The 144,179-nt window shown below is 49.8% G+C and overlaps 3 protein-coding genes across 4 annotated transcripts in view; 1 reads left to right on the top strand and 2 right to left on the bottom strand.

Moving 5' to 3' along the window:
- Nucleotides 1-46,934: 46,934 nt before the first annotated feature.
- LOC128726159 (uncharacterized) lies at nt 46,935-52,699 on the top strand. Its single transcript, XM_053819950.1, has 3 exons — nt 46,935-46,997; nt 47,366-47,476; nt 51,611-52,699. The coding sequence occupies exons 1-3, from the start codon at nt 46,935-46,937 to the stop codon at nt 52,697-52,699; spliced, it is 1,263 nt and encodes a 420-aa protein (XP_053675925.1).
- A 9,760-nt stretch (nt 52,700-62,459) lies between these two features.
- LOC128727350 (uncharacterized) lies at nt 62,460-119,203 on the bottom strand. Its single transcript, XM_053821253.1, has 8 exons — nt 118,939-119,203; nt 118,670-118,853; nt 109,282-114,142; nt 69,487-70,058; nt 69,207-69,410; nt 68,954-69,120; nt 65,951-66,086; nt 62,460-63,717 (listed from the first exon to the last, which is right to left on the bottom strand). Exons 1-8 carry the CDS (start codon nt 119,201-119,203, stop codon nt 62,460-62,462), a joined length of 7,647 nt encoding a protein of 2,548 aa, XP_053677228.1.
- Nucleotides 119,204-144,082: 24,879 nt separating this feature from the next.
- The window catches only part of LOC128727158 (FK506-binding protein 2), a 17,701-nt gene continuing 17,604 nt past the window's right edge, over nt 144,083-144,179 (bottom strand). For both annotated transcript variants that reach the window (XM_053821036.1, XM_053821035.1), the window contains exon 4: nt 144,083-144,179. This exon is cut by the window's right edge and continues 1,054 nt beyond it. The gene's annotated coding sequence lies outside the window, so the exon portion shown is untranslated.

Consider the following 144,179-nt stretch of genomic DNA (forward strand, 5'->3'; position numbering starts at 1 on the left):
GGGTTTGGGCCCAGACGCGCCGAGACGCGCCATTCTAAATGAAACGAATCAATCATGCGACGGCGGTGGTGCTTATCCCGACCAGAAGACTTTATTAGCTTCAGCTTTTGGTGCCATCGTGGCGCGTATTTGCGGCCTCACAGTGGAGCGTATTGATTAATGGACCATTTTGGCCACAATCCGTGCTTCGTAGGGTGGAAATGTTGCATTTTAATTGGGACCGATTTGTGACCTGCTCGGGTTTTTCTTGTTCCTCTCTCTCTCTAACGGATGCTTGCCAAGAACCTTTTGCAAGGCAGACGACTGCGAAGGACGGCGATTGCTGGTAATGTCAGCAAACACCCCGAGGCTGTTCGCTCGTTGTAGGAGGATGTAGCTCGCTGTTGAGATTGTTTTGGAAACAAGCACTTTGTCTAGCTGTTGGGAGCCGATTTGAGTCGATTCGTCTTCGGTGGGTTTGCGTTTCGCAGGCTCACCTTGGAGGCGACTCGTCGCTTTGGGGATGAGGGAGTAAAAATACGTACAAAAACCACGGATCGCTATCAGAACCAGCTGATCACAAAACGAGCCTCATGCGTTCGTTTCATTCTCGTTTTCTCTTTTCACCCTCAAAACCGTGCGAGCGTCCCAGACAGTGGGACGATTTATGCGATTCCACCCCTCCATATGCTATCCAACCCCCATTTGCAATTATGACCCCACAGACACACACACACATGGGCGCTGGAGACGACGTTTGTTTTCGCTTATCGCTTCGCCCATGCAGAAACCGTTTCGGTGAAGGTGGGTGAAAAATGGGCTCTGCTAGCTTGGATTTGATTAACCTTCACCATCTCGGCTCCGTGCATGAAACGAGTGGCTTGAAGGTGGCAAAGTGGTGGGATTTTGGAGAAAATGCGGTCCGTTGTGCACCCCCCAATGGGATAGGCAAATTAGGCTCACGATCGACAGCGATGGGATTTTCCTCAGCGCACCGTTCTGAGAGTGAGATAATTTACCACCGATTACACGATTGATTAGAAGCAAGCCTCCGTGGATCCATTCTCCAGCACGGCGTTTGTCCACAAAACCCATCCAGCGTCGATCTGCTGCGATAGGGAGTCCACGACGAGACGCGATCGTGCATTGGGGTTACCGCTGCGATTTGACCCAAGGTCAAGCGTAGATGAATTGACCATTAAAGCTGAGGTCTGCAAGCCAATTTTACCCAGCACTATCGGCGGGATCAGCCAGAGCCGGATCAGCGTCGGGTTTGGATCGTGGATGGCGTGGAATCTGGCCACTAATCCGATCGACCGGTATCGCGATGTGCTCTATTGTTTAATAGACCCAAACGCTTGGCCGGCCCCGACGCCCGTGAAAAACCCCCGGCTGAACTTGGCCTTATGAACTGGCGGGCGCTTAACGAGAACCATCCGGAGGTTGGCCATTGTTGGAGCGGTTGAACCGGGCCCGGGTGCGCCCGGGTGAGAGAAAATTCAGCCTAATTGCCAGACGGGGGTAACCTTTTCCCTCCGGTTTCGATCGATCGACCATAACGGCCATAACGATCGGTTTGTGGCAGTTATGAAATGAATTACAATAACCGTACGGTCGGTGTTCGATGGTCGGTGCATCTGTGGCTGGCTCACACAATGCGAAACGCAAACTCAATCGCAAAACATAACCGAGCCAATGATTGGCTTAATTTCTGGCTTTTCCACGGCCACTCGGGTGGTGGGCTGGGCGGGAGCCAACCGTTACAATGGACGGCATCCGAACAATGTGGCGCATCACTGCAAATCACCACCCCATGTTGCACCCCTAACTGGAGCTGGTAACTTACCCAAGGGCGAGGGCAACCTTCCGTCCCCGTCGAATAATCAGACGATGCGATGAAATCACGCCCTTGCCGTCCCTTTAGCAACCTCTTTTGCACAAATGACACAAAGGGCTAGCCCGTGAAATTCACCACCCGGAAGGGCTAGTGGCCTGCAATCAATTATCACTCAACACCCTTCTTGGGAGCGGTCAGGTGAGAACGTCGGGTGTTGCGAAAAGCACCAACAACTGTACCAGCAAACGAAAATGAAAAAAAAATGCCCGGGTAGGCTCGGATTTCGGAACCCAAAATGTGTGACGACGGCATGCGGTCAAGGTTCGACGGCGGATGCTGCTGCAGCATCCAGCAAAAGCAACAGGCTGAGTGTGAGCCACCGAAAAGGCGAAGGCTCTGCATGAGTGTTACTCGCCCTCCGCACTGCAGTAAAAGCTCTCCTCTGAGGAGGTGAGTGCACTGGAGTGAGAGTACGAGAGAGCGAGAGAGAGAGCGAATGAACGGAACGGGAGCGCAATATCGAGCGCAACAGGGTTGCATTCGCGGGCTTCATTTGAACCCGTGCCCATCGGGGTCTTCTCGGCAAGGAAGCTCCGGGATTGGTGTTGGATTTTGGCCAAAGTTCATGCCCTTTTTTGGTCTTCTGCGATGAGGATCATTAAATGGGATTCTCATGTAGATCGAGAAGCATTTTTGTTATTTTTTTTGAAGCACCAGGTAAATGCTGGTAGTCATTAATCTAGCATGTTTTAATTTATGATGGGATGCTGTTCAATCTTCAACCGTTCTCAGCTGTGTGTAAGCAACTGGTTGTGAGTTCTCTCTGCATTGAGCCACTCAGCAGGAGGGAAACCTACAGGGCTGGCAATAATTTAGTAATTTTTCTGGGAAAAGTGCTTTAGAATCCCTGGGCTTAAGTGCCAAGCACGTGGTTGCCAGATAAGTTATAAGACACTGGATCTTTATGCATAGTTTAAGGACAAAAAGCTTGTGTATTGCTTGAATGTAAGGTAGCTGTTTCCTTCTGTACATTGAGTACAATCAAAACATTACGATATCTGATATGAAATAAACTTGGTAAATCGATTGCAAATTGATTATTTTATAGTGTGTTTTCTGTAAGTGGAGTTCTGGTGTTTCAACTACACGAAGCATTATGATGTTATTACATGTTTAATACAGCGTCCTAAGCGTTAGATGCTGGGGGCTCAATGTAATTTAAACATTTTAACAACACCTCTTCTGCTTCCCCAAGAACTTAATGGTTTCTTTGCAGAATCCTCATCAACAACCCTGCGATCGCGCCTCGCACTCAAACGGTAACTCATTCCCCAGTTTGGTACGACACTCGCACTCTCTCTCTCTCCCAGAGTCACTCACCCAGCTCGCACTCAACCCCAGGCCAGCCCGGCCATCGCCGGGTCCGGTTGGAAGTTTTCTGCTCATTTTCAACGCGCCCATCGGTACGCACGTACGCGCGCAGTGCAGCAGTACCGTGAACAAGAGAGTAGTTCGGCCTTTTCGACGGGTACGTACGCCCAACAGGCGGTGGCCATCTGTGGCCAGGTTAACGGTCGACCGTGTGCCGTGTGTAGCAGAACGAGCCCCCGTGTGTAGTGGAACTGTGTGAAGTCGCTAGAGCGAAAGTGCGTGTAGCGGTGCGTACTAACGCTTGGCGAGTAGTGAAGTAGTAATCGATGTGTTTGTTCCACACCGTTCCGCTAGTGACACCTGCGTGGTATGACCACCGTCGATCGTTGATAGATGATCGATCTAGCGTGCAGAAAAACCCGGTGGAACTGGCATAGTGTTGAAGTGCGTGGAACCAAGCTAAAGTGAAATTAGACACACAAATTAAACGGGCGTTCGAGGCGCGCTATCTCCAGCCCATGCGGTCACCGCAAGCAACGGAACCAGGTAGCACGCCGATCGAGCGCACTAACACAAACCCACGGCAGTAGTAGGCAATCGACAATGGAACTGTCATCGAACGACGTGCAGAGCATTTGACACGGCTGTTTTGTGGCGTTCTTCGCGTTCGGCCATCATCCCGTGGTGGCAAAAGTTGCGTGTGCAGGATCCGGTGTGCCCGGTTTTGCAGGACGGTTGTGCCCTTTTTTGGGCCGGAATCCGCGACGCCGTCTCGGTGCTTGGAACAATCGAATAAATCGTCCCTCCCGGTGTGGAAACGCGCCCGATCGAATGGATCGTTGCCCTGGTTGAGCAATCGACGAGACGAAACGAGACAATCGATCCGCTGGTTTGGCCTTTTAGAGGCCGAACGATTTCCTGCACCGATTGTGGGTATCGTGCCTTCGAATGCACCAACGTTGCAGGTGCACGCGATAGTGCACCGGTTCGTGATCGTCTGTTTGGCACGAATCGTTGGTACAAAACATTGTGGCCAGTGCAGGTCGCGTCGAAGGGAAAGGCGACTCGAGTGGCCACGCTTAATCCGATCCGGAGCTGCCTACGGTGACCGATTGACGGGGGGTTGCATTTGTTGGATAAACCCAGCAGCAGTTCGCGAAAGGTGTCACAGGTGGGAGGGTGATGAAAAACAAACACACTGTTTTTCCAAGGCTGGAACGTTGATCCGATTCCTCGCCGAACCCGTGCTTGTTGCAAGGGGGTTTGCTTTTCAACCCCTTGCCAAAGCCGCATGGAAATCACTCAGGCTATCGTGTGGTGGTATCAGCGCATTTTTACATCCATTTTTTGTACTTCACTCTCCCCTCGGCACCACCGAAAAAAGTGCATAGGCGTTGGCATAATGTAGGCACCCCAGTGGAGCGAGCGTTGCAAAAGACCCCAGCAACAACAAAAAACGCAAACGCAACAAACGGCCAAATAATTGAAAAGAGCAAAACGTGCCCCCAGACCGAAGCACGCCTCAGCATGGCGTGGCTCTTGTTACAACCCGATCGAAGAATGTATTTTTTGAAAGTCTCCCAACACGACAAAGTAATGCCGCGCGAAATGGGGAAGGTTCGAACTATTTGCCGGTAGCGGGTTGGCGAGTTGGCGTAATCCTTGCTGCAACCTACCACTATTTTCCGCCCTTTTTTTCTCGCTGTTTCTTGCGCGAGTTGGGCACTTTTACTTTGCCCTCTAATTGATACGTTCGTGTTCGACACGAACAAGCATGTTGCGTTTTTGTTTGTTTGTGTTCGCTAATTGTTCTCTGCTGTCACTGTGATTTATGCAGCTTTTTTGCAGCTTGAGTGTGCTTTCCCAGAGGCACAGCGTTTGAGATGTTTGTGTTTGCTTTTTAATTGCCAATTTATCTATTTTATCTTCGCATTACCATATGTCAGTCGAATATATTTTTTAGAGCGTGTATTAGAAGAACCATGAAGGATAAACGTATTATTATCCCCTAAGGAGCTCTCTAAAAAGTAGCCATAACGTTCTTAAAGCGACGTTTCTGGACACATTCTTCTACCCTGTGAGACGGGGGAATTTATTTAGAGTTAACAGTAAACCACCTCGTCACGGTTCTGTGGACAAAAACGAAAACCCCACACACCGTTCTTGTTTGAAGTTTAAAAATATCTCGAAAAGAACAAAAAATCGAACGCCACATGACGATGGCCGCAGTGTAGCGGTTTCTCTCCCCAAACGATGGCCAGCGCATCAACCGGTGGTTTTCTTGGTGCAGAACGCGAAATCGGTCCACAAATCGTCACCGGAACACGCCTACTGTTGCTGCTCGTGGTGTTGTTGATGCTGTTGCTGATTGTAGAGCCAGTAAATAAAACATGAGCGAATGAAAAACCGTTGTTCTAAAAACATCCCCACTCCCTGTCCAAGACGTCTTGCACGGGGGATGCCAGCGAACCCGTTTTGGGTGAGGATGAAATGTGCCAATTATTGCTGCTGCTGATGGTTACGTTACACACGGTTGTGATGGTCCACACGGTGCACCGTTTGTTGATAGACGATATCGCACCAGCAACAGCCTTCTTGGATTTTCTTTCTCGCTCATGTGTGTGTGCTGCTGCTGCTGCTGCTGTTGTTGCTTGATGGTACGAGTGTGTTTCTAATTTCCCCCGTTGGGGTGTTGTTTCGCGTTTCAGCTCTTCCCTTAGCGACTTTCCCTGCCCGTCCGTCGGGGGGTGTGCATTTTGTTGTTATGTGTGTTGGTTGGCGCAGAATGGAAGACATAAGCCCTGCGTTCCGGCTTCCCGAAGGGCGCGAAAAGCAGCGATCAAGTGCGTAAAGGTGGTGAGGTGTGCGTGTTTTTTTATTTTACTTCTTTCTCTCCCCACCGGGTGTAATTGAACTGGCCACCGGAAAAGGCCCTAACGCCGGGTGTGAAGTGAAAAGTGTGCGAAACAAACCGAATAAAATACAACAACAAAAAATCTACCAAGACGGTTGGGGCAACAACAACAAAAAATATACGCGTAACGAGAATTAAAACCGCAAGTACGGTTTATCGTAACCGTGCGATCGAAGAAAAGCGACGCGAAAGGAAGAAATAAGTACGCGTGTATACGCGCCTCCATGTGTCCAACGGATATCGCAGACGCCGTGTTTGGGCTCGTTCGCGTGTGCTTGCGTATGGTGTGTTGCGTTAAGCGTAAGGAGAAAGCGAACGTGTAACGGCAAAAGAACGCATCGTGTCTTCAGCTGAGCCGCGGTTCGTTCTTGGGCCATTCGGTGCGTGACGAGAGCGAAGGGTGAACGAGGGTCCGCCGGTTCGAAGGGTTTTCTTTGGTAAATTTCCTATCCGGTCACGCGTTTTCGGTCGGTTTCGACGGTGCTACCGGAATCTACGGCGATCGAACGGCAAACCTCACCTGCAACGTTGTTGTCCAGGTGGTTGCACCTGTGCGTCACTCCGTTTGTGTGCTTGTGTAAGTGAAAACCCGTCCTGTTCTGTGTGAAGGCCTGTGAAAAATGAAACGGAACCCTTGGGATATAAATAAGGGTAAAATTAAATAACTCCACCAAGGCAACAACAGCCAAACAAAAGCGGCATCCTGGCGGCAGGACCTTCAGCCGGTTCCCGCCCCCCCTAACAAGCGCGGTGCGGTATCCTTTTGTTTGCGTTACCTTGACGCTGTACGCACCCGACATCCTGCCAGCCTGCTGCGAGGCCGCGTGACTCCTTGTGGTGCCGTTTGGCACGTGGCAACCACGTCCGCTGCCGGACGTCGCTATCGATAAAAAGGTAAGCGAAATACAGACCAGACCGCGCGTAATATCGTTTTCGTGCGTTTGAGTTTAAATATTTGCGCGTGCTTCACCAAAACCGCCCATATTTGTCGAACATAACGCTCGGCTCTGGTTGTGCCGTTGAGAGGAACAGATTTCGAGGCGTCTTGTGTTTTTGGTTTTTTTCTCCATTTTCCTCACATTGTTCCACACATTTCCCCCCAAATCGGTTGTGTGCCGCTGACGGGTGCCATTCTGGGTTTCGTTGTGTTTGGTTTGCTCGAAAAGCAAACTCGCTCTGAATGGAGAAATGAGAAAAAAAAACACGAGCAACGGCACACGGGAAGCCACCGGTTTGGTGGAAGCATAAATTTGGAAATTAATTTGTGCGTCTGAGACCAGGGATGCTTTTTTAGGGCCTTTATGCTTTTGGTCAGCACGGTAAAAAAACACACACACGCGCCGATCTCCTCGTGATTTTGAACCATGCTCGTCCGGAACGGTACACTTCTTTCGTGCGTTCAAATTATGCAATAGGTATCGAGCCCACAAGAAAAAAAAAACAACCCCCGATGAGGCTTTTTCACTTCTTCTTCTGGATCGTTGATTAGCCAAAAAAAGCGAGAAGTAGGCCATGGGATGCGTTGCGGTTGCGGCTTTAAGATAGCAGCGTGGTTAAAGTTCATCGGGTTGCGTGTTTTTTTTTTTGCGTTGTTTTGTTTTAGTGCGTCGTGCTCTGGCGTAAGGTGGTAATTTTACGATGTGGAGTTTTTAGGCTTGCTCCCGAGTGCATGCATATTTGACGTAATTCAATGGAAGATCATCGACGTGCGCTTTAAAAAACATAATCTCTCGATATCAAGCCCCCAAAAGATGGCTCATCGTTTTTAAAACGGATTTTACTTCGGTTTTAAAAACCTTTTCTGTGTTATTCAATTCAATGCGTTAACTATGAATTCGAAACTTTAATCCTCTTCCTTTCGCCATTAAATGATGATATTCGCGGATAAAAATACAAAAAAAAAACTGAGTTTTGCAGAAATTAGGTCCTGAAAATGAGAAAGATCGTACACTCTGCTAATTGCAGCACGCAAATGGTATTGTTTCACATTTTAATTTGAAATATGACATGGCACTAGCCCGTCTGCTGTGCAAAATGACGGAGGGTGAATAAAAAAATTTCCCGAGGAACCGTAAAAATGGGAACAAAGAGCAGCATTTGCTGCATAATGTGGCGATGGTTTCGTTTTATGCGCCCATTTCGGTTAGTGGTGTGCCATTCCGCGAGTCGTCTTGCCCGAAGGAGCAGAAATAGCACTCGTTGCAGCTGCAACATTGCACTCTTCAACTGCAATTCTCGCGGTGGAAGTAAGAAAGACACACACACAAAAAATGAAAAACCATGACCCAATACATTTTGATCGCTCTGCTCGAAAGGCAGCACCATTTCCCATTCCGGGCGAAAAAAAACGGCTTCCCCAATCGATCCCACGAATCGCCGCGTTCTCGTATCGAAATTCCAATTCCGGAATGTTGTGAGAAATGCATTTAAGTAGCGAACCAACGGGTGCCGTTTTCGATCGTGGCTCATTTGCTATGCGTCGTGCTAGTTCCCTTGTAGCATCGGTCCGGTGTTCCCATTCTCATGTCACACTTGCGGGCACTTTTATGAGTCACCTCGCGACGTCCGAAATCGTCGATTCCCAACCCTATTTGCGAGCAGGCTTCCTTTGGCTTCCCAACCCGCGCGCGAAAGCCGTCGAAAGTAGCGCTCTCGTTCTCGTGTTTGCAAATTAATCGCCCCGCATCGGAAAGGCGACCAAAAACAACCGCACCCATTCCACTTTTGGCGTGTGCTTTTGATGTTCGGTGCCCATCTTCGTCCTGGCGGCTCGATCTCGGGCCCTTCGTTCTGTCGCCTGGAGGCGAATTTAAACAGCCGCGCAAGTGCGACTGACGCTTTCTTACGCTTCGCGTGGTTTTTCTGCATCCCTTCGTGGGCTAGACTTTTCCGACAGGTTGTACCGTGGCATGTTTTGGGCCTCCGTCAAACAAAAACACGGTTCCGTGGTTCGTGTGTGCGTGAAGCTTTAGCGTGTGTTGGAAGTTTGGCTTCCCCAAACCGAAAAACGGTTCGTAACGGGCGGACGGTCGGTGTGGTTTGGCGCAATTCAGGCTTAAAAGTAGGCCAACATCGCGTTTAATCGAACGCTCGTTTGAAGCCAATTCGGTGAGCCAACCCCTCCGGGCCGTTGATAGGCCGAGCCCTTGCGAACACCGGCAAAGTAAAAAGAGAATCGCGCGCCTCCTTCCCTTGTTTGATGCGCCCTTACGCCACCGTTTCGGGGGATGTAATGTTTCATCTTCTTGGTTGGGTGCTTTTTTTTTGCTTCTTCTCTGCACCGTTTACGACGAGCTTTTTCGCTTGTTCATACCAACAGCCCCATCGGCTTTGGGATGGCTTTTATTTTAAAGTTATTTTGTTTTTGCGTGCACCTCGCCCAAAGGGAAAACCCACCCAAACCGTACCCATCGTGCGGGGCAGTTTTGGTAACGGACTTCCGAGACTTTTCGTTACGAAAAGACCCTTAAAAGCCTCTCGTCGGTAGCGATAGCGGCGTTTTGGCTGTCAAGCCGACACCACGGACGGCGGTTTTTTTTTCCTGTGATCGATCTTGAGCCATTCGACCGAAATTGGGCGCGCGCGCTACTTCATCAGGAGCCGTATTGTTGCCCGCTTCAATGCGATGGAATGCTCCTCGAGAAACCGGTGAGTGCACCGAACTGGAGTGATTCTGATGGGGAAACCCCATTCCGGTATCCATGAAAATCCACACGCATAATGGAGGTCCCACAATACGCAACCACCCGGCGCTTTTCTATGGGCATTTTGTGGCTTTTTCCACCCTGTTTTTTTTTCGCTCACCCTTCGGAGAATCTATCCATTTATGGAGGCCGTTCTTTGGGAAGCACTTGGCGGCCTGGTCCGCCAGAAAAGCTTTTCCCATGGTCGCAACCCTCCGAAACCTGTTGATTTACGCGATTCATCCGATTTCCGTCTGGTTTGGTGGAGGGATTTTTGTTGTTGTTGCTCTTTACTTCTCCGTTCCACTATTTGTGCGCTTGTTTGTTGGTTCTAGCCGAGTATCATCATCCGCCATTGAACGGGTTTTATGATGCCAGATTTCCATCACCCCCAAAATCCCATCCCCCCCTGGGGGGCCACTCGATGGGGGGGATTAATGTTTGCCTTTACCATCGGCCTGTTGTTACCTGTGTGATCTATTGTGAGATTTCCGTTCAGGTGGCGGAACGTTTTTCTTTTTCTCTCTCGTCCCTCCAAGCCCTGATTGATCGGAAACTCGCGCCCACAAGCCACGAAGGCAGGAACTGGTCTGGGAAGGGCCCCCGAGGGGTGGATTATTTCGGAGCTTTGTGGTTGGCTCTCTTGTTTTTTGCTGTCGCCCGTCTGATGTCTCCGCCGTCGGTGCGATTCTAAGCTCCATTACCTAGTTTGCGGCTTATGATCTCGCTCCACCGCAGCTGCTAATTAATTTCTGCTGTTCGACGGTTCGCGTGCTGTCTCTCTGGCGAACACCGGTGGAACTTGGTCGGTCATAATCTGCAGCTCTGCTCTCCAAGGCCTAGAGCAACGCTGGCCGCAAAGTTAATCCGTCTTATTCCGCGAGGTTCCCGCGTTGTGGCGTGGCTTTTATTTGATGGAATATTTTCCAAAATCCCAGTCGGCTTTTGGAGACGGCGGTTCGGCGCCAAAGAAAGCCAGCTTTACCGGCAAACCGTGAGGTCGGAAATGGTACACCCCTAATGGGGGCACGCAGAAAGCGAGAGAACAGATCCAGCTTGAGCTTCACCGGTATGCAGAAAGGGCAAAAAAGGTTGCTCAGGAGCCGTTTTTCGTGTATGTGCCGCTTGCCGCTCTAATTGAGCTAAATATTCTGGACGCGCGATCGCGTGGAAATTGGCTCGCGGAGATCTCGCCTGAGTTGCTCGCCTTTCAAATGATACACTCGTTACGTACATATTTTTTTTTATGCTACGTTCTTGCTCCCTCCGTGTGCAAGTTCCTGCCCGGTAACGGAACGCTATGCTCCAACCGGCACGACCCTCGGGAGCTTCAATCAATTGGCCAAAGCCGAACGGGAAAAGCATACCTTCGTAATGACGATGATATGAGCACACCCCGTGTGGATGGATGGATGGATGGTTGGGAATGACTGGGAGATCGTCTTTGGAAAGTCTCGTTCTTGGCCCATAGGGAGGGAGTGGCAAAGGAAAAGCACGGTAATGATGACGGTTTGCTGCGTTTTTGGCCGCACCAAAGCGCCATCCGCCATCGCGCGAATCGGCGAATGGCAGAAAGCCCCATAACTGGAGCTCGATCGCATCGCGCTTGCTGCCGGGATCTTTTCCCTTTGATGTGTGGATTGCGAATGGGGGGCACGTGCGAGTGGGTTGTGATGATGGAGGAGGTGTGCCTCACGAGAATCGGAAGCAACGACCAATCAACTAGGAAAAGCTCACCCTCCGCGTTGGAGAACCCTTTCAACGCCCATCGCACCGCGTACGTGGGTTCGCTGAACGGCATCTAACGGCGTCGAGGTGGTTATGGTACTTGTGGGATCAAACGAATAACCAGGAAGAAAGAGATCGTTGGAGGGTCTGAGAGACACGATGTTTTCCAGCAACCCCCGTCACACACACTCGTGGGGCAGAGACTCCCTAAGCTCAGTCGCTACGAATAACTCGCCTTCACGCGAGGAGAAGATGGCTTCTGAGCGGTGCTAATGATGTTTGCAACACTAGACGGTCTCCTCGGCAGACGACTTCGTGCGTGATGAAGTCTACTCACCGGTGCCTGCGATCGAGCCTTCCTCGAGTGGGCTCGAATCGATGATGGATGGTTAATTAAACTATTTCTGGGCTGAAATGCTCACCGCAAAAGCCGCCGAGCCGTGATCGTTATCAGATTAGTTCGTGCGGGTGTTAGCAACAGACACGGTACGGGTGTGAAAATGTTGTTACACAACATTGGCCGCCCTTTCTGATGAGTTGAAGACAATAGAGTTACGGAAGGTCTAGGAATCGGTGATTTCAATCGCTTCATTTTGGGAGTTCATTTAACGAATGAAATCTACGCTTTTTTGTTAATTTTTCGCAGGGATTTGCCGAAGGTTTACTGCCCGAGAAATAGTCTCCGATAATTCAATTCTTCATCGGTTTTATCTCCAAACTTATGTGGTCGATACATCACGCATCAGTCACTGGATTATTGGGCTCCCAAAAATCACACACAACCCCCAGCAGCAACTGAATTCGAGCCGCCTTGGGGATCAGAAAATTAATGGAAGCTTAACGTGACGGATCGCCTCTCCGATTCCGTTCCAATCTCAAAATGGAAGCCCACCCCTGTTGAAAGTTCTGGGCTCCGGCGCCAGCACGCATTCTGCGTTCTCTTGGCTTGCGGTTTTTATTTGCCCACGAATTACGAACGATTTCCTTACGAACGACTCCACACAAACCCTGCTCACTGACAGCTCGCTGACAGCCACACACTCGGTTCGTTAACCGGGGGCGGATGTCGTCGTCGGTTATTTGCTTCCTTAATGCCACTTGATCGGAAGCAGGCCGATTTGTGCGAGTGGATGGGCTGGTGATGATGGGGATGTTGATGATGCACGAGTAAAATCCGATAAAAGCCCATTAACGGGTTGATTCCCGATTCAGGACCTGTTTGGGTTGCGTTGTTGACACACACGCGGGAAACACGGGATCTTTGGGGCTCATGTCCTTTCGAAGGACGAACCATCGTCTGACCAACGACTTGCTGCCCAGGATGGGTTCGTGTCGTGTAACGGAAACAGTGCCCCGTAACCAATAAACCTTTGCCGGGTGCGTGTTGGGTGGCTTGTTGGTCTGCGGAATCACACCCACACCGGCTGTTGTTTGTCCTTTAACCTCCCCCAAAAACCCGTAGCGGCATGAAACGGCTCGATTGTGCTATGGCATTCCAACATTCAGGACCGCATTTCCGGAACCAATCTCCACGCACCAGCTGGCTAGCGGCGTGAAGTCCTTTGGCGGAGTTGTTGCATTCCTTTCGGCGGTTTGTTTGCGGCAGGATGTGGCCCCGAAACCGAACCCTCTGCGGTATTGTTTATTTAACACTTCAGACCAGAACGGCGCTGCATATTTAATGCCCACTCCTGGCTCGTTGGATTCGGGATGGCCGTTCTTCACGGACGTTTGGTCGTTTTGGCGCGGACAGGACATTTTCGGCGGCACAAGGATTAGACCTCGACTCCGGTCGGGGTTGTTCGGTTGACTTTCGGCATTCGCTTTCGACCCCACGGTGGGGAGTATGTTTGTGTTTGTCTTCTTATCGTTTTCATAAATGAAAATGAGATAAGTTTGCTGCCCGGGTTACATTATATTGCGCACCGTGCCAGCGTTCGACCGATGCCCGCCAAAGAAAGGAAAGGGCAAATAAAAACCCCCAGGGATGTGGGGGCTCATGTCGCGCACGGTGGGTATACAACCCTTATGGCCCTTATGGCAATACAACCCTCCAAACCCAAAGAAACGATCGAGCTCCATCGTATGTGTGGTGGTTTTTGGCGTGCTTTCGAGCTGCTATGCTTCCACATGACCCCGACATCTCGGGGATATGCTCGCCCATGTCGTGTGTTGTGTTGTGCTTTGGATTTTATTTTTTATCACCACAACCATCCAGGTCGCTCCGAATGCCGTCCGCGGCGTAAAAAGTATATGAAGGAAATGAGGGGCAATAAATCTTTCACGGCCGCAGGAACAACCCTCGGGGAGAGGGTGAGTTTGGGAGCGCAAAAGGGCGATGTTCCGTCGTCCGGTGGTTTGTTGCGGTTTTTCCTCCATGTCGTTGGTGTGAAGGGACTCGCAGCCATTTGGGGGTAATTGTTTTCTGTTGTTATCGTCGTGGATTCGACTCGCGGAATCCCGGGAACGAAATGACGCATGCACCATGCCCTTGTGAGTGAGCGAAAGCGGACCCATTTTCCGATCCGTGCAGTTTTGTTCTAGTGGTTGCAAAAATGCGCCACCAAAATGGCGAATCTGATTCGTCACTTAAGCGGTCGTGTGTGGTGTGTGTTTTGTTACTTGTTCGGTTCGGTTGCATGAGGCCCTGATTGATCGTGCTCCGTACCGTTGCTTGCGAGGGTTCATGCCGTTGATCAAGAAACTTGTGCAAAAGTGCTCTCAAGGCTCGTAAAGGTTCCTTTTTGCTAAGCACAAACATCCTCCCCTACCAGGTAAATCACCGCAGGCGCACACATGGGGCGTATTTTGCTCGTAAAACCCCCCGGAGAATGGCATCGATGCCCAAACATCGACTGGCTTGCGAACGTAATAGCAAATGTTATGAAAATTATCACCCCACCGGCGGCTAGGCAAAAAAAAAGGCGATTTAATTTTCTCATTACCAAAAAACCAGCAGGTACAGGTGAGTGAATGCGCGTGTGTTGTTTTGACCTAACACATTTTGTTTGCTTCCTCCTGTTTGGGCGAAACCCCTGCGAAATGATGCTCATTTGTGTTGAAAGGGCACCCGAAGTCCTGCTGGGCGTTGTCGATTAATAAACCCGTCAGAAAAAGGCGCTCACTACACATCACCAGCGGGGTAGGATAATTCAGGCTCACCAATCGCAATGAACGCAACAACAGCAGCTACACAGAAAAAAAAATGACGCCACCAAAAAGCGACCCCCAGGTAACTAGATTGGTGGCAATTTTTCTCACGGAACTTGCGGTAGCTTTCAGAAAGGGTTGCAAACAGACAAAAAAATATTGCTCCAAACTGCGCTGGGTCCGGGTGCGCGTTCAAGGTTGGCGCTTGATTGAGCCATTTTCGGGACCGAGAAGTAATAACGCGAGCTTATTATGTCCTCACTTCGGTCCCCTCCGAAGGGGCCGGTTTTTGCGGTGGTTTGGTTCCGTCTTGCTGGTGTCTCGCCCGGACAGCGAGCCCTCCGTTGGTGGCGTGATCGTTGGCTAAGCGTTCGCCAATCCGGTGGACCACCAGCTGGGCTATTGGCCGGATGCTGAGCTGCGGGAAAGAACCGGTGCCGTGGAGTTCGCGGGTTTCATTTTTTTTTCCTAGCTCCCTCACTGCCAGTGTCGCAGTGGCTGGGCTGGGCATCTTATCTAATCATCTAGATCCGCCGGCGATCGGGCGGTTTATGCAGAACATTTAAAAGGTGGGCTTGTTCGCGAAAACAACGCGGGTTTGTATTGTTCTCGCCAGGCTCGTATGCTCGAAGAATGAACTCAAAAGAACAGCAGTTCGGTTGATTCTACACAATACAACCGCGTTCGCCCACGCTTGACCACCCACTTAGGTGGAAGGGATCATAAATTGACGCATTTTGAACTCGCTCCTCCGCGCAGAGTGACCCTCCACGGGGTCTGGGGGCGTTTTGGCGCCTGACACCAGGCTTTCCGAGAAGAAAGGACGCGCGTGGTCCGTTTGGGGTGGCGTGTGAGGTCGAAAATTTAACATTTCTTCAACAAACCGGCCGACCGGTCCCCGAGTGGCGCGATAAATAAATGTGTGTTGTCCTTTGAATTTATTGCTCCTGCAGGAGGTGGTGATCTTCGACCGTGTGGCCGACAAAGGGAGAGAGAGAGAGAGGGGCTCACAAAAGAATGATAAACACGGGCGCGACCCGGGAAAAAAGGGGTGGCCAGGCGGACACGTGGGATCCCATAAATCACCTCAATCCGGTCGTGTCCCCATCCCCGTGGGTTGGTTCTGGTTCCGGAATCGCGCCGGGTGCCGAGAGTCTTCGTGACTTCGAATTTTTCCTCCTTCCAAGGCAGGTCGTCTGTTGACCGGGGTGTTTTTTTTTTGTTTACCGAAACGTTCTTCAAGACCTCCGTCTTTTTTGTTCGCATTACACGGAGCTGGGGGAAATTCTCGACTCAGGGAAAAAAAAACAACACAAAACGAACCGGTACCTCGCGAGGGCCAGCGAATCGAACGGTAACGGTTGAGATGGAGTCGCTCGAGCGTGGAAATGAGCGAAAGATTTCCACCAACGTTGGACGTTGGTTCGCGGATGCGAGGAAAGAAGTGCCTGCGACAAAACGGTACAACAAGTTGAACGGAAAAACGCGTGACCCCGGCGTAGAGCGGCGTTTTGTACGTACATTTTATGCAAATTTTCCAGCCGCGGGTTCCCGTTTCGGGTCCATCGTCGTTGAACCAGAAAGAGAGAGAGAGAGAGATCCCTCCGGGAGCCCATGATGGAGGAGGGCTCGCTAAGCGATGGGATTAGGACCCTGTCTTGCCCGTTGGCGAGTTGTTTTTCCAGCGATATTATGTTGGTCGTAAAGCGACACGAAAAAAAGCTCGCCCGATCTCGGTGTAGCTCATAAAGTGCGCTTTATGGAATCGTAGGGCAGGTGGATCTGCTAAAGGCCCTTTCGAGCGGACGCATTGGGACTTTGGGATAATATTCTGCGGGATATTATTATGCTAAAAGGTGGGCTTCTTTTTGCGCCGCTTTCCTGATCGTTTACCGATCGGTTAGGTTGTGCATGGCATACTTGGATACCAAGAACGGGTTTGCGTTGTCCGTTGATTTAGAGCAGGCGTTTTAAAGCTGGTGCAATTGTTCTTGGGTTCTACGATTGGTTCCGTTAGAACAAGCCATTTGTGCAGAACAATACGACAAGCTACATACCGTATGAATATCATCGCAATACTTTTTCATGCTCGAAAGGGCGATGTAATAAATGTTTGTATAAAACAACATGGAAGCTTTCAGACGATTGCTGTATATGAATATGAATTCATGACATTACGACTCATAGCTTGCTGCTCTAATAGATGCATTTAAAAGCCGCTTTATATACTTGTTGATGCCTTTTTAGATCGATATCAAATCCTCCTTCTTATCGGGTCTTGCCTTTCAGGTGGTGAAAAGTGATTTACATTCATCATAAAGGAATCCCCTTTACGCCGACACATCTCAAAATTAACGCCACACGATTTCATGCCACGAATTACCTCGGATCATAAATAATCACTCCCGGCTCTGATAGCACCGAGATGGGTCTGCGATTTAATGCCGGATTGGATCACCATTTATGGAGCTTATTGGACGCACTAGTGATGCAAGCAGAACGGAAAAGTGCGTCCCACCGATGGCACCGCAAACCCCAAACAGACGGTCTGACCTCGTTTCCACAAATCACGAAGGTCGTCCGGGTGCGTGCGAGTCGCAACTGGAACACACGCTGGCGTACAGATCTCACGGGCTCGGTTTCGTTTCCCACGGGCATTGGTCAGGAACTTGTGGCTCTTCTCGCGGCTGATCATTGTTGTCCGAGGTCTCGCGCTAGGGCTGGGAATTGGACACCGCCCCGAGTGGATTGAATGTCACCGTGGGGTCGAATTGGGCGCATCTTCCCGCACGGTTTGTGCCCAAGGCCCATCCGGTGATGGACTGTTTCCGGGTGGCCGCGAGCGACATTGGACAGGTGACGGAGAACCGACGGACCGGGAACATCCCGACATCCCGGGTTTCGAGTGCGGTTAAACGGTCCCAGACCGGGCTCGGAAGGTTAGGATTAAACTTTCAAATGGACCGAGGGAAAAAGTTGTGTTTTATAGCCGCACATCGTCCACGCCGGTGTGCCCCCGAGGGTTGAAAATGGGTCACGATCTGTGGCTTCATAAATTTTCGCCCTCCCCTAAGACCCGGCCGAGCTTGTTCTCTAACACTTGGTGCCGTGGAAAACGAGCAACGAACGCTCGTAAAAGCCGCTCGTCGATGTCCGCGTGCGCTCGATTCCGGCTACCGGCTCCGGTTCTGGGTTCCAGTTCCGCCTTCGGGAGTCCATCTTAATAAGCGCGGTGGAGGCCAGTGTGGAAGTTAAGCCATTAAACGTCGAATGGAAGTCACGAGATGATGGGGGTCTTTCTTTTTTTTTGCCAGTCCTCGTGATGGGTGGTGGGGGTGGGTTGTTACTTAACCGTGAGGGGTGGATTGAATAGGGGTGCCATTTTCGGGGTGCCGTTCGATCTCCATCTCGACCATCCGATGAAGTGACTGCCTTTTTGCGTGGGCTCGCTCATATGCTAGGGGGCTGAGTTTACTGTACTGTTGCTCTTTACATCGCCCATCTAAAAGCTCACCCTCGGAGTGGCTGTGTGTGTGTGCGTTTGTGTGTGAACCCCTGTACCCAGGGGCGAGAAATGTCCGCTGCTCGTTGGCTACCGTTCGTCGACAACACGGACAACGATGCCAATCGGTGTGGTGCTACGTTTGATGGCAATGGCGGCTCGTATCTGCCATCTCGGCTCGAGCACGGGATGGCTTTTTTACTATTTTTTAACAGCATGTACCCGCCCAAAGTTACGATCATTTGAACTGTTGCGATGGCTTGTAACTCGGCGCCGCTAATAGGCTCAGTTTTGTAGCCTCCCGTTCGTCGGAGGTGTCGATTTTGTTGCAAAACGTTAACGAACGCACGTTCGATTGATTTAGCCCGAGAGGGCTTTTTGGAGCGTTTCAATCGTTGGAGGTCCAACCGTTTCCCAGACAAACGCATGTAATTGATTAGCTTTCTGCTGGCTTTCTGGTGGCCCAAAACACTAACCTCGCACGATTGCAGGAGATTAAAAAGTCGTATTTTTCCCGCCCCCAAAGCCACTTCCGTTTTTCAATCGCTTAATAATCGCGGACGGGCGCGCGAGATGGAAATGGGGTAAAATATGACCATAACGGAATCGCGCGCCCGGGCCTTCGATATCGGCCTGGGGTTTTTCGGTTCGCCCATAATTAGCTGTTAAAAGCAACCGGGGTTGATTAGGGCTAGCGCAAGAAAGGAGAACAAAAAAAAACCACACACACCCGACAGACTCAATCCCATCCCCGCGGAAAGGATCACCTTCTGCGGCGGAAGCAGAACAACATAATCATCATCAACGACTTCATTTTGATTTAATTACAAAAGTGTCCCATTTTGCCTGCATTAATCAAGCCCCAGCATCATGCGCACCCCGGACGACGCTGGCCAAGTGTGCCAGAGGGGAGATGGAGAGATAGAGAAAAAACGAGAGAGAGAGAGAGAGAGAGAGAGAGAGAGGCACTAAATAGTGAGAAAGAGAAGGGAACTGGCGTGCATCAGCATAGGCCGGGTTTGGTGACTGAAAATGTGTGCCTTTTGGAACCGGTTTGACATTTAAATATAGGCCGCCATCCCCTCGGTTGGGTGGCCTCTGCCCACCCCTCCTCTCTCCCACCCAGTGGGGTTGATCCTCCCAGCAATACCCTCACCTTCTGACTGCAGCAGACTCTCCCCACACGGGCAGCGTATGTGCTGCAGCGTAAGAACGAGTTTTCTTTTCGGGGTGATCACTACCATGGGTCGTTTTGTGCCGTGGGTTGGCCCTTTTGCAGCTGGTGGCGTCGAAAAATAGGCTCCACGAAAGGCTCCATCACATACACACACACAGAAATACATGCCCAGCTTGGGAAAGAAGGTGTGCACCGTGTCGTTGCGTATTACGTAACTGCGCGAAAAAGAACAGCGGCAAAAGCCAATTGGGCTTCAATCGAGGTCGCAACCAAACCCCGAATGCCCGTATGGGTTCTGTACCGTTGCGGGGTGGGTAATAAGCTCGATTTTCACACGGAAGGAGTCGCGTCGAGTGGTTCGATAATGGGACGCGGAGTCGATCGTCTGGCGTCGTCTGGGCGGCGATCTGATGCGTGGCGATCGAATTACACCAAAGCTCGCCTTACATTGGACCAGCCAAGCTTAACCAAACCCTCACGCCCAGGTGACTCCAGGCAGCCAGTCAGTCAGTCAGTCAGTGAGTCTGTCAGTTAGTTAGGCCCTCTAACCAGTACCACGAGGGGGCATCAGTTTGCGATCGTGAGAGATCCGCACGATGCGAAACAGGATTCCCGTACGCACGACCGGTTGCAGTCACCTTCGATGCATTCGTAGACCTGCACCTGGACCTGAACCTGCACCGAGAGGAAGATGATCAGCGACACCTCGTGTGTCAACATTTGTACGCCCTTTTTCTTCTTCCACACCCGTGCGGCATTCCGCGATAGGTACTATCGTGGACGTTCCGGTGTGAAAAAGTCTGCGCGTGGTCAGCACGCAACGGGAAGGCCAGAGAGATTTATTATGAAATCGTAAGTTACAAACAGGGTCAGTAGCAGCAACCGAGCATGCCGCTCGTAGAGGTGCGAAAGAGCACTGTGTGTGTGTGTGAGAGAAACGAGTAGAAAAGCTCGGTTTGCATGATGCTGCAGCGAGTTTCCAGCAGGCTTCCTGCCGTGGCTTGAAGCGCTCGAGCTCGCTTTATCTGGGTCGGGCAGGAAATGGGCAAAAGGCCTAGGCCACTCAACGCGACTATGTTGCTCGCTGCCACGAAAGGGCCACGCGAATGCGATGTTCGTGATCGTACCATCCGTTGGGTGGCGTGCGTTTGTTTGGGCGCTTTCCACCCCGGTAATAAGCCTCCACAGGGAGCGATCTCCCACGCCCGATCTTCCTGGGTTTCCTTTGCTTTTATTTCGCTTCGTTTCGTTTTGTTAAAATATTTGCCCGTTTGGCTGACTGATCGATTACAGCAGCGAGCAACACAGCGCGATTGTGGGTCGCGAGTTGAGGCAAGAGAAAAGCTCGCGTTGAGTCGTCCGATTATCGGTTCCGACCGATCCGGCGAGGAGGGCATTTTCCAATTCACCCATCGTACACGAAGTGACTGCTTTCCAAACAATAGACGGCATGAGATTCGCCACGAAAGAAGCCGTACGGGACGACGACCTGGTGTTGCCTTTTTAGCAGGACTTTTCGCCGGCGGTGAAGGAAACGTGGGGCCACTTTTCCTTCGGGCTTTGGCTCCCTGGAGCGTTTGTTTATCGTAACCAGCCGCAATTACGCTCCAGTGGGAGGGTGGCCGGATTACGATTGACGGCGTGATAATGACGCCCATTTGACGTACGGCCGTATGGTGTCACGTAACCGGGTGGTGCTTTATTCCTTAACCAACTAGGTTCACTCCGTGGAAAGAGGGAAATACAACCGAGGCTTATGTTGCACCGATTTGTCAAACAATTACGCTATCGTCTCCGTTCCGCGATCGTACCGTAAAGGTGCGCTTCATACGACGAGTTTCTAATTTCGTTGATTGTTTCGTTTTAGGTGAGTCCTCGGACAAAATTCGCGGCCACAACCGAGCACGATCGAGAGACGCGCCAGCGTTGCATCACCCGGCCGTGGGGCCGTGTTGGTAAGAAAATATCGTGTTCCCTTCGGTGAACGTACATGGGAACCTTCTTTGTCCCATTCGGGCCGGCCCAAGTGAGTTTAGGCAACGAAACATGATCGAATGGCATCGGTTTACAACCCTCCATCGAGAGACGACGCCATTCTGTGATGCGCCATTCTGTCTTTTTGCCGGTCGTTTCTCGCCACAGTCTTGGTGACTTCATAAATAGATCGAGAGTGATCTGTCAGAAGGTCTAACGCGACCGAGGGCACTATTTTCCAACCCTGATCGGTGTCAAGGTGTTAAGTGCATAATTGGCACGGATGGCACTTCATGCAGCTGGTGGCGTCTTTCATCAAAAACAACCCCCGACACGACTCGTTGAGGGCTCGAGGGAATGAAACAATCGACTTCTTGGCTCCGACATCTGATCCATCGTTCGGCCGTCAACGGGGGCGCAATTGAGTGACAGCCGGGCTGGTCGAAGGACTTAATAAACTTAATACTTTCGCTACAAAGAACGGCCACTACACAAGCGATGAGCAAAAGGGATGCAAAACCAAAAAAACAAAGCGTGAACCATCGGGTTGAAGCAAAATCCAAACAAGCGAACCCTCACCAGAGATCTCGAATGTCGATCGGGCACGAATCGGGCCGGGCTTCTTGGTGCATTAAATGGAAAAGAAAAACTCAACCCATCCGCCGTGGGGGGGTCTACCCTCTTTTTCGCTGTCGCACTATCGATCGCTGTCGCCACAAAACGGCGCATCGCGGCATAAAACCGGCGACCGAGAAGCCGGAAGAGTGATTTGCATTCGCCACTCGAGCCCGTTCCGTGTCAATCAGAGTCGGGCCGAGTTGGGAGGGTTGTCACCCTGAACGGCGCCGGATGGGTGGAAACTCACTGAACCGTACCCGTTGGTGACGTTGGGCAGCTGTTACACCTTTTGGAGTTGCACCGTCACGAGACGGGACCGAGAAATCTAGACCATAGCGACCTGCGAGCAGCGCATCAGATGGTGATTCCGGTTTTCAACGGCAAATGTCACTCGCTCGGTGGCCCAGCTTCGGTCATTCGATCTTCGAGGCCCCTTTTCTGAGCTTTTTCTGAGGTGAAGCGTCCTGACGAAGTTCATTCTAGCTGGCTGTATGCTATCGGTGGTGAAACCAAGTCTCGCCTGGCTAATGCCTAGCGGAGAGAAGTACGGGATTTGCTTTTTTTTTTGCTAAGCCACCCTGTGGGTGCGCTTTCGTGATCGGGTCAGTTGGCACACGGTCGCTGCTCGGTCGGATGCGTTATTTATAACTCTGCCGACTTGAGACTCTATTGCTCTACTTGGGCACAGATTGCTTCAGTCGCCTGTGGCGAGCTCATCAGCCACTGGGTTTAATTACTTTCTTTTCCTTGGTCCCGTAAGCTTCTTCGGTTGCCTTCTGTTGGCTCGAGTTGGGTCGCGATAAATCCACTAAACCTAAGCCGGACAGCTTCTTCTCCCCAAAACGGCACTCAGCGATGGTGAAGGTGGCAAATTAAAATATCGAGTCGCCGAGGCCCCAGAACTAACGGACATCGGGTCTGATTCCTCTGCGGATTAGCAATCCAACGGGGTCCATTGCCGGTTGCGCCATCGTGGCCACAAGTTTCGACAGGATTCTGTGGTCGAGTTGCGAGCTGCGGTATGGAACCTGTCAGCCGCCGGTTCCTTCAATGCTCGGGCGCGTGTCAATCATCGATGTATGTTGGCCGCATGTTGCCCACCAGATGGACGTGATTAAAGCGAGCTTTCAAAGCCCCTTGTCGGGGGTTGGTTTTTCACCCGTCCCGCGAAGACCCGCGCAGGCCGAAAAAGCGCGTAATCTACCGTGACGGATTGGGGGATGGCGTCTAATTAGGGGATGGCCGCGTGGAAACGCGCTGACACGCGTGGTGATGGGAATGTAAACGCGAATATCAACCCGACGCGAGAAGAAACCCAACAAAACCGGCCCCCATTATCAAAGCTCTCGCTGGGGTTCTGGCGAAAAACCGGGAAGGGGGGGGCCCTTTTTGGAACGTGACGCGAGCAAACGGGCACAGAATAAGGTCACTCTCCGATTGAGGGACAACACCGTCTTGGCAGGGCACGTTACGGACCACAAGAGACGAGAGGGTCAAATAATTTAAAACGACCGTTGCGATAAAACGTGCACGCCGCCACCAGCAATTAATCCATTATTTAACGGTAATTGGCTTTCGGTGCAGAAGTCATACCGGGTTTGGTTTGGGGTGAAAAAAAAGGTAGAAAAAAGAAAGTTCCACCCATACCCCCCCGAGGGTGGCCTTTGTTTTGAGGGCACCACCGTTCCCTTCTAGGGTTCGGGGGCCGCCAGGAAGCCAACCCTGCCAGGGTTGCTCTTATCTTTCGGGGACGTTGGAGGGATTGTCTTTTCGTTCCGCGCTCGCACGCTCGTTCCCGAACGCGTCCCACGGGCTGGGGTGTTTCTTCCTTTTTTATATTATTATTATTGCCCATGCTTCACCCTCGCGGTTCGCGCGGGTCATGTTTGAAATGTCCTCGATTCGAGCGGTGGTTGTGGTGGTGGTGCCTGGCTCGCCGATCGATCCGCACAGATAAGCCGCTGACTTATATTAATGGTCTCAAAGACGTGCAAAATCGAGATCGCGAACCGAGGCGAGGTCGAAATTTGTTTAGTACGGGCGCGCGCGAGTTGATTTATGTGTGCGCGTTGGTTGGCCCGCGGTTGGTTTATGATAGGGACCAGGCCAGGTGGAAAGCAGGCGAGGTTACGGTGTGGGGTGGTTACGGCCGGCGGTTTGGGCCTTTGATTCTGCTCGCTGGATTGTGGATCGAACAGCGAACGCGCGAGATGTTATGATTAGCAACGTCATCTCCCGCCTTCGGGGTTCGGAATCGGCTCGGTTCTCGGCTTCAGACGTGCTTTTGGCGAATCGGTTCGATGGAACCGTCGCGATGGTGGAGGGATATTAGGGTTTTGACATAAATTTTACTGCCTTCGAGACGCGTTGGGTATATTTTTGGGATGACAAAAGGATTTTATCGCTCGCCCGGCCAGAAGACGCTCCACGAGACGCGCTCACGGGGTCGTCCGGTCGCTGATTAAGTAACGGATTTTTGGGCGTCGAGTTTTGGTACCGACGCAGCCGTAAAAGATTCGATCGATCTGAAACCCCTCGGCCGATCGGGGACCGTCTGATTAGGGATGCAAAAGTTCTGAGACCTCGCGCCAACACACGAAAGGGCAAATGGGCATTAGACCGGCAAAAAGCCTTTGAGACTGAACAATAAAAATAAACCCGTGTCGTCGTCGTTGTTCCGTGAGCCCGTTGAATGGCTCACGAAATGAGATTTTCTTCTTAAATGTTCGCACCGTTGCGCGGGTAATTATCCAACTCGGCTTGTTACGAGGAATGTTATTTTAATCCCCAACCACGGGTGGTCAAACCGGACGATAAAACGTGAGGGCATTTCCCACATGTGCCCGAGCGGTGTCCAGGATCCAGATGGATGTCCAGGTGGAGCCTTCTAGCCGTCTTTATCCGTGGTCTTTCGGTGCGAAGCGTGGGAAAACCGAAAGAATGCATCACCTGCGAGCGAATCGGTTTCGTTTTCCAATTTCCGCCGCGCTGTGGTGTGGCAGTTTCCTGCAGCTACGGTAGTTTGCCGGGCGCGTTTATCAATTTTCCGCCGTTGCTGCCGTTCTCGGGAGCAGTCGCGGGAGCTGAATCGGTCCCGCTGGTTCTCCCTGGTTTGGCGGCACTAAAGGCGTCCACAAAGACGTTATGACGTTAGGAGATTTAATTAAAATTTAACGTTCCAACGGCAGAGCACACAGCGTGCTGGCCTCGAGCGAACAAGCATCCACCCGATGTGGGGTGGATTGAGCTGTAAAGAATTTTTCTTCACCAGAACCACCAGAACCCTTTCGTCGATGGGCGAACGAGCGATCTCACGGGACGAGCGTTTACACGTTGCACTTTTTGCGAAGCTCAGTTCGTCATTTTGCCACTCGCCTTTCGGAGCGCCTTTCGTTCCCGGCTGGGTTGATTCATTATCGCCCCAGAGTGCCCCACATCCGGTTTGGGTGGGGTGGGCCTTTTTTTTTTGTTTCCTGGAGTTCCCCGTTCCCGAGCGAGCGATGAGGATGGCACTCAAACTCAAACAGCCTTGGCGTGCCGGAAATGAAGGATAATTCTTCCGCGAACTGCACGTAATTGCAACGCAGTTGAATGGGTGCACTCTTGTAATGGGGGGGACACGACGAACATTGCATGGCAGGAATTTAATATTTTACAACACGACACAAGGATGTGTTAGCGTGCATTGGTGCAGTTGATGTATGAATTTGGAGGAGCTATCGGTTGGCTTTTGAACGTTTCAAATAAAAAAAAAATACCTACTTTAATTGAATCTTAAATTGAACAGCAATTGAGTTTAATTTCAATTAAATGCAACATTTTCATAGTAATTCGTTTGCATCAATCCCTTTCTCGGGAATGATTGATAGGCCAAATCTCTTAGTTAGAGAATTATTATTTGAAATGAGAGCATTTCGACCTCAAATGCTTTCAATTATAGGTCACTTCCCAGCCATCTCAAAGATGTTTTTAATAAACGGAAACAGAGCAAAAGATAAAGCGGATAAAGGTATCTCAGCATCATTGCAACGTGATATTGAGAGTCTCGAGAAAATGATACCTAAACGCTAGGTTGCTTTAAAATGAAATTTTATTCGATCGCAAACCGAGTCACCGAATGGCAGCATGCCATGATCGTCCATTCGATGATCCATTTTAGAAGAAAAGCAAAACAACCCGGTGGTTAGCGTCGTTCCCATCCAACCCGGCAATCATAGCGTAAGAATAGGGCTCCCCATTCCGTTCGGTTAAATATTAACCACGAACATCACGATCGGCAATGGAACGCGCGGTCGCATGTTTATCTTGCAAATATACCCCCTTTCGCTGCCACGCGCGAAAACTCATTTAAACCGTTTTCCCAGCGCACCGATCGGGGATATCGTCGGGACGGCTTGTCTTTCACCTGGCGGTGGCCGCACAACAATCAGCTACTAAATCAGTTGCACAATCAGCGTGAACCGGCGCTCGACATACTAATTTGTTCGAACGCAGCAGCAGCATTCGCCTATCGGGTGGTGAGATCGTCTTTCACCCCCTTTTCGACATCTGCCAGTCTGCGATGGCGCAGCATGTGAAAGGCGGCATGAGCTACACCAGAATAAAGGGAGACAAAAGATATATATACACGCGCGCCATCTCCCGTCAGATTAAATGGAACCCCTCCAACTGAGCTCATCCAGGAGCCTCAAACCAGGACCATCAACCCACGGGCGTAGGGAAAGTTTTGTGCTCCCCCAAAAACACAACCCCTAATCCCGCCAGCGAGTGATCGAGGTCTCGGTCCAACTCTCGGTCGTCTTCGTTTTGCCGATTGCTCATTTTCCGCCCCCTTCAGAATGGGTCACGTAGGGCAGAGGCTGTACGCTAAAAAAAAACGCCAAACGGCGAAAAGGGAAAGGGCCTTCTCTACGTGGAAACGAGAAGCGGAAGAAAAACTAGAGCACTTCGGTGAGTGTCCGCCTTCGAGTGTCTTGTTGTGAATAATTTATTCAACAGGCCACGAAAAAGGCCCTCTGACCTGAGAATCACTGGCCAGCCCAGCGGTGGTTTGTTTTTGTGTGTCCTTTCTCTTTCTACCTTTCCCTGGTCGGCAGGGTTGGTTTTCATTACCAGATTCGTTTGGCAATACCCCGTCGGTCGTGAGTCGAGTGTCAGAACCCGTCGAGGGACCTTTGCTTCAGCCTGAAGGCAAGCCCTTCCATCGGAACTCATTAAACGGTGTCGTCTGGCAGGGACAAGGATCAGCATCCCGGACATCCAACACAGTGGGAGTTTTTGGGCAAACGTGCACCGTGTGGGTGTGAGTCTCCTGTTGCGCTTCAAAAGACTGTGAGCATGGGCTGCGATCTTTCGCTGTTACCTTCACCGTCCGGTGCGGTTCTGCTAATCTTATGTCACATTTATGTCACACACCCCCGTGGAGCGTGTGCACCCACCTACGCCCGTGCTCGAGGCTACGTTCACTGCAATTAAGGTATGTTAGTGTCATGCCCACTGCCCTCGTGGTCGTAACGCGTTGTGGACCGTTTCGATTGTCACCCGTTGGTAAAAAAGGGGCCAGTAATGGCGGACGAGACGTTCCCGAGAAGGAAGCGACAGGAGATAACGCACCAGGCGATCTCGGGTTTTGACCACGGGATGGCGTCGGCGAGTCGTCGTCGTCGTCGACGTTGCCGTATCGCTTGCCACCTCCGTGAATGCTTTTGGACGCTCGGACCCTTGCTTCGACCACAGCAGGACGATTTCGATAGGTGCGATGGTCGGTGAAGTGAAATCGGTCGGATAACGTTCTGTCCGGCAACCATTGGCGACATTGGGTCGATTGTCTCGCGAACGCCACGAAAGTGGTGACTTTTTCGCCTTCAGGTTAGCCTCAGCGTCCCTCGAATGGTCCTCGAAAGATAGCAACATTCGTCTCGCCAGTGCGATCGATGTGACTTCCACACGTCCGCAGGTCGGCAATAAAAATGAAATTTAGGTCAAATTTAAATAATAAATTTGATTGTTGTTATTTTTTGTTTTGCCACTCGCGAGCTCACCGATCCGATCCGGCCGGTAGTGGGAATAATTTATTTTCCCCTTCGATTGTACGGCTGGGAGTAAGGGAGAGAGCAAACAAAAAAATCGGCCCACAAGAATGAGCAGAATTCCACAAGCCGGATGAAGGCCATGAATATTTGAACGCGCAACCGACGGGTTTTTTTTTGCGAACCGGTGTAGCCGTGCAGGTCCTGCAAGCCTGGGGATCGGTTCCGATGGGTAATAAATATTGACAATTGCCGCCGCGCGGCACAGATGATAACATTTATCTTCGTTCCCGAGAACGCGCCCGGGGGTTAGGGCGCAATCCTTTCTGGTAACAGGCACCACCGGGATGTCGAACGAAATCTTAATCCCTCGGAGAATCCTTCCAAATGCACTTGATCGTGTTACGGAAGCGGACGGGCCTGTCGAAGGATGCCGACTGATGCGGAAGAGCGAGAGTGCGACGAAACGGTTGGGATGGAAAACTCTTTCCGGGATTCCCGGCATCTGGTAGGGCTGGGAGTACTCTAAACGGCTCCCAGGACAGCTCCCTGCAGGGCTTCCGAAAGGATGGAACGGCGTCCCAACGGAGCACCGAGGGATTCTCCAGCCCAGTTGAGGGGTTTCAATTCCGATGACTGCTACATCGAAGGCGTATTTGTCGGCCCCACTTCCGGTTGGGTGGGTGGTTTGGGTGGGAAGGAATCCTTAAAAGCCTAATAAAGACGTACATCCGTTTTCGAAGCCCCGAAGCTCGAACGTGACGTCCGCAGAATCGTGCAGCTTTGATGTTTCGCATTTTTTCGCCGAGAAAGCCCAAACGAGTGAAAGAGAAAGCGGAGGAGCGAGAAAAAAATTGCGATGATTTGGGAAGCATAACTTTTACGTGCTCTCGTATTATTGCATTAACAAGTTTCGTGTTGATGACGTTCTAGAAGCTTTTTGATGCTGTTTATGCCGCACTCCTGTTACGACGACGCGGGAAATAAAAACCCAACCTGTGGTGGGAGGTTGACCGATCGAAATCGAATTACCAACACCAAAACAGGCGAGTTTGTTCACGACGGTGTACTTGCCTTCGCGAGGGCGACTATAAATAAGTGGCCAGTGCACGGCACTGGAGGCACTGATCGATTTATGGCTGGCCTTGGTGAAAATGGCAGTGAAATGGAAGGCGGCACGGCAAGAACAACCGACCTGGTGCCAAGGTGCCTGACTGGCGGCAATAACATTCCACCTTGCCTGTGGTAAGCTGTACTTCACAATTGCTGGCAGAAGGAGCGCTCGAGCCACGCCAAGAACGTCGGTAACGATTATGTGATCGTTTTGCCGATAATTACCCAAACACGTGGGCAAGAACACGGATCCGTTGATGTACTGATTATCATTTTAGTCGAATCAAATATCTGTAATCAAATTCTACCTCTCCCGGCGTTTGTTTTCGCTTGCGTTCCGTGCTTTCCCTTGCTGGCGGAAAAGGTACACGAATTCGATTAAATAAATGTGACGACCGGCCATTTCCCTTCAAGCCGTGATTGAGTTGTAATATCCGACCTTGCCGGGAGCGATCTGCATGATTGCGAGCCATTTTCTTGGGTATTGGTTATACCCCACGCCGAAACTAAACATAACAAACACAAAATAAGCGAATAAAAAAGCTACTCTAAGAGCAGCACATGGCAAATTGGGGGAGTTTTTCCTTCGATGAGCGTTTATTTTCACTTTTAATAGCCCCGAGGGCGAAGAGGAGCGCAAAAACCACCGGTCGCCGGAGATTCACGTCGCTGTCTCGTTAGGTCATAAATTTGAGTTGAATAATTCACGAACTCTCCGCGTATGATCCCGGTGCCGTTGAAAAGCCGGCGACAAGGCTGCGCGGTGGAGATGGTGGATGGCGAAATGGGAAGAAAAATTTTCGGCCATAAGTCTTTTGCGCATAATGGCCAATCTTTCCGCGGGACCCTTTTGCGTATCCCTATCGTATTAATATTACCGGCTTTGGAGGGTACGCACAAAAAAGGAAACGCGTTTAAACAACCGAAAAGTTTTTCCTCCCGTTGCGTTGGGTGGATTTTTTTTTTAATGTTCCGTGCACCTTTGTCTTTATTGTTTTAATCGCCCGTACGTTGAACCTCGGTCGAACCCACGCATTTTTATTTCACTGGCGCCTGCAAAAAATGTGCCTTATGAGACACCGGCTTTGCGGTAACACCTGGCGGTTCGTAATTCACGAAAATCCGGTGCTAATTGTCGACCGGACGCAACGGACAACGTGATCACGATGGGTTGCATGCACTTCCGGTATTCGGGCTGTGGTTTGCTACCGTTCACCTCACGATGGCACGCTGTACGTAGAAGGCTTCTCCTTTCTGGACCCTTATCAGAGCACCAAGGGCCCCTTTTTCTTGACAGTGGCGTAAAAAATAAAAACGGAAAATTAAAGGCTTCATCGTTTAGCCCCGTAGGTCCGAAGGGACACGCCAGTCCCGGGATTTGGGTCACCACCTGCCTGTGAGAAGCGCCGCAGCCTTGACAAGTTTTATTTTCGTACGGTTTCGATCTCCCGAAACCTCCGGCTCGTCTTATTAATATTTAATTTATACCGCATGGCAGCAATAATAAACGGTGCGCTGCAGCGAAGAAGAAGCACCGTGATGGTTTTGTTTCAGAGCTGTCCGAGAACGGTACGGACGGTACTTCGAAGGATTCTATGTCTCATTCTTCCTGCGTTGCTGGCCGGCTGAAACATAATCAGCATTTTCCGATCCGGTGCGTTTTCGTGATTGTTTTTCATTAACTTCCCAACAACGGGAACCCGACCGACGACAGTTGGGTAAACATTTTTGCTTTCGGTAAGGGGAAAACATAAATTGGCTTTTGTGCGTGCCATCCGAACCCGGGCTCTAGGTGTGGCCTTTCGTTGGCTCACTAGGCAAAAGGCTTACATTGTGTCGCAAAATGCGCGCCCAAGAAGTAACTTTGCGAATGGAGCACGCCCCAACGTTCGGGTGGTGTTTGCTTACGAAGGTAATCGTACTTTTGATTACTTTTTCCCAACCGCTGATGTGAAGCCATATGTTCGACAAGAAACATTCGCAGTAAACCGCAGACGTGTGATGATAGGAAATGTGACGCAATTTTTAAAAGTTTTTACAAATGGTCTTCTCCCAACGGCATGCAGGAGGCTGATGACGTGCAGCTTCTGGTTAGTTTGGGCTTCGGTTATCACAACCGTGCGAGGGAACTTGTTGGGAAAAGCAGCTGCAAACTTGAAACATTTCGGTACGGAATTTGATTTTTATCATTGTTCATCTGCGGCCTCATTTGGCTGTGGTTTTATTGTTGCGTGTTTTCACGAGAACGCACTCAAATGCACACAAGCCGCATCGGTACCGGTGTGTTTTCCCAGCTTCATTTTTTTAATGTGAGTGTATGTGTGGTTTTATTTTATTAAAACACAAATGATGACGATAGGAAATGTCATCATTTTAATTTCGGATTTAATTTGCTCCTCACACAAATGGCACCGCATCGCACGCCGCGTGGGAAGCATTGTGACTTTCATTCAGATTTTAATCAAATCAACAATGCCGTTGCTAGGCGGCAGATGAGTTTTCCAATCATCGCAACACCGGAATGGCACCTGTCAATTAGTGGCGCGGTTTTTGCTGAGCCTACTGCAATCGTTCGTCCGCTGGAGAGCAGCTGGTGCTAGACATACGGCGCGAGGAATGATAATTATCTCAGGAAAGTCAGCGGGTGGTATGTTAATTTTATTAAAAGCCACACACGCAGACAAACACTCGCACCCATACACAAACTCGGAGCACATTCTTTTTCACTGGTGCAACCCAGGTGCAGTGGCCTTGGCTTGCGGGGGCCCGCGAAGAGAAGCTCTCGCTGCCAATTTTAACCGCCAAAAGTTGCTCGTTCCGTTTTCCCGCGCTGGATACTGGGGCGCCTGATGTGGAAAATTCCCGGGAAAAAGGTACAGCTTCAAGCGGTGGAAATTGGTGAAAAGGTATGCTTTATTTTCACTCCGTCGGTCGGTTCGGGTGGTCGAATGAATACGCGTATTCCCGAGTAGAAAAAAAGCGCCCGGGCAGTGGAAATGGAATTGCAAATGGCGAACGGAGAGAGAAAAGCGAAAGCAAAACGCGTCGACATCTGGTTCGGTTATTGCGGGTGCGTTATGGGGAGGATTGGCAATAGCAGATGCGAAAGAGCATCCGCACGATCGAGCTTCTATCTGTGGCATTTCCCAGCCGTAGAAAAACACTGAAATATAAATAAACGGATCGAGATCGTTGGAGTTGAATCACTCTAAACACACGAAACAGAGCGGATGATTTGTTTGCGGTCGTTTTTCTTCATCGCTCCAAACGACGGTTGGTTGGAAAATTTGCATCCCACCATCGTGTGACGAGCAACAAGTGTGCCGCAGAATACTTGCTGGTGTGCGTACAACCCAATTTTACTCCGCGTGTACCGAGCACCTGCCAGTTAATTACTCGATAAACGTTCTGCTATGCAAAAACAAAACCAAACAAGAAAAAAACAGGAAAAGTTATGGACCGCGACAGACATAATTTTATCGCCCGCACCGCCATGTGTCAAGTGTTACCTAAACAGAGGCACTTACCGAGGGTGGCTTCCGGCTTTTCCCGGACCCAGAACCGGGCGGACCATAAACAAGCGGGCATATTTTCTTTCCATTAGCAGTTTTGGCGCTTCCGGAGCAAAATAAACATCCGAGAACGGCCACCGAGCGCGCGTGAAAGCTCAATCAAAACTCCATCCCAGTGTTCCTGACCCATCCGATTCCGGGGGCCCTTGGTTTCCCTTGGCCATCCCGGTCGATGTATGCCGATGTCTAATTAGCTGAAATTAATTGCATTATAAACCGTATTTACTTTCCCCGTGGAACCTGCTCGAACGGATGCTGGAGGGGGTTTCACGCGTTTCCCGAGTCACGCGGAAAACTCCGCACCGTTGTCGTTGAGTTTCCGTTGCTGCTTTTCGCTCTCGTTGCGTAGACCGTCGTCGTGTTAAAGGGCGTCAGCGCTGGCGTGCGATTTCATTAAAAGTTTTCGTGTAACTGATGGGTATAAAGAACACACCATTGTGTGGGTGTATGTATATGGGACAGAACTCAGGCAAACAACGTACCTCGTACGGCAGTGTCCCTAGCGATCGTTTCCACTCGAAACATGAGCGAATGATGATGGCGATGATGATGGTGATGATGATGATAATGGTTATTTGCGAGCGGCGGGTGATGGGAAAGCCTACCGAAACGTACCACCATTTTCCCATCTGACGGGTGCAAGGAAAACCACGATCCGACCGGGAAAAGCTTCGAAGGAAGCCTCTTCCAGCGGGAGCAGACGGAATGAAACGAGAACGGAACCACGGAACTCGCTGCTAGATCAATCATGCTGCGGCGTTCTGAGAGCGCGCTGCAATAAAGTTCCCCCGGGCTTGGTTTATAATCTTATCCGGGTGTTTTATTAGCAACCGGATTCTCCGGCGCTCTCGCTCGACGCCGATGGTAGTAGGCTGGTCGAATTCCTCCCGCAGCATGTCGGTAATGGGGTTAGGGCCGAAGCCGTTTGGTGGTGAAAATTGATGGAAATTATTTTTTTATGGCCTAGAATAAATGAGTGCCCACGGTGGATGGGGAGCTTCGGACGTGAAGTTGATCAAACTTTCACCAACGGGGGCCAATGGATTGTTATAAACAGCACCAATTTATATCGAGGACGTTCGTAACTATAGCAACCATAGCTACCATAGTGATAAGAAAAATGGGTCCAGAGCGTGGAAGATCTAGATAGAGCGATGGTTTGAAGTGGCGACTTGAATCCAAGGCAGGATTAAAGGAGGAGATATTCACCCGACACCACTTTCGACTCCTTCCAGCTTGCCGTCATCCTCAACGGTAACAAAAGAGTGAAGCGTTAAAACACTTGGCACCTAATCTGGCCTCTTCTCAGCGCGATGGTGCACGCGCAGACAATAAACTGTGGCATATTATTAGCACGAAGGCGAAGGTTTGGGGCCGTACTTTCGGGTAGAAGCGCTCCAACATCAACGACTCCAGCTCGTGAGCCAGTGAACCCATTTTCAACCGGTCTCATCAATCACTCAAAAGGCTCCGCTAATTAGCCCGATCTCGTGGATGGTGTTTTCGCGCGCGCGCAGCACCCCACGTCGGCTCATCTATTATGCACATTATTGGCGTGCATGATGCTGCTCTGTTGGCGCTGTCTCCTTCCAACTCCCCTTTCTCGAAGGAAGCTCGAGATTTGAGATGGTGTTTTCCTCACCTGATGCTGCACGACTTCGACCGCTATCGGTACCGCAGCTGGCGGAAGACCTCAATAGCATTATTTTGGGCAGTTGAAAACACCAGAAAAAACTGCACACACTCGTGAAGGGGTTGAAGAAAACACATCTCCTCATACCAGAAGTGTTTCATTAATAGTCCCCATAACTTCCAATGGAGCTTCGCGTGCTTCTGCACCTCCAATCCTTCCTACTCTCACTCTCCCTCTTTCTTCCACTCGCTGTATCTCCCTTTCTCACTAGGGGGTTCGCTTTCTTTCCGCGACCGCACACATAATGAGCACAATTTACGATCGTACAACACCGAAAATTGCCAATCAGCGATCGACCGACCGAGGGGTAGCATAAAGTGTTCGCTACAGCATAATAACTTTCCTTTCGTTTTATGCGTGTGTGTTTGTGTATGAGTGTTTTTTTTCGTACGCTGTCTTTTCTAAAATCGACACCATTTCGGTCTAGTTCCCTCCCCCGGACCAAGGCATGGAAACTGGTTCATTAATGGAACGCCAGCGCGTTCAGGCCTAAGTCTCCAAAGCCTCGAGAAGTCGATCCTCGAGTGGTTTGAAAATCAAAAGTACCACCACCCAACGCTCCAAAGGGTGATCCAAACAGGCCGCGGGCTCTTGTTTTCTCCTTCATCCGTCGCCAAGGAGCGTATCGAAGGAGGCCATTCCACTGGGGATAGAATTGCAGAAGCTACATACCGGGTACCGAGCGTTTAATTGGGTGAAATAAAATTTAATTTCTCCACATTAACTCCATCGGTGATGCTCGAGCAGCTTCCGTTGAGAGTCTGCGCTGGCCTTGTTTTACCCGTTTAGATGAAGTCCTTTGGTGGGTTCGCACCGTTTAACCTCGCATTAATACGAACGGGAATGATCGGGTTTAAACGGCACGATGGGCCATGGGAAAAGCCACGACCTTCGTCGTCACTGGTGGTTATTAAATTATGCTACGACGGAAAAGTTTTTCGCTGTTTCAACCCCTGCTTTCTCGTTTCTGCTTATCCTCGAGCCCCCCGTGAGACACGCGACACAATCGAACACGGACTCGCGGGAGCTTTTATGGGAAGTACGACAACCACCGGGAAAAGGGAAAACCCATCATGCCGAGTCGGATGTACGGCTTTCGCTGGTCCACACCGGCCTCGAGTGCATTGCTGGTCTAATGCTCTAGGAACACGAACTAATGAGCGGCATACTGTGGCTCGGAATTAGGTCGATTGGATTGGATCGATGTAGCGCCATCATCGCCGCCGTCGAGTGGGAAATGCATCTTAATTGATCGAGCTCCAGTTGCAGCAACCACCGACAGGCGAACAAGCGTTGCTCATTACGGTCTATTCGAGTCGTCACTGCATAATCGAGCGATGGTGCAAGCAAACTCCATCGAAATACGAACCCCCCCGGCCCCAGTGGTGGCCGGGTTTTGGGTGGGGAAAAATTTGCATATGAGACCGAAAATCAATCAATTAAAACTGCCACCGTCAGCCGGGATGGAGATGGGTACAGTTACGTACGGCCTGTTCGGTGGAAAACCCGCGTTGAATGGAGGGTTTTAGTGGTGAGCAAATGGTAACGAAAACCATAAAGAAGGAAGCCGAAATGAAACCGAGCAGACAAAAAATGCGAAACCCCCCCCCCCCCAAACCCGACTACAACAACACACGCTATCGACCCACAAAAGGGGTGGCGCGAGAAAAGTGCACACGTCTACGGCACTGAAGGCGCTGCGGATTGCACATTCCTGAGCGGGGGAAAACGAGTTGGGGGTGAAAATGATACCGCACGCTCAGCGGAAAGGAAATGAAGCCTTTCCGTGAAGGACGTCGCGTTCCAACACCGTGGCGTCGTCTTTCCAACACCACCGTGGCTTGAGCGTTTCGATGAATGGGAAGTTTTCGCTCCGGGCTGCAGTTTTTGGGGGGGCTGAAAATGTGCCCACATTTTCAGCTCACTTTTCGCAGTGGCTCATTGCTCGCTTTTCTCGCTTTGCATGTGTTATTTTGCCTCCTTTTATTCATAAGCAACTGCAGGTTGCTTTAAACTGGGAGCTTTCGTGAAGGATCCAGCGCTCCTAACCGTAAAGGCTCCACCGGTGAATGCGCTCCATCGGGATATCCTGAAAATGATAATAAAAATAAATGCACGCCACTGACAACTGTGGCACTGTGATACGTGGTAACTCCCTGGCAAAGAAGGTACTATTCCACAGCAGGCGTTCGGTGTGAGATTACTTACTCGAGACTTTTCTACCTCGAGTCCGACAGCACAAGCGTTACTTTCTTTGCGACCCGAAGAGCCCCTGAATTTGCGCCTCAAAAGGATGCTACCCTGCAGCTCTTTGCAAAGCCGGAGCCAAAGCAGAACGGCAAACAATAAATCACGGACCCACCCTGTGCCGGTTTGGCGTTGGAAGCGTCGTTTCCTTCCGGCGTTTATCTTCAAGTTAACTCGCCACCGTCGCTTAATATGGGCCGGTTCTGTTCACCGCCGGGTGTGAGGCATCTTTTTCGTTGTTCTTCTTTTTTTCTTCTTCTTCTCGTTTAATGCCACCAGGACGAGCAGTGGGACGTGCTGGAGTTTTCCGTGGGTAGTGGGGTAGCTTTTCCGGAGCAACTTTTCATGCAGGATTAATAGAGCGCTTTGCAGCGCGTTCGGGTTTGATCTTCTGAGCCGGGTGGCTGGGAAATGGCCTCTCCCGGGCTAATGTTGGCAGTTGTGCTAGAAGGTTTTCCCGCGTCCAGTCCAGTGGTGGTTTTCCGAAAAGATTTTTGGCTAAATTTGTTACACGAGCTGCTGGCTCTTTCGGTAGCAATTTGCATTGCCGTGTCTTTTGGAGGTTGGAGGTTGGAAAATTCGATCCTCTTCGCCGAAAGCTCGTGTGGTTCCGCTTGAAGCTGCTCATACGGCTGCCATGTGTGTGTGTGGGTGTTTGTGGGGGGGGGATCTAACACGCTTTTTCACTAAAGCTGTCGGGGTATTGTTCTTAACTAAATGCTGTGTAATTTATTCATTTCGTTGCCCGGTACCGCACATTATGCGCTCTTTTTTTTGCCTCCAGTTTTCCTCGGTTTGCTTCACGTGTGCCCTGTCGTTTCTTCGTTCTTTCCAGCTCGACGAAACCTCCCCCCGGACGTGTGTGTGTGTGTATGTGTGCGTAGCCAAGAAAGCGCGGAAGCAGCCGGTCGATTAAAGCAAGCCCCCGAGACACCGTAGCACGTTTTTCGTTTTCGCCTCCGCGAGACGACCCGCCGGAAGAGAAGACCGCGGCCAAGGCGCATTATCCGTAAGTAAAATGTGTCATTTAGGGTGTATTATGCCCAGCGTGCTCAGGGTGGCTCGGGCTCATTTTTCTTGTTCTTTTTTTTGCCTGATGCCGACGCGGCTTCAGCCAAGCAGCCAAGGTTGGGACACGCGGCTGTCAGCGCTTGGGGTTTCCGATCCGCTGGTTCCGTCAACGGACCCTTCTTTAGTGAAAAGTTCGTGTTTTTTCTTCTTCATGGTGGCCGCTTTTCAATCTCCCAGCCACCATATGCTCCCGGGAGCCGCAGCAACAGAGGTCAGACCGCATTCTTTAATGGCATTCGGTTTGGGTCATGTTCCGCAAGACTGCACTCGATCCGATTAGGGCTCTACGCACGTGGCTCACTCGTCGTCTTGTTCTAGGGACTTTTCCAATAGGCCAGGATAGTCTTTTTTGGGGAAAGTGGACTTTTATGAGCGCATTCAGGCGAGCGTGCAGTTTCTGTGTGAAGTGTGTCTCCTCATGCCGTGCAGTGGCCAAATTCCTTTCCCAACTGCATAATTGGGTATGTTTGCGCTTTCCGTTAGAACGCAAGCATCCACAGGGAGACGACAGTTCGGTGTGACCGGAAAAATGGCCGATCGAGCTAGCATCATGCTAGCAAGCCTAGGTCAATGTGCTAACGGCAGAGCTGATCGGTCGGCCCTAAAACACACCGTACGGCCCGTTTTTCGGGATGCTGAAAACATGATCAAACAACTCCGGCGTTGCGTCTGGTGCGCGTGCACGAGCCGTGATCACGAGCTTTAGCCCCGTTGTGCCACTCGTGGGGAAAGCCAACCGTGTGTGTGTGTGTGTTTAGACGAGAATCGAGTGCAAGCGGCGGCTGATGTTTGCCATGGTACAGGGTTTCGGTGCGTTCGTTCGTCGGAATGCAAATGTTTGCTCTCGTCGTCTGTCGTCGCCGACGGTGGTGGCTCGATAGCGTAGGAAAATTTATCGACATTCCATCCGTGGGGAGGGCGTAAATTGATTTTCAAAACTCACCACCCCCGCGCGTTTTGGACGACGGCTTCTCCCAAAAAAAAAGACCAATATTTTCGGCGAGGGAAACTACGCGTTGTTTGACGATCTAAACACACAACCGGTGCGAGCGGCATCTGTTGACAAAGATCGGCTGGAAAAGCGCGCCCCATTCGTCGTTGAATCGAACTTTAAACTCCAAACACACAGACACAACGGGCGTTTGAAATCGTACGAGATTTATTTGTCCATTTGCAGTCGCTTCGCTTCATCATCCGATAAAGCCCTGATTGCGATGACGTTTCACGGTTATGGGCCTTTTTCACAAATGAAATGGAGCCTGCGCCATTCCATTCCGTAAAGGAGGCCAAAATTTGTCACACACTCGGTCTTCATCCCTTCCCGGCGGAGGTAAAGCAATCTGTCCCGTTTCCAAAACCCTCTTCCAGTGGTGGTTGATAGTTATCTTTTCTTTTTTGTCCTTGTGTTTTTTTAGTCCTTCCTGGGGGAAGGTAAAATGTCTTAGTCATCCTTTTATCTCTTTCGGGGTGGGAGGCTTCAGGAAAAACCAGTTGAATGTGATGTTCAATTTTTCCTCAGCCTGATTAATCCCGCCACCGCCAACCACTCGTCGGTCTTCGAGTTTCGTTTTCCCTCCCCCATCGGGCCCATCCTCGCTCGAGGGTGGGAGGGAAAACTTTTAGCCACCCACATCGGCCCACCCACGGCATACGGTAGCAGTAATTTGTCCTTCTCCGGGGTGACCCTTTTTGGGTTTTTGAAACGAAACACCGAACCGAATCAAGCGAGCGGAGAAAAAAAAAGCGAAAATATATATATATATATATATATAACGAAGACAAGAGCCCCGACGTGGGAACGTGATTTTCGTTATGACGATGCGTAGGGTTCAGTGGGTTTTTTTTATTCGTTTAAGGGAAAAGCTTGAAATAAGCTTACGTTTTTTTTTGTTTCGGTGGGTGGGAACGTTGATTTAATGTTTGGCGATGAGTTGTGCTATTTTGTTTTTCACAAGCAAAAACACTGGAAAATAAATTATAAATAGCTAAACCATTACTGTGCTTTCGTTAGCGTAAGCTGTCAGCGCATTCCGAGTTGTGCATTTTGTGAACCAATATTGCTAAAAAGCAACAATGAACCGTTGACAGTGCGCTTGCATTGTACTTTGTTTTTGTTGAATAAAAACCAGCACAAACAAAAATGGTTATTAAGCAGCTCTCGCGCTGTGCAGAAATCCATTCTGCCGTATCCCAAGATAAAAGCTGTGAGAGCCCGTTGTCATCCTTCTCCGTTGACTTTGGTTGGTTAAACAACGCCCTCAACCACAGCCATTGTGCGGTGGCCACCGATTGTTTCGCTTCAACTTGCTGTCGGAAGCACGAGCCTGAAGGGTCCTCAAAAAGTGTGTCCTGTGCACGGAACACGAAGCCGAGCCCCCGTATGAATGTCGTGCTGATGGAAATTTGCTGCTGTAACAAAAGGATGAGGCGATCGTTTGCACGCTGTGTGTTTGTATGCGTTTTTTTGTGGGTTTTGTTTTTTCTCGCAGTATCACAAACTTTGCGGCTCAGCAAAATGCTTCGGGCTCATTTCATTTCGCAGAACGGAGCGTGAAAGACAGCGCTCCAAATACGCGACACTCCGGCGCTTCGAGCGGTTCGTGAGTTCAAGCTATGATCCGGATCAAGCACATTCATGTGATTGCGTTGATGCGCAATATTTCAGGCAAGCAGAGCAGCAAAACGAATTATTTATGGGACCGAGTGAAAGTGGAACAGTTGACTGCAGTGTTGTGATTTTATTGATTCTGTGGAACACACACCGTAATGACTACGAATCGGACAAGCGTTCTCGTCCTTCAGAAGATTGTAGCAATGCTGAAGGACTGCCATTTGCTTTTCTCTGGCTAGTTGTTTTCTGGGAACTCGTGCTTTTTTTTGCATCATTCGAGCTTAATTCAAACCATTTTATATACTTTTGGGTTTTCATAGTTCGAATGAAACATGATTTAAATCAAAAAGATATTTTTTTTGCTAGAATACATTCAACAGATTTTATGTGATTATTTTTTTTGCAACAAAATCGAAAGCAAAAGTTTACCAAAGTAATTAAGGATGCCGGTGGTTGGGTGGTCAAACATTTGGGAGGAATTTAGCTGAAAGTGGAAACAAAAAAGAAGAGCTTTGTTAACCGACAGCACGCTCTAAGCAGCTTTAGATACCAATCAGCTCAGGGACCGCTGGTTTATTGTGCTAATTTGATTGAAAACATTCGAAAACTTTCGCTTTGAAGTACTCCCAGCGTGCTTGCAGAATCAGAGGGTCCTTTCGGTTGTCCTTTGTCGCAAGCCGTGTCCTTGGCGATTTGACACAAACGCTTCAAGCCATAAATAAAAACCCTCCAATCAGGAATATCAGCACTCAAACTTTGTGGCGAGAGCTTTGTTTCAACAGGCTGCATTAGCGTCAATTCGGTGGCAAATCGGTTCCGAAAGAAGCGATTAATGCCACACGATTGCGCGCGACCCAGGCACCAGATCCAGGTACCCTAATGGATTTTCCAACACCACGTCCGCGTCCAGGACACGGCGCACATGGCCTCCCAAGCTGGCCTACCGGTTGGGATTTACGCCCGCGTTCGCCGGATGGTTAATCCCGCCACCGACCGAGCGAAAGCGAATTGGCGCGACTTTACCTGCCGCGTTCGCTGATTAATACTCACCGGACGCGGCTTATCTGCGGTGGGGAACCATAAATCACCCCACCCCAACGCCCGCACGGATTTACGCCCACAACCACACAGCCCAACAGGAGCCCACGTTTCGGTCGCGATCGTGGGATTCTGCGACAAGCTCACGGTTGGCGCGAGATTTCGTCCGGTGGGTGTGTTTTATCATTCCATCAGGGGACAAGGAATAAATACGACATTAGTGCCTCGCAAATAGTACGCGAGCGTAATCGGTCCGCGCGAGCGCACCGGGAAATGGGAAGCAATTACTCTTCTCTTTGGGTCGTGGGAGGCGCGTGCTTGGAATCAGAAACCGATAGCGCGTGAAAAATCGAACGAAGGATCCTTCCGGCAGCTGGAAATCACGCACACAGGTGGGTGTTCCGTCGTGGAACCACGTAGGGGCGATGGAAATGTGAGCTATTTCTAATTTACTGACCCCAAAAATGGGGGGGTAGAATTGCTTTGCAAAGCGCAAAGATGCCATTGCTTGGAAAATGCTGAAGAAGGATCTTTCGGACGTGAAACAGAAGCGAACGGACGTTGCGGAAAATTCGCGAGTCGCCGACGATTGGGACGTTTTACTTCGCCAGCTGCGGGCAAACTGGCGAGGCGGCCTTTCGGATGGGGTAATTGTAGCAATTACGTTACGAAGGCTGCCACATTGTCACGGTTTTGTGGTATGGTGAACAAAACGTTCCCGTTCGTGGCCGTCCGTGTTACGCGTTCGCCCCAAGACGTTGACTGGAATGTTGCAAACTGCACAATGAGACACAGGACCGTATGAAATGTCGCGTCATATTAGATGACGAAACTGGTCCAGTAGTAGCCACCTGTCGCTCACCGAGACAGGGAAAACCGCCGTTAGCGAACCCTTTTTTTCCACGCGCTGGAAAACCGACCCAACGGTGATGATGGTTTGGGAAAATTCGCTCTCCACCTGTGGCGCCGGGAGATCGGATTCGAACACCGCTGGCACATATGACCGTCGGGAAACCCGCCGGGTGGTCATACGCGCGCGCACGCCAGTTGATGATGCTGCTGTGGCCCGAGTGAAAGAGCGAAATAACGACCGCTAATGCAATGCATGATTGCAGCTAATTGAGCGCGCCACATTGCGCAACACCGGGGCAGTGAAAGCGAGCATTACTGGCGCGCGTATTGGCCCACCACGTGCATCGTTTGGGAAGCGATTGTGGCGCCCTCTATGCGGGTGGTTGGCAATTGGACTTCGCCACCAGAGATGCGCCGGATGGGAAGGTGGCTATTTGTTTGGGGTTTTTTTGTTTTCTTCCTCTGCGGACTTTCTTCCCGTAGCCGGAGGCTCGTTTGGTCAGGGCCATACGTGCGAAAGGTACCATTATCGATGGGTTTGTGTGCAAATTCCGCGACCACGAGGAAGTATTTATTCGATCACGGGATTATGTGGTGTTTCCTGTGCGCGAGAATCTCTGATGAGGGTTTTTTGGGGAGTTGTGCGTTTGATTGCACCCGTGCGACTGCATGGGAGGCAGTTGATTCGATTGAACCAGTCGAAACTGGGGAAGGCCAATGCGATCGTAATGTGGATTATCGGCGGGTTGTTTTGTAAATTTGGTTAATGCGGGAAAATGTATGCCGTGTGGTTTTACATGCACCACAGTGTGGAAATGTTATTGCGTGTTGAATTATTACTCTTGAGATAAATTAGATCTGTTTAAAGTTCAAAAGCCATTGAAAACATAGCACAATTGAATTGAAGAAACACGTGTTCACGGGTTTTGGTTAAATCCATTCAAATTTCCATGCATAAATGTGTTGAAATAATTGTTTTCAAATCCAATTCCATTTCGTTTGGGTTGACAGGAGTCCTAGAAAAAAAGAGCTCTCTCTTTCCACAGACAGACGTTTATCTTATTTGATCGATAAGACAACAGCCAGAGTGTCCTTCTACGAACAACGTTTGATTCGATGGAACGCAATCTGGCGTAATACAAAACGAACTCTATCCGCTTGGCCGATTCAACCGAAATTGCAAACGACGAATCGGAGGTGTCGTTCGGCGGAAAAAGGGCATCGTTTTAGCTTGAGTGATGTTTTCCTTGTAAACACAAACACACACACACACTTATTTATTACTCCCAGCTACCCCAGCCGGCCATTTAAAAGCATGCACCAGCTAACCACCCAAGACAGGAGGTTAATAGTCGCTACCTGTTAAACGGCTTCCAGCGTTTCTGGCAACGAAAAACCCGCATCATATTTCTCCACCAAACGCGTTTAATCGAATCCGTATCGAAAATGAATTTCTCTCGGTTCGTAAACAATCCCCCGAACCACGGGCACGGGTGGTTTCAACGACACTTGGCTAACGGAAATTTACTGGCGCACCGTTCCACAAATCAGCCCGACTGCGCGTCGGTGGAAAATGGCTCAAGTTCTGCCGATCCGGCTTTCGATCGCAAGCGCCCTCTTGGGTGGGTGTTTTCTTCGATTCATTCTACCGTAACAGCGCAACCCTGGCCGAGCGTCCATAACTCACAAGAAAGAACTCTAAAATGCTCGCAAGTTTTTCCTTTCGTTTCATACTTCGATGCACTCCCGGGAAAAGCGCCGGGAACGCGCTCGAACTCGTTAGGGCGTTTCGACCCGGACGGTACGGTTTTAATGAATAAATTCCATCCGGCCGGTCGGTTCTCGGGTCGGGTTTTCGTTACTGCTGCTGCTGCTGCAACTCCACCGGCTCGAAAGCTGGAAATGGAAATGAGAATTTCGGAATTCGGGTGCAGTTACGGTGCGGTGATTTGCGAAGGCGCACTCCAATGCCCAAACGGTTGTGCTCGTGTTTGCACAAAATGCGCAGTGAATAGCTGATGAGAAGCTGTTCGAAAAGCAACAGGCAAATGGCCACCGGAAGCGTCTAACGCTTGGGCTGCTGGGGGTGGAATGGTGCGTGTTTTCCATTCCGCCTGAATGCGCTCGAGCCGAGATGTGATTTGTTTTGAATCGACTTTTCGTTTTTCGGAAATATGCTGGGAAAACCTTCTTTGGCTTCCAGCGCCAGGAGGAACCTTTTTTTTTTGGAGAGCTAGCTCTCAATTAACTGTAAATTATTAACTAACGGCGCATCCGGAGGGGGTAATGAGTTGTCGCGAGCTGCTCATAAAAGTAACGATTAATATACACCGTTGATTGAAACCAAAAGCAACGAAAAAATGGGGTCTTCCCGTTTGTGTGCTCCCAATTGAATTAGTATCAGCGACCTGGCCATCCCTCCCCGGATCCCTGTGATCCCTGTTCCCTCGTCAATCATAATTAATGGCGTTTTATTATCTCCTCTGCCCCCTTCCCGGGCGTGCGGACTTGGACTTCGGTACCGGCCTGCGTTAGTGTCGCCTTCAAGGGGTCATTAAAATCTAATGATTGTGCCCCAAAGAGAGCAGCAGGTGAGCCCGTGCGCTACAACCCCACGGGGAAACCCGATCGATACGTGCCGGTGGGGAGAGAGGGGAGAGGGGGGAAAAGGGAGCAAGGGTTGCGGGTGGCAGTCAACCTTTTGTTCTCGCATTTCCGTCCGCAACATCGTTCGCCACCCTCGAGAAGTGCTCTCAGAAGGCGGCCAATGCACTGGGAAAAGGCCCCTTCGCGACAAACTGTCATGAAAGCTTCCCTTGGAAAACAACCATCCTGGGGGGGGGGAGGCGGTTGGCCGGAAAATCAATTGATTTTCCCCATGCCCTTGGTGTGGTTGTGCCGGTGTGGGAAGATGAAGAAACCCCACTGCCGAGAAGAAGCTGTGCTGGGAGTTGGCCGCAAGGTGGCTGATAAATGCTTTGGCTTGTCGGTTTCGCCAGGGCTATCGATTTCTTCGCCGCATCGCAAGCAAATAGCGAGTGCGTTGTGTGTTTGCCCCCCAGAAGAGGCGAAGAGTGTGGACGTGAGGCCAGAATTTCCGCACAATTGACATGTTTATCTTCGGGGAAATCCGCCCTGTTATTTCGCGTTCGTTTTTCGCCTCTAGCGCGCCCCCTAGCGGTGGGGGCCCGACGGTGAAGAAACAATATCGTTCACCGTGGCGGCGGTGCTGTAGAACGAGCCTCCGAGAACGATGTGACGATAACCGACCTGGTGGGGAGATAGCGGGCCCATAGAATGGCTGATGGCTTTATGGAAAGCAGCTTTTCGCAGCAGGCTCGACGAGACGGAGGCACGTCCGGTTGGCGGGATACCGCCGGAAGATGGCAGTGCTTTTGTTCGCAAGCTTCGCCGAGGATGTCACGGCTTCTGATAGTGCTTCTCGTGCGATAAGGCCACCTTCCGACGGCACGTCCTTTGCCGTCGTTCTATCGGCGCGTTGGCATCGTCTGGGTTGGGCTTTGAGTACGTTTATTTGCGATTTCCTCTCGATGTTCGGTGTGCTTGTACATCGCTCGAGTAGCGCAAAAAAAAACCACAGTGGGGGTGGTGGTTTTGTGAAACGAAGGTCCAAATCCCATCCATCGGTGGCGCTGTGAGTTTGCCTGCCTGCGAGTGCAGGTGTACGATCTCAGTAGAGGCCTTGAGTCTTTTTTTTTGCATTTTCCTCCATCCATCCGCGAATCCACAACTGGTGGGGTTTCCATTTTTTTTTCTTTCATTTCTACAGACCCGGTCTCAATTTCAGAAGAAAAATCGATACCCGGTTTAGGCTGTCGTCGTCGGGGAAAAAAAGAGGAACTCATAACGAAATGTGTGGGTAAAAGCGGCGTTCGTCACGATCGCCGTGCCTCGGTGGCGCCGTTCGAAGTCCTCGAGCGCTGCGTTATTATTTGATACAGTGAGCGTCATTAATTTTGCATCCTCCTTACGGCGATGGCCGTTTTTGTCGGGGTTTTATTTTTCACCTTGGAAGAGGCCCATGCGAGCCATGTGTATGATAGATTGAACACCCTCGCTTGGCGTTCGTTATTATTTATTGCATTCCAACCCGACCGAATGGGGCCAAAGTTCTGGGAAGGATTTTCCTTTTGCAAACAGGAAATCTGATGGGGAAATACGTAACTCATGCTCATGGGCTGGGTTAGGTTTCGCAACAGGACGAATTGTATTGACAAATCGAGACGATCAACCATGGCGAATAACGACAACGAACGAACAATGGCAACGGTTGGGTTGAGGGCCAAGAAGAAAAAAAAAACATTGCACCCAGATCGATATCCTGCCGAATGTCCTGACGAGCCGACTAATTTTCCAACCACTTGCTTTTCATCCTTCCGTCTCTCAACAGCGCCTGCCGGGTGACGAGTTTGACACGCAGGAATTTTCACGCCTTTCCACCCTTTTTCATTGGGCCGGCACTATGCGACATCGGCCGCTGGCATCAACCCGCAGGATGATTGATAGCACGGTGCGGGAACTCGCGTACAACGGCAACACCATTGTGTCCGATGTCACACCAGCAAAACCCTCGGTCTAGCTTGAAACGACGGCGAATCGCAACAGCTTGATCGCACGCACAAAAACGCAGGAGAAACGCCGCAGCAACGTGAGTGAACGGGAGGAAGAGCCAAAAAAGGGGTTGAGGCGCGTGAACCGAACCGTCTGCCCCGAGGGGTGGAAAATTAATCATCAACACGCGCCCAACGATCAAGATGCCGGCAACGATGGTGAAGAGTGAAGCGACTGACCAGCACAACAACTGTGATAATGAGGAGGTAAGTTTGGAAGGTTGGAGCTCTCGCTTTCACTAACTCCTGCCAGCGAGAAAGGATACTGGTCCGGATGTTTCAGAATCGCATTAAGCATCCCTGCAGCTTCCGAGGGTCGATAATGCGTCCGGATGTTGCCTCGCGAAGGACCCCCTGAAGAGAAGCACCGGCACTATATATATATGTGCATATGTGTGATGATCTTGCCGGGGGCTCTTTCCGTGCACTGCCAGTCGATAATCCTATTAGGACGAACTCCTTTTTGCCGGTTTCGGCTTCCTTGAAGTAAGATGCTTATTTACCAGAGCTAATTTTGTTTGTTTTCCCCTTTCGTCGACGCCTACGGGTCGTTTTTCTTCTTTTTTTCCCCGCAGGAGGAACCGATAGACATGAAAAATGCGCATCTCATTATCAACGAGCTCCGCAGTCGGTGCCGAAATCAGTCCGAGCAGATCATGGCGTGGAAGAAGGCATTCTCCCTGCAGGTACGTTCTCCCTATCGCGAGTGTGTGAAAGAGAATTTTCCGAACCGGTTGTGTGCGAACGAGATGACCCCTTTGGGTTTTGCGTTTTCACCACCATCGTCAACGCCGTGTTCGAACCTCCCCCACGGGGTCGGGAAAAAAAGGAGTCCTTCCTTTATCATCGCCTTACATCATTATGTGTCAGCTCGGGTGCGCTCAATTTAACGCGTGGAGCTCCGTGAATTAACCCATCAGCACCATTAGCATCAGCGCGGCACCTTCGGGCGCCTATCGCGATCGTTAACGGACGGTTCCAAAAAACCCGCGGGCGAGACCCTGTGGTTTTCCCTGGGCAAAAGGGTGGCATTTTTCCGAGAGGTGAAAAAAGACGTCTCCATCAACTGGCGGTCGGGACTTTTTGCCCTCGCGTCCCGTGAGTCAAAACGTCACGGCTGGTGGCGTTGGCGTGAAAGGAAGATAAATTATATCCGCCGATTTCCGTGGCGCGTTTTTCACAGCGTCTGGGTTCGCTCGCGCCAGCGTGCTCGTGCAGGAACCGTACGTGAGTGTTGAGGGCGCTAATGCGATTATCAGAGAGGTCAGGAGTGCGTTGATGTGTCGTTCGCGCTTACTCGATTGGCGATAATCATGGCTCAACTAAATGGCTTACAGTCGCGGGGGAGAGTATTTTATTTCGAAATAATAGTCTTTTGTTTAGAACCGACAGCTGGAAGCTCGATGTCAAAAGCTGTGGAAAGGGTTTTTTTTACACACTGATTGGAAAATGTGAAATATTCACTTCATTCATTCATTCGATTTTATTCACGCTAGAGTCGACATGACACTTTCAGACGCCATTTTCATCCGTTGCTATGGAAACGCGAATTGGTGTTATTCACTTTGTTATTATATGTTTTTATTTAGTTTTTTTGCATGACAGTTGCTATGCAATTTGACTTTTGATTACTTTAAAAACTGACTAATAATGCTTTGAGAGTATTGATTTTATTTTCAAATCACCCCCAACAAAATACAGTCCATCAACCCGAGGAATTGTTTTTCACGTCTAACTGAGGCTATGCAAACACTCACCAAATTCTGACAATGTTTCTTTTTGGGGATGAGATTAAGCTATTCAAAGGAGCCAACAAACAAGGCCAGCTTTTTCCCAGTAAGAAAAGGTAAATCCATTTTTCGAAGCTCCAGCCGACGGAGCAGACTTATATCCACCCGTTGGGACGAAGGGCTGATGAGGTGTTCCCTTTTTTAGTCTACCTTTTTCCTCACCGACATAATCTGCTATCAGCGAAAGGAACGTCAGATCAACCCCTATGGTTACCGTTGGGTTTGCTTGATGTAGCGGCATAGGTTTTATTTCCAACCGTCCAGTCCGCGTTGAATCCAATTTCTTGGTGTGCCTTTTTACAGGCTTACTTTTGGCGGACGGTGCCCCGGGAAAACCATTTCTAAAACATGCAAAATACCAGCGCAAACATGACATCGCGACATCACACCACCACAGAACACTGACCGTATGTTGTTGCGGCTCGTGCATTCGCGAGTGTCGCCGGTTTCGTGACAGTATTTGGATAAGAGGATTACGTGTCCAGGCGACGACGGTTGTGTCAAAAGCCGGGAAAATTCTTCCTCCGTGTTCCTCGGGTTTTCCGGCCCATCATCGGTTCACCATATTTCGGCGCACTCGTTTTTTTTTCCACCGACCGAAAGTGCCGGATTAATTGTTCACACTGGGCACGTGGTGATTGTGGGAAAATTAAATTTCCCGGGCCCCGTGCCGCGTGGTTGCCCTTTTCCCGCCCGAACATTCACCACGCGGAATGTTAATGGGGAAGCTGTGTGGCAAGAAAGCGCTTTCAAGGCGAGAAAAAGTACCCTGAAACACCTCGAGACAGAGCCGCCAGCCAACCTTGGCTAACGATGATGAAACTTTTCCGAGGTCTTTTCTTTTCCGAGGTGGCTGCTAACACTCCCCGCAGCCGGAGATGAAGAAACAAATTAAGTTACCGAAGTAAACTCCTCCCTGCCAGGGCCGCCTGGGCTCGGAAAATTGGGCCAGGAGTCACGCGGGGAACCCACTACTACTACTCGGAAAGGTCGAGCCCCCGGTCTGGATAAGACAGCTTTTGTGTCGAACGAAACAAAAAAACAAAAACCTTACCACTTTGTCATTAAGTGCTCGCGATATCCTGAAGGTCGTGGCACCATCGCCGCACGGTATCAGTATTTGCGGGCGTACTTCAATTGGTTTCGTGTAAAAATGTAATGCTCTCCCGGTTCGATCGATCTGCGGTTGCCCTTTCGCTCCATGCGGGTGGAGAAAATGCCACGCCGCGGAGCTTCTGCAAAATTCAGCATCATTAATTTGCTTTTCATTCCCACCGGTGGGCCAACTTTCGCCATAAATCAGCCCCAAAACAGCTATCGAACCATCCCGGGACCGGGAACGAAAGAGCGAGAGAGCTTGTGGCAATTTTATTAGTTTACTTTTGAATCGGAAAACGGCACACCCCGTAAGCCCTTTGGAAGGAGAGCCCCGGGAAACCACCGGGACATGTCAACGAATGCCCGCACGAATGCCGGCGGGCAATGGATAGATGACGTGCTTTTATATGTGTGTGCAAGCAAACCCTGAGCTGGGAAAAAGCAAAACCACAAACCCTGACCGGCGCACCACAAATTAGATTTCGACAGTCCAACGTCCGCGGGCGAGCGGATTTCGCTGGAAAACTGGTCCCCATTGCGTGATTTTTCCCCGGCGGCCTCGACTCCGGGAAAACTGCCGTCCCTCGGGGGGCAAAAACTGGTTCGGAAAAACGTGCCATCGATGGATGTTTGTGCCATCCGTTGGACGAGCTCGTAAGCATGCATCGCTTACGCTGTGTTCGATCCATCATACGCTAATCCGTGGTAATCTGCTTCCTTCGCGGTTCTCCGGCACGTGCTTTGGGCGTGCGATGAATTGAATTGGCGTGTCTTGGCGATCCTTGTTTCCAGTGGGTGCGTTTAAGTAACGGCACGGCTCTCGGAATGCGTGACATGACGTTTTGAAGTGACGTCCTTTCGGCCGGGATGGTGTGTCTTATGGAACGTCTTCAATTTCGTGCTTCAATGAGCGAACAAAACCCAAACCAGGGAGGATGTGCTGCTTCATCCTTTTTCCCTGAGGGACGAAAAGCAACGAACAACGGCAAAAAGAAAACCACCCACACGCCCACACCCGATAATGCGCCGTGTGTGAATAAAACATCTCATTCCGTCATCTATTGGCGCGTGGTTGAACACGCTTTTAACCGGTTGGGGATGTTTTTTTTTTTTGCTTTCTTCTTGTTACAAACTTTTCACCACCCATCAACCGTTTCGTCCTTTTACAACAGGATTACAACAGAAGGGTGGTTCTGAAAACCGCTATACAACCCCCTCAGCACGGGGGTGGCAAAAGGCATTGAAAATAATAGGCAAACCACGGGTCCGGGGAACTGTTCAGGTGTTCAGACGAAATAAAAAGAAAATATACATGTATAGAAAAGGATGCAACACCCCGCCGTAATGCCGAGGGAAAAAAGTTTTTTCCCCAAGTAAAACCGACTTAAATCCCGCTTTTCCCGCTCGTGGTGTAATCCATTTATTTCACTTCATTTCGTACGTTGGGTGAAATTCCAAGACATCTCGTCTGTACCTTGGCAGGGAACGGGATTGCTTAAGCCGCTAGGATGCGAAAATAAGCGTGGCTGTGTGTGGGGTCGCTTGTTTCATGTAGCATAAATCCTGCATCCTTGGAATGCGGTTCACGTTCGGTTGAATTCCGAGAAGCAATGGAAGCACCGTGGCGTAGTAACAAGAAAATCGAATACGAGCTAGTCCCGTTTCGTAGCGTTAATGTTTATTGCCTGGTGAGGAATTTCCCGAGCACAAGTAGTGCAGCACGGTGGAGGTGGAAAATCGAGTCCCGTTTTCTCCGTCTTTTTCTTCTTTTTTCATCATTCTTCCCACCATGAAACGGTTGCGTTGCACTTTACTCACAGAAAGGTCATAAATACATGATGAGACTGCACGGGAAAAAGCTTCCCATTTTCCCCACAATCAAACCACGCTAACGTTTCTTGTATCTTTTTTTCCCTCCCTTACGACTTCCAGCAAGAGCAGAACCACCGGCTACAGAAGGAAAAAACGGAGCAGCTTAACTACCTGACCAGCCAGCTGCTGCTGCTGGAATCGCGCATCATGCGCAAGCAGAAGCAGGTCTCGAACGTGATCTACCAGCGCGAACTGACGATCTACCGGCAGCAGCGCATCATCGAGACACTCTCAAGCCGGCTGATCGATCACGGCATCATGGACGTCGGTATGGACGCACCAATGCACACCGGCAGCACCAGCAACGATTTCGACTCGCTCAACGATTCCGATTCCGCGGTCGTCCTCGAGGACGTCGATTCCGACTGCAACAGCTCGATCTACTTCGGTGGTAGCATTAGTGGCGGTGGCAGCCTCAAATCCCGTGGTGGTTCTGCCAAAATGTCGAACGACGTGACGATCGTGCGCTCGATCTCGGACGCGATCGAGACGAACCTGAAGTACAACAACACCCGCCGCTCGAATTGCTTCCTACGCCGACCCGAGATCCTTGAGACGGTGTACAGCGTGGAGGAGGATCCGGAACCGCAGAATGCCGGTCCAGTGCCAAGTGGCCAGCAACCAGGCAGTCAGGTTGGTTCATCCGGACCAGCTTCCCCGAAACCGGATGCGGTTACAGAAAAGCGTGACAAGTTTAAGAATCGCACCGAAAAGTGCGTCTCCACGGATCACCCAGAGACGGGACAATCTGCGGTGCGAGTCGAAGGCACCACACCGGTCATTATCACGAGCAGCAGCAGTTGTGACGTGGAAGCGGACCTTTGCGGGACACCGGCACAAAGCTGCAAGGTGCAGGGTGCCGTCACCAACTTTAACCGCGTCATGTCGAACCACCGGTCGGTCACGAAACCGAAGGACGTCAAGTACAAGCGCATCAACAAGGCCAAATCGAAGAGTCTGGAAGAGCTGCGTGGTCGACTGAAGCACTGGGTCGAACGAGGCACCTGCAACGTGAATCTCAACCTCGATCAGGCTGGCGGAACAGCTGGGGCGCATCTAAGCGGGCACCTATCCGAGCACTGTGGGGCAGGAACGTTGCAACAGGCTCAAGCCCAACAACAGGCCAACCTGGCGCAGAGTTACGCGTGACCGGAGCCAAAGGCCCGCGTCCGGGGCAGCATTTAATGGCGGCGACAAACAGTGAACGTTGAGTCTGATCGAACCCGTAGTGTGTATCGCTATTTATTATGTATGTGTGCGTGCGCGCGTGTGTGCGGTTGAGGGAGGGTGGCCGGAAAATGAGTGGGGGTTTTCCTTGCTGGAAAGGAGCCACCCACCAGCTACTGACTGAGTCAGGTTACCTAAGAGAAGCCGCTATTGAGAAAGGCCGCTAGAGGAGAACCACGCGATGGAGTGTACAATACACCTTAGATTACTATTAATATTGTCGTCGTCGTCGTCGTCGTCGTCCTGATCCTTTGGGAGTTAATGCTTATCGAGAGCGCTCGATTGGCCGCACGATGTCCGTGTCCCGGGTCAACTGGAAGGACACATCGACTGGCCCACTCGAATACATGCAGCAACCGCTTCGCTTGGACGTTTTGCAAGGAAGCGTACCTACTACAACTACTAAGACTACCGGTTAAGAATATCATGTACAAGCGTAAGCCAAGCAGCACTTAGTACTTTACAAACTACGTAATATTGTAAGCCGCGCACGCGTCAGGCGCATTAGGGATACTCGCTTAATAGGTTTTTTTTTTGTACACCATTGTCCTGCGGGAACGAAGCACGTCCGTGAGGCGCCAATGTGTAAAATTCATAGCATTCAACCAACGAGCAGAAGGTGGCGTGTTTGGGTGCGTGTTGCCAGGAGTACGGCTCAGGCGACCCGCCCGATCGCGCGTAGATGTTGTGGTGATCTTTCCTTCCAAAGTCAAGAGATATATTTATACTGTAGCGAAACGGGTTGGCTTACCGTGGTGCCTGTAGAAGCGCAACGGAACTGCGGCTAGAACGCACCCGGAAGCCACCCGTTTAGCGTGTTGAATCACGCCGCATCCGGTTCGGGTGCTTTCGAAAGATGTTCCTTTACCTAAGCCAACTTTACTGCAGATCTGTTTCGAACGTAACCGTGTGGCGTGGCGCTCGGGGTTTGTAGAGTTGTAGAGACGCCCTCCTCCGAAGGTGTTACGCCTGCGAAACCGGAACTGCACCTGGTTTCCGACTGACGAGCTTTCGCCACCTGGCTGAATGTCCCGGGACGTTCGAATGTCTTTCCGTTTTCTTGCGAGGTTTCAGCGCACGTGCGCACCCCCTCCGTGGCCACCCTGTGCCGAAGACTTTACCTACCACCCTGTGACCTTTGCTTTCTACGCTTCCATCGCTCTCGATGACTAGATTCTACTTTTTCTAGTACTACTACTACCAGCCCTTAGCACGTAAGGCCTGTACATAAAACCAATCGAACCTTTTATCACAAAAGTCGATTGCAAAGTTGAAATCAAAGTCCGCGATCCTCAGCAGCGAGGAAAAGATTATGAACAATTAATTGTAAGTGCAGTGTAATGGCATCCGCCGGCCGCGTGGTGGACAGCGGCATCACCCGGCACAAACCCGGAAGATCCTTTACCGCATGGTGGGGTGTTTTCTTCCGTTCGTGTGCTGGGTGCCGCTGCCACCGATAGGGACGGCCTGTTTGCAGCAGGAGCAAATAGTGTTTAGTGTGAGGCCTCCAGAGGCCAGATCCGGAGTTGAGGCAAACGAAACAAAATAGACCCCGCTCGTTCGAGTGGAGTTAGTGCGTAAGCCAGAGTGTGTAAGAGAGAATATTAAGTGGCGTGTAAAAAGCCGACGTGGGGCTAAATCGAGGTAGGCTTAGTGTAGCCACGTGTCTCCATGGAGACGCCAGCCCAGGGAGAGCAGAAGTATGGATACGATACACAAACACACACACACACAACACACCTTTCTCATGTCCCACAGGTAGAGCAACACATTTAGCAAGATCGATAGATTCGCATCATTTTCTGTAATTATTGCTTGAAATATAAAACAAAAAAGTGCGATTCATATTTTCAACACTGAACTGCGAAGCCGTTTTTGAACGTTCTACGAGCTAGTTGAGGGCAAGGATCAAGAGCACGAAGCTTATCAAACTGTTGAACTTTGGTAGAAAATTTTACCACGTCTGCTTGCAAAGGAAACGATCAAATGCGACAAAATACGCAGGAGATGAGGCACGTTGATAGAGGTAAGTTTTGCGCGACGGGAAACTTATAGCTTCCATTATTAAAAAGAATCAAACTCTAGGGAATCGCACCCGTGACAAAAATGTGGCAAGTTTTCGAATAATGCTGCGCGCTTATTGACGAACACACTGCAAGCTGCAAGGACTTTTTGTGACGCGCGAATTCTTTTCCACCGTGGCGCATCCTTTTTTTTCTACACAATCTGTTCGCAGCTCCCCGTGGCGTGTTGCTGCAAACTTGCTTAACATCATTATCCTGGCGAGTAGAAAACTTTCGCATTTGTGTTTTGCTTTCGAGCCGCGCGTTTGCCTTAACTTCTTTTTGAATGCTTGAACGCGCCAAGGTTTTCTGTTGCACGCGATATAGCGCGTCTTGAAATTGCGTTCCCAAATTAAAATGAAGCGGCACGTGCTTGTGGAGCGTCCATTTGGCGTATTCCGTGGGTGCACCTGAATTAAAAGTTGCTCTTATATCCATCGAGCAATTAAACTATGAGGCTAAAACGTGTCAGCGCTGAAAGCTCTCAATATGTTGTAGGCCAACGCAATCACATATATCCTTGGGCTGACTAATAGCTGTGGTAGATTCGATCCACAAAGAACTACCGCATAAATTGATTGCTTCCCGTAAAAAACGGAAATCTCATCGCCCTTTGTGTCTACCGCAGATGGCGGCCAAACAAACCGGACCAAAGTTCGGGAGCATACAATCCGAATTTTATGAGCACAAGTTTTAATCACCTCCAGTCTATCGTTATCGATGTTTCGGAAATGTGCGCCAGCGTACTTTCGTAATTGCATTTTCCCAGCTGGTCCGCTCGAGGGCAATCGTCCGCAATCGGAATGTTAGCTAATTTATGTCCAAATAGTTTGAGGAAAGTTTTCTTTTTCGCCATAATGACGTTGATCAATTGGTTGGTGGTTTGGAAAAACGCCAATGCCACGCGCTGCAACTCGTAACGAGAATACCAAATTATCATTGTGTTGAAAAAAAAATGCTATTCAATTAGTTAGTTATATGTAATGCATTAACTATACTATTCCATCCCTAAACGAAAGAAATCTGCACGTGGCTCGCATAAACGTCGTTGCTCGCCGAATTTGATATCATAATTAAGTCTCTCTACTCGCAGCTACTGAGCATTCTGCTTGTTCAGATTCATAATTCCTAGCATAGTCATTTATACAAACATGCACATCCTTTGGGACTTGCTGCCATGGGCAGACACGCCGGGCTCCGTTACAGAGATTTTCTCGAGGTTTTCCTTCACCACTCAACGACGACGATGTGTATTCTAAGTACACCCTTGCCTCACTGCAATTAGTACCTCAAGCTTGGCAAGCTCGTATGGCGATTGTCATCTCCACGCCTGTTCGAGCTGGTTCCGAAGGGAAATCTTCCTTTCCTGGGACGATGCCGAGCCGCAGACAGCTCTGTCGAACGTCGGTATTACTTGTACACATTAGCATGTGGGGGTAGGATGGGATAGGTTGTAGGTTTCTAGCTGGGAATGACGCTGGAAAAGTTTACAAGAAACATGCCTCGTTGATGTGGATCAGAAGCACTATGGGGAACGGTTGGAAAAACCACACCCACAAACAGATATTAGCAAGAGCGGTCTTTGATGACATTTTCTCGAGAAATCTAAGGTCAGTACTTGAAAGAAAACTTAATAACAAGCAACAGCTTGTCAATATCAAGTGATGATGATAAGAATTTTTCAAGATGCAAGCTGAATCTATGTAGAAAACCCTCGCGAAAATGGTTTGTGTTTGATTTATGCTTGTTTTATATACGCTGAATAAAATGGGAAAGCTGAAAGAAAACTTGTAAAAATATACAAATGGAAATAATGGAAATAAAAACAGATGTAAGCAATGAACAAATGAATGATTTGGAATTTCATTTTAATACGTTTTCGATACGTCGACGGACTTGTATTCAATGAAACTTGCATGCAATCTTGCACGAAAGAAATCAAAATTTGCCGATCCGAAAAAGTGCCGATTTTTAACAGGAGCGCAGGACGCACAGCAGGCTGTTTGTTTTGGTCACTCTAGTCGCTTCGCTCACTCGCGGCGCTCTCACTCACTCACGGCCGATAGCCACTAGCGCCCGTAGTACGTAGTGAGCGTACGCAGAGTACCGTTAGAAAGTCACTATCGCACGTGGTGTGTAGTGAGTGTACGCAAAGTACCGTTAGAAATCTACTATCGCACGTGGTGTGTAGTGAGCGTACGCAAAGTACCGCTAGAGATTACACCTCGGTAGTACGGTGTGGGAGCGAGATAGCTGCGATCGGACGGCGTGCTCCTGATCGCATGCTCGCCTATTACTTTTCGGCTAGTTTTTGGTGCAAAATTTGACCGAATCGACGGCGAGTTTTTTCGGTCGCGCGCATTTGAATTTGCATTTTTGCTTTTACCGACGAACGAACGATGCAACAAATTATCTATTATTTCGTTTTATACTTATTCGCATTGTACGATTGATTTATTCACACAATAAATGGAAGAGAGTTTGTTTTGTATTTTATTTTTGACCTTTTCCGCCCCACAGTGGAGGAGGCTTTTCCATCAGCGTCGATAAGAACGACAGAGAGTTTTCCCGAGAGATACCGTCCCGGCGAATTACCGGGTGCGATGGTACGTCTAATCGAAATCACCATTCAGAGCGACATTCCGAGCTGGGCTTCCTTCTGAGTGGACAAATGGAATGGGCAGATGAGTCTCGGAATCTGCCCAAATTGAGCTACTCCTGTTCCGCTCGCTTTCCTTTGCTTTCCTTCCTCCAGTCTAGGCTTTCGGGATCATATTTCCAGGGAAATTTAATTCTATTACTTCGAACGACCGTATTTCGCCAGAAATACCGGCATTGCGTTCCTACCGTTAGAGCAGTGTTCTCGTTTTCTTTCATTTGTTTTTCCAAATCTCCTCGTTACGTCCTTTACGGCGAAGGGTCGTAATGCATCACTGCGACCCGTGCCGCCTGCATAACCGGCAGGACCTGCCTAATAATGGTTCTGTTACGGCTTTTTGAAGCAACAAACCACAGACAAAAAAACGCTTCTGATGAGTTAAAAGGATAGCCGCACGAAAGGTACCGAAACTGAGAGGCCACATTAGCGGGTGGGCGAGTTTTCAGTAATGAAAATATATAGGCATTCATTACGGTTCGCAGTGCGGTGATTATATCATAATGGAACGATGGTGTCGGAGGAAAGTGATGGTTTTCTTTCATTTTGGGAAAACTTTCTGCAATAAATATTGAGTATTTTTTATTTCCTAAGCTTTTGTTGATATGTGATATAAATAAAGAACGTTTTTTAAATACTTACGACACTAGGGTTGCGGAATTACAACGGAAATGTGTTTCATTGCTTTCCTTCTTCGTTTCTTTCCTTTGTTTGTGTTATAGTTGTACTTTATAGTTGTAACTTTATTAATTCATAGGGTTGTATATAAACGATAGTTTGTTGTAAATGGATGAAATCTATTCGAATATGGATTTAATTTAAGTTCAAACGTTAGATACAGATTTTAAAATGACGACGGAATGAAGCATCAGCTGTGGCAAACCAAGGTGAATACAGCAAATGCTGTCAAATGATGTTCGTTGAATGAATAAGTAGCAGCTACACGACTGCTATAAATTTACGTTGCATATCCTTGAAGGCAGCTTCATCGTCAGAAAATCGAAGAGCCCTGCTTATTTCTTTACAAAATCTCTTTACAAAAATAGTAATAAACTAAATCATAAATTTTATACAAAGTTTGTTATTATATAGGTTCTTTCGTACCAAATTACTTACCGTAGTAGGCTATTTTTGCTGACACTTTACATCCTTCATAAGCGAAAAACCTAAAGAAAATTAAATTAATAACATTATATTACAAACTGCATGGTATGGTGTTTTCTAATTAAGAACAAATTAAGAACAAACCCAAATCAGAATAAAAATAATTCACCATTGGAATGGAGGAAAACCATTCGGAAAATGTAGCTCACCACACAGCGTACAGGATTTTCAACAAGTATTATATTTTGTTCGGTTTCCTTATTCATTAGGTAATAGTAAAATACAATATATCTAAATATATGTATGTATATATAATGGTTTCTGCTGTAGGGTTCATTTTACTTAGCTTTGCTGCACTTTCCCTTACTTCGCGATCATGTTAAGCTTGTCGTACCGTCCGAACTAGGTGTAAGGATCCTTTTTGGGGGGGCGTTTGCAACGTTATTATTGGTAGTTTAAGTTTGCCACTTTCGCACATTAGTTCGGACCACCCGTGTTAACAGCTGCTTTACAGGACGGTGCTTCTCAAAAGAGGACGTACAAGCCGGGTGTACCGATTCGAGAGTTCGTTCATTTGAAAGGAAGAAGTTCAAATGGATTGATTTTTGTTTGTTTGTTTGTTTGTTCATGTAAAATGTTTCTAAACGTTTAGGAATACTAGACAACGATTGGAATATCTAACTTCGTTAGCTAAAATGTAACGCAATAAGAGATCGAGCGAAAAATCAGCGGATCATGGAATTAAGCTAGAGAAGCACCGCTTTGGCGTGACACACACACAGACAGCTTTTTTCGGTTTGGGTTCCGTCTGTCGCGTTTCCTGGCGTTAAATTGATTCACCATTTCTCCAGAGTGGACTGCGGGAGCGTTCTTAGAACCACCCAACAACCGGGACTGGAGACTATTAATGTTGAGCCGCACGAGGGTTCCTCACTCACCTATGCTAAGATACTGATTTGAGAACGTTTGTTTTTAAAGACTTCAAAATGCATGCTCTATTCGTAACGACGTACCATCCCTCTACGACAGACTCCGCACTCCATTAACCTAGCATCCTTCCTGACGACGAGTTTAAGGTGTATGTGTGTTTTGGTAGAAAAGTATGGAATGCACTGCTGCTTCAAACCCACCACCCACAGGAACAGGAAAGCAAATACGCCCGGTGCAAGCGTCTGTAGAGGAAAACGGGTTACTTCCGGTAAGCGTACAACAGGCCCTCGCGAGAAGCATTAGTGCACGTTTATGGAGTAGTAGTTGTTTTGGCTGCGTTAATGCTTTCAAAATCGGAAGCGAAGCGAGCTTTTTTTTCCTGCGAAAAGTGTGAGTGTTTCTTTTTGTTTTTACATCACCTAACACTTACTGCACTGAGAAGGGTGTTTTTATGTGTTTTATGTTCGTTTTTATACGCCTCCTGTATTTTTTTTGTTGGCTGTGAATAGGAAAGCGCTTAACATAGTTAGAATGACTGAGTTGAGATGTAAAAGGACCTAAGGGACAACGTGTTCCAGGGAGTGTGGTGTCGTATCCTTGCGAAGAGTCCGGAAAAGTTGCCACATTCGTTACATCGTCGTACTTTTTTCTCTCTCTCTCTCTTGTTTGCCACTTATTGTCCGACTGCTTAACTTGCTTTGTTTTTTTTTCTTTTTGATTACAGATGAATACACTTTTTTCTCCTTTTGAACTTATGTTTTCCTGCACATCGCATCTTCGCTTTGGAATGTGTATGTTGAGTTCGAGCACGCTTTCCGCTTGTGTACATTGATTTGCTCTACCAGTAGTTGTCGATAAGGAACGTTACCATTTCAGCAGAAGGTGCTCCAATCAAGCTTCTCGCTAGTGGGGAGGATAACGGGTCCAGCTGATGTTCCAAGTGCTGGAACACGACGCCACTGCCAGAAAGCTTCCCAGGATGCCCCCATCCGTACTGGCTTCGCGCGGGGCTTTAGGGGCCAATTTATTCGCACCACAAATTTGCACGAACGCTCTGGGTTGCTCCGCGAGTCCTTACCCTCGACTCGCGGGTGTATTTTTCCGTTGTTTCAGCGGACACACACGCCTGGGAATATCGCCGGCATCGCCAGCAGAGAGGTACGCTTGGAACGAAACACGTTGGCCGTCGCCGCCGTGAGGGATGTGTTGTTGGAATAGCACACATACGGTGTTCGCGTTTAAGGAATGCATCGATCTATGTTTTGGGGAGGGAAGATTTCGGTGTGTGCGGGAACGATGAGAGAAGGTGGGAAGGGAAAAAGTGCATCGATCCTAAAACGGGGGCATCCATGACATGCGTTTCGTTCCGGGGGATGGCGCCGATCAGCTTGCGATGAGAGCGTCTCACAAACCGAACCGGTTGAGTCTTTTAGCGCCTTCTTCGCACAATCAGAGACTTCCTGCGCCTGCCCGGGGGAGGGGTAGGAGAGTGCACGCGAGAGAGAGAGAGCGGGAATTATGCTGGGATTATGTGTTGGTTTGTACTTTTTGGGGGGAGGTTCAGAGTTTAGTGGTGCAGTTGCATCATATAACACTTCGAAAAGGGCTGCAAACAGTCGTAGCACTCGTACGAGGCCTTGTCCTTGTCTAACTACTGGCTTTTTTCGGCCATTCCGCTGTACTACGCGGAACATTAAATTCGCTACTCTACCCGGGTCTTGGGAGGGAGCAACCGTTTTGATAAGCTAAATGAGCTGCTTTCCTTCCCACACACGGCTACGACCTTGCTATGGCTATGCCTATGTTCGTTAAAGTTTTTTTTCCTGTTTCTTTTTCGCATTCAGAATTTCCCTGGTCAAGTAAAACAAAAAAGGTTAGCCATCGAATAAAAAGAGGTTTCGTAAATGGCTTTTAAGTGGAAATGAACTTAAACCACCCACTCCAGAATCGAACAAGGATGAGTTACGCATTCTGTGAATTCTTTTCTACACAGGACTGGAAGAAACGAAACGAACCGACCAATTAACAGATAACAATACCGAAGACGTCGTTTCCGTTCCAGCGTTCCCACGTGTTCAAGCTTATACACTACGAAAAAACACACGTATAGAAAGATATAAAACTGGTGGGCTCTCCTTGCGATGCCCTTAGGACTAAGTGTCCTGGTTTTGAACGTGAGTAGCTTTTCCTAACCATCATATGTTTTCTGGAACGATTTTTGATTGTAGCGTAAGATGAACAACAATAATGAACTAGCTAGGGTGTAAAGGGCGAACGTGTGTTTTTTGTGAGCAATAGAGAAAAGAAAGGATGAGCATTACGAGATGGATAAATGGTTGTAAAAATAGTGCGCGAGAGTTGTCAACTCTCAACCCACCAGCAAATAAACACTAAAGCATCATCCGAAAACGGGCTCAAGCCGAAGCTAAGTAAAGAATGGTGTGTGAAATTTGTTAGAGTTTCGTTCAGTTAGGTAGAACCCACTACACTGGTCCTTAAAGGCTCTTCTCACAGAGCAAAGAATCGGTTCGAATTAAGCTACACACGGTTACCTATACCTTCCTAAGGGTATATAAAAACACGATCTCGGTTTGTTTGGCGTTTCAAGGGTTTGCGAGTTCGCTTTCTGTCATTCTCCCTCTTTCGATCTCGCTCTGCTGCTTTTTTGGCTAATTTTGGACTAATTTTCAATACCCACGCTACTAGCTACCCTACTAATCATCTAACCCCAGACCGGGAGAGTGATCACTATTGCTCTGCACGTTCATCATCCGAGACCTATTGCTTCTGTCCCTCGTGGTCTCACAAAACATCACCAGTTTCCAGGAGAGGAACCAATCTCGAGAGTGTAACCTCATTCCACATCGTCCTTTTTAGTGTCTCTACAAGAAAGAGGAAAAAAGGAAAGGACCTCAAGAGCTCCTGCTGCTTACAACTTGCTCGTGAGATCATCCCCAAGATCAGCTCCAACATCAATCGTCACGACACGATCATCACTATTCTCCGACACCGGAAACTGCACCCGATCCGGATCACCGTAATTCGGCATAATGATGCACACAAACGCTCGCCCAGTGGCGGCATCCCTTGGATGCAACGTAACCGGCAAAAATCGATCCGTGCTACCCTCCACAAAGGCAGCCAACCGTTGAGCTACCTCCGGGTAGTGCTTACGCAGATTAACACCACGCTGGCGCAAAACGGTCTGCACGTTTGCCGACACCTGCTCCCGTGCACGTGGCGTCGTTTTCGACAGAATATGAAACGCCAGGACGAGCACATCCCCATCAGCATCCGGTCGGGGTGTTGCCCGCTCGCCCGGTCCAGTCGCAATCTCATTCGCAACCGAACGGCACAGCTTCAACTTCGCACACCGGGACACGAGCTGGCGTTCCCACCGTACCGGAGCCGTCGCACTACCCGGTGCCTCCGACACGACACAAATCGCGACATACAGCAGCATCTTCGAATCGGGCTTATACTCCGTGCTAAGCTTGAGCAGCTCCGAGTACAGCTCCGGGCCCATCTCAGCCGGCAGCAAATCCGGCCAGCGCACGTACGACACCTCGCCCAGGCACTGGAAGCCCTGCTTGATAAAGCCGTCGGCACTCTCCGGGCTGCGGAACAGAATTCTAACAACACCTCGCCCCTGCGACAGGTAGCCCCGGCGCGCGAGCGCACTCAGGTGCCGCAGCGTGTCCGCGTCGTCCTTGCAGGTGGACAACACCAACCGGCAGAGGGCGGACACCCGCGAGTGCAGGCAAGCCTTCCGGTGGCGCTCCCAGTGCGCCCGGCGGCACTCGCGCGAACAGTACAGATGGGAGCAGTTGTGGCAGCTCTTGTAGGTCCTGCGGGCTTCAGCCAGCGTCGCGGTTGCGTCACACCGTGGGTATCTGCATCGCAGCAGGTGTTGTCCACCCTGTCCGGTGGTTTCGGCGGAATCCAGCGATACACGACGTGCTATGCGAGCGTCCAGTGTGTCCCCAGTGGCAGCGCCTGATGGTCGAGGACTACGGCCGCCACTTCCACCGCTCGTTGTTGTCGTGGTTGTCGTCGGTGTTGTACTGCTGCTGCTGATGGCACCTGAACCTCCGCTGTCGTGGCGTTTGCGTGTACCAGCTGCATCACCTTCGCTGCGACGTCTCGCCTGCGTCGGTTCGATCTGAAGCGTGTGGTTAGTGTTGTTGCTGGTGTTGCTGCTGCTGTTGTTGCCTCCTCCGGCCGCTGTTGGCGTGAGACACGGATTAGCTGCACTGCCTGCACTCACGGAAGCAGCACACGGTGGGTGGGTGTTTGGTTTGGTGGCAAGGATCAATCGCGATCGCAAGCAGGACACACAGTGGGAGTGGGATGGTGAAGCGGCAGGTGAACGAGAAAGAAAGCAGAGAGCGTACATGAAAGCGGTTTGTTCGTGAAGAGCGCGGCTGGCGCAGGCGTTCGAGCCCCATCGCAAGTGTGGTGCAGGACACGATCGCGAACGAGCTGTGATCGGCGCTGCACCAACGCGTGGAGACTCGAGCCCGTTTGGAAGGACACCCAAATCAGAAACCTACGAGAACTTGAAAGCCAAAACAAAAAAGCTAGGAGGAAAAGCGATCTACACACGAACTATTGGGGTGTGGAAAGTGACACTACGTCTATGTCCTGTGAAGGATGCACTAGAGCGATACACAAAGCAGCAGCACACACGCACACACACACGCACGCATGCACACATACGTGAGAAAGACGCGTGATCAAACGAAAACAAAAAACGGAAACAAGGATAATTACACAGCCTCCGAGGACGTCATCCTTCGTCTCCAGCAGGAAGGAGCTCGATCGGATCTAGCCCTTTTGGAACATAGGAAACAAACTAATAAGCCAACTGGTAACAGAACAAACAAACAAACAAACGAACAAACGAACAAACAATCATAAACACGGCTAGGCAACGAAACGATAACACGTCCCGCGAACAGCGCAAGAAGGCGAATTCTGAAGGTGTACGCTAGAGCATGGCATGGCGCGTTGGGTGGCAAGGCAATTTACTGACACAGTACAGGAGACAAGTGGTTCTCTCACCCCCGGTTTGGGGAGGAAACAGAGAGATAAAGTAAGAGAAAAGAGAAAAGAGAAAGAGAGAGATATATGGGTGAGGCAGGAAGGATAGCTCCACGCGGTACAGAAGGATATCGGAATGAGCGTATAGTTGGTATGGTTGGGGAGAGTTTATGGTTGCGTTACAGGCGGTGTTTCTGCGTTTATGCTAGGCCACGTGTACGGGCCGAATATACGTACTGTTTGCCATCGTTCGGTGGCACCTGGGAGCAGGCAGGGGATGGAGTGGGGTTGCCGGAAGCTAGGGCCCGGCAAGAGAGAGGCCCCTTAGTACATGCCGCTTTCACCGCCAGCCGTTCGACGGCCCTTTCTGCTAACTGCTACACGCGGTTCCGGCCACGCGGGTTTTCGGTTTCGGTGTGTTGAACGAAGTTTTTGTGCCAGTAAATGAAGAAATAAACGTGTAAAATAAAAGTAAGGCAAAACGCAACGGCACACACACACACACTGAGAGTTTGGGTAAAGATGTGTCTAGCTCTAGAACGTTCACTAACAACGATCATCCTAACGTTGCTCCTTGCCAAACTCGTCGATGCGCGCCAAAAAGGACACACGTCGTCAACCAGGAGGTGTTGGAAAGTGGCAGCTCAGTCCTGAGAGATCCTCATGCTAGAAAGGGCAAAAGGTCGCAGGCAAGTGTAGCAAGCAGGACGACAGGGAAACAAACAACAGGAACAAAGGGAAAAAAAAGTACAACAACAGTTAAGATTTAAAAACAGACAAATAGACAGGAAGAACGGGGAACGGTAACGATCAAGCAACGTTTGCGCAAGCACACACGAACGTAATGTCACGCCAGAAGCCTGTCGTTTTGGTGTTGTCAAAAGCTCAATGTCCTTCCAAAAGGATATTCAGTTGAGAGGTAACACGCGATCGATGCGTGTGATCATGCGCGAACGATGAGCAACGGCTGACGACAGGCTTCTCAGGCGATGACGCAACAGAGAGATAGAGAGAAAAGTGAGAGAAAGAGAAAGAGAGAGGAGCATTCGAAACGACAACAACACAACAACTAGGAGCAAACGGAACGCAACGCAATGCCGAACAGAGTCGAGACTGAGCTGATTTGGAGGGCTGGGGCTGGGTTGATAAGGATTAGCTAGCAACACCGAAAAGGCTTGCAGTTCTACTCTGAACGGCAACATCGACAGCTGCGCGCGCACATACACACACATCTATCTGGTAGCGGAGCTGGGGGCGAGGTTGGTTCCGGTTGCGAATCCGGCGCAACAACCGACGCGCGAAGGACAACAGAGCGATCGAGAGTTTGCGAGAGCAAAAAACGGGTTGTTTCCGGAATTGTATTGGAGTAGAACTTACAGGTTCGTACCTGAGGACCTGTGGGAATCGGCCGGCAAGCCGAGCAACGAGGCTAGCACATCCTCGAGGGTGGCCGATCCGGGCGACTGATGCTCGGGTGGAAGCGAGAACGTCGGAACGGCCGCACCGGTCGACCCTGCAACCCCACAAGGATCCGGTGCCAACAGTGGCAGCGGACACGCGGAAATGAGCGATGAGCAAAATAGAGAGAGAGAGAGAGAGAAAGAGAGAAAGAGAAAAAGAGAGAGAGAGAGAGAAAGAAAGAAAGAAAAAATACATTGGGTATAACTGGAATGCACAGGACACGCTGCTATCACGCTGGCCAACCTGCAATCAAGGCTCCAAGGCTCAGCCTCGGCCAAGTGCTTAGGTTGCTTGCGGATGTATGCGCGCGTGTGTGTGTGTGTGTGTAGGACTGAGGAAACACTATCCCAAGCCGCCAAGCTAATGCTGGGAACGGCTGCGATATAACGTAACGATCACGAAGCTCTGGATGATGGCGAATAACTAAAAGGAACGTAAATGGGAAGCATGAACGAAGCATAAATTAATCGGTGGCATTGGCCATTTTGCCAGTATCCAGCTGTTCAGGTACGCTCTTCTTGATCGATTCCATTCACCGAGACTGCCGTGACGATCACCTCAACCGAAGTTCCAAAGCAAAGTATAAACAAACACAAAAAATACACACTAAACCAAAGGTGCAACTGAAACGAGACAAAGTTAACGAAACAATAACGAAAAATCGACCCACTGTTCGGAACGATCCAAACACGTGGAACGAAAGGAACACAAAACAAAACGGCGTCGCTTATTATGGATATATTGCAGCTGAAAAGAGGTTGTTTATTGTAAACGATAATAATACTTATACAAATTAGGCAAAAGTTAAATAATATTAATAATAATAATCATCATCATCATACGATACAAGTTACACATTTAAAACTTATCCACTAACAGCCCAGCCAGCCCCAGGGATGGGGCTGCACATTTTCGCGGCCTTCGCGCATTTCGTGTATCTCTATAAACTAAGCAAAAAAAAAGGCATACACTACAATTACAGATTTCGTTCGATCGTGAGTGCGCGAGCTTGTAAACTAATCGGCATTGTCGTGTATTTACACGCTTATGCAAATTTGAAGGCATCCAACGGCACGAATTCGAACTATTGTCATATTGGCTCACTAACGGGCGGAAGGAGGGATATATTTTACGGCATTTTCCAGCTGGGACACAATGGGTTAAAGGGCTTCTTGAAGACAAAAAAAAAACACTCCCCTTTGTTGGTGCGGTGGAGTGAAGACGTAAAAGAAACTATCTACGTTACGTGCGATCTTCCGTGGGCGGATGTAAGATCCTGCGAGAGTGCTACTGGTACATTTGGTTGCCAGGATGGTGCGATGGCGGAACCGACCCCCCCACATACACACACATTTCGCTCTGATCGTGCGCGAGCCTCTAAACGGACGTATGTCAACATTTTTTTTCTCTAAAATCACTAATGGTTTGATAATTTACTTTTCGAGTATGTGTATGTACGTGTGAATATCTGTCTCTACAATCCAAACAAAAAAAAAAAGAATCCTATGCATCCTGGCGCCGCAAATCAAAACACTCCTTAATTTAATGTAAATTTTAAATAAGAGGAGGTGATCGGTGGCGTTTCGTTCCCTGCAGCCGAGGATTCGATTGCCGATTTACTTTACGTGCCTGTTCCTAACGTGAATTTTATCCTTGCCACGTCCGCCTTTTTGGCGGTTCACTCCTCCCTTTCTACTACTACTTTAACCTCCCCATTCCGCCTATCTATCACCGTCGCTGCCGTGCGTAAAACCATCCGAAACATCGACTATTGCTTTCGCAAGCTCATGAGTTCGTTAGTTCTGCTCAGTTCGTTACCGCAACAGGGAAATATAAACAAAAAAAAGTTCACTAGCTATACGCACTATACATCTCCACAATTCGGTGTACGTGTCTCGTATAAATATCGTGCAATTTTCGAATCGATTTATTTGTCAAAAGGACAAAATGCATTTCGTACGCAGAAGATTCTATCTCTGTCTGCTCTCTTTTTCTTCCCGTACGCACTCTAGTAGACGTTAGCTTAAGGCTTCACTTTTATTCTTACTTTTTCGATAGTGATTTCTAGCGGTCAATGCAACCGGTTAGCAATTCGTCATTGCAATAGCAAATCTGTTGGCTCAAGACTGTGTATGTGTTGTACTGTGATTGTTTCAAGTTTCTTTTGAATACGGTTCAGATTGGACTCTCTATCGTTTTTCGCTCTTCAAAAATAAACCTCTTGCCTGTCACATACTGTGTCTCAAACTGGAATTCGAAGATGGGAGTATCGCGGCGGAATTGAAACTAACAAAAAATTAACATAGATCTTCGAAAGGACGCTAGACAATGGACCAATTCAAACAGAGTGCCCACGCGCACGCATTTACGGTAGAGTTTGGAGTTGGGCGATCACTTATCATAATATCTAGTACAATTAATGCGCTCATCATCGCTCCTAGCAACACGTCAACGTCGGCAACCATATGCTAAAATGAACAGATATAGAGCCACATCTGGGCCTAAGCTGCCGAACCAACGGCCACCGGGCAACGGAAAGATGCCAGAAACGCAACCTTAACGTTTCCCCGTCCGGCTTTGCATCTTCCCGCAGAGAACATCGCCTAACACTGCTCTCGGGAGTCCGATGGACGGCGGATGGTCGTAACAAAGAATAATAATAATAACAGAAATGAATCGTCACATAATAATAATAATAATCATAGTGCTAGTAGTTGCAGTAGATATCAACTCGACGTTGAAGGGTGATGATGCTTACGATGACAAAATGGTTACGGGATCAAATAATCGTGGTAAAAAAAAACATAAGGACAACCGTAACGCAACGAAAGTTCTTACATAAGAGCGCGCAAATGGAAAGTAGTCGGGGAAGATAGGTGGTAAAACAAGCACAACGTGTCTAGATCAGGGTCGACTCACCGACGCCGTTCATCCGGCCGGCGTTAAACCGATAGTGATCACCGGCCGTTTGCGGCTGCTGCTGTTGCTGCTGGTGGCCGGATCCTAGAACGGAACTATTCTCGATCAGCGGCGTTTGCGGGGAATCGAGTGGCCGAGTACCAACAAACGAACTTTCTAGCCAACATCTAAAACCAGGAGAGCAGGTGTGATTAGTACGCCAGAGTGATTTTATCCAGCCAGTAACGGCTGTCCAACGGAACCGGATGTTCACCTTTGGCTTGGACTAGTAGATCTACTGCGTGAGTGTCGATTTGTTTGGTCATTTACATAATGTACAATCGCTGACGTTACTTCTATGATTGATGATTGGATTTCCGGCGTCACGACCGACTCATCCTTCTCGGGTTGCTTGCCCTTTTGTGAATCCTTCTGCTGCTTACTCGTGCCCTGCTGCTGAAGCAATGTCGACGCCAGCCTAAAAGCCATACAAAAGAAAACCGAACGCCTTCGTCAAGTCACACCAAGCCACGACGAGGGCCGGTGATGCTTACCGTTCTGCCGGCGTCCGTGGCTGGGACAGCTTCTCCTGGCTTCTCCAGCCCAAGTAAGGCTGTCGGAAGGAGTTCCTTATCGTACTACTACTGTTGGCACCGGTGCCGGCCGTGGTGGAAGCAGTCGAGTAGCCGGAAATGACGCTCGCATTGAGGCCACCGCGCGTGAACGAGCCCCGCGTCGAGACGCTCGGCGACGTTTGGTTCGAGTTCAGGTGGGACGTGGACCACCGGGAAAATCCGGTCTGACCGTGGTGGCTGTGTGCGGACGGACTCAGCATCACTGGACTACGGTCCGACCGGTGCGACCCGAGTGAGCTGAGCGAAGTGGTCTTCGAGCTCAGCCCGGTCCAGCGTCCAACGTCGCTGTTTCGCTTTCGCAGGATACCACCGGCGGGTCCGGTGGCGCTGTTCGTGACCGGTGCGGTTGTGTTTGCTGGCCCATCTTTGCCGGAGTATTGCTTGTACCAGTCGGGGATGTTCAACCGTTGTAACGAGGCCTGTACGCGGAGCTGATGCTCGCTTAGGTTCGTGCCCGTCTCGTGTGACTTTTGCAGCTCATTTTCCGGAGGCTAAAGACGAGGGATAAAGGGATAACGTTAGTAAGCGAAGCAATCAGTTCGGTGATGCTGACGACTGAAAAGAAACACGCTTTGTGCGTGCAAGCGAGCGATGAATGATGGCTTCCAGGGAGCTCTCCCATCCCGAGTGTTCTTAATTTCCCGACATGCTTAATCTCGCCGAGTCTGCAGACAACGGTGGTTGCTTCATTCGGTCAGTCAGATGTACAATTCTGACAGTCCGACTACGGGCCCGTCTAATAGAGCGTGAACAATCGCTTCATGAATCTCAATTGATTGAAACGAACCAGACGCGCCTGAGACACGCGGGAGGATTATTAGAAAGATGCGCCTTTGGCCTTCTCGTGTCAAACGCTTACATCTCTTCGCACGCACAAGATCATGTGGCATCTTTCCTACCGACTTTCGGCTTTCATAATTTAACAGTCCGTTTCAACTGACCCCAATGCTGGAATGCCCCTCACGGCTAGTTTGCGTATCGTAAACTCTCTCCCGTCCTTTTTTTACGATCCACAAGCAAAGAAATCACTTCAAGCAACAAATCGACCCCCAAAAGGGCCCTCAATAAAAACGCTAAACAGGCAGAAAGGTTGTGCTTGGATTGAATTCACTTTATTGCGGATCGTAAAAATACGGCGCAGAATATTTTACAATTTCGACCAGCTACTCGAGCAGCTGATTAGCCGGTTGTTCTACGCAGCGAGCTACACCACGTTTTAAAAGGTTTGCTTATCTGCAGCAACCCAAGCTTTCTTCGCGGTAGCGGAATCGCACGCAAAACGGACCGCATATGTTGAACACACTTCCGTAGGAACGGTCGCACGTGGTCATGATCCCAGTACATCCCACAATCAACCGTGTAGAACGAGGACACACATTTTGAGCTGGGCTTTACCTCAAACACCATTCTCACTATGCAATGAAACTCGTCGCTGTTGTTCGCCTTTCGTTGGCGCACGTTCGATAACTTCCCCGCGATATCGATCACAAACTCGACGATCAACTTCAGCATCCTTCCGGTGGTTTCGTCCACAGCGATCACGTTCAGCTCGACGCGGTTCTCGCCAGATGGGTTCGTCGTCATGGCGTCGATCCGATAACATCCTCCAGCGATGACTTCGACGAAACGATCACTTGCTTCACCCGTCACAGGACCGCTCATGTAAGTTTCCAATTGCACCTGATCACCCATCGAGATGTTTTCCTGAATCAACGCCAGCACCGTGTGGACGAGACTTAGGTGAGATCGGAAGAAGATGGTATCGAGCAGAAACAGCCGGTTACGATCAGCGAGCTCCATTTGTACGAATCGCTCCGTTTCGATCAAATTCAGCATCTGTAGCCAGTAGGTTTCGTGTCGCAACCGATAGTGCATGTCAAGAGCGGATTCTTCGCTCACTGTTGTCATAGTTTTTGATCCATTGTCGTTGATCACTTCACGGACCTTCTGGTATTCGGGTTCTGGTATTCGCACAGGTTCCTGAGGCTGAAACTTCGTATGCACTTGCGGGATACTCGAGCCGATAGTCTTGGGCACTTCATCGAACGCATGCTTTCCCAGCATCGACCGGACGTGGTTTTCTTCGAGCTTCTCTATTTCCTCGATCGCTTGCAGCACGTGCGCGTTAAAGTCGGAAAACGTCCCATGCTGAGCTCGTTCCCTACTACGATATTGCAGGAAAAGGTCGTTTATGTTCCGTACGTGGCACTTGTCGCGTTCCGACACCGTTCCACCGTGCTGCTGCTGCTTGAGATTGCGCTGATTCGATTGATTCAATGCGACCTGCTGAGCTTTCTGTCCCAGCTGACCGTGCACCTTCGGAGCGGCGTTGATGATCTTCACCGTCGACGAGACCGGCCGGTTCGCGCGTTGACTGACTTCTGCTATCGGAACCGGCTCGCGCACCGGATCGGCTACAACCGTACCACCGATTGGGGCCGTTTTCTTCGCGAGATTCTGTGCTCTTGTGCTGTTGACCAACTTTTTCGGTGGCTCAATGCGGTTGTGATGGTGCTGCATAATTGGTGCTTTCTTCCCACCGGCCAGCATCGGTGCCGCCCCTTGGGCCGGATTTCCCGACCGGCTGTTGTTCCGCAGTACGCCGCTAGGTGGCGCCGTTGGGGCGAGGCACGAACTGTCGTTTTCACCTTCGAAAATGTTCAGCAACCGCTTGTTTAGCCGACCGATCTGGCGCTTTTCCGACGCCGCTGCTCGATCGGTTCGTTCCACATTCGTGTCCCACTCTCGCAGCACCAATTTTTTCCTATTTTCCATTCGCAGCTGTTCATCACCGGCCCGTGGGGCCATCATTTTCTCCGTGCGCCTGCCAATTTCCCGCTCGGGCTCTGCGTCTTCATCGAGGTCCACCGTGACGTCTTGATCGAAGTACTGGAAGATGTTGAGAAAGCTCTTGTGTCTCGTGATCGGTGATCGCTCGCTGGAAGCGTCTGTGTCAGGACTCAGCGACTCCACGGACGATCCGGGATATGAAGAATCGCTCGATGGTGGCGTTCCACCGTAGCTGCTGACTTGGTCAGGTTCCGCGTACAGCGCTAAAGGCTCGAAGATGTCACTCTCGCTGTTGGTGGCGTTTGATCGAAGGCGTGCGTGGTACGACTCCTCCAGCGAGTTGACGAACAAATCAAAGTCCCGCTCATTCAGCGAGCTTGTGTCGATGTAGTAGCTCGCATTGCAATCCATCGCTTCATGGAATCGATTTTCCTCCTTGCCATTCCGACGATAACCACCCTCGGCTAGGCGTTCCGGCGCCATTCCCAGTCACGAGTATCACTTATTCTGCACGTGCCTTGTCTTCAGAGGCCTCACTCGCGCACGGGCACGCAATCTTTCACCCCGTTTCTTTGCTAATGTTTAAATTAGCCAAACACCAATCACACGCATGTCGTACTTTCACCCAGCCACGTCGGTTCTTTTGAGCGTTTCTCGCACGCGGCACCAAAATTCACTGTTCTGCGCACCGTAGAGCTCGGCACAATTATTCCAATTACGGCTAGTTTCGGCGAAAGCGCTTCGCCCGTTCGCCGTTCGAAAGCTCACTAATTTGAAAATAGCACACAGCACGCTTTCTTGTCGTAGTGCAGCTGCAACCTGCTTGCTAGGCTTGTGAGATGTTTCTGACATGGGGTGCTGAAAATTCGACACCTAAAAGCCTGAACTTCTAGCAACGCTTCTTTACCCGTGTGGCCTGCAACACGGGTAATTTCCAGCGGATTATTGCAAATCAATTGGCACCCCTAGGGCAAGCAGTGAGCTATTAGGCACGTTTTCAGTGGGCGGAGCAGTATCCGTATGAGGCTTTAAGTTGGATTTTTTGGACAGGTAATATAGAAATCAATTACCTGAGTGCAGTGAAAAAGGGACATGCCATCGGGACATGCTATAAGACGCTATGCGAAACAGTCCAGCAGTTGGTTCGACGAAATAGCAATCGATGTTGATCGATTCTATTCATCGTTTGGTTGAAACAAAATTTAGCGTGTATTACATTTTTGGCCAGGGCGTGTGACCAGATCAGGAAAAACCCAATGATATATGGGTTATTCAAAATAACCCATTTAACCTTCGGAGCCCGTGCCCATCGTTAGATGAAGCGTTACCTTAAATGTTAGAATTTGCAAACATAATAATAAAACGACACACCCTTTACAAGTCGACACAAAATAAATTAACTTCTGCGCGTCCCTCGTATCGCATACACGCGTAAATTAACGCCGTACATCCTGTGCGCAGGATACGACACAAAAAAACAACAGCGAAAGCCACACCAACCGGATCGATTCGCCACGAAGTACTTTCAACTGCCGGGCGATGGATTGATAAGGTGCGTTTATCTTCCCGGTTTCATGTCGGAAAGCAAGAGCTCTCGTGCACCACCGGCGCCAGAACCCACCCCACGAGCTCCCGGGATGGGACCAATCGGGGGAAAAAATCTAGGACACTCTTGGCGACGGTAAGCGTACGCTCATCCAGCTCCAACCGATCGATATCCTTTGACATGCTCGGACCGCACGCTAGCCCTAAGTGTGCGTCGTAGAAAGCACACTCTGTCCTGACATTATGGACGCGCTGTTTCGTTCTACTCCCCTTTTTTAACCCCTCACACAAGGCGTAATGCACCACTCATCCATAAGGCCACGCCGGCACCGAACGTGAACCTGGGACAGGACATCGTACCACATTTTTAGCCCAGAAAAAGCAACGCAGACGTTCGTGCGCCACCACCGGCCAGACATTCTGTCGCAAGCCCCATCAAGGGGATGGAAATGAGAGAGAGAGAGAGAAAGAGAAAGAGAAGCGGGGGAAATTGAAAAAATCCCCGACCCTTCGATGAGACGAATATTCCGTGTTTCATTACACGCAACATTTTCCTCCGCACCAAAGGACACGCCACGCGCGGTCTGCCCTTGCCCTTGCCGGGGAGGACTCGTCTCAGGGTCCGATACAAATTACTCGCAAATTGCCCCCGGGGCTACACAGGACGGTGTCGCTATAAGCGCGTTAGCGCTCTTTCCGCTTCCGCCGGTGTGACTTTTCATACCCGCTGGCAGTGAGCGTACGCGAAATTGTGTTATTCTTGATTATCTCGCAATCGCACAACGCCGTGTCCAATTTGCGTGTACGTTGGCGGTGACGTTTTAACGTGCAATCGTTTAAATGTCAACCGGGAAAAAGCGGGTAATTGAAATGCATGCCGAGAGCACGGATTTTTCCCCAACCACCGGTGGCGCTGGGAGAAGGGGCGCGAGCGGTAGCGCGTGGAAAAGCGAAGGAAAATATTGCTCCCGAAGCATACGGCACTGGTCTGCATTGTTTCAACGACAATGGATTTCCTCATTAGGTGTGACACATTTTCCACTGTTTACAAGCCAGAAAACCATCCATTAGGACACCACATTTCTTTGACAGTCGGCGGGAATAGGCTCGCTCGCTGGTACAGGCCACATGGTGCCACCGAATCGGTCGATCCGTACCGTTGTTGTCATTGTTTGGCCTCCATTTCACGCTCTCGCTTCATTGCGATACACCACAAAAATGGGACACCAGCCTGGCGAGCCTGTTCTGGGCTCGTCCTGCCGCGAGGGCTCGCTCTGTTACGATTCCCGGGTAATGGGAGCTGTTTCCGTTTTTATGTACCCTTTCGGATTTGCTCCGTTGGTGGATTATCGCAGGAGCAGGTACACACAGACACATACGCACACAACCGTTCTGGGGACGGAATGTATCCCACAGGTACGCTTACGTCACTGTGAAAACCCGCCCAGTGGGAGTCTGCGTTAGCCATCTTGTGGCCCTTGTCGTATGGTGTGCCATTTAATGGCGTCGACAATGAAAAGCCAGCACTACAGTGGGGTAGTGAGTAGTTCCAGTTGAAAGGGCCAGTTAGGACTCAGATACAAGAGCAAGGACCTGGAACTAGCTGCATTTTTGCATGCCGTAATCGTACACGGACGTTTTGTTGTACGGTTCACTTCATGTTTGAGCTATGATAACAAACAGAATTTTAATCACCGTAATTAACTCAAGGTGAAATGGCACTAAAATATGAATTATTCAAAACCGCTACATTGGAGCAAGCTTTAACGCATACGTTTTTAAAGCCACCAATGTTTACTTTGGTGCGATTATTCCACCAACGTCGTAAAACACGTTTTAACTGCCTAGATTCTGCAGCAATGATTAGCGTTAGACTTAAACATTATTCCCACCCGCCTTGCCGTTGCATTTCATCGCTCTGGTTCACCATTTATTCCGGCGGTTCGGTTTATTCCAAACGGGCCACTCACCTAGAATGAAACGGAAGAGAAATAAAACAAAAAAAATGTCCGATTAGATTTTGGAACCGCAAAGCGTAGGGGGGACTTGAAAGAAATAAAAAAAACGATCACTCTTCCCGTTGACGAAACAAAAAAGTACACATACAAAATTCAGTCCCGAAGCAAGGGGGCATAAATTATTTACGGAAACACCGATAGGGGTACGTGAAAATACCGAGAATTCCATTTCATTACCCAGTATGCCGTGAAATTTCCCGCTGTCCCAAGGCGAAAAGAAGAGAGAAAAAATGAATAACAAAAAGAATACGGGAGTCTCCACAGCACTGTAAACAGTCTGGCGTCATGCTTCCGCCTATGGGTGGCTTCTTCAACTCCCCAAAGGTTCTTCTGTGCGCGCCATCGAGCCATCGCGCAATATACAGAAAAAAAAACACACGCGCTGTCGTGCATGCGATGGAGCATTAATGGCGATGAACAACTGAACCATTATCTGATCAAACGGCGGACTTATTGGCTTCAGCGTGTTGTTTCAAATTCCGAGCCCGAGATGGTGTAATCGTGGCTTTGCAGCGCATTTTTGTGCTCCTATCCGCCAGAGCATCGGAAGTAATAAAATGTGTTTACTACATTATGCTCAATTTTCAGCACAACGCGGCTTGCACTCCATTACAGAGCCACCCGGTGTAATGCGTTAAATTGGGCAAACAGCGCGCGCGCGCGCGCCCGTTTACACCGAACCGAATCATTCGATTGTGCAACGTGGTTAAACTGCATGCATCATCACCGATCATTTGGATGATCCACGGCAAACGGTTGCGCTTTCACTAGGCCCTCGAAAAAAAAATTGTATCATCCAGCCAAGCATAACAGTGAAAAATGGCCCCGACACATGCACAGGGGAGAAACAGCAAATCACAGCAAAAAAAAGAGAAGAAACACGTAGATCCTCGCTGGCGATCACATAATCTCGGTCCGAGTTTTCCCTCGACATATTTCAGCACCATTCGTTGCCGTTTGGCCGTTAATTTTCCCCCAGAGAGCACCTCTTGCGGCTCCCTTCGCGTGGGTGGGAAGATTTATTAATTACACGCTACGTCTCCCCGGGCGTGTGCTTCAACATACGATGACGTACGACCGTCTGGGAAGCCAATAGGTGCAAGAGAAAGACCGAATGAGCGAGTGAGAGGGTCAGGCAATGCGTACTAACTAACATCGATCTTTCCTATTCCCTGGTGGGCGCGTGGGTGGGTGGTGGAGGACGATTCGATTACATAAACGAGACTGATGTTCGGGAAAAAGGCGCGAGCAGCTCTTGATCGGTTCCGTGGTGCAACATGGGAATTGCATTCACCGTTCGGCGACGAAAAACAGACAATGCCCGAATCGTATCGAATGGCTCCGATCCAACGCGCGCTACACGCGAACTTTTATTAAATCACGCTTTTTTTGTCGTACCATCAAGCACTCTCGATTAGCAGCTAAATCAGGCCACGTGTGTGCCTCTCAAAGGGCAAGAAAAAAACGAGCCTGCCCTCATCATCGAAACCACGCTAGCAATTAAGCAGCATTGGCACTCTCGGGCACGCTGGGCTCGAACGAAGGGAGAATAGGAAGCACTGGATCTATTATGGCACAACCCGGACACGTGATTGTGTGTGGTGCCAGGGTGGTGTGGTTAGCGATCCCTTCCCAGCATCAGGCCGGTTTCGTTTGCATTACATAACGACCTGGAACGAGGACCTTTTCTCGGTGCACTGAGGGTGCAACAGCCCCGAAACGGGCATCTCGAGCTCAAGCTTTGACAGGACACCGTTCTGTTTGTTTACATCAGCTACGTACACACACACACACCCACCCACCCACCCACATACTTGACCGCCTGTTTCAACATCGTCCCATCCCCTACGAGTCCTGTTGCGCAAACGGTGCACAAAATGGGAAACCGTGTCGTCCTTTCGTGGAACACGCGAATGCGTCATCCCACGATGGCCCCAGTCCTTTCGATTAGCGTGAACAACGCACGGGTGGGAGAGCGAGAGAGAGAGAGAGAGCGAGAGAAAGAGACAAAAAGCGAGAGAGAGAGACCTCGATTTGGTCTAAAAATAGCACACACTACCTCTTTAAAGCTCGAACTAATCATCCTGCCCGCCGACTCCACGGCCTCCACCGAGACGAGCGCGTATCCTTGCGAGAGTCCTGCTGCACCGTCCACCCGCCGACAGCTGAGCGGCTGCACCAGCGTGCGTCCCCGCGTGTACGCTGCGTGTGTGCGCCGAAACGAGAGAGGTTGCACTTGCGCCCGGGCTCGTGCTATCTCACGTTCGCCCACGATACCGCGCCCTCGGCCTGGCGCTAACAGCGGTAGCTGCAGCAGCACCAACGGCAGCTGTCAAACAAGGAGCTTCGATGACGTTTCACCACGGCGAAGGACGTCGTCCGCATCCTTGTCGTTGGCGGGGTGATGGTGGGTGTTCGCGACGATGCAGCTCTTCTACGGTGTCTCAGCCACGTTCGCTTTTTGTCGATTGAAGGCGACCCTCGGTTGGTTCAGCTCGATTAGCTCACCGTTCGCTTATTGTGGCCACTTTCGATAAGCATCGCTGTGATGACGACAGTTTCACGCGGTTACGGTGGATGGCACACCACCAGCACCAGAGAGCCTTGCACTCGTTGACTCGCTGACGACGTTTTCAGCGCCCCACGTGAGCCTTTTCCGTGCGAAAAAAAAAACGGGGAAGGACACCTTTCGGCGTGCGCGTGTGCCTCCGCGCGCTTGTGTCTTAACCGAATCGCCGCTTGCCCCCACACACAAACTGAAATGTGTAATCGAAGATAGTCGAAGAAGTAGTGGAAGAAGAACAGGCGGAAAGAGCGAGAACCCTTTCGGCGGGTGGAGCCAAACGAGCGAGCGAGAGGATTGGAAACACGGCCAAAAAACGGAAATAAAACCCTAACGGAAAGCGAACGAAAATAGGATACGGGGCGCTACGCGAACGTACTCAAACTCTACGCACCAAAAAAAAAAACGGCATTCCAAAAGAACAACTTAGAGCAATGAAAAAACGAAACACACCAACAAGGATAACTGCGACTGTGGGGGGGTGGGAGTCTGGGGAGACAGAGTTCGAAAGTCCTTGAAAGATCACACACTGGCTGGTCGGTGGAGAGTGGCGAAAAACGAAGACAGAAAAACCACCCACCGAGCAGGTCAGGGCACGGGATCGCTCGCTTCAGCTCGGACAAAACGCAACAAAAACATCGAGTAATGCAAAGCGATAGTGAAGAAAAAAGGTAGAATAGAAACAGTAGAAGCTGTTAGTAGTAGCAGTAGGTGGTGCAATAGCAGCGGGCGGTCTCTGGTTGCTGTTAGATATTTCGCTCGGTTTCGCGAATTTAAGGGCAGACTCTCCACAGATTCGGTGCCGCTAAGGTTGCTGCAGGCTATCGGGCACTACTCGCACACTCGGCACACGTTTCTTTTGCACATCCTGCGTGTAATCCGTGCTCCACGAGAAGGACACCACGGGTGGTTGTGTTTCTTCTATTGCACAATCGCGCACACTGGGGCACGGCGCGTTTCGTTCGCGGAGGAGAAAACTAGGACTCCAGATGTATCGATGGTTCCGTACGCACAGATGTGACCACCGCGAGTGTTCACATATTTTATGCTACAATTTTGGCAAAACGTAGTAACCACACGGTAGTAACCACGGCACCGATAACGAAGACGACGGCGACGACGACGGCGATGGACGACTGCGAACGGAGGTGCAAGCAAATCGCTCCACACACGGACGACGACTCGTGACGTTTGAATGACCTCGATGAAAATGCGAGTAGTGGAAAAGCTCTAGCGTAAAGGGAAAAAAGCGCAGAAACAAAAAACCACACACACAACCCGTGTCCTTACCGAGTCCTGGAGCGGGAGAGAGAGAGAGAGTTTCTTTTGTGATGCTCTTTCGCCGGCGCCAGAGCAACCAGCGGTTGGAAAAGGACACGCTGGTTTTGCTAGTGGCGCTCTCACGCGGGAGCTTCCATTTGCAAGTCCTTCTGCGGAAGGACATACGGCGCACGAGAGCTAAGTAGTGTCCGCTCGCGGTTCGCTTTAGTACATCCTCGTGCGTTTGACATTGGGCTCTCGCTCTCGCGCGCCGGAGGTGTGTTCGTGTGTCTGGTACAGAATCGGTCTCTAGCAGTCGCTCGAATGATAATGGCTATACACCGCCGTGGCCGTGTGAATGAGTGGGTGTGTGTGTGTGTGTTGTCGGCGGGGGGTGTGTACTTTTGACGCCACCGACAAAGGAAAAGCCTCCTCACGCATTGACACGTCATAACGGCCAGTTGGAACCGAAAAGGACATCGCATTCAGAGCTTTCGCGCTACCAAAGAGCTTTCCCTCATGAAAGCTCGCGCTCGCCCATGCTGACATTGTCATTGGTAAATATAATGTTATAGTAGTTCAAAATTTTAAATCATCACAAAGGAAACATAATGGGAATACAGATTTTTCACAAAAAATTCAAACTCATCTCCTTAATATCCTAGCCAATCAATTTGCTTCCGGTCGATAGCATAGTCACCTTGAAATGCTTTTTCACACGCTAGAGGGCACCACATCAAGCTGTGTGTCCTGTCAAAGCATCAGGCCACCCCGAGTGACCTATGGCACGGTTCTTCACACCACTCCCCATCGGAAAACGCAGCCATTATGACACTAGTGGCTCCTTATCAAAAGCGGCCCGCTTTTGACACAGTTCTTTGTGTGGCCGGTGAGTGTCCTTCCCCTTCAAACGCTCGTCCTGCTAACCCAGTTTCGCAGTGCGCCTGCGCACACCTCGAATGGGGTAGATTCGTCCTTTGGCGTTGGACAGTCTGTCAGGTTGGGGAAAAATATTTCCCCATCGCCGATCGGCCGCAGTCGGCGTTCGGGAATGTCCTGGCTGTGTTCGTGTTCGCTTTTCTGTCGGAAGCAAACAAATGGCACCGCCGTGGAGTCTGCAGCGACGACCGAGTACTGCCGTTGAGGGTGTCTTTGTGTGGGCTTCAAAGCCAATGTCAACAGACACTGTCAGTCGCACCACCCCCGTCGATGGGACGTGATCCTGCGGTGCTGCGGGAATTTGTGCAACTTCAGCAGAACTTTCACAATCCCCCCCTTTGTATGCTCCATCACTTGCCCACCCGCCCGTTATACCCAGAACCGAGCAGGAACGAGAAGCCGTAATCTCACATTTCCTCGAGAAACGAAATTAAATAAGATTATTTACTTAGCAATGCTTTACATCGGCCTTCCGCCCCGATTTCTTTACGCTGCGGATTGTACGGAAAAGCGTGTTTATGCCGTCGGATGCCGTGCCGGTCATTCGTGCAATCGGTCCGCAGTTACTTGACCCTCCGGTACGTGACGCCTGGTTGCATGGGATTTCGGCGTAAGTGCCCAAAGGAAGGCACGAAATTCCACAACGACCAATCCACTTCACCACTGGGCGGAGCGAAGCCCAATTAAAAGCTTCTCCAGCAGGATTTTCGTACCACCCGGGGACGGACCGGTTCCACTTTCGCCGAATTTCCTGTCCGGAACCGACCGCTGATTGCGGGGAGAATATTAAATCAGCTCCATTAATCGTTTGCCGCCCCTTTGATCGATACCTGGCTGCCTGCGGGAGGTTCGTGGGCCGGCATAAAGCTCACTGCGCCGCCCAGCATATGCATAATTAAACGGGTATAAAAAGAGTTCAGCCGACCGTGGCACCATGGATGAGCGAGGATATCATTTCATCTCGGAAACAAAACATAATCCGTCCACTACCGGGCGAGAGCCGTAAGGTGGCCCTTGGGAATGCGAGGGAAAATATGCTTCCTCGGAAAAAGGCGCCTTTCGTAATCGATAGTAAATATTTATTGTCATGATACCCTCACGATAACAGAGACAAAACATTGAATGGATGAATGGCTTGTGTTGAGCTACCGAAGGAAAGCCAAAGTGAATCGAACCTACCTCCATCGGGGTGTATATATTCGAGGGCAGGCATCATTCGAACAATGGAGATCAAACCAACGCTTGTTACCCAATTGGGGTGGTTACCGTAGATACCCACGAAAAAAAAACATGAAACATTACGCTACACTCAGACCTTGCATTCAAACCGCCTGGCCCACAAATAGACACGAGATGCCATAAATAAAAACGTTTTCACGCAAAAACTAAACCTCACCGGGTGGCTCAAAATGACACCTAACCGTGAAGCAATCCCCGGCCCGGTAAGGCGATATTTCTCCTTCGTCGCTAATTATGCACGGTACAGAGCTGCGTTTGGGAGCTTAGCTGAGAACTGAACCGCATTGTTTTGTAGCAGAAATGGCTCGGTGGTTTTGCAATCACCCTAAAAGGTTTGCATTGCTGGCTGACCGTGCTAAAGGCATTCATCAAACACATCGAGCACTGATGAATTGTTGAAGAGGAGGTAAATGATACGTTCTTTAGCATGAAATAAATACACCGGAGGCGGCAAAACGATGCCACACGATCCGAGAAGCCATTCGGTTAATCGAATAAATGTAAGCCTTTTATTTTAAATTGCGCACAATAATACGGCGCAGTGTTACGACAATGAAGAGCATTGATACAGATCGTATAATTACATTGTCGGAGTCTGTCTGAGCAAGCGATGGCTAGAAGGCGATGTAAGAGCATATTTTATTCAAAGTATGGGTGTTGCCTATTGCTACATTCATTCATCCATTCGCTCAATGCGTAGGATTACCCGACTACAGGATATCGAACTGCCGTCAAACGCATTACACGTGCACGCGAGATTTTTCGATTGATTCAAAATCTCTCTAGAAACGTCACCGTTCATCATCGTCCATGCAAATGTGGTTCAGCTTTCATCTTGATTTAGCAAATTACTTCGCCAGCTGCGCCACGGTCCTGACAGACTGCATAAAATATCAGCCAATTTGAAATGTTATTATTCAATTGGAACTGAAGCGTACGGCCCAGCCATGCACGAGCCCTGCAACGAAGAGGAGCTCGCTCAATATTCCCTCAACCACTCGAGTGGCAGTAGGCGTGGCACGTGTGTGTGTGTACGTATGAGTGTGGGAGTTTTCAGCACGAACGATGCAGCTGCACTGCAATTACTGCCGTTCTCAGCCCAACCCGTGGGGAGGATTAGTGACATCGGCCCCATCGGCAGCGAGCGATGGAAATCGTGAGGAAAACATTTGTTGGCGGTTTAAATATAGAAAACCCATCGCCGGCCCATCATCGTCATCGCTGCTGCCATCAGCACCTTCGCTTCGCTAGACCATCAACCGGACACGTCACGTTATGCGATGTTTGTCGGATTGGAAACGAGACACGCGGAAGTGCATCATGCACCCGAGGTGCAGTATGTGCATGCCAAACTGCAGCGGCTACTGCAAGCTGCAACAAAATCGCCGTGCCGGAAAAGAGGGCCATTTGCCGACGGGTGGCCTGTTGTCGATCGATAGCGAGCGTGTGTGTGTGTGTGTGCGGGAAAAGGGTGATGATGGTTCCGTTACACCCGTGTGCTGAACGGAACATTTACGAGGTCCACCATTTAAAGCGCCCTGAAAATGGTCACGAGGCGAAAACAGCCAAAACACGTCGCGGAACGGGAATTCGACTCGGAAAAGCCTCCCAAAAACAATGCGCATCTCGCGGGCGCGTGTCTTGGGAGAAAATTCCAAAAATTCTGGGTCACAAAGCACGGTCCCGCACGCGAGGAAATTCTCTCCGAATGAAACCGAGCCCGGGCTTTAGCGAGCGAGAAAAGTGTGGCTGAAAGGTGCACCACAAAAGAAAGCCGTAAGTTTCCGCGTGAAACGGTGGGGTTATGGGGTTGTAGACTTCATAACAACGCAACTTTCCTGGTAGCGGTAATCTTAATCTGCTTTGCTCCGTTCGAAAGGAGACACCCGACAAAAACGCGACCGCGAGAACGAGAAACACGCGGGAAGACTCACGTAAACGGGGCGCGGGTTCGCGATGGGTTTTGTAACGGAAACCCACTTCCAGCCGTGTCACTCTTTAGGCTGGGAGCTAATCTGTATGCAAATCGGGGTGTTTTTTTTTTTTGGGTGGAGAAACTGTTTTCACCCGTACTATTTGCACGGCACAAACCCGGCGGCGTTTGGAAATTGCGCAAAGTTCGCGCGAAACGGCATCCGTTTGGCGGTGGGAAAGATATCGATCCGTGTGGTGGCGCAGACCGGGCAGATTGGAAACCTTTTGTCACGCGAATCGTTCGCTCCGTTAGCAGACAATGAATGGAGTTGTACATTGGACGCGTGCTGGATCCATTGGAGATAGCTGCGAGGGAATGCGAAAAATCGACGAATGCATCTTAAACAGCCTAATCATGCGGCTATGCGTCGGCGAAAGTTGAGGCATTCCATTGATTGATGGAAGAAACGCGAATTTAAACGTGGATGTCGGCAAATGGCGCATCGTTGCAAAGTAAGCCGGACTCTTATAAACATTTAAGTAAAATTGGAATAATGATAGCAAAAATAACTTCATACACCGACCTACCAAAAAGACATCCAGTGAGCATGTTTGAACAAAGAAATTTCTTACGATGAGACATAAACAGTAAATAATTAATGCTAAACCTCCCATGTTTTGTTTGGAAATACCGCAAACGATACATGACATCCAAGATCCGTCGAACAGTTTTCCATTCCCTCATCAAGCGCACATGGGAAAAGGCAAGAAACCGATCAAATCCACACACGAGAACCACCGAAACGCCTCAAAAGCCCCGGAAACAGAACCGTCGGAATGGTGAAATTTTCCTTCCCAACCATCACTCTTGGATCACCGTCACCGGAGGTCGTTCGTACGCCCCGTCGGTTCCGGTGCGGAATTTTCCCGCCGCGACCAATCTGCGGTCGTTCATTAATTTGTTGGTGTTTCACGTGTCAGCCGTCTTCCGGTGGCACCGTGTCGAGACCCTGTCCTGTAACAAATCGCTCACTAGCGTGACCGGCTCGTGACAGCTGGCTCACAGAGCAAGGAAGCTGGCCGATTCGCACGCCCCAACACAAGGCCGATTGGCATGCGGCTGGGCTGGGATGCCCGGTTCCGGATCGCAAGATTACGCAAAACTCGTACACGAGTTGATTAACGAGTGTGGTTTTGCTTTATCTACGACCTCCCGCGTCGGTCACTCGGTGCTCTTATCGCGCCTGTCAACACCCTGCTGTCGAGTGGTCTTTACATTGGGTTTTTAAAACCACCAGCCTTTCGCGTTCATGCGACCAATTTTTTCTCCCTCTTGCTACACTTTTTGCTTCATCTTGGCTTCGCGCAGCAACCAGCATCGCAGAAGGGCGGGTTTCGGAAAAACACTTACATCCGCTCCGCGTTCGCTTCAGGCCGGCGAAACACTTTTACGATGTGAGAATGGAAACATGTGCAAACTTTCTCCCAGTCCCGGGGACGCTCGCGGCGCCTCAGGTCGGGAAGTAGAATTTTATTTTTAGCAACCGGCTGCCGGAATGTGTGCCCTTCACGCTCCGGTGGGGCTCTGGGCTGTCGAACTACTGCACAATAGGGGGCCTCTTCCCCTGTGCACAAGCGGGTTCGAATCTGTGCCGTTCGATTGGCAAAAAACGGCCGGCCAGTGCCGGGCGAGTGGAGACCTCTGCTAACGCGGTTAGCTAGGGATTGTGTCCCGGAAAAAAGGGACGAGCCGTGCAAAAATAGACCGCGCGTTTGGGAGCGCGCATGTTTCGCATGCTTTTTTCTTTGCTTCCACATGTTTTCTGGAAGTGAAACGCCAGAAGTTGTCGCTGGGAAAGGAAAACACATCCGAAAACGCGCAACATCACCAGCAGCGATCTCGGAAGCGGCAGGAATTCGGCGAACGTGTCGAACGGGGCTGTTAATAAATTCACCTTGATGCCATCGAGACGTTAAGCTACATTTCATTTTCCCAATCCCGGTTGCACGAGTTTGGGCGGGATTTATTAAGCTGATCCCGTGCAGAACCCTTTTAAGCCCATTTCAATTTCGTACTAATTTTCCCTTGAGAAAATGGAACCCACCGGCTGGGGGTTGCTTCAGTGGCATAGAAAGAGAGAGAGAGAGTGAGTGAGTGAGAGCGCAATGCGAGAAAGGGCCAGAGAAGCGAGTTTCATTTCATCAAAAGCGAGGTGGAAATGGCGCACGATGGCGAAAGTGCTCCCATTTTCCCAGCTGTAAGCCGAGGGTGCTATCAGATCCATCTCATAAATCACCCGACCTCTGACCCGAGCTAACGCAACAGAGTCGCGAGAGGCGGACCAATGCAGTGGGAGGCAAATTTGAAAAGTTCTACGAATAAATCAAAACATAATGCGAGCTCATACATCGCCGCCGTCACCGGCAGTCTGTGCGTCGTGGGATGCGTTCGGAGTTCCATGGCCGGAAGCAAGACACGGTGGTGGTGTGTTTTCCCAACCCAAGGCCATGCGTCGGGCTGTTCATTAGCGAGGAAGTAATGGAACTGGCGCGTGCGACAAGCCACTTTTACCGAGAACTTCGTGTGTGTTGAAGATGTCTTAATCCATCGGCCGTTGGACAGACGACGAGGAGCTCGTCAAATGCGACAGGCATCCAAGCAGCAGTTCAGCGTAACAAACGGCTACAAATCGGCACGCTAATAGGAGCTGCCGCTCATACGCAGCAGCAGAATACGTTGCGATGAATTATTAAATTTCTCTCGCGCATTTTCAGACCATCTCGCGGCCTGGAGCAGCATGCCTTGGGGGGCAGAAATAACATCCCGCTTTACCAACATTTTCCTATCTGACCTTTGTCAAGCGCCTGGAAAAACGTGCCCACCCGCTCTTGACACTGATTGTCTCGAACGAGATCCGTTGGTTTGCCGTTGGGTGACATTGGAGCAGCTTTAACGACGTTGTGTAACACAGCCATTTCTGCCCGTTGCTCAATCAATCAATCTTTGCAGCCCATAGCGATTGCTCGCTCAAGCCGGGTTGAGATTGTGTACAGCTTCCAGTTGCGCGTATTTGCGCGACATTCGCTTCGCTTGCCCGTTCGTTCTTGTGTCCTACTTTGCTCGCAGCTCACAGGCCTTGAAACGGGGTTTAATGTCAAGCAGCAGCCGGGAAAGTGTTCTCAACTTTGCCATCGTCATCAGCGTCATCAGCGCCATCATCACCAGTAGTATTGTTTCGGAAGCGCTCACAATGGTAGCGACTGCGACGACACGTTCTTGTCATTTCGCCTTCAAGTGAAACAATTCTGAGCGAGCGTGCAAAGGTATTTCCATCGTCGCTAGCGCAATTGTATCTTTCCATCCTGGCAGGCAGGTCGGCTACCGGTGGGGTTTGCACAGGAGGGATGCACTTGGCATTCCTCACAACTGCCACCAACAGGATGGATTTGCCCAGCAGCGTTGCGAAGGGCGTATCCTTTTCCGAGCCTTCGAAGAGCTTGGAGAAACCTGTCGCTTACAGAGTAACGCGTTTATTCCTTTCTTATTTGTGACTTGCTTGCGTGTCGCGTCAACCGTTGACGAAGGAATGAGTTTAAATGAGTTGTATAAATGAACAGTACACTCGGTGTATTGTACGTTTCACTTCATTAAAAAATGCGCAAGCTATGAAATTGATGAAATCAAAACATGTGTAACAAGACGTTACATGAGACAACCCCTGAGATAAGGAGATCTGACATCTATTCATGCATGCACTCATTATCCTGGCAAAAAAGGGCACACGTGTCGTTTAGCGCACCTGCAGCCAAGCATAATAGGCCCAACCCAACCTCAGAGCCGAGACAACAAGCAGGGATGTTTCTCGTTCATTTGCGGCTTTCTATTCATTAGTGCCTCCCTTTGGGAAGCCACCGGTTAATGAGTCCTTTCTGTCAGCACGCTGGGATGCACTCGATCGGCAACAGGTGTGCACCCCGACGGTTATCACAAACAAGGTTCTAGTCATTAGACACGCGCGCTTGGCACACGTTTTCGCGTGGAAACTGGAGCTCTTTCATGGTGGAAAATTGCCAGCATTCATCATTTGCGCGACAGAACAATCGCAGGATTACCTGCCGTACGGCTTAACGCGTTTCAGAGAATGAGGCAGTGAAGAGAATATGGCTCTTCGCTTCTTCATCACGCTAGTTTCAGTTCCTTATTAACGCACACACGATCGAATGTGTGTGTGTTTGTTAGTGAGAGAAGAGTAGGGATAATTCCTCTATTATGTCACACGTTGAAGTGCTCACGCTGCAATTTTCCCGCTAGAACGATTCGCTGCATTCCCGCCGGAGGCGATCAAACTAATTCAATTAACTCGCATAAATTCCCACCCCCATCATTACGTTGAGCACCACGGGGTAGTTTGAGGGTTGAAGTCAGCCAACGGAAAAAAAACGTGAGAAAAACAACCACCCGCAACTCGTTGCAGCCCTTCCTACTTGAGCATATATCATCCGTTTCGCTTATGTATTCGGGCTGAATGTGCATTTCGTTTCGACATTTCCATTTTTTACCGCTTCTTCCGCTTCCTAGCAAACGAGGACACCGAACGAGCACGGTTTGAGTCCTTCCGGCTGATGAGTTGGTATGGATCATCAACGAAAGGACACCACCCACTGAGGACCCTTAAACGAGGCCGGGGGGGCCTCTGCTGGGACAGAATCATTGTTCCAACGAGCCCATCCTCGGCGCTCATTCCGGACGAGCCCTGAATGGGAAATTACATCGAACCGAAGCGAAGGATGGAAGGAAACTGGCTGGTGGGCTGACGGTGTCCTTCCCACTGTCCCGTCCGTGCTTGGGGCCAGCCAGTACGAGCAGTATCCGACATCCGACAGCAATTAAATATACTTCCGAAGCAACAGCGCACACGACGCAGGGTGCGAGTGCGACAAATGATTGCATTTAATGATGGCAAAATGGCGTCAGCTGCCATTCACATTCGAATAGGGGGGATAGGTGTTCTCCCCCACAGTGGTTTAATTGGTCGTATTGCAGGGTGCCACGGCGATGAGGGTGGATTGTTACCCTGCCCATTTATTCGGGGTGATAAGCTTCGGGGCTGAGGTACTTACAATTAGTATCGCAATCAACTTTAATCTACGAACGAGGGTGTCGACTTTACTCACCTGCAAGAAGAGAGAAAAAAGGAAAAAGGACAATGTTAAGAATCGTTTTATTGTCGAAGGAAAGTCGATTTAATATAAAGAATAGAATTAAAATCATGTCATGCCATCATATTGATCTACATTCTGAGAAGGCATTCGACCTGTGGCAATTCGAATGTACTGCAAATGGAGTGGAAATGTCACAAAGCCAATAGCACGGTCGTTGGCTAGCTGGCGAAGCATAAGAAACTCAGACTGATGCGTTGAGCCCGCAGCTGCGTTGGCTTTAAATGCATTCATCGCCCTTTTGATCCCGACAGCGAGCACATTTTTTACGCAGAGGCAAAATTACGGCGCAAATGCACACAAACACACACACACACGCCCCATTACTGTGCCCTATTAATTTAATCTTGCCCGCCCTATTCCCACCAGAGGTCATGCTCTCGACGAAATGGCAGCGAACTCATCATTTGCCTCCAACGAACACAGAAGAGACAGACAAATGATCCTGTGCATGTGCCGGATTGCAGTAACCAAGCATAACATTGCTCGGTTGTTTGTGTCTGGGGCGATGCGATTATTTGCAATTAGAATCGGAGCGTGCATTTGGAAAGCGATCGCGTGCACGTTTTGCTACGATCACTCGATCACCGTATGCCCTATGCTAATCTACGGCCGGACGAACTAATCAAAACATTCCCACCCAACGCCCTTCAACGTGGAAGGGTGCTGCGAATCCGACACGACAAAGGGCATTTTCCCGACACAGCTGAAACGAATCATCCCCCGGTATGATCGCTCGCAATAGCGCAAAACCCATAGCTCGACGGGATCGCACCATTGCACACAAACACACAGATGAATGTAGTCTCACGTATGCGCTCGAAAACCCGGAACGCATGATCTCATGGAGGTTATTTTTAGTACTCCGTCTCCGGTGTTCGTTTTCCCCCAAGCCATTGCGAAAAATGGTAGGAAAATTCATCCGAGTGCGTTGCTAAAATTCCAGCAACGGCGCACTTCCAAAGTGGAATATTACAGGAATGAGGGAAAAAACGGTGGCAAAAAGAACAACTTCGCCTCGGGCGTAGATAATTAGCGGTACTGGCGGTCGTGAAACGGATCCGAGGGCGGCCATTTTGTTGGCGTTTACGATTCGCGCACTTTGGCTGGAAAATGCGCCACGTGCCGTGGACGATCGGCCCTATTCTTCGCCCTTCACCCTCTCGACCAAAAGAAACGCTTCAAAAGTGAAGTCGAACTTTTGCCCTTAGCGTCGCGATTAAACGCGCATAAAATGACGCGAACAAACTTTTAATATTCAACACCGTTCGAGATGTTCATCAATACCGGTGAGTGTGGCACTCATTGGCACCGACAAGTGCCCGTGATCGGTAGCGCGAGCAGGAAAAAGTTTTTCCCCATAACCGTCCGCACCGTGCAGCGGTGGAAAATGATTTAAAATATGCAAAATTCATTACCCCCAGCGTCCTGCGTGGCTACCATCAGTCGCAAAAGGACTAGAACACCGAGGCGGATATATCGTTCGCGCTTTTCCTTTGTCTCATCCAGCAGGTTGGGGGTTTTTTTTTCTATCATCATCTCGCAACCTTTCACCATTCGAATTCGACCCGATTGGAAACAATTTCGTGCGAGTGGGAGATTGGCTCGATTGGTGCTGAAACTTTTGCCCATTCCTAGATGCTCGATTTTTTCTTTCTTTCACCTTTTATTTCCCCATTTCGCTCGCACTCACCTCGCATTCCCATTTGACCGATGGGGTTCCCGGGCGCGGGTGGATGTAATTTACAAAAATCGAACCGAATCATCAGCTTTCGCCATTCAGTTCGTGAATCACGCCAATCAGCGTGGAAAGCTCGAGGATGCGACGGCGTGCAGTTGGTTCGCGGCACAAGGGATGGGAAGGCTTCTTAGGCGAACCGAAAGGAAAATTGATTGAGTGCGCGTTCGGCAGCCGCTCGCTACGGATGATGGATCGATTTTGTGTGCGGCAACAAATCACGCAAAAAAAGAGGTTCGTCCACCGCGCCGCGGGAGAAAGTTTATCCTAAGGGGCTAGAAAATAGCCGCTTCGTGATATAATTAATTCAGGGTCGGTAGAGTTTTGTTGCTTTCTTCTGGGGCTCGTTTTGAAGAAACAAACTGCCAACGAGTCGCTTCACTGTGGCAGCAGCCACGACATCAGAAGTACAGCAAGAATTATTTATCATCATGTAACTCGCTTATCAGCACTAAATCAACCAGATTTAATCCGTTCCAGCGTGCCAACCGACACACAAAGAAGGAAAATTGTTCCCTCGCTCAATCATAGAACCGGTGGCCTATTTATCATGCCACTAGATACAGATCGGACCGAGCCTGGTCACGCCGGCCCGTTTGATTGGCTGCCAGAACCGGGACAGACGGAAGCCAGCCGTAAGTCAATCAACGATTATTGAGTCCATTAAAATTTACTTCCAGGCTCCAAGCTGCGGTTTCCTAGCCGGCCTGCTGAGTCAGAAACGGGGAAATGACATCGGAATGCCACGGAAGCATAATTAAATTCTCCGACTCCCGTGACAAATAATCAACCTCGTTTAGGTTCGATTTTCTCCCCGATTCTCTGCTCCGCACTCGTGCGATTGTGACGTTCATCAATGGCTCCCAGGCGTCCAAGGGACCAGAACCACGAGAATGCTTATTAATAGTCCGGTTGGTTTTATTCATCCTGGTTGTTTCGTTGATTCGTACGACACCACACCCTGGGTGCCAATGAGTCGGAAAATCGAACCATTTGTTAGCGGAGGGTTACTGGCCGGGGAAATCGAACTGCCATCGCTAATAATAACGGGACGGGTTTAGAGGTTTCTTTTTGTGTACACCTTGTTTAATTGAAGGCCAAACGGATGTGGTGGCAGGAGGTTGAAGGGCACTTCCGCCACATGCGTCCCGAAAAAAAAACATACCGGAAGTATTGTGCTTGCGACGAGTAAAACCAGTAAGTCCACGCGCCGCACGATTTCCATGTTGTTTTATGCTCATCAGCCTTCGCAGCCGAGCTGATCATGCGTCTGGACAACGGTAGCTCGCTTGAGCAGGGCAGGACGTGGTCTAAAACAATGGACACCCGTCTTCGGAGAGCCCCACCAATCGCCACCATGATGGCCAGTTAGCTAAGCTGAAGGCTGCTTGGCAGCGCGATTAAGTTGTGTTGTGTAAACAAACGAATTCAATCGTCGGCTCCATCGATTAGGGCATGAATATATTTGGAGAAGTTCCTCCTAACAGCGCAAGATTAATGGTGAGTAGCAACCAAACGCAACACCAACGCAGGCCAAACCGGGACGGGAGCGCTCTGGTGGAAGGGCTTTCCAGCTCATTTCTCCCGTCTATTTCGTTCCAACGAACCGAACCAACGGCTAAAGTAATGGCACTTGCGTTACTTCTTTTTCGGATGAATATTCCGTCAGCAAAAAAAACTCACTGGCCAAACAGTAAACGCCGGAAGGTAAGCACATCGTGGCAAGCACCGATCTGCGTTTGATTTTCTTCCCCTTGATGAGGTGGCGCACGGGAAAAGGGCAGAAAAAATTCAAATCACGCATTTGCATTGAATAAAATATTGACGGAGCCGGTCGAATGCACGCGCCACTGGTACGAGGGTGGCGTGGCGAATAATATTCCGATTAATTTTGACCGTTACATCCTTGCACTCGAGTGGAATTGAAAAGAAAAGCGCGCTCGTCAGTAAGATCACCAAACGCAACATGTTTCAAACGAACACTTTGGGGGCGCGCTTTTTCGCACTCGAACCACGCACAGCTTTCCAATGCTCGCGTTGTTTCTTTGGACAACTCGTTAGACGCATGATTTTCGCTTTTTTTTCTCGCTCATGCTATGCTCTCAACCATCCCAGTTTCACCGAAGATAACAATGCACAATACGATTTCGTTTTCCCGTTTTTTTTCCCTTTGTCTATGGGAACCAGAAACCATCTACGCCCGATTGCCTCTTATTGCGTCTTGAGCGCTAGCCTTCGGAGCAAAATTCGACACCATTCGATACGTGTCAACCGTTTCTCATCATCATTCCGCCTTCCAGCGTGGACCCGAAACACCGGAGGCAACAATCATTAACGACTCCCGGAACGGTTGCCAGGCACTTGCGCGAATGGCGAGCTAACCTTTCAAATGTCCTCGCCGGCTTATTCGGTGGCATTCCGCACCGGAAGCAATGATGTTGATAAATTTTTATTTCCATCCAGTTTTATGACGCGGGTTCTTGCCTGCTTGCTCATAAAGTACGACCAAATAGAGATCTTCATTCTTTTTCATCTCTCACCTTCGTGCCGTTGTTTTTTTTTGTCTTCCTTTCTTGTATTTAAACAATCGTTTCTGCGTGTGGCTCACGCACGAACACCCAGTCTCGCAGCCAACCTTCTGTTCCGCACGGCAACTCGAGCAGACGTAAACACGGCTCGTTCTGGATCGTTCCGGTGAAACGCGATGCCTTTCATCTGGCTAACATAAAATCATCATGATTTTATGCGCAACGCTGTTGATGTGGTGAAGCGATCCGAAAAGATGCCATTTAATGGTTCGGGAAGTTCCTTCGGCTTCGTCACCTCAAGGAAGCACGTATGGCGTGTGAGGAAGAGTAGTTCCATGAAAGTGATTCTCCCCCCGTGCAAACAATGGTTTTCCGCGTCCTGACGGCGAGTCAACAAACTCATCTCCCGCCTGGCCACGAAACGATGGCGTTTGGCTTCGCGAGATAGGAAACAAAAATAAAGCACCCAACACCACGCTGGTTCATCACGTGTAACGAAACCCTAAACACGCATGAAAACGCTTACGTGCTGCAATGTAGCCCGTTAAGGGCAAGTGTAACAACCGAACAATGGCGAAACATCGCCCCATCCACAGATCGAGATCAGGACCCACCGAGATCGAGCGATAGGATATAACCCGGCCTGATTCCTCCAACCAGTGCTTCTCGGGCCAACAAATTTGGGCCAAATTGCGCTCAATCTCTCTCTCTCTCTCTCTCTCTCTCTCTCTCTCTCTCTCTAAGCACCAGTACGCCACTGGTTGACATCATTTGCTGTCGAGATTTTGTTATCAAATAATGGACTATCCATGACAAACAACCGAGCCCCAAGTTTCATGGATTCGCGCCAAGCGACACGCGGCAAAACAACCGGAGAAAATTTACTACCTTCATCGAATTCCGAAGCGTAACAGATTTTCCGCGCTTTTCCACCTTGCTCTCGTGGCCGTGGAAGGGTTTTGGGGGATTTTAAGCATTTTGGCCAGCAGCGCATGTGTGGTGGTTGAGTTTCGCATGACTTCAAATCCAGCTTAATGCGATGAGCCACATTTATTTCCCTCAATGGCATAGCACGGTTGTAAATATGCTACCGAATCGCGTATCTCCCGCGCAACGTGCTCTGGCGCTGCAGTAACATAAAAGTTTCAAGAATAGAAATCCCCGTGGAATGCAAAGTGGAGTACGTATTTGTTTTTCGCCAACAAACACACTCGCCCCATCTCGGCGGCTAACGGTGAAGAACATTAATTTTGTCCGATTTTTCTTTTTGCTACTCAGCTGCGCTGGGAAGGATGAGCGAATGGGTGTTTGGGAGAAGGGCGGAAAGACAGCAATGTTTGATTGACTCTTGGCCCCGTGTGCTGCTCGTACAGCGAAGGAACCATAACCTGCGAATGGCCAGGCCTTTCGCAAGACACGGTCGCTCGGGTGGTGCACCTGAGCTGCAAGTGTGTACATTTCGGTGGTGGAAGTTAAACAAAATGGAAAATAAATTCCTACCGAAGCGTAAACGCTGAAGCCGTCTTATGCTTCACTCTGGCGTTCGAAATGATCCACCAAGGGGGAACACTCGAAGCGGAGGAACTAGACGTTGCAAGAATGTACAAGTTGCCCTTCGTGTCCTTTTGCGGCCTCAAGGATAGGGTCGAGTGATGGAAAAAAAATGTAAGTGGATTAGATTATTTTCGCTTGAGCTAATATTACCGTTTGAATGTGTTCTGCTCCAGCGTTCTTTGAAACCAAGAATATGCTAGACACAATTTGGATACGCTTGGTGCTTTGGGTTGGTGAATGGGTTGTTCATAAATAATGAAACTCTTTAATGAAGAAAATGAAATTTACCTACCGGGTTTCATTTATAAACGATGTAAAAATTCAAAAACTCAAAATTACTCTCCTTCATTCGCATGCAACCTTTGATTTGCTTCATTATTTCCAAACAATTACTAGCACATATTGGGAAACTTCTCCGTGTGCTACTAAAACTAGCTACTGTCGATGAATGACTGAGATACTCTGTCAAACACAACCCTCGAAATGACTCATTTTTGCACATGGCCCTCGAGCTATGAAGCTAATACAATGGTACATGCCCGTAAGCGATGCATCTATCGCACCACTTCCCAGCTGTATCTACAGTTTGAAGCCAGTAATGAGCGGGAAGCCAGCGAATGGAACAATGGCATTCGCGCGATAACGTCACAACGTGCACTCAGCATTAATTATACGCCAAAGCAATCATGCGACTAATTATCGAGCCCAACCGAAACCGATCCCCATCACGCGTCAAGCACGTTTACATTACCGTAGTGTACGCCTCGAGTCCACCAACATCAGGACGACGGGAACTTTTGGGGTGCGTATGTGTTGTATGCTTTTAACCCTGCCTCGACGTAGGAGCAGCAGCAAACACCGTCGCGTTCGCAAAACGCATCGGTCGAGGACGGAAACCAGCGAACCATTAATTGTCCCTGACACCTGGTGACGCACCCAGCAGAACGCCTCCGGAAAAGGGGCGCCACCGTCACCAAGTTCGCCTCCCTCATGGCACACGGTCAAGCCCAACCCAGGGGGGATTGTGGTGTAGTTCCGGTGTTTAAATTATAGCATTTCTGATAATAAAAAAGCAACAGCCCTTGGCAGAACAGTCGAAGCAGCGATCGCTATGTTTGTGTAGAATTTGCCTCTGTACGATCATTTACTGCGGCTGAAGGGCTAAAGTCAAGAGCACTTGAGGCTGGTGGTGCTCGCCACTTGGACGCGAATTACACGACCCTTGAACTAGAACAGGGCGGTCCAGAATTCCTACAAGAGCACCAGCTCTACAAGGGAAAGCATCATTGACATTGACATTAATGCTCCCCTAAAACAGTGAGTTCTAGTGGAGGCTTTTACTGGAACCACTATACTGGCCTTATTTTCCCGCTGTTTTTGTAGAAGGTAGATACACAAACTCCAGTTAAACTCAGCTGGTAGGCATAGTGATTCTACAACTACGTCCAAGGTAACGTGTTTCATTCACCTACTAGCAAACCCACCACACAGCTGCATGCATTTTTGCGCAATCAATCTAGTTTACCGGAGAAAGACACGGAACACAGAGCCGTTGTTCGGTGGCGCGTGTTCGCTCCTTAGAAGGCACTGGAGGCCCTGAGACCTTCTTTCCGTTGTTGTTGTGACCTTTTCGGGCCGGCTTGGAAACCGGGTTGCCGACGTCATCACGCCCGGAAATATCCTTCACCAGCGTTGAACCGGTTTTATTATGCATCCCTGCACCAGTCACATGGGCCACGTGCCGACGACCACACGGCAGCATGACGAAGTTGAAAGATAGCTAACATCCGTGGGAAGAAGAGGCTTCTTTCAGTTCGCTAATCTTGTTAACATTCAAACCCCTCTCGTCGGAAAGGTCGAAGCGGGATTAGTACATTAATTTGGCACAAAACCTCTCGTACTACTGCTGACGCTGAAGGACTCACGCCGGATGAAGCCAATCTTCCTCTCGCAGTGGGCGAACCGCTGACGGGATTCAATCATGCTCGGTACGAACCCCAACAACCACTCCATCCTGTAGAGCCATCAATGAAAGGAATCGCGAAACGACCTACTGAATGCACAGCACACGAGCACGGGCATTATCCGCCCTGGCGATCGGATCGGTGGTCGCTCGGTTCCGCTGATTCCGGTTTCCGGGGCGAGTATTTATAAACACGCCACCAATGCCGAATCCTTTAGCGAACCGGCACCGCGTAGTCATCGACATCGCTCGAACAATCGACACTTATCACCGCGCGAAGATGTCGATGATGTCCCTTTGGGTCGCCGGGATCGCGTCGTCACAGTCACCGTCTTTTGCGTCCCTTTCGCCGACCGAGATGCCAGCCCCGGGGTGGTATCGTCGTTTGGGTTGTTGGGTGGTTGGATAACGAATCCGGACGCCCTCGTGACATCGATTCAATTACGTCAATTGGGTGAAAGGAGAGTTTCGGTTCGTGTCTCTCGTTAAGATGGACTCGATAGCAAACCTCCCTAGCACCCAACGATCACGGACGATGACTGACGTCGACGATGACGACGATGAAGACGTACGGTGTGTGTTCCGCACACAGCCACAAAAGAAGCGCGAATAATGATGGCAATTATTTTCATTTCAATTGTACCGTCTCACACGTCGATCGATGCAAGCGACGATGCAGTGCTCGCGCTCGAGGTACGATTTATTTTTGACTACAACACCCGGACCGGAAATGCGCACACGTTGCAACGCAGTGACGCCCGGCTTCTCAATTACTCGTGGTTCGGGGCGGGCAGATAAAAGGCGTGAAGTCTTGGTGCAGCAGTATAGGGACGGATGCCGAATTCCAGCATCCAGTATAAATAAACCCAGAGCAGGGAAAAGTCTGTCTGACGAATGGTTTAGAGTAGCATGGAAACGAGACGACCGAGTACTCCCCGTACTCGTCCGTCTGGAGGAAGGAAACCGATATCGGCAGCATCTGCTGCGAACGATTTTCGATCGCGTTCCGCCGAGCTGCGTTGTTTAGTCGTCCTCGGTGTCGTCTTCGTCGCCGTTGTGATCTCCAAAAATAGCGCCACGAGCTGCGCGTCCTAGACGACCCCGAGCGCATTAATTGCACGGTGACAATTGACGTGTGACTAACGCGTGAGACACGCGATTCACCCTTCCTTTTTTCGGCAGTTTCTTACGAGGCGCCATGCTTATGTTTTTCACCGGTTTTTAATGCGAGTTCCCACCCAATGGATATACTCCAAACTAGGAGACTTGATCACTGAAAGAGTGATCGATACGCGGAAGACACACGCTCGTGTCATTGCCCATGGTCATGGCCTCGATATCAGGGCTCGGTCTCACGATCGTAAATTTATTCTTATCACCCACCGAACTCCAGTGGGTTGTGTGGAACAGCGCACATGTGTGAATTTGCATGCGCTACTGCGCAAAATAGCACCACCCCACAACACGACAGACAGGCGATCGCGTTTGCAAATCATTTTATCGCGGTGCCAGGGCTATTAGGCAAATGACCTTCTTAGTCGCGGCACAAGCAATAACAAACACTAAGCGCTTAGTTTGACTCACCATTCGTGTTATTTTCAAAGGAATTTAATGTAACTCACCTGAAAAGAAACAGAAAAAAGAGGGTCGTTAATCAAACCATCATGCAAAGTAGCTTCCAGCACAATGCAATAAATATTGAGAGCATGATTCAGTGTTTACTTCAAGAGAATAAACCTTTTCATTTCACACTAAATGGAGGTTTCTGCGTCCTATCGCCTCACGATCTTGTTCTGCTGAGCTTCTGATTTTCAAGCTGAATCTATTTCAACTTTAACGGTACCTACGAGACTACGTCACGTCTATCAAACATTCAACTCACTGCGCTACGTAAAAAGCTGTCAGTTCATTGTGATGCTATTCCACTTAAAATTTACATCCCTCTCTAAAGCAGTCTCCCAGCAACGGCTTACATGCACGCTCAAGTGCTTTTATCATCGCAGCTGCCAAAATTGAAGCGATCTGACAAAAAAAACCCGTGCAATACTTCTGTGATAAAAAGCCCGGCCCCGAGTACTGCCGGTCTTGGGTGCTATTTTGATAAATTAGCTTTAGCATTTTCATAATGCCATAATTATCCGACGATCAAAAAAGCATTACAGCGAGCTTCCATCTCCATTCCACCTTCTTCTTCGTTGCAGCATTTGTTCGCACGAAGCTTGAACTTTCTAATACGCCACACAACCACCGCGATTCCGGTAATGGGAAGCGCAATTAGTTTAATCACGAAAGAAGAGGGTTCCGTTCATCCAGTGCGTCAGGCTCATGGCGGTTGCAATTTCAAAGGGTCACTGTTGCTGATGCTGGTGATGGCGGCATCTTGCCAAGTCCCCAACGAACACGCCGTCGTCACTCGCGGTCCCCGCAAGACGAATGGAATCTCGTTTTAAATTATTCCCACCCCACCGGATTCCGGGAGCGTGATGGAACCAGCGCCACAACCCGGTGGAGGACGAAAGAGGCGACTCCACAGCCGCTGACTCAGCACCCGTTCAATGGCTGAGGGGGCCATTATTTGGGGCATCGTGAATGACCGCGACCAATAATGCCAACATCGTCGCGAGCTTCGTTACGAGGCGGTGCGTGTTTAATTGACGAATTGAGAAAGAAATGATACCGTGTAGCCGGGTTTGAGATGGGAGAAATACTTGGAATGCTCGGAACCGTCGTGGCGTTATGTTGCCCATGCACAACAGACACCGTCATTGTGCCGCATCTTCTTAGCCACGGCTCAGCTGCTTGCGGCGCAGAGGAAAACTGAAAAAACGGCCAACCACCGCGACGACAGGAAGCGTCCACTAGCGGTTTGCTTTGAATTGAATGATTAAGGTTGGCTCTTCCCGGCTCTTCTCGGCTCTTCAGCGGATGATGAAAAATTCATTCGAAGCTCGTGAGGGAAATAAAACGACCACCAGCACTTGTTGAGAGCTAACTGGGCTAACTGTAACCCGCGTTGCAAGTGGTTCGCGCGTAGCCTCGAAAGATGAAGAATGAAGCCAACGCGAGCATGATCAAGCTGATCCTGGCTCGGGAGAAGCGAAAAAAGACTAACTTCTGCTGGGCAGAAGAGAAAAAAAAAGGCACGCACAAACAAACACTGCTGGGGCCTATCCAAACCGGTTTCATCGAGCTATGTTCCGCCAAGTCAGACCGTCCCAGATAAGCGCCTGCTCGATGCTTCCAAGTTGGGTCTTTGGCTCGCAAAAAAAAAACCACGCGACCGCATTTCATATCGCGCGAATGGTGAAACGCGCGCGAGCTGGCAGACTTATCAAAAATCCAAAAACCCGTTCCCTAGAAGGTCTGTTCGAGCGAGCCTGACAAAATGAGACCGGTGAGCCTTGACCTATGACATCACCCTGGCAGGCGATTTTGTGTCCCTGTCAGCTGAAACTTGCATCAAATCAGCTGAAGATGCCAGCATGAAGAGCGAGAGAGGGTCGTAAAAATAAATCACATGTACGAAAGAGTGCCTCCCTCCAAAAAAGGGTCTACGATGGAGCCACTTCAAAACATATGACTCATCCGTACGGTGTTCTGTGCGAGGAGACAGACTTTTACTCGCGTTTGTCTGGGTTTTCAACTCCCGCCGTAAACTTGTTTCCGCAACAAAACACAAACTGCGCAAATACTCCTCATACAACGCGGCCAGAGATTGCGCTCGTCGATCAGATCTCGCCTGTGGCAGTGTATGCGCGCGAGAGTGTTGATGAAGCACCAGAACCCAGCGGTAGCGCATATTCCAGACCACCGCGCGCAATTGCACAATGCTAATTGGGATGAATCAAACGTGCGACGAGCGTTTTTTTTTTTAAATAAAGCGTGACCAACCAGATGGCCCTCCCCGATAACCCTCAGCTCATCGTTCAGTTGTTACAACCCCCCTGTGGTAAAACTGTTGCAACGCACACACACCGACGAGAGAAAATGTTCACCACCCAAACACGCTTCACCGATGATGTCACGCCGTTGTTGGGTTGATGATTTCGTTAGAGGCCGCACACGCATTGTACGCGACTGCACCCAAGGTGCGCCTTCCGAGTGTTCTGTGGCGAGAATACCTGGGCTGAAAGCTACGCCGACCACGATGATAATGCAATTTAATATTCAACGTGACACCCGGCCTGGGCGGGTTTGATTTGTTTTTGTAAACACTGGTGCCCGAGAGCACCATTCGCAACAATGGTTGGTTCCGGTGTTGCAAATACAGCGCCATGTCCGGCCGGCGGTTCGTGGTGGTGCGTAATCTAACCACGAGCAAAGCACGCAGGTGGGAAGAGAATTTAATAAAATTTACAGGCGAATTCCGACGAGCGAACGAACGGAGGCTGTGGCATAGTTTAGTAGAGTGTTCTTTTGTTGTTGTTTTGCAGACCGCGAGTGTTTTACATCAACTGTGCCGCAATGAAAGCGAAATGCTGTTGAGCGGTGTGTTTTTTCATCCCTCTGAAAGCGAATTGTTCGTTGGAAACAAACGGACAAGCGTGCTGTAAATGAACAACGGATTCGAAGCTCGAAATACAGCCTTTGTAGATCCCTTGCATGAACTTCTACTTGCGAAACTTGCTCTGCGAAAGCGAGTGGTAATGCGACCAGTAAGGTCACTCTCATCAAAGACAAGCTGTTCGTGGAATGCGTTGGTGCCAATCGAATGGCCAAACCGAGATGGTCCATTGGAGGGTCCAGTGCGGACCTAATGGTAGAAACTTCCTCAGAAAACTTTTAATTGAATCCAACACCCAATTCAACGCCAAGTCGGCTCGCTACATGACCACGTGGAGAGCCGACTCTCGTCCTTCCCAGGAAAGGTTGGATTAATCCGAAAGGATGGCGTGCAAAAATCCCCCGGGAGATTGTGTGTGAAGGTGGCTATACCGAAACTGCCCACCTGACGAACCAGCACTCCCATGAAATAAAATGAAACATTCAAGGTCCACCCAGCGCGATTGGGCTGTTGTGTTGGCCACTCGGCAGACAACATTATTGCATTCTCCTGCTCACCTTGTGGGTGACACGATAATAAAATCGCTTTTTTTTTGCTGTTGGCTCGTTTGTGCCACAATCTGCCACAATTTTGCTCAACATTGGCTTTCAGACTGTCTACTACGTTTCCTTTGCAGCCGACGGTTTGCTCCGTTGTCCGAATTATAGTTTCTTACAAACCAACAAAATCCTATCAGCGTCAACGAGTATCCTTTTCGAACAATTACGACCCTGGTGCCGTGGTTCCCTTGCATGCAGCAAATCAAATTAAAACCCAAATTCGTTTCAAACCGGCACCATGACAGTTTGTGCGGTTGCGTTTTGAGGGCTCAGCCTCAGTCCCCTCTTTTCCTATTCGAAACCTACCCTGAAGAGGCACCCACATAGTCGACCCAAAACGAGGCGACCGCGCAGCTTGACTTCGGAAATATGATTACAAAACTTCGGCTCGTTGCTCCAAAAAACCGCCCACTGCGTGTGGCTGCACTGAAAACGGAAACATCTCGCCAAAACGGGGGAAAAAGAAACCCCTTTTCATATTCCAAAACCAACGCCCAAACAGGCGCGTCGTGAAGCACCAGGAGCACCAGCTCGACATGCGGGGAAAGTATGTAGCAATAACAGAAGAAAAACTCGACTCGAACAAATGTTTGTCTTTTGGTGGAATATTTACATCTCACCGTTCGATAGGAAGGCATATTTTCGGCTCGAAAAAAACTACATTTGGAGGTTAATCGTTGTTATTTTCTGTGCGCTTCGAACAACCGTTTTTCCCACAAGCAGCCACTACACACGGTGGTAACGGTTCGTTCATTCGTTTCGCGGCCTTCTTCGGGGCCTACGGGAAGGACCACCAGGGAGAGAAAATTGCCCAAAAGCGCACCAACGGATTCATCCAGCTTGCGTCCGAATCTCACACACCAGCGCAGGTCAGCCACTCGAACCCTTCCCATCGGCCAACGCCATCGGAATTACGCGTGAGAAGGGTTTTGATTAATTGAACCGATTTTCGATCGAACTCCGCGGGCACCAATCGAACGAACTCGCTTTTCGATCGACAGATAACCGCCGATGAAAGCGCCAAATTTTCATCCGCACACCAACCGAATCCCGGTGGTATCAGTGTGTGTGTGACCGTTGCCCGCATCCGTTTCCGCTTCGCTTTCACGGTTGGCATCCGGTTGGAATGGTAAACCAATCCGTGAGACAGCGCTTTGTTCTCTCGTCGCGTTTCGCGTCCTTCGCGGTGTCCTTTCCGAGACAGATGTTGTACTGTCGGATCGATGGGAAGGAGAAAAGAAAAGCCCAAGCATCATGTTGGAACGAGCCGCGGATGCTGTGCTGAGAAGTTCGTCTCTGTTCCGATCGACTTGGCGTGTTTGGAAGATGTGCCGACGTTGGAAGGAAGCGACTCATCCCGTGAAACCGGAGTCAGTCGCCGGCAAACGGATGCACGGAGATCAAGCGAGATCCTATGTACACAACCAAGCACACATACCATCGTAGGGCGAGGCAACCAACGCCTCTAACCCAGCTGGTTGCCTGCTGACAGTAATCTTGGCGCTTGCTTTATGCTTCGCTGCTCGGTGCCTTTGTGCATGGCTTCCCGAACGTCGCATATGGCAGCATGCGCGGAGTAAAACGTCTATTTCAGCGGTTCCGTCCGTTGGCTTTTGGCCAACCGAAGCCTGTGATCTGTGCACGTGCAAGCGGACTCTTTCACCAGTGCCTAGCGACAGGTTGAGGTGATGGAAAAAAAATAAGAAACGCTTCTAGAATGAGTCCCAAAAACTGCAGAAAAAATACATATACCGAAAATACCGAAGTTTGCCAGATTTCGCCCCCTACACCGACTAACCACAGGTAGGTGGACCTGCGCAAGGTTAGATACATTTTAAACATTCATCTTACTTGCCTGAAACGCTAGTACATCAGCCCAGCGAAGGCTCTTAAAATAGCACCCAACTCAGCAACATCTTAGCGCGGTAATGAGAATTAATTTGTTTATTCGCCCGATTGTTTTACCGGGTGTTTCGCGAGCAGGCAAACAACAGGACGATGGCAACTGTACGACTCTCTACCTTAAGCGAGCTCCATCTCGAGCCTGGCACACGAGTGCAGGTGCAAGGTAGCAGGCGCTAGGAATGTGTTATTTGTTGTTTTTCCCACAGCAATGCAACTGCACCCCGACTAGGGCGCGTAGGTAGCCTTGGTGATTGCACTTCGCACTCATTTGTTGGTGATCACACTCGTGCTCGATGGAATGTGACTCCGTCGAACACCTGCGAAGTGGAAGGTGGGGTTTCTTGTTGTTCACGTGCTGCCTAGGTCAAGCGCGAAATGGGTACAAAATCATGGCGACTGCCCACTATGGGGACGTTTAATTATAGTTGTTTGATATATCGTTCCAGCGCAGCCCATTCGAGTGTATTTATTTTATCCAAGAACCAAATTTAGATACACCTGACTAACGAAACGGGCGTGGTCCTGAGTGGCTAAGCGCGATGTACGTATCGAGAAGAGTTTTATGATTAATCTGAGGTTCAGATTTCACGCGAAAACCGTAAATCGTCGTAGTCAAACTCCTACCACGGCCGATCTTCCGTAAGCGAACCCAAATATAAATAATGGCCAATCATTCTATCTACCGCAGGAAGATATAAATATCTTCACAACTTCCCCAAAGCAACTCACCCTTACAACCCATTTTCCACTTCCTTCGTGGCGCGTAGAATCTTAAAAATCAATTAGTACGATCATCGCAACTATCTTGCGAATGTGCGAATGATTTCTAAACTCAATTTTAAACCCCAAAACCCACGCCCGACCGTCCTTGAGACGACCGCTCGAGAAAGGCAAACAATCGCAGCATCGCAGACAGACAGTCCTGTCGCATCAGCGAAACTCGTTCTTCTTTTGCAGCTTTCACACGGTAACCCGAACCCGCCTGTACGAGAACAAGGATTATTAGCATCGAAATGATTTATCTGCTCCATGATGAGCAAAAACAACTTTAAATACAAACCACCCCCAGCTGGTCCCAGCCCTCAACACTCGAGGGAAGTTTTAATCTCACCCCAAAAGTTCCATTTGTGTTTCGGGGTCGAAGGTTCCCTTGTAATTCGCAGCCACCGCACGCAAACGGTGAAGCAATTGAGCTGCAAAATCGATTGATCGCGCACGCTGGGAAAACTTTTCCTTCGGCACTGTCAGCAAAACGCAATGGCGGGCGCCGATTTTGGGGCCAACGACAGTTGCCTCACATCCCAATTTCCGCTCTTTACCGGGCAACAGTTGGGCATCTCAGCGCATCGCCAACGGAGCGTCCGAAGGGTTCGCGCTTCGTTCATTATTAGCCATTCGCTAGGCACATCCTGTTTCCGGTCCGGATGTGACTACCGCCGATGGTGGCGCAGATGAGCATCGTCTGGCGTCAGAAAAACCTAATGGCAGCAGCGCGAGGTACATCCATCCCATGGTTTTGTGGTAAATATGCGAAGCACCGCGCACACGCGATGTAAATTCGATTTGAAGCCGTTTGTACTTTTAGCCAAAGCCACCGAGAGGCTCTCTAGAACGTGGCGCCCAGCCAGGCCCAGAATAAAAGCCACGCGGCACGGGAAAAGGTCCGTAAATATTTCCACCGAACGCCTGCGGCTGGCAACGACGTCCAACCGAAAACACGCTGTTGCACGAACGATGTTTCCATCATGGAGGCTGGGCGTGTGTTTTGGAAAATCATGCTCAAGCTGGGAAAAGAGCCGGTCGAGCAAGAGCGCATAAATCGTGTGACACTAGAATGAGTCGTGTAGGCGAGTGTGTGGATTTCCAGCACTTACGTAAGGGTGCGTATGCAAATACGACACTGTTGGAAAGAGCCATCATCAACACACCCTGTGGTTGATTGGGGGATGATGAACGAAAAGAAAGCTAATCAACCCAACTGGCAGCTACAGCTACTAACGGGTTGCCGCATTATATCACCCCCATTAGGTACCTTTAATCATGAAATTATCTACTCCATTTCGAGCACCAGCACATGGTCGGTGCACATTTTCACCCAGAATCCCCTATCAGACGCATGCACCGGAAGCAAGTTTAAAGTGCCTGAAAAAATCCCCCAAACCAGCTAGGACAGACCCAGAACACCACCCTCTCGAGGAAAACTCGTGCCAGCCCAGCCGGAAAACACATTCCATTGCGACAGCCAGGGCTCCGGTCAGTGCGCACAGGAAATAATTAGATTCCGGTCGCAAACGTGCACGAGATTTTCACAGCTTGAAAAGTGAGTGCAGCGAAAAGCGAGCTCGGAAAATGGACGACGATGACGGTGCCATTGCATGCGGTCACAGACCGGACGGGTATGAGCCCGTTCACCACCCTCTAGCTGCCGATCGATGCGGTATCGATTTTTCCCATCCTGCCCGGCCACAGGATTCGCCCTCGGGGAGAGGTCGGCCAATCCGTTCGAAACGACTCGAGATCTATTTCGTCGCAAGTAACACGTAGCAAAACGGACAGCGAGTAACGGCCCGCCAGGGCTTGGGTGAGTGTTTTATCGTCCGGCCTCCGAAAAACAACGCCACAAAAACGGAGACCCAGACACACACACACGCCCTCTGTGCGTTCGAAAGAAAAGCACGAAACCGGAGACACACGGAAATGCCCTTGGAACCGAAAACCACTCCTCCATCGGGGCACACGAGGGGGAGTAGGAGGGAGGTGGCTAGCCACGACGAGTCGGAAACTTACGCCTGACCCTGCCTTGGGCAAACAGTTTAAAATCAGCTTTGCGATTGTGCGACGTCGAAACAACGGCTCCACGGACCTCTTGTGCAGAAAACGCAGATAAACGTGATGGACCGTCGAGCTGCGGGACGGAGCCACGCGGAAGGCGGGAGGGAAAAAAAAGGGCCGCAATCCCGTTACACTGGAGCACATTAATTCAATTAGTGACGGTCCTGCAGCGATATGGGAACGGAAGCTATCCGGTTTTGTGCGTTCCTCCTTTTCGGTTTTTCTGCTTTCCCGCCACGCCACGAAAGCACGCTCTGGGCCCTTTTCGCTTGCGCTTAGCATAAAGCCGACCCACCGCGCGGTAGGGTTCGCGTGCGGAACGTAAAGTTCACGCTTCAGGTGACGGAGCGAAGCGCTACGGAACCATATCGGTTTGCCAGCGGGCCACTGACCTCGCCATCCCTCGCCGGGTGGGTTGGAAAAACCGACCCGACACCCGACGGCGAGCTGGTAAATGATAAAAAAAGGGTTTTTTTGGCCAGTGGCGTCGTGGTGAAACTTTTGCTCCATCGTAAGGGAAGACTTACGCCCCCTTTCTTGGGCGTTTGATGTGCGCTGCTTTAGCGGAGAAGGACGCCCGGTTGGATTATGCTGCTGGATGGTTTACTTTCGAGCAAGTAGCGATAACGCAAGCAAGGGTTTATCTGAGACACGCGCGCGTAAGGGGGCGGTGTAGCTTAAACACATTTACCACCCTTTTGTATGCGGAGTTATTTAAGCTGGCAGAAGGTAGCTAAGAGCCCGAGAACTCACCTGCCCAGTTGCAGGGCGCGACCAACGCCCTAAAAGTTTTGTCCCACGAAAATCTGACGGGTAGACAACCATGTACACGACACGTTCGAATCGCTTACCTAAGCAGGGGAATTTTTCCGAGCTTTTTGTTCTACCCTGTGGAGATTAACCACTTTCGGTGTGAGTGTGGTGAGCCACCTTCAGAACGTGCCCTCGACAGAAGCCAGGCGCCCACCTCACACAGAAAAAAACTACGAGCCGTTACAATACCGCGTGCGTTCCACCTGGACGCCATTCCACCACCGACAAAGGGCTTTTTCCACGGACACGGCAGACGGACGATGCGTGACCGCGTCCAACACTAACATACACCAGGGGAACGCCAACGCCCGTACCAGAAACAGATGTTGCGGTTCCGCTGGTCTGGCGCTTTTCCACCAGCCGCTAGCGATCAAAACAAAAACATTATCGTTTGTTTTTATTTTCATCGACGATGGGCTTCCCGAGGTCCCGATTCGTCAAGCCTCGAGATGGACGATCCCCGCCGGTTGTTCGTACACGTGAGGAAAATGTTCTTCTTTTTATCGTTGTTACCATAAACCTGCCCGATTATGGGCCCGTTCGATGGTTGCGTTCGAACGGTCCATTCTCGAACTCTTTGCTGCGAGACATACGGCGAGAAAAATGCTTAGTAAGACATAAATTCCACCAAACACAGCGGTGGGTTTATTGAAGGAACCATCTCAAACAAAGAAGCCCTTTCCCGAGAACGCCACTGCATTTATGAGCCTCAATAAACGCCCATCAAAACAATGTCAGTGTCCCAACTTTTGTGTGCGTCGAAAAGCAAAATGGCGCACGTTCGAGACCACAAACGCGCACCACACATCGAAGTGGACGAAGACGAAGCCAATTTGTGATAATGCAACGCGCATTGTTAGCGAGAAAGCTTGTGTGCGAACTATCCTATCTGCATCCCGGAACAGTGACATAAGCCACCTGTACACCGGGAGCAACGTTTTCGAGAGGAAAGCAAGCACCACGAAAAAACCTCAGGCACGCTGGAAGTCAAAATTATCACCGGATGTGTCCCACCGTGTGCCGGTGAGGACTGGTGAGGACCTTTTTTTTCGCCCCTCCATCTACCAGCATACCAAACTAACGTCCCGAGTGGATCATTACGGATGGTCGTCAGGCAGGCGACACAACAATAGCGCCCAAACTCGACGACATCTGCTGCCCCGAAACGAGTGAATAGAGGGACAGGAATTTCGAGGATGCGTCTCCTGAAAGGCTTTCCTATTCCATTTCATCCACACTATCTGTGGCTGACGCTTTCACCGAACGCTTTGCCCAATATTCCCCGTCGTGTGTTCCCTATGGGTCTGCTTCTCGAAACGTAAAATAAAAACCTGTCTCACATTTTTCACATTGTACGAAACGCGTATAAAAATGAACATTCCATTCTCGACTGGGACAGAAGGAACGAAGTTAATCATCATCGCGATACGCGTCCATCCGCAGGGGCTTCTTGTTCGATAGCCGATTCCGAAAGGACCTCAATTTATTGTTACAAACGATATACGCTCTTAGCTTGTTACGTGGAAGGAAAAACCACGCGAAAAGCTCTTCCAAATACACTCCTAGCAACTAATCGACCGCTTCTCATGGCTACTAATGCTGTCCCCACCGATTGGATTTCCCGATTAGAGTTCGATGATTTATTGTTCCGTAACGACGACGCGACAGATGCCACAGCCTCCCCCCCCCCACAAAAGGTCCTTGAAACCATCCCCCCCCACCGGTCACAAACTTTGGTCGAGTCGAGTGTTGACGAAGAAGCACAAAAACCGCTTGAGACAGAGACTCACCAGAACGTTACGTTGGTTCTCCTTGTCCAACAGGAACTCCATGCTTTTGTGGGGTCGTCCGGAACCGCCCGCACCATGCTCACCACCCGCCGCCTGCCGATGATGCAGGTGATCCTTGATGCCGTTCGCGGCTCGCTGGCTGGGATCGTGCACTTGCAGCTGGTGTCCGTGGGGTGGAAGTCCACCACGTGCCTGCTGTTGATGTGGCTGTTGGTGCTGCTGCAGGTGTTGCTGATAGTGCTGATGGTAGCCTCGATAGGCCTGACCTCCGCCAAGCTCCATCAGCGAGCGCGTCTTGCCCGAGATGACGGTCTCGTGCGTGTCTAGGTTGGTCTCGATGAGCCCAATCTTCTGCTCGCTGCCCATGATGCTGCCCCGATGCGGGTGTCCGTCGCCACCGGTACCGTAATAGTACTCGTCCTCGTCACCGTAATCGACCCGCAGCGATCCTTCGATGCTGTGCGTGTCCGCGCCACCGTACGAACTACCGTGGCTACCGTTGGCCACGTACTGGTGCTCGGTAGGGCGCGATGGGCTACGGCGCTGGTAAAAGGACGACGTGGTCGAGGCGTCGAGTTCGTCGACGTGCTCGGAGTCCCTCGGTGGCGTCGCGGAGGCTCGTTGCGCATGTCCGTGCTTCAGCGAAGCCGGAGAGGCGCTGGAACGTTTCGCACACACACCGACAACCCGTGGGGGTTGTTTCGGCAGCGGTGGCTTGGAGCTCAACACGTGGTTGCCACCCGATCCGGTTCCATCCCCACTGAGTGCCGTGCTCGAGTCGGACCGGTAGTATCCGCCTGGTCGCGTTACCGCAATCTCGCAGTCGTCCGGTTCGTCCTCCGCACCGGTGAAGCTGTCATCGACCGTCACACCGGCAGCGCTTCTCTGGCGCTGCAGATAAGCTGGAGTTTCATCTGGGCGGACTGGCTTGCGTGGGTCCTTCAGCGGGATGTAGATGAAGTCGGCTGATGCGCTATCGTTGCCGCTTGCCGACGACGAACCGCCTCTGGTGGCTTTCGTGTTGATGTTGTTGTTGTTATTGACCGTAACCGCGGAACCGTAACCGGGAGACTCCTTCAGAGTGCCTACTCCTCCAACGCCAGCGCCCTTTTTGGATTTGTTGCGGAACGAAAACCGAAAACCGGACGAAATGCGCGACAGGAAGGTTTTGCCCTTCTTCTCTGCTTTGCCGTTTTTGAAGTTCTTTATCAAGCTGCTGTTGTTGTTGCTGTACTGGGGTGGCAGCGTAGCTGCCGTGGCTCTGAAACCGTGCTGCATCTCATCACTGCTTGTAATACGCGTTTGTTCACTAGTAATTAGCTGTTTGCTCGCCATCGCACCATTGCCACCATTTCTACGCTCATCCACACCACCATTACCACCACCACCAACGAAACTGTGATCACTCATCCTGCCGCTAGGAGCAAGTCCTGGCTGATCGTATACACCAACACCACCACCGCTAGCGGGTACTTTATCACTGTAAGGATCACCCTCTGCCAGGACGTCACTCGACGTGGACGTGATAATTACACCCGCACCAACACCGCCGTTCACCGTGTTCAACTCGACAGCACCGTTGCTCAAACCAAGCGTCGGATGCTGCAGCGCGCTCGCACAACCGTCGTCTTCTCTGATCATCGCGAAAATGGCTGCGTGTGACTGCGATCGGTCCGCGTCGACCCCACCGTTCGTGTGGTCTCGCTCGCACACATCGTTGCGCTGTTGCTGTCCTCCTCGCCGCACACGATCATCACCCGAAGGGGTGGCTGCGTACGTTGCCTCAACGCTGCACGCAGCCATCTGCTCGATGCGCTCGATCTGCTCGATGTCGCCACTGCTCGAATTGATGATGGTGTTCGTTTGCGTCAACAAATTTGCGTGATCGAGATCGTCCACCTCGAAATCATCTTCGTCGATGTCGATTTCGAAGTCCTGGTTCGATATAATGCTCCCATTGTCATCCGGATCCAGATCGGAGCTACCTGTGCTCTTCCAGATAATCTCCGACACGATCGGACAGAAACTAACGCCCTTTGAAAGGCCACACCGTGAGCTGGATGCTGTCGCAAGGATGCTACCGGTCGATCGACAGGACGATACATTCCGCAGTGAGTTGTGGTGATCGAGCCGCGCATCCTCACCACCTACGTCACCATTCGGCGCACCGTGGTAGTAGTGCAGGTTTGGCGTACTCGCCACAAACTCACGCTTCACCGGAACTGGCACGTACCGGGGTAAAACGATGTGATCATCAGTATGCGACTCGCTCGCCGGACCAAGGCTGATGGTTGACGATTCGGTCGGATCGAACGTACACCGCTCGAGGCTGGCCGCATAACAGGTGACCAAGTTGGTTGGATCCTGATCGAAAGTAGCTCGTCGGTGGGCTGCTTCCGGTTGTGAGGGCGCTCCTAACGAGGGTGCTGTCACCTTCACCACCGAGGGACTTCCCGCGGTCTGCTGAGGATGGTGTGGGTTGGTTTTGATCTGGGTACGTCGTGGTGGGGCTTGTGGAGGTGCCACTGCCGCCAACGTGGGGTGTAACCGCGCACCGGAAGACCCGGTCGTGGACCTCTGCTCGTGCAGGAAAGCCGCGATCGGTTCGTACGCCTCCGCCTGATCGTTGATGATCGACAGATTGCGGTCAAAGTGCGCCGACATCTCTTCCAGCAGCGAGTTGAACACACTTTTCTCATCGCGATCCACCGGGAAGATGCTGCTTTCCTCTTCGTCCTCACCAGCCAGCTCTTCCTCGACGACAGCCGTCACCATATCCTTGCTTGTCGACAGGGAATTCACCCCACCAAACCCTCGACCGTGTTCCATCGGCACCGCCAAAAGAGTCGTGCGTGTAGGGACCGTGTGAGTCGTACGCCCACCTCCACCAAGCCTCGTGCCACTACTCGTTCGGAACGTGTTGCGGCTCAAATAGTACTCATGCCCTCGCCGGCCACCAAACACCGGATCGTCCTCCTCGTCGTCACTGTAGTTAAGTGCGGTTAGATTCCGGTAGCTAGCGCGAATGTTCTGCTTCGGCCGAGCCGGACTGGCGATACTACCCGCGCTCGTTTGGAACGTCACCGTTTTGCTGCACTTCACCGGTGCGACCGGTTGCGGATGATGTGGCCACTGCTGCTGTAGGTCGTACAGGTTAAAGTTCTTGCTCGCGACCGATTCCCCGCGTGCACCACCGTACCCGTACTCGAGACCGTGCCGCAGAAACTCCTTCCGGTCACTAGACGCGCCGACACTGTCGAGCGAACCGTGTGGTGATCGAGCCGACAGCAAACCACCGTACACGTTCAAACACTCCGGCACGCTGGACACCGTGAAACTGATCGGATCGTACGGCTCGACGCTACCCGCGGATGTGGACGCGACCCGAGTGGCCGTGTGTCGCCGTGACCGCCGGTGACGATCCGCTCCGAAGAGCAGATCGGGTGCGCTAAGGGACAGCACCGGTCGCATCCGAGCACGCCGTCCGTTAACCGGGCTATTTTTATCCTGCGAACGCGACGACGACGCCATCGATGTCACCGTGCCCAACCCGGGGCCACCCTCGTTTGGGCGTTGTTTACACGAGCTGCCGCTGTGGGGCGCTATTTTTGTACCATTATTAATATTCGTCCACCGGTCGGTTCGCGGTTCAGGCGGATGTTGCCGATCGATTGTTGTCACTACGACAACCGGGGGCATGATGCAGTTGGCCACACGGCATCCATCGTCAAACACCTCCTCCTCTTCCTCCTCTTCAACCTCGGCTTCCTCTTCTTCCTCTTCATCGACGTCACACACCGTCGACAAGCGGTTCTCGTGGTACGCCACGTGGCGCGGTTCCATCACGATGCAATCCAAACTGAGCGGTTGTTGCTGCTCGTGGTGTTGCTGAGCCGGTTGCTGTGGCGTCATCGCTAGCGATCCCGAAACAGGCAGCAGTGTTGACGGAAACATCCCACCACCGTTGCCACACGTGAACGTGATGTTTTCGGCTGAACCGAAGTTGGTCAGACTTTTTGAGCGCGCTCGTAGTCCTCCACCACTGCTCATGCTACCGCCGCTACCGTGTTGCAGGTGATCACAGTACCCACTGTCCTCGCTGAGGCTCTCGATCGAGTTCTTGTTGCGTGTGGAAATGCCTCGACCACCGTGCCGTTGCCGTTCGGAACAACGCGTTGAATGACACCGGACTGTGGCGCTGAGTAGCTCCTCTTCGGTGTCACCGGTGTCTTCTGGGGTTGTGGTGCCTCCTACACCACGAGGAGATCGCTCCAAACGATCGTTCGTGCCCTGAATGCCTGCACCACCGTCGGTGTAACGGAAACCGCTACTTCTGCTGCTGGCCGTGCTGCTGCTACTGCTGCTACTGCTGCTATTGCCAGTGCTCGCGTTGCTGCTACTATCCGGTCCACTACAGCTCCCGGTGCTGCTCACACTGGAGGACGTCGAGTACAGCTCGGAATCGCTAATATTCAGCGCCGTCTGAGCGATGCTCTTCTGAATGAGGTTCGTCGTCGTCAGCAGATTACTGGCTGGTCCACCCGGCCCAGTTGGCACACCGACTGGTTTCGTGCGGGCTGAACCACCCGGTCCGTAACCGTACCCTGTTAGAGCATCTGTGGCGCGGGCGATCGATGATACGCCACCAGGGCCCGCTAGTTCTCCACCATGCCCAATGGGTTCGGTTGTGTACAGCGACGGCGAAGATCCCGACAGTGGATGCTGGTTCACCGTCGTCTCATTCTGTAGCTGGCGTTCCAACGACTCGAACTGGATCAGTGACGACGAACGGCTCAGCGACGCGTACGATAGACTATCCGAGTCGGTAAATAGATCATGTCCAATCTCATCGAATCGCAACCTAATCGCACACGGGGCAGAGGGAATAGAGAGACGGAAATTGAAAATTAGCAATGGCCACAACTCACACACCCACACACACAGCTTTTATTCACGTAGGCAAGCTCACAAGGGTAGCGGAAGTTGATCGAATTGATCATGTCTCACCCAATCACTGAACGAATCCCGCAGGTTTTGCTCGAACTGCGGGTTTTCGACGCACCACACCCGGCGATGGCAACCGATCGTGTGCGACTCTCGAAATCAACTACCAACCGGGGATGCTGTGAACTCTCTCTCGTTTAGGCCACCAGCCCCCGAAAGGGTCCGTATCCCGTGAGGATCCTACCCTTCACCTTAACCGAAAACTCACTCTCGCCGGTACCCCCGAACGCGGGAATGATTAAAATATCGAACCGGTGTCGATTAACGAGATCCAGCGGCCACCCTCGCGTGTTAGCACCTTTGTCCGCGTGTCCGCGATCCCAAAACGCGCGTCCGTCGTTGCGCAGCGTGCGACTCACGCTAGCGCGCAAATGGTGTATATGCGCGCGCGATCGAGCACTCTGCGCAACGGCGATCGTTCGTTGGCGTTGTTGTCGCGTCCACCACCACCAACATCGGACGTTTGACAGCACAACGTTATACACACACACACACACGCGCACGCCCGTAGAAACCAAGGGCCGGGAAACACGCCACCAAGTCCTCTACGAAACCACTCCAAGATCGATCGAGGCGAACCAGCTTCTGTTGCCGACTTCAAGTGGGATTTGGCGGACTCTGGAGCGTGGTGTGTTGAGATGTTGCTTCGGGTTGATGTAAACAACGGTTGCTCGGGCACCACCTTCCTTGGTCCTTTCCCTTCCCGGCATAAACCCCCACAACCGAAAAATGCTTTCTGCTGCCAAATTACCTTTCGCCCTGACGCAGGAGGGCATTATAAAGATCACACCACCCCGGTGACGGTTTTCCTCTGGCGGCGCAGCGAGGCTGAAGACGATATAAAACGGTCCAATTACTCGGCGATTTTGACATGCCTCGAGGGATCGTGCGCGCAAGATCTCGACGATCTCGGTTGGGTCTTTGTTTGGGATATCGCGGCGTAGACGCCGAATGTCTCTGGCTTGGGACTGGGGTAGAGTAACGCGGCTCTCGATGGGCCTTTCGAAATTAGCCTCCATCTCTCGTTCGCTAGGGCGGACTGGTTTTTCTCGTGTGTTGGGGTTGTTTTTTTTTTTCGCGAATCCTAGTACGATAGCAGAGTGTGGGGGGGTTGGTTTTTGATTTAGAAGGCCACCCTTTTCCCGGCCCACTACTGTCTTGGGCAGGGAGCAGACTTATACACCTGCGAGAAAACATGACAGTAACACAATTAGACTACTGTCTCAACTGCACACTAAAGGCCTCACAAGATGGATGGCCTCGGATGGTTTCTACTACATCAGCAACCCTCGTCCACTAAGTGCTCGCCTTTTGAAAGGGGGTTATTCACGCGTCGGCTAATTCCCGCCGGCGTTCATAAACCATCTGCAGCTCCGTTGCTGGATGGATGGGTCTCGACACAAGTAGCTCGTTAGTGGTGCGATGGATTACGGAGACGCTCAACTCTGGCTGTGTTTGTTTTACATTTCTTGCCAACCCCTTCACTGGGCGGTTTCTTAGTGACGACTTATCAGCATGCCCTCGGGGGAAACCGACACAAAAATGTCCTAAGGCGATGGCATTGGCATTGGAATTCCGTACCATTATCGATCGCATACGGCCAGCTGTCCCGACCAAAGCTCTGTGAGTCTGCCGACTGATGTGTTATCATTCCACAGACGTAGCGTTTAGTCACTTGCGAATTCACGCGCTCACGAACGTGCGACATTCGAAGCCAGGTTACGTTAGGTTCGGCCCGAGATCACGGCCCGTTGTGAGCTGCACCGTGTGTTTGTGTACAAACACTGCTGCACGATCGCAAATCCAACGCACGTAATCGGACGTGATTTGCATAGTGCAATGTGCGGGTCGATGGAAAAAAGCAGATGCTATGGTTCCCGCTGGGACGATGATTCGTTTGAAGATGCCCAAAAATAACACACCCAAGAATGTGTTGCGCGGGCGTAATTTCGGCCGTTCGTATGGAATGAACCCGTCTTTAATGGCGGAATGTATTCCCAGCATGCCGGTAATTGTTGAATGCTTCCAAATGCGTTCGTCTTTTGGTGCGTTTTCACGCGGGAGTCAATTAAGCGAGGTGACAGTGGTCAAAGAGAAGGAATTAACTCGTGATGAAGGCACAGTGTGCTTGAAAGGCGATACGAAAATGAACCGCGTATGTAATGCTGTCTTGTGGAGTTACAGTTCACCCCACAGGTCTTAACGCTGGGCCGTAGGTTCCGTTGAGGGCCGTCCCTTGGGAAAATCGATGAACATTCCTGAGCTAAAAGCGGCAAACAAAGAAAGCTGCAGCCAGACGCATCGTCAGTACCAAGTGACGACGCGCTGTCTAGCCGTGGGGCCTATTTTATGCTCATTCGCGCTGGAAATGGGGGCATTACTATCACATTGTCCGCAATGCCAACCCTTTAATAATCGCTGACAGTTGACATCCTACCGTGGTGTGGCGGGTTTTGCTTTGTCCCAGGCAGGTTCCGCGAGTGTCGGTTGTGGTTCCGCGCGTAAATTCACTTTACAGTTACTTTACAACACGCGGCCCAGGTGCCGCGGAAGGGCACGATGGACGGGGCCAATCGGCGTAATCCACACGATGATGCATATCCGAGTAGGTCGCATATTTTGATGTTTCATCCATCGTCCCTTTGAACCCTTCGGCCAAGGTTTAGTGGCGTGCGGAAGCGGTTAACGACCTGATTATGATTTTTTTTCCGCTCCCGACAGAACGACACGCCGCTCGCAGTCGGAGATCAAACGAAGGGGAGAAAGTGCTACCACAACGCCGTTGCCAAGGAAATCCGTTGCCTCGGCTAGCAGCCATGTATCACACCCCAGGAACCACTCGAGTGGTGCACAAAAAAGCCCTTAAACTGTGGCCTGTTCGGCCTTTCGTGTCGTTTATGGCGGCTCGAGGCGTTTCCCGGTTGTCTGATCCCATCGTTTATGTTCTCTTGCCCTGTGCGGATGCTAATGCTTCAACATGCTGCACCATCGGACATGTTTGATGGGAGATCACTTCGCTATGCTACAGCTGAAGGCGAAGAAGAGCGTAAATGAGCGTGAGAGACAAGACAGAACGATTTCTCACTTCTCGGTAGTCTCATTATCGGCATTGTCTCTGCTCGTGTTGGGAGATTTATTGGAAACAGCTACGAGTTCTCGCGTTCAGACGTCCATTCTGATCGATATGTGGCTGGTGGGTCGAATCCATTGTAGATGGGCGTATATTTGTTCAAGTTTCAATTAGCACAAATATTGTTTACAGTCGTTTTGATTGATTCGAGTTGGGTACTGTTCAGCGATTGGTTTGAAGACAACATTCAAGGACATTGTGGAAATGAGACAAGTAAATGGGGTTCAGCTTCATAATGCTCATGAAGGAGAATTAGAAAAAATAATCCAAAGCCATCGTAAGAATCTATCCTTTGTATTGTTAAGCACGTGACATGAATTCAAAATCATTATTTCTAAAAACATGAATTTTGATAAATGTACCAATAAGGTTTCGTAGGCTTAATAACAAAAACAAACTCGCTAGAAACCATAACAGAATGCAGAACTAATCTAAGTTTTATAAAAAAATAATTCTTAAGCAACTATCGCGCTTAAAAACATGCTTACAACAAGATATTTCATGGAGTTTTACAAAATCAAATATTTATTTTATCAAATGATAAATAATATCTAAAGGTTTATCGCATTTACATGGGATAAAAATGTATTAAAACATAAAAATTACGATGGAAAAGCCTGTTTTCAATTGAAAGCTTTTCTAAGCGTTTCAAGCGTTGCAAAATTTGCTAAGGGTAAACGCTTCCCAAAAGCACAAAACACGCTTCAAAGCCCGACGCAAACATGAAGCGTTAATGACGCGAAGCGTTTCAGGGGGTATTCTACACCGCGCAGTGGAACTAAATAGAAACGGTGTGAATTATTTGACTTCGTATCCATACGAAAATAAAGCCCCACAATGACTGGTAGCAAAAATGGCAAAGTAAACCTTGCAGCACCAATTAATCCTTACTAATGGTTTCCGATCACTGCTGCTGCAGCGACGCAAGTAAAAGGTATTTCACGCGCCTCGACGCATCGTGTGAAGGTTAAGCCATTATCCGCGCACTTTGTCTACACCGAGCGGCGTCCGTGTACTCTTCAAATTGTTTACAAATCCCAAGACATTAAAATGTCACTCCAACTAGACGCTTTCGGCCAGATGTGGGGGACACCAACGGCATTGTTAAGCTCAATACAGAAATGATCCCAAAATGTCAACCGACCCGGTACAAATGACGTTGCCACCAGCCGCGTTTGCCCGCTCCCAATGCCTGCTGGGAGAACGCGAATTATCGCACCCGCTGACAGGGCTTGCAGCCAAAACTCGACGTACCTTTGTTCATTGTGTCGTTTCATGAAATATTCATTCCCATCCAGCCCGTCCGGTTCGCAAATGCGCGGCCGTCTTCCGTAGATGGCGGATAGATCGGAAGAAAGGAACTCGTCACCGAACGCTGTCTCCTGCTTCCGTCGCTTCGGAGGACAGATGAAATCGCGCTCCGACATTGTGTCTTGATCTGTAATGAGAGAACGAGCGAAGCGTGTAGAAGAAGCCGGCAAAAATGAAACCCTTCAAACCACCGGACCAATGGTTTGCCTTACCGGAAGGTGTTTCGACGCGTATCACCGATTCCGCATCCGAGCCACCGGAGCTCCAGACCTGATCGTACTGGGACCAGCTGAGTGGTTGCTGCCCATGGCTTTGCTCCTTATCACGCCCGTCGTCATCGTCGGAGGTTTCCTCGACGATCGTTTCCAGCATCCGGCTGCTGGCGCTGTTGAGTGGGTTCGCCTCCGTTGCCTCGGCGTACGCCGGTAACCACGGAAACGAAATGTCATCCGATACGTCGAAAATGTTCTGCTCCATCCCGTACGCTAACTACATCTTCCGCGAAGGCACCCTGTGAGGAGAAATGAATGGAAAGAAGTGGTTAGCTGAGTGTGCGTTAGCGATCCGTCGAAGCATTTCCTGCCGAAGTACTTTTCACAAATGGATCTTTGATGTTCCGGGTGACACCTCAAAATAGCGCGCGTTTTATCTTTGCCTCATCAGATCACGCTTTCGCAAACACCTAACGGCTCGGATGACACAGTTTCGCTATTCCCAAATACCTCTCGCGGCGATTCCAAAGGATCTGCAACAAACGATTCAAACAGCCGCACCTTTTTCACAAACTGCACGCCACCATTGGGGGTGCTTCTGCTCGATCGTGGCATTTCGATAGTCGAAAGCTGACCGAATTCTTCGACGCGAGGAATCGTCTCTTAAGCCCGAAATGCGAAGGTTCGCCCTCTCTTAGGAGGAAGCACTTTTTTATCACCACTCGTTTTCACCCACTGGCGCAGCTCGCCAGCCCCTTGCGAGGGTTCCTTCGATGGGCAAATATCAAGATGCCAATCCTAGGCTGCACATTTCATAACCCTACAGCTCGCCCGCCCGACTGGGCCCAGCCTGCGGAGTTGGATGGTTATTTTTTGCTTTGCTTCCCCTGCCATTCAGCCGCTACTTAGCGGGATGAAGCCACGAAACACAGGCCGTTCCATTTAGGCCTCCACCGAGCACGTTAAAAGCGGGAGGAGAAGAAGAAACAGCCACGATCAGCATGAGGTTCCCAGGTGAAGGTACCATTCTTTATTTCTTAGGAAGCGGCCCATCGAGCAGGCTGCTATTGGCGAACGAGATGGGATGTAAATAATACTCCTTCTTGGCCCCGGCTGGCGACCTGGCTGTCGAAAATCAATCATGAGGCCTGCTGGGACGCTTAGAAGCGACTGGATGGAGCTAGAGTGAGCGCAAAACCGGATCGAATCGATGTTTCGTGTTACGGTTTGCAGCGAAAATGAAAGCAATAGGCTCGAGAAACCAGCTCGTGGACTCGTTAGTCCCGCGGAAAAGAGGTAGTATTTTAAAGTTCGTGTTGGGTTCGATCTCCGGTCGTTAAACGATTCCAAACGATGCTTGATGTAGTTTAAGAAAAGGCAGGAAAATTCTACACAAAAACCCTGCACGGTGAAACACTCACGTTACCAACGGTTGATAAATGCTCCTAGATGATGGCATTGAAGCAACAAAACAAGCCCATTGTTCACCTGTATACACGCCAGAACCTTCAGAGACATACTCCAGCATAGCTTCAGGTTGTGTGCGGTGAATAATAATTTGATTACTCGACCCGAGAGCCCATACCGTACGGTGACAACCGCAGCACAAAACAAGCTCGCACCGGAATGTGGGAAAAGCGCACAACGAAACGGTACACGTTGTAAGTGGGTCCCGAAACACATGTGAAACGACGCATCGGTGACACAGAAGCACCCAACCACGAAAACAGTCCAACAGCGAAGCAAAAGCGCCACCCTTCTTCCAGCTCAACATAGCCACCCCGCGTGGCACGGATGTGTGCGAGAGGCGCGTGCGTAACACGCGCATAATATGTCACCAATGGTCGTCTGGGGTGGGCCTCGATCGTCGATCGTGGCTTCATCGCGCCTGGGCACGTGTAAGATTACGAGCGGAAGTGATCAACCGGCACCGTGGGTGGGCATTGGGCGGTTTATGTTCACGCGCCGCTATGCTACGTCCCGCTGGAGCCATAACGAGGGACTTGAGTGTTGCTGTTGACTCCCCGATTTGGCTGTGGCTCGCGTGCGGCTAGGATGCGCACGGATGAAGCCGTGATTTGGCGTTTACATCCCTTCACCGGTCGGTTGTGTAATCGTGCCTCTCGCTAAAATGGCCCCAAATCGTGACGCGTTATATCAGCTCGATTTAGCTCGTTTATTGAGCGGATGGTGCAGATTAGCGTTTGAGGTCAACGGTATCGATATTGGCGAGCGAAAAACCAACCTGTTCGAGAGGTGAGTGAGTAATTGATCGCGTTGTTTTTGTTCGGGGGAGCCAAAAGTCTTCACACTTCGCTTCCACCAAAGCACTCACTGTCGCGCCGGTGTTACGGTGAGCTTTCGGAGTGGATTTTTGGTGCTTTAATTGCAGGCGTTGGTGGTTTGTGATCGCTACCGTAGGGCTTCACAATACAAGACCACGATCACAGCAAAGCGCACCAACGGGCACACACCGAGGCAGGTGGTTTAATTTTACAATGCCCGTAAAATGAAAGCGACGTGACTTCACTTTATCCAATTTTTTCGGTGAAACTCACCCAATTCGCTCGCGTAAAAGCAAAACGGACCACATTTGCGATCGGCTCAATTAATTACCGGCTAATAAGCCGGTTAAATGCTTTCGGTTTTTTCCGTCTTTTGTGCTCTTTTTTGTTCCTTCCCTTTCCGGCACGGAGGGCCACACAGGCCTGGGTGGTTAGCGCGATCGACAATTGTAATTCTCCCCCCACGCGAACCGCAGGGTTTTGTTGTTGTGGAAACCGGTCGAGAAGATGCATTTTCATTTCCTCCGTACGGAGCGAAGGGAAAACAAATCGCCATCCCGCGACAGGTGTGGGAACCACGTGCGAGTGTGCGCACACACACACACACACACGTTGCGAGAAAACGACGCTCGACGGGGGGAAAACAACAACCGAAAGCTCGGGCCCCGCTCGATCCCGATTGACCATGGAAATTGAAATGGATTAGAGAAAATCGGCGCCGCTAGGAAAAACGCATTCCGATCGTTTCCGCCGTTTCTGCCGGTGGCACCGGTTTCCGGCCGCCGCGAAACCTCCGCAATGAGTGGTTCGCAAAAAACAAGACTGACAAAAAGAGGAACCAAACCCCCGAATGGGAGGAAAGGAAAAACAATGGCAATTGGTTATGCTTCGATGCTGGACTGCAGATAAAGCTGACGCATGGTGGCCACGGGGTCTCGTAATGAAATATTGGTTTAAAGTTTTTCCTTCGCTCGCAGTTTTCCATCTCGCAAGCGCGCGCCACGCCACCTCCCCGGTGCGGATATTCATAACCAAGTTATGCAAAAATGAATTTCGCCCGCAAAAGCGAGCTTTTCTTCCTGTGCTGGGGTGGTGTTTTGTTTTTTGGCCACTTCGTCCACTCCGCCACTCCCTAAAGGGGGCTATTTTTGGAGCAACTTCTCCGAGATGCCGTTGAACCTTGGTTTTCGCTGGACACGGCTTTTCCGTGCGTCCGTCTGTATCCATTATCTCGATACAGAGTTGCGAGTGAGGTATGCTTGGACAAACGCACGTTCCACGGTCACGGCGATTACGAATGATGCACTTGACGTTTTTCGCATCACACCATGCGGCCGTTTCGTCGTGTCATAGCGGCGAAACCAGTTGGTGTCTCAGATCACTCAGGTGGAATGTGGAATTATTAAATTAAAGCATTTCTCGTGCGTCGCTGCGGCGAACCGGGAATAGAAATAGATGCACTGGCTAATCCTGTTAGATGCGGAAGAAGGCCCTGCTGCTACGTCCGGTGTAAGGGCGTAAGAAAGTGTACGCGCAAAGGTCCTTTCGAATGATAGCTTGTTTAAATGATTCCTCGAATCATGTCGTGTAGACCTTTCTTGACTGATGATCGATTTTGTATTACCTGACGCCGTGTTGCGCGATGGGAAATTGCATTAGGTGGTTTCGAGAACATTTAGCAGCGTAATGCGCATGTAGTGCCTCTGCATGCATGGAGCATTTAATTAAGAAAAAGTGTAGTTTTACTTAAGATCTATCGGAGGGCATTTCTCTATGACACACAAGTCTGGCGAACAGTTTATTTATTATTACCAGGTACAATTTTTTTATTCTGGTTAAAAGATCTAGGAGTGAATTAGACAAGAATATCTCTTTAGTATGAATATCTAATGTCGGTCAAATTTAATGGTATAAAACGAAGTAGTATCAAAAAGTTCTTCAAATAATTTTTATCAATATCTTTAGGATGAAAAAAGATTATTTGATTTATTCGATCACGAATAACACTTATTGATGCTCAGATTATTGAGCAATTTCTAAACAACAATCCCACAACTCTCAGCTAGGCTTGTTTTATACAAGGATTATGTCTAAATGAACAAAACTCATTGTTCAAACTCAATAGGCATGTTGTCACGTATGTCAAGTACTTGAAACGGATTGCAAGTTGGGAAAGATTTATCCATTACTAATTAAAGACACTCCTTTGCATCTACCTATCGGATTACAAATTGATCTAAAATATTCAATTCACCTTCCAAATCCATTTATTTAATGAGACCATGCCTGGTACTAACAGCAATGGGAGGAGAAATATCAATTACATTAGACTTAAACTCAAAACCAACAGCCCCAAAGGAGGAAACAACATTTGTTTGTCAATCAATTTGGCCAACCGAGCGTTGGGTGTGGAATAATATACGATTTCCATAAAAAGCACCGGCCAAACAATTTATATCGATTAGCATTTTCCATCGTTATAGCCCATTACTCAAACCCGCGGCCCGTGTCTCGCCAAAAGCCCGGCGCGACTGCTTAATGATATTTGCATGAAACGGCCGCACGCTCGTGCATTCCTTTCAAATATGCATGCATTCATTAATCGAACGCCCCGGCAGGTTGCATCATAACCGATTGCTTTCTCCTGCGCCAATCATCCGAATCACTTCCAAGTGCGACCGAGCCCGCTAAGCCTCCGAAACGAATGGCAAGCAAAGCCACCCCTCGGTTTGGCGCATTTTGACATGGCGCGGACCGCGCATTCAAATGCCAATTCGTTTCCTTTTGTTTTTCCTTTTTTTTTTGCATGCGGAAACACGTTTATCTAGTCGGATGTTGCGCTTCGCGATCGCCTCACGATACCACCCGGTTCGAATGGGCGTTTTGTGCCTGTCGTCTGGCTTTATCTCCTCGGTAAATCTTAACGACACCCAGTGTCAAGCATGGCGACGCATATGGGCGCAAGTCGATAAAATCACGTTCCAAGGGGTTGGACTGTGCCAAAAAAAACCCGTTGGAATACTTCGTTTATCGCGCTCACGCAATAATTGTACCGCAAACACTAATGCTACAGTTTTAGCACATCGTCGTGGAAAGGCGGAGCAGATTGGCAGGAGAAAATTAGTCTTCCCGTGAAAACAAAATCACCCTCTAGCCTGGCTTACAAACTGAAACAAAAAGAAGCTTTTTTTCCTGCACACCTACTGCATATACCAGTACAGCAGCATGAGGAGAGTGGCTCTTAGCGCTTTTCGTAACAGTGACTATGCATTTGCTTTGTGGTTGCTTTATGTTTTATTTTATTTATCTTTTTTTTTGTCCAGCACTACACGTCAAGTTTGGGTTCCCACACAAAAGAACATAACCTTGTTCTCATTCGCGCTGACGTGGGCATGAAGTGTAGCATTTTGTTGCTAATGCAAAATGAAAGCCATACCCGAATTGAAAAACTACAGCTATTTATAATGCTTTCCAAAAGCACATTCTATCTTAACGTAAGCGCGTTTAATGATTCACCCTTTGCAAAGCCAAAATAAACAAATATGTTGTGTTGCATGTGTGCACTTTTATAATTATCTGGGATAATATTGCAAGTTACAGAAGCGTTTCCCTTTATTGTTATTTGTCTTAAAATCAAAGAATCTCATTTTTTTAGATTAGAGATCGGTATAAGAGCTGTAAAATCATTTTCAGCTTTTTTTTAGCCGTGACTCCTTCAGATCACTCTTTGGGAGAGAAAAAACTAAGCTAATATGTTATTCGATAAGTTACACAGTAAACGAAAGAGCATCGACCGGTGCATCATATTTTGTTCGTTGCAACTGGACAATTAATAAAAAACTACTGCTCGTAAACAACGTCAAAGGAAAATGCTTCATTATTTATTGCTTCCAAACGAGCAGTTTTATGTTTTCCTCAACCAGCGTGGCAGTGGGAGTTCCTTCCTCGCCGCGTATCGCACACTGTGGCCACAAATTTGCATCCGCAGTGCCGGTAACGAGCTAAAATATCCCACCCGGGGTGTCAAGGATACGTTCAGCACGCGAATTCTCCACAAATCGTTCGCCGATTGAGCAACGTAACGATCAACCACCGATCGACACCCTCACCGATAGGCCACAAACCACAAGACCGAAACGCAGCTGCAGTCTGCACTCGTGTTCGACGTGCCATTAGAGAACAAGCACCACCACACGGCCTCAACCTCAGCATAAAGCTGCCATCGGGTGGTGGGGTGCGTTTGCCAACGATCAGCTTCGATCGATTCTTTTGCTCGCGCGATCGAACGATCGAAACGCGAACCGAAAATGGTGGCTCACATGGGAGAGAAGACAAGAGCGAAAAGTGCCAGAGCAGGCAAGCAACAACTCTTTTTACATCGGATTTGAATGTGAAATTAAAAACCGATACGCAGGAAAACTCGATACCTGACCGAAGCCGGGGTCTTACTTTCACTCGATCTCGTTTCACCCGTCGCGGTGGGCTTTTTGGCCCGTCTTGAGGCTTCGTAGGCGCCAACCCCTACCGAACCCATACGCAACCGCCTCCGCCTCGTTCGCCAGGCCAGGCATTCCTCGAATTCGCTTCCCATGCAGCATTCAAAATTTCAACGGCGTAAAGAAAACGCCGGTTCGCGCGTACCGTGCCGCGCTCCGGCAAGCCCTTTTTTTGCGCTGAAAATTTCTTTTCCATGTTTTTCTGAGGCATGTTTTTCGTAGCCTCGCCCGCGTCCAACTCGCACCGCGACTCTCGATCGCAATCACCCACGCCGGATGTTTCCCAGGGATTTTTCGACCAAACAATGCACACCCTCTATCGGCCCAGGTTGCGTGCTTTGGCTTGCAAACACTTACTTTAGACCGACTGTCTCCACAATCAGCGACGGTTCGAGGTGGGTTGTTCCAGGTGACACATCTGCGGTCCTGCAGGAGTTTCTTTCGGAGGTTTCCCACTACCCATCGCGTAATTTATGACCGCTGATTAAGTAATAGTCGGTTCTGTCTAGTCCGGAATGGGTGTGATCGGTGATTTTCTCTCCTGTGGGTAATTTTATCCACCTCCGCGCGTGTTTACTCGGGCGTGGTGAGTTCATTGAGTTAATATGCGGTTAGATGAGGCTTCGTTTATAATAATCAAACTTAGTCCAAGGTGTTTTGCTTCAATTGTGAGTTAATGATAAGGCGTCATGAAAATACGCTTGAGATAACAGATCATGATGATATGTGATCATCATGTTCAAATATCATTCTAAACTAAATCACATCATGATGTCATTTGGACGCATATTTCATTTCATACGTCATTTTATGACCACAAGAGCTGTCACCAACAAAAAGGTTACAACCTTTTATTGTACTCTTAAATAAAAGAACCTCTTCATTGTCTTTGACTGAAAAAAAAATCTACACTCATTTTTCCTTTCCTTAAACTAGATTTGCTTTAATTTTTATTGCAGTTTTTTAATGCCATTTATACTTTATGATAAACTCTCTGCTTCTTTTCTAGGGTTTTTGCTCGATTTATGAAACACGCAATGAGCGACGAGTAAAGAAGAATAAATAATAGCAACTGGTACATTCCGCTGCGTGACATTCACCCAAAGGTTATGGAGTAATTGTTAGGCTAGTCAAATAAATATGGTTTTCTGCCCTCCACGCCAATTATAAATGTGCATAAGTTTCTTATCGCTTCGGGCTGGGAGAATTTTTGTTTTTGCCGACAGCGATAACAATCACAAACCCCCTCTAGGTTGAGCCACTCCACGGCCGTTTGCTTTCTTTGATTGCACGCATACCTTCACCGGATGAAGCCCACCTCAGGAGTGCAGCAAAAGAGCCGTACTGAGAGCGACTGAAATGCAACGATCACACGACGCGGGTTGACGAATTCTATCCCTTAACATTGTGCAAAAGAAAAATTGTATATCCGTTCTCTCGCCCACCATTTCGGTGCAAATGCACGCAAAAAACCGTCCATTCATGTCACGCACTTTTACCGCACGGGAAACGAACGGAAAAGGAAGCTTTCAAAAGCACGAAACAAAAGCTGCGGCGTCAGCCTCAAGGAGACGCACGGGTTTGTGGATTCGTGCGGTCGCAAGTTTGGGCTCCCTTCACGCCTAAATGATGTCATACCATGCGAGTTCCGCTCTGCTCCCACGATCCGACCCGGTCTTGAGGGTGCCTCTCAGAGCTGGGCGAAAGTTGAGCTGCAATCTCAACCATCCGCGGGTGCGAACCATTTTGCCCATGCATGCAAAAAAAAGGGCTCATAAAAAACCGCAACAACGATCGCCTCCACCACTCGCTGGAACGTGTTTGTTGGAAACACGGCGAAGACCTCCTACGCGCGGTGCTTTGCGGTCGAGGAGATGGGAAATTTCTCACTTTCGCAAGTCCGATTGCAACAAGCATCGAAGCTCCCATCGGAACACGGGGTTTGGTGGCTTCGTGCCAGTCGGTCATTTTGCTTTCGATGCCGTCGACAGCGATGGCGTCGAAAATATGCAAACCGCGGTTTTATGCTGGCTTGAACGCAGGCCCACAGCTTACGCCCGCTCGCTTTGGTCTCGCAAGATAGCTTGCACCCCTTTACACTGATCGCGAAATCGTTCTGAGGCACGAAAGAAACTGGAATGAATGCCCCCACTGGAATGAAGCCAGAGGTTAGAGAGCGATAGCCACGATCGTCGGTTGTGTAGTGGTGATCTGCAAATCTGCATACTAATTGACAGATGAAAATCGATTGTGTTGCGATTGGATAAATGTTGCGACCACGGGAAACAAAACTCCGCTTCTTTCAATTCGCTTTTATATGTACACCACGGGATGATAGCAGTTCTACGAATGTTGAGACCTCCTTTTTCTACCTCGTTTCTACCACGGTTTGCTCAAATGTCTCAATCAATCGCGACTCACTCGCTAGAAAGCTGCATTTGAAAGCTTGCCCGCAGACTAGAAATGACAAACCCACCTTCAGCTGTCGAACGCGAACCGTTTCGAGGTGTCCTATTTTGCGAATGAAAAAAATAAAATAAAACATCACCAGCCACATACAAAAGCGATCCGTTTCGGTGAGAGGCAATTGACGGAAAACAATCGCCACATGAAAACGGATTTTAGATCGATTTCATTAAATACCGTGCCCGAACCTTGCACCACACCGGATGCATGCAAACTTTGTTCACGCTTCATCGCGACGGTTGTCCTCCACAAACGACGCAGCAAACGGTGGGTTCGTCGCCTATGAGTCGAGCAAGTTCTTTCTAGCGGTTCAGCTGTTCTCAGCAGCATCCGCTCCGTGGCTACGCGGCAGACATCGCGTGGCTTTGTCGGCTGAAAGGTAATTCCCTTCGCGACATTGCCACCCGCTCTAGAGCGGCCTTGTAGTGGTCATAAATAATGATAAATTGATCAGCTTTTATGACGGAATAAATAACTGAGTATTGCACCTGTGTTTGAACTCGCGCATGCTGGAAGAGTGACGGTTTGTTGGGAGAAAAAAATACCACTCACAAGAATGTTTCCCATGTGAAACTGGACGGGAACAGTTGATTGTTCGATTGAGCGCGGAATTATTCATCGCGGACGAAATGCGAAAAATAAGCTGTTTAAGCATTCGGTAAAGGAAGAGCTCCGAATTAGTACTGCGCAGCACTGTGGATGGGATTCCACGTCACCCCCCACAGGATGTGTTTGTTTTGTAAAACTCTTGTTTTCAGCGGATATTTAAGCGCTCACAGCAGGTTGATTTATTGACTTGCTGCTTAGTTTCCTCGGTTTGGAGGAACTAATAAATGCACCCAAAAATGGGCACAACCCAAAGGCCCGCCAGTTTTCACACTTTACTACAATACCCCGCCTAATGTTAAGCTAATAGCACCGCCTTGTAATTGTCAAAATTGCCCACAGCCAAAACTACACCAGCGTGACATACTGACGGTTAATCGCGTTCGCCAGCAGCCACTTGACAAAAGAAACACCGCTCCTTCAAGATCATTCCCACAATGGGTTTGTCGCGGGATCGTAGCCTTCCACCTGTGTTAACTCGCCGTAGTACCTGCCATTTGCCATAATCACCGACTAACGGACACCAGCTTGTTTTTCGCTTGCTTTTTCTCACCCCCAAAGAAACCATCGTGGCCCCGAGAGCACCAGCGTTGTTTGTGGCTGATTGTCACTGACCTTTGCCGCCGTCGTATTTTTCTTTTTTCGCAACAAAAAGCTTCCGCCATTTTTACTGATCGACACGGTGCGTCGTTGGTGGGATTGTTTCCAGTTCCCGTTGGTCCAGCCCAGTGTTACAACTTCGTTCTTGTTGCTACTGTTGCCGGTGCTGCTGGTGTCATGGGGTCATAAAATGGTGTCGAGAATGAAGATTCACAAAAGCCGCAAACATCCAAGGTAATGGAATGCAAGTTAGTTAATGCTGACGCGAACACCACGGCAATGAGGCGCGAACGGGGTGCTAGATTATTAAAAATTCCATTGCAAAAAGACGACCATGTTATCCTTGGCAGAGGGAGTGTTACTCAAGAAAGTATACACAGTACTCAATCCGCTCTGGCAACGTGAACGTGATAGTGTGTGACTCAGCTGATAGCCAAAAGCAGTACGTGTCAGCGCTGACCAAAGCCGGATTGGGGGAGTAAAGCTTCAAAGCTTCGAATACCGCCAGGTAGACTAAGCGATGGTGGTCAGTCATAACAAGTCACGAGTGTTGTTCTTCTGGCCAAGATCGTCGTCTTTACCTTTACCTCGACGTTTATGTTTATAAACTTCGGCTCGTTCAAGTCCAACACACCACCGTAGGTTACTCAGACAGTACGCGGATTGGTCGCGGACGGTTGGGCCAGCGATTGATCGACTTAATCGTTGTGGTCGTAGCGATCACGTCATCCTTCGACATCGGTCGATGTGATTCAACGTGGATGACGGTATTTTCGCACAAACCTGCTAACTCTAAAACGCAGTACCACCTTAACCAGGCTCAACCCCGCTGGACTCGCTTGATGGCGCAATCAGTCGATCATTGAGCACTCGCATCAGAAATGCACCCCACTGTGTTCGAGTGAGCTGAAGGCGATCTTCAAACGATCGTGACCCGATTCGGATTGTGGACCTGGTTTCGCGGTGTTTACAAGCAAAACGAGCCACGCTGTTGAAAAGATACGTGACGAAAATTACACTGCTTTCTTCTCTGCACTAATATTTAGGACACACCGATTATTGTCACGTACAAGAGTGTGCTGCCTTTTCTTCCGTTTAAGCCGTTCATTCAACACCGACAGGTACAAGACATGTAGCGTACATTAGGAACATTCCGAAAACGTTTCAAATGAAAATAATCCAAATGATACATTTCGCTGGAACGAATCAACGTACGCGAACGGGAACGCCAGCAGTTGTTCCTGCCAGACTCACGGCGGCACCAAACAGCGCCAGGGAAAATGCGTGGAAATACCTAACGTCAACAAACTGACCCGGCGAAGATTAACGACTCTCTGGCAGGCGAGGCGTAGCGAAAGCCAGCTTTTGGCCGCACAAATTTTGCATCAAGTTCACGAATCCTCTCACGCACACCGCCACAGATAGGGGTGGTTTTTTCTTTCGCCTTTATCACCCAAGCACGCCAGAGCCCCCGTAGGCTTGACAGCTCGGAGCTTTCGCGTAAATTCTCCCGTTGACTAACCCGTTGCTTGAACCGGACCTCAGCTAAACTAGCCATCTGGAGCCCGTTGGGTTGGTGGTTTTGGTAAATCGCGACCGTCCAATTAGCCGGCGTATTTATGTGGTTTTTTATTCCACTGCCGGCGCTTGTATGGGTCGCATATTTTTAGCTCCTTCTAGCTGGTTAGCGAAACGGTCCCTGATAAAAAACGGCACTCGTGCGGATAGCGTACACTTTAATGACAAATAGTTTTAGCACGATCGAGCTCTATGGGTATATGGGTGGAGAAAGAACTCGTTAGTGGACCCTGAAGCTCGTAACTTCGACCGGTTCCGTGGCCAGCTCGAAGTATTAAGCTATCCCAAAAGCAAGTCCCACTTCGCGTCGCTATCTCGTTAAGCCTTCATGTTGAGGTTTTTTTTTGGCTATAAATGTCCCACCACAAACCCAGCGGTACCCTGAATTTTTTGTAGCACACCCCGAGCGAAACGAAGCCGACAAACACACCACTCCACCGAGCCGGGCGTAGAATGTCGAAGGGAAACCGGAAGATATGGTCTGGATACGATGTGCCTCGGATCGTTTTGGGGTCTTGTGTTCCTGCTCCACACCCTAGCGCAGGCTCATCACGAGTGCACACTCTCGGCCACGGCTTAGTTGGTATTTTTTTTGGAGAGTCATCTCGCGCCACAAAAAGGGTAAGCATCGAAACCGATCGCACCCAACGCTTTATGGTCTCCGTTGCCGTTCCCAAACACGCCGATTGATCAGCTGCTGGGCCGCTGATGGAACGTGAAAGCAGAAAGTCCGCGTAGGACCGTGCCAGACGCCATCAGCTTCCCAAGCTGCCATTCATCTGCTATCTGCACGCTCCGCTGGGCCCTGGGACTGGGATCTCAAATAAGGCCACAGACCAGATCAAACCAGCGTGGCCTCATGGCGTAGGCAGGCTCGTCAGGGCGGATCGCCGAAAAACCTGTTTGTGGTTCTCGAGGCTTGCGCCGTTCGCGTGAGGGTGCACTTCAAATTTTCGCCTCCCGAAGGCACACGGGTGAAAGGAGACCTAAGGAGGTCGCGCACTGGCTAAAGGGTAAATCCTCTCGTTGCGATTGCGCTGCTTTTCAGGAGAATCAATAACACGAGGCTAATTGCGGTCATTAGGGCGCCCCAATGGGGTGTACTCGTGCAATGGACGTCGATGTTTCGTCGAACGAACGTAGTTGAGGTTCGGTTTGCTCGACATGTGTCTTTCCGGTCGGTGAGAACGGAACACGAACATTTGAAGGACGGCCCTTCAAACCGGATATGTTCGACGATTCATCGACGTGGTATGGGTGAGGATCGAAGAATTAATTTCTTTAATTGCTCGCTGCATCGAGGTGATGCAGTGAAGTTAACGTAATTGGCGTTGCAAAGCGAGCGATTTGCTGCCAACATGCATTTAACAGTCAACAGGAGAATGCAGTTTACGTGTTACCTGTGCAAAGAGAGATGTTAGCAAGCACGAAACAATATAATGGATCTGATAATTCATATGGATGTATTTCAGTAGAATATAATAGTTATCATTGTCGTTTACTACACGGATTTTATCCTGAATTGCTATTCCAACCTAAATCTATTCCAACTCTTCCAATTTTTAATGAACTTTTGCTAGTAAAAAGAAAAATATCATAAGCTGCAAAAGCTGTACAACTTTTTATAGCTTCATTTTGTATTGGCCTTTGTATTTCGCTTAATATTCGCCACCATTACTGTCCACCCTAACACGGACGCTCGCATACCGGCTAGAAAATGTGTGATAAATCGTCCCACAAAAGCACTCTAAGCCGAAGGCCCACGCTGCCATCGGTGAGAAGTGACTTCCATCATCGTTCCGGTTCCGCATCAGCCTCGCCCGAGCTATCCCCGCCAGTTCCAGGCTGACCCCAATTTCGATCGTTAATCAAACGAACGAAAAGCTATTTTCCATTTCGTCAAAGCCCTACCCAAAGGCCTCCCGCAAAAGCTCTGGCCGTACATTCGCTCTCGTCGTTCCCAACCGGGCCACTTACACTTTCCATAACGCTCCAGCCGATAATTTGCTTCGTTCCGCGGGAAACGGGTGAAAGAAGGATGCACTTGTTGCACTTTTGCCGTCCGCCAAGTTGCGCGATCGAGTTTTCCAGCCCTCAAGCTTCTTTCAACGGTCCAAAAAGCCCAAGGTGTGCATGCGAGCCCCTGTTGGGCGCCCTCAAATGCCTTCATTTCCGTCTGCACCCTCAAAGCCAAACGTCGTGGCGGAAACCGACGAAAAAAAGCAACCCCCAAAGCGAAGGAAAAAAAAGCCATCGTTACCGATTTTCGCGGAACTTTCGTTGGTAAAATGGGCACCCTCCGTGGTCCGCGCGTCCAATCAAAATCGAAACCGAAAACCCATCGGCCACCGGGACACACACACACTGTGGAGGGAAAGTTTTCCGTGCTCGCCGGGCTCTATTATTTGAACCTTCACTGTGGCGGGTTGCCTTTTTTTTGGGAGGCTACACGCCGCACCGGTATTTGCCTAATTTCGCTTGCCTCAAGGCACGAGGCACACCGTAGGCTCCGTTTGGCCCTCTGGCGAGCCTCTCGAGCCAGTCGTACGGAATTAAATTGCAATCGCGAACGCTAAACCCACAGGTGAAATGATAGCCCGCTGAATCCGGTGATGGCACACATCTACCACGGTCACGATCGTCAGGTCGATCCCGCCGGCTAGAGGCGCGCTAATGAACATCGGAGCAGGAAGACGCCTTGCCTGGCAGCAGCGAGCCCTACAATTTGTGGCTCTTCCCAGGGGCGCGCAAAGCATAATGTGGTGAAAATGAGCTTCGCGAAGGGAGAAGATCTGCGAAAGGCGAGCGAAAAGATCCCGAAAGCGATCGGCCGGAGCGAGGAAACCTTTTTTCCTTTTTTTTTGCACAACCCTCACACACAAGCTGTCATTGTGAGGGCTTTTCATTGGGCTTTTCAGCGCGCGCGCGTACACACCTGCCACCGTTTCGGGTACCAAGTTGACTTGGAAGAAAAGCACCGGATGGTTTCACAGAATGTGTGCCACGGTAGGACGGCATGGAGCGCTAGAAAACCCTTCTGCAGATCACCTTTGATCGATCGTCCCCGAGAAACGGCCGTTGATGTGTTTCTCCCCACGAACGTGGAATGTGCACGATGCGAATGAGAGCCACTGCAGGTCTACCCATTGTTCGGTGGTAGATTGAACCACCTGATCCCGCGTGCTGACACAGAGGTGAAAACCCTCGCATTGTGTCGAATCTGCATAAATCTGCCTATTCCCAGTTCACCCCCAGCAACAACAGCAGCAACAGCCAGTAGCAGCTCTAGCAAACGGCATCACGCTCGAGTGCGTACGCGCGAATCGCCACTTTGGTGTACGAGACTCACCCCCGGTTTCGACCCAAGCGTTCTGCTTTTTCCAGCGAGTTTTCACCCGCAACTAGCAGCGGTCGTTTGCCTGCGGGATGTGAACCACTTTTCACCGTTTCACTGTGGAGGCGCTGGTTTGGCTGCATCTTTAATATGTTCGTTTATTATAACGATCGACTCTCCCGTTTGACTCTAGCGCACCCTACGCCTGATGGGTATGAATTACAGCCGCTCAATCTCTCGCGCCCGGTTTCGACGGCAGTGATTAGCGTACATTTTTTTTCACTCCTCAAAAATTAACCCTAACCGGTTCGCCCAAATTCGTTACCATCTGTCGAGCGGGCTTGATTTAATTGACGCATTTAATCGGCCAACCATCCTCAAATTAAAGCTCACAGAAATTGATGGAAAATGGCTGTAAAAGGTCAGCTAATGGTATGCTTTCGAGAACGACGAGAAAAGAACAACGCTTCATAAGAATGTGGGTTTGCGCAGGGACGCTTCTCGACCGCGTGCCTGGACACCATAACCTCCCCAAAAAACAATCAAGCCGGTTCTTTACCTCTATGGGAAATTTCGCAACCCTTTTCGATTCTCGCTACCCCCCCACGTATCAACCGCGCTGATGTCACCATCGCGATTCGCGTGCGAACGAACCACCAACAGCGATGGCCTGAGGGCAATTATAGACTCGAAACAGTTCTACCTTTCATTACAACGCCTGCCGACGACGGAGGAGACCGACCGCGACGTGGCCAGGGTTCATTAATGCCACCCCCAGCTGCCGCCTTTTTCCCGGACCAAAAGCAATCCCCCAGGCACACGGTGACAATCGGCAGCAATTAAAGCGCACAAGTGCGTCTCGGATCACGCGCAAATGTCTCATGTTTGCACGTCCCGTACCAGCCGGATACCGGATCCACCCGAGATGCCGCCGGTAACCGTGCTGTAACGCTCCAGATAGAGCCGTGATCGCGACAAGCGAAACAATTGCGTTTCTGCGGTGCCTTTAATCGATCGAAAACACGCACCGGGAACGATGCGCTGGATGCCAAGATTGCTCAGGTTCTGCTCGAGGACAGCAAATGGGACTACGGTGAAAGCTCAAACATACACCACGCGTTGCAATTAATGCTCTGATTGTGGAGCTTCCTGGAAAATGGGCGTTGAGGCGCGAGTTCTTTGATTATGGGACACCTTTCGAATGTTGAGAAATACCTTTGAGATTCGAGATGATCGTTTCTGATGTGGCCAGTGATCAAAAGCACCCAATGTGGCGCCAACTGTTGCATAATCCTGCCTAGAGCCTAAACGGACGATGCATTAATTCACTTACGCCCTCACGCGCTGGTTCCTTGCATTTTCACGGCATTTTTTATTCGAATCTTCACGCCGCGTGGTTTCACGTGAAACGCACACGGCTCGGTTGAAGCGAAACCCAATCCCGGTGTACACGGCCCCGCTAAATCGATTTATCATTCCGACACATTACGCTTTTGGTCTGTCGCCATTTGTCGCCCCAGCTGATAGAGGATCCTCCTACGTTCGTACGGTGGAAGGTTCCAAAATCGGCCATCTCAAGGTGGAAACTTGAAGCAGCTCCTGGTGGGGCGAAATAACGATGTGATGATGTTGTAAGTTGTAACTTGCTGTCAATAAATGTGCAATTTCTACGGACACCCGTCCCGACCCAGTTATGACCGATTGGAGCGATCGATTGAGTCGATATTGGCCAGCTATGGGGATGGATCCATCTGGATTGAAACGGGTATGACTTCATTGCCATTATTCAACACCTGCGATAGTGATCGGTTTCTGGCTGTTGACAGCTTTTAAAACGATCACGCTACACGCTCAAGCTATACCTATTTAAAACTTTTATTTGAAACCTCATTTTTCAAGCGAATTTTGAAACATGATACTCCTCGAATAAAATACAAACTACAAACGACATTTACAACTGGATTTAAAGGCACAAAATCATCCATAAAACTAATAAAAAAGCAGTTTTAACCACGCTTCATATCGTCCATGGAAATCGGAACTTATCAACCCACCGCTGGCTGAAAAAGGAAAACGCAACATTCTCATCGCCCGAGTCCGAGCTCAGTGATTGAGTTTCGTTCTCGTGCAGCGAAGGAATGCAATCCGTGGCCATAACGGTGGGCACGTATGGATCGGGGTGCATTTTTCCGGTTTCCTCGCTTGCGCGATCATGTGTCCGGTGGATTTTCTCGGTTCAGCTGTCCGAGAACCACACGCTGCTTCAACCGTCTGCACATGTACCAGCGAACGGTTCACTGAGCCCTTCTTTTAGCCGTGTGTTCAATTTACAGTAAATTAGCTCCCCACCACCTTGTGCAGGACCCACCAAAGGGTGTTCGCTTGGCCGCCTGACCCGAGCCTGGCCGCGTTGAGGTACACGCGTTCGCAGAATTAGTGAGACGTGGCCTGGTCTTGCGTCGATCGATACCGAATTTTCGCTCACCCACGTGAAGGTTAACCTCCGCTCCGTCCCGTAAACGTGTCCTGCGCCCCCTTTGTGCCCTTCCATCGTCCTGCGATTCGCCACACCTGAGCCGGTGGTTTTAAGAATGAACGTTCGACGAAATCGACCCCACGGACGCGGTAATCCGATGCACGGGAGTGCCAATGGATGTTAATTAAACGGCAAATAAAGGCGCTTGTGGGCCGCACCGTGAGCATATCGTCTTTCCAGCCACCTCCTGCAGGTGTACAGGAAATGGGGACCGGAATGGGGCGGACAAAAAAACCTGATACTGAGCGCGTGAGGTGTAAATGACGAGCGTTTGATGACGGGGCCGCCAGCGGTGCGTGTGAAGTTATGCTAATAATGTTGCAGGATCACGATGTAAACAAAATAATCTCACCCCACCAGGCGGTCGGGGGGTTTCGACAGGTTGATAAAATTCCGTGAAATAGCCTGACACACTAGCCGGCAGGAATTTGTCTACGAATGGAGCGGAATTCGACCCCCACACCCCCATCAGTTCACCTTGAAGACCGTCTGGACGATCCACGATCGCAGATAAACGTGGGGTTTTGGAGTACGTTTCCGATAAGCCCATTAGCGGATAACATCAGCCACCTCGGGGGCTTAGGTGGCCGTATCTAACTGGTACAACTGGCCGGTCGAGTACGCTTCCTTTATGGTGTTCTATGCTGCAAAAAAAACCTCCGTTAATCGTACCACTTACACGAGCTGATGGAAGGCCTTCCTCTTATCATCTGTAACGCACGAGTTTCCAAATGTGGATCACCAACTGGCCAGGTTCTTCAGCGAACCCCCACACGAATGGGAGCAGAATTTCCAATCACACCCCGCGTACGGTGGAAAGCGCACCCATTGATAACCCAAACCGATCGCGCTCATTTTTCCAACCACCCCTCGAAACGGACGGAATGAATGCAGTGAACCGTTTCTTCCTGTTGCTCGTTTCTGCCTTGCCGGTGGAAGCAGCAGGCACGAGAAAGAACCAAGAAAACCTGCTCCACGCCAACCGAGCATACCTTCGGGGCATCGGCATCATTCCAGCAGGCACACCGGCAAACGGCTTCACGCTTGGAAACTGGTTCTTGCAGCCTGCGGGTTTTTGGGCTCGGTCTCTCGTGTTGGGAACGCGCTTCGTACACAGACGCACACAGACGTGAGTGTCCCTTCCTTCTGGTTTCCTTTTGGGTTGCACACACGAACACAGGAAGGCTTTGGAGCCACCGATACGGCCTAACGAACCGGGATGACGTGCGCCGGTTCTTGAAGGGCCTTCATGTTCCTAATGGGCGAAACAATTGACCGACGCATGGCATAGGGTGTTGCATTCTCGAAGGGTATGGTGTCCATGGGGTGAGGAGACACGGGAAGGTGCCCGTGTATGTGCTTGCGGTTGCGTGACGAAGAAAAAGGTGGTGGAACGAACGAAACGAAGCAATAACAAAAAAAGGAAGGCAAAAAGGAACAGGCTTACGTACAGAGGCCGCCACCAAAAACACGCATTACAGCTCAGAGCAAAGAGGCGAGCAAAAAGGGCTCGCTTTTCTTGTATCTTGCACGGCGAATCTCGTCGTCCGGTGGGCAAGCTTTTTACAGGGCTCTTGCACCCTTGGTGTCTTGAGATACACTGTGTCCCAGAAATGGACCAGGTCCACCAGGCTTTAGGTGTCCGTGGAAACCCCTTCGAGGAATCAGGGGCACACCCCTTGCGAGCAACAGTCGAGGGAAAAGGGGAAAAAAATAAAGATCCCCAAACGGAGTTTATGAGAAGGCAACTCCACGCTTCGTCAGGTCGCCGCACAGAGGGAGCTGCGGTCGCAGGAAGCGGCGTTTATGACCGGGGGTTTAATTTCGTTTTCAGTCGCCTTAATTAAGGTGCTATCTACCTGAATGGCGCGATGGGATCGGTGTATGCTCCGGTTGGGAGTTGAATTCGCTGGCTTGGAACGGAACGGGTGAGATCGCTCGATGACAGGAACGTCACTCCTGGGCACGGGATTGCGCAAACTTTCTCAGGATTGAACCCGTACGGAGATGCTGGTAGAATACGCACTCACACCAGCCTACTGTGATCAGCGGGCAGCGAGAAAAAAAACAAGGCACGCTCTCAAATCACTACCTGCGCGGAGATCTTCATGCAATGGCTGCCGGTGTAAATAACCTGATTTCACTGCGCGTTTTGGGCACTTTTTTCAATCGATGCGTGCAAAATTCGGCTTATTACTAGTATTCTATTTCACTACAGCACTTTCACGGGACTCGACGCACTCGTGGGGAACCACACCGACTAACGACGACGACGGAAAAGATATGCACGAGAGCGGTCGAATGGCTGCGCCTGCTGGGATTAGAGTTTTATTTTCACTCGCTGCACGTGACCACTTCAAACCGACGCTTGTTGGGAAAAAGCTAGATAAAAGTGCACTTCTTCGAGCGATTTCGATTGATCGCGTACACACTTAGGGACACGACACCACACGGCGGACGCACTTGGAGGATCAACAGCTTCTCGACAAGCCACGAGTTTCCGGCGCCATACGGAAAGCGCACGTTTACCCGGCGTATCGGAGGCGCAGTAATGCGAGAGATAAACGGTACTCTGAGGTAGCGATGGATGGAACAAAAGACTTTTAACACTCTTCTTCGCGGCCTCTACGAGCCTCCGTTGGTTAGAGTCGTACGGCCTTACCGTGCCTAAGCTATACACAAAATAACACCGGTTTTACACTGGACTTGTTGAGCCAGCCCGAGCCACGAACGCAGCTTGAGTCTGCGCACTATGGGCTGTAAGTGGTGGATGTTTGTTTAAATTTTAAAATATAACAAAATGTTTGAAACTTTAAATAAAACAAGCACAGTTTAAAGAACAAATGATGACATTATACATCGGATTTAATTTTTCATTAAAGATAATATTAAATTTCAAAATCAATTATTGAAAAAAGTGTTATATTTTTTCATATCTAAAGCTGTTAGTGAATTTAAAAGTTTGTACTTTTCTTTTAAAATTTATCTTATGTCTACAGTAAATTTGAAAATACTTCAAATTTTGTCTAAAATAAATATTAATCGTAATGAATGATGATTTTAGTAAAACAATTTACCTAACAGAAATGTGCAAAAAATATAAATCTTTCCTACATATTGATGTGGTATGTTATCCTTGCTAGCCAATTTTAAGGATCATGTAAGGATAATTTTGCCCATTGTTTCATAGTTCTCTCCATACCTACACTGCCTCACATTTGTTCATGCTCGCTCACACACACCGCACAGTCAGTCTTAGAGTGCGAAGGAAGCCACATGCTCTATCATCTCTCTCACCCACGGCATTGCGTGACGGCTAGTCTCTCCCTATTCGCCTCTCTCGCTGGCCCTACCGATGAGCTTAGAAACGCAAAATGCAGTCGCGTGTGATGCATGCGTATCGACGTTGTTTTGTTTGGGTTTCCCACACCTACACCTGCGCATGGAAACGCAAAATATGGTTTGGGTTGGAAAACGAGCAAAAAAAAGGAGTTTGACCGGCCAACGTGGGAACGATGCATCATTTCTATGCTGATAGGTGGTCTCTCCCTTTTTCGAATTAGAAGATTAGATTGCGTGAAACAGATCCATAGAACGATCGACATTTAGGTCGGTTTTTGCAACATTACCTGTCTCGTTAAGTGGCGGGGATGTGTTTTTATCGTTGCCTGTCTGTTTCTTCTGCACGGTTTTCTATGAAGTTTGTCGTATACGTTCTGTAAAAGTTTTTTTTTTAAAGTATATTACTTCGACATTTATACACATTCGAGTTTTCGCTTGGACTTGTCTCAAACTACTTTAGGCACCCTATACGGAAATAATTTATCACTTTCAAAAAGACTACTCTGCAATATGTCGCCAATCCAATACCATCAACCCTTTCCTGCTTTATTTAGGTCTTTATCGTCATCATCGGCTCTGCAAAATCGGGGCCCAACGATGATGGATGGTTTTCGTCGACGTGCTGCATCATTTCCAACACATCCACATCGTCCCCACAATCACGAGACCCTTAAGATCTCGATAAGAAGCTCGTGGTGGGCGCTGAAAAAACGCACCCAACGACGCACCTAGCAGATAGGGGCAAATGGTTCATTTTCTTTTGTTTTTAGCTTCCATTTCCAAAAAGGACCTGGAGAAGGGCGATGTTAAAGATTGTTCTTATCAGGCGTCACGGCCAAAAGCGTCCGTTTTAGTTTGGTTTTAATATCGGCAAAAAGCTGCTGCCTGCAGCGGGTTTAGATAACATGTTTGATTGAAAAAATTGTGCCAAAAATGGATCACGCGTTGAACCGTAACAGTGGCGCTAGTATTCCACGATAGCTAAAAATCAAATGGAGATAAAATAAAAGAGGAAAATAAACACCTACAGAGCGGAATTTTTAATGTTCCTTGTTCGTAAATCTCAAGCTTCAGCATGCGTTCAACAATAAGCTGTATAAAAATCGAATAAAATCGAAAGATAGATTGGAACAGCCCCCCAAGGAGCTCATGTCTAACCAGAAACCGGCAATCTCGCAACCTCCCCATAGCGGACAATAAAGCAAATCATTAGAATAGAAATAGAACGCTCAACCCACCCGATGCCAGCCACCACGCTTATGCAACGTTCCGATGCACTTTCTCCTGCAACATGCCCCGGCCTGGGTCTTTAATGCCTGGGTCGATCGGTCCCCGGACGATGGGTTCAAAAAGGTGGCCAAAGAACCACCGCCCCAGACACGGACGGCCAGTGCACCGTGACGGAAACAATCGGCCGGTTGCGCGTCGCGGGAAAATAGTCCAATGACAGGCAATAAATTTCCAACCGAGCTGCTACTTTGGCATATTGATGCGACTGCCACCGGTAGATCGATGCGCAACGATCGATGATACGCGAACTCCTGCCAGCGTGGTGGAGTTTACTGGCCATTGAGCTCCAAGAATCGACTGCTCGCGGGTCGAGTTTCATGGCACGTCATTCCCACTCCAAGAGGACAATCGGTAGCGTGGAAAGCGTTTTTGTTTTATGACCACGTGGTAATTGGTGTCATCCCCGCGAAGGAGTTTCAACACGGGGCCATCCACAAATAGCACCACGTTCGATGAAGCCGTTGACCGAAAATAGCTGTTTTGAAAGCAAACAGACCGCGGCTTCGGCACGGCGCGGAAATGGTCCCCATAGGTGATGGAAAATGCCCCCGATCGAGAGCATGCTAATTTATGTGGAATTCGAGGTGCAAGTAATTAAAATGGCATCTTTCCTCGTGCCATCCTGCTCCCGGGGGCCCCGGAGGCCCCGGGGGCCATTCTTCATCGGTTCGCGGTTGTGTAACGACTCGAAGATGCCGCCTGCCCAGCGTGTGGTGTAGCATCAAACGGCTGTACCGAGGAACCTCGCGTTCCCTTCTGCCATTTCACCACCCCCATTGTGCTGGTTCTGTGGGGCGGTTGCTTCGCGTCTTGGCCGGCTTTTCTTTTTCCCTTCGCGCATCGGGCTCTCGAAACACGCCCGGTGAAAAGGCGCTGAAGCCTTGGGTCCGTTACTTGATACCGCACCGGTGCCTGCGAAACAATTACGGCCCGCTTGGCTGCTGCATATTTTCGCAAGCTGTAAGGCTTGAAGGCGCTAATATGGAGGCCTCTCCGTGGGTTCTCGTTGTTTGGCCCACCGTTCGCCAGCCGGGCCACCGGAACAGGTGAAATGACGGGCAGAAATTTTGAGCCGCTTTTCATCGCTTTACTACCGACGCCAGGCATGACAGCCGTAGCGGGTTGTTTTCTTTTCGGGCGTTGATTTTGATGAGCATACGGAAACGATTCGTAAATGATGGACCGATTGGGTCGAGTTCTGGGACCGTTGTTTTTTTGTGGGCTCGTTGTTTCTGAGCTGTGGGCCGTGGCCACGTTGATTGGTGAGGGGCGAAACTAAACATTTTCTGCTTATTCTCGATCGGTAATGTGATTCTGCTCGGTTCCATAGCCAACTCTTGCGGGAGATTGTTTGGACAGTGGTTTAATAAACCAAATTTTTGCATCTCGCGTACGAGGGGCTGCGGAGATTGTAGATTCAATTTTTGCAATCAGCTAGCATCTCGTGATAATTAGTGGCTGAAGATGCAATGGAAGAACGAATGATAAAGATACGGCTTCATTAAAAATTTGGGTCTCTAAAATCATGGAGCCATCGTATCGGCTGCATGCTGCGCAAAAGCTGTCCTAATTGAAATATTCGATTACTGGTAATGCAATAGAAAAGCAAATTAAATATTTAAAAATGTCCAATAAAGTTAGGTACCAAATTTTAGTAAAATGAATCTCGTAGGTGCAGAAAACTTTGAATTCAAATTGATAATACAAGATAATCGCATAATGCAGAGTTGCAAATAATCATAGTCTTGCATGTCTCGTTTGCTTGACGGATAATAGCTATAATCATTATCTTAGAGTAGAGAATTGAGTTTGAAAATTATGTAAATAACTATGTTATGCTATTAGAACATGCTGAGCATAGTTTTGGTTCATCGTTTTAGTCCGATGTAATGCTCACTGTGATCAATCTACGTAGGTTCATTTGTGAAACGCTTAAATGAACCCCTGCCGATGAACGTCGCTTTAGCGTCATATAAAACCATGGATGAATTTGTAGTACTAAATTTACTAATCATAGTACAACCAGTTATGTTCAAACATGTTCTGTCCACCGAGCAGAAGCATGTTCGAGCATGTTTTTAGTATAACGAGCATGCAATTCGACAGTGGAAAAGGAGTACAATTTGTAAACAGGATAGTAGATATAACAACACAAAGCATAGATCTACAATTCACAAGACAAATAACATTCAGAAATTGAATTACATAAATTATGCAAACCACTCTTTATGACAAAACCACTGCATCATCTCAATGATGCTATGGTAAATGATAAAGTAAAGTATTAATTGCATAGAATTAAACCAATACACAAGTATAAAAAATCTAAAAACATGCGGTATAAATGGTTATCTGAAAGATTACAAATAGCAACAGTAGATTTTCCTGAAGCTTCCTCAAAAGGAAAACCTTTGTGTTTTCCAACTGTTATCCTTTATTTCCAATTCTTGGTTTACTATGTTTCTTCGATCTCGTCATGATAATAACTTTAGTTTTATGGAACGCCATTTCGGATGCAATGTTCGCCAGCTGCTCAGTCAAATCTATGACAAGTGCATGCTAATGCCCACCCTCTCGGCTAATGGAGAAAATCGTTCGGTTTTATTTTCGTACAAACAGTTTATTTTCCGTTGTTGTTACCATTGATGTCGTTATTGTTGATGATGTGATATGTGGTTTGTGTATCCGCGTAAACATTACGTTAAGTG

Source organism: Anopheles nili, chromosome 3, assembly GCF_943737925.1.
Source record: "Anopheles nili chromosome 3, idAnoNiliSN_F5_01, whole genome shotgun sequence".
Lineage (NCBI taxonomy): Eukaryota > Metazoa > Arthropoda > Insecta > Diptera > Culicidae > Anopheles > Anopheles nili.

What these genes read in the sequence shown, in the direction of transcription:
- LOC128727350 (XM_053821253.1), bottom strand. Translation starts at nt 119,203, where the DNA reads ATGGAGCAGAACATTTTCGACGTATCGGATGACATTTCGTTTCCGTGG. An exon ending in ACGCGTCGAAACACCTTCCG is followed by an intron (nt 118,854 to 118,938) that starts GTAAGGCAAACC and finishes CTCTCATTACAG; the next exon opens with ATCAAGACACAATGTCGGAG. An exon ending in CCACGGACGCCGGCAGAACG is followed by an intron (nt 69,411 to 69,486) that starts GTAAGCATCACC and finishes TATGGCTTTTAG; the next exon opens with GCTGGCGTCGACATTGCTTC.
- LOC128726159 (XM_053819950.1), top strand. Translation starts at nt 46,935, where the DNA reads ATGCCGGCAACGATGGTGAAGAGTGAAGCGACTGACCAGCACAACAAC. An exon ending in ACAACTGTGATAATGAGGAG is followed by an intron (nt 46,998 to 47,365) that starts GTAAGTTTGGAA and finishes TTTTCCCCGCAG; the next exon opens with GAGGAACCGATAGACATGAA. An exon ending in AGAAGGCATTCTCCCTGCAG is followed by an intron (nt 47,477 to 51,610) that starts GTACGTTCTCCC and finishes TACGACTTCCAG; the next exon opens with CAAGAGCAGAACCACCGGCT.